At 43.9% G+C, this 144,179-nt stretch overlaps 3 protein-coding genes across 4 annotated transcripts; 1 reads left to right on the forward strand and 2 right to left on the reverse strand.

Moving 5' to 3' along the window:
* Positions 1–1,878: 1,878 nt before the first annotated feature.
* On the reverse strand, positions 1,879–9,845 carry si:ch211-215i13.3 (brain and acute leukemia cytoplasmic protein). 2 transcript variants are annotated; one of them, XM_055927458.1, is made up of 3 exons: positions 9,446–9,845; positions 8,379–8,506; positions 1,879–7,488 (listed from the first exon to the last, which is right to left on the reverse strand). In XM_055927458.1, exons 1-3 carry the CDS (start codon positions 9,627–9,629, stop codon positions 7,366–7,368), a joined length of 435 nt encoding a protein of 144 aa, XP_055783433.1. In that variant the 5' UTR covers positions 9,630–9,845; the 3' UTR covers positions 1,879–7,365. The 2 variants fall into 2 exon arrangements, with proteins under 2 accessions (XP_055783433.1, XP_055783434.1); XM_055927459.1 differs by having other exon boundaries at positions 9,503–9,841.
* A 13,067-nt stretch (positions 9,846–22,912) lies between these two features.
* On the forward strand, positions 22,913–63,373 carry LOC129858312 (protein LYRIC-like). The gene is made up of 11 exons (XM_055927460.1): positions 22,913–23,373; positions 23,804–23,893; positions 32,386–32,470; positions 42,697–42,852; positions 44,058–44,105; positions 44,304–44,471; positions 58,823–58,900; positions 58,987–59,058; positions 59,156–59,400; positions 59,712–59,805; positions 60,119–63,373. The coding sequence occupies exons 1-11, from the start codon at positions 23,026–23,028 to the stop codon at positions 60,190–60,192; spliced, it is 1,458 nt and encodes a 485-aa protein (XP_055783435.1). The 5' UTR covers positions 22,913–23,025; the 3' UTR covers positions 60,193–63,373.
* Positions 63,374–140,458: 77,085 nt separating this feature from the next.
* On the reverse strand, positions 140,459–143,882 carry LOC129858313 (60S ribosomal protein L30). The gene is made up of 5 exons (XM_055927461.1): positions 143,822–143,882; positions 143,659–143,707; positions 142,932–143,077; positions 141,748–141,878; positions 140,459–140,554 (listed from the first exon to the last, which is right to left on the reverse strand). The coding sequence occupies exons 2-5, from the start codon at positions 143,677–143,679 to the stop codon at positions 140,502–140,504; spliced, it is 351 nt and encodes a 116-aa protein (XP_055783436.1). The 5' UTR covers positions 143,680–143,707; positions 143,822–143,882; the 3' UTR covers positions 140,459–140,501.
* Positions 143,883–144,179: the final 297 nt, after the last annotated feature.

Below are 144,179 nucleotides of genomic sequence, written 5' to 3' on the forward strand. Positions count from 1 at the left end.
ACACGTATTCAGATGTTCAGTGGTAGGAGCTTTTCATCAGATAGATCCATGGTTGACATTATTGACCTAAAAACAGAGGAAATGCACTACATGGCCAACAGTATGTGGAAACCTGCTCATCGAACATCTCATTCCAAAATCATGGGCATTAATATGGAGTTGGTCCCCCTTTGATGCAATAACAGCCTCCACTCTTCTGGGAAGGCTTTCCACTAGATGTTGGAACATTTCTGCGGGGACTTGCTTCCATTCAGCCACAAGAGCATTAGTGAGGTTGGGCACTGATGTTGGGCGATTAGACCTGGCTCGCAGTCGGTGTTCCAATTCATCCCAAAGGTGTTCGATGGGGTTGAGGTCAGGGCTCTGTGCAGGCCAGTCAAGTTCTTCCACACCGAACTCGACAAACCATTTCTGTATGGACCTCGCTTTGTGCACGGGTGTATTATCATGCTGAAACAGGAAAAGGCCTTCCCCAAACTGTTACCACAAGGTTGGAAGCACAGAATCGTCTAGAATGTCATTGTAAGCTGTAGCGTTAAGATTTCCCTTCACTGGAACTTAGGGGCCCGAACCATGAAAAACAGCCCCAGACCATTATTCCTCCTCCACCAAACTCCTCAGTTGGCACTATGCATTGGGGCAGGTAGTGTTCTCCTGGCATCCGCCAAACCCAGATTCGTCCGTCGCACTGCCAGATGGTGAAGCCTCATTCATCACTCCAGAGAACGAGTTTCCACTGCTCCAGAGTCCAATGGCGGTGAGCTTCACACCCCTCCAGCCGATGCTTGGCATTGCACATGGTGATTTTAGGCTTGTGTGCGTCTGCTCGGCCATGGAAACCCATTTCATGAAGCTCCTGATGAACAGTTCTTGTGCTGCAGTTGCTTCCAGAGGCAGTTTGGAACTCGGTAGTGAGTGTTGCAACCGAGGACAGACAATTTTTACGCGCTATGTGCTTCAACACTTGGCAGTACCGTTCTGTGAGCTTGTGTGGCCTACCACTCGGCGGTCCCATTCTGTGAGCTTGTGTGGCTTACCACTCGGCGGTCCCATTCTGTGAGCTTGTGTGGCTTACCACTCGGCGGTCCCATTCTGTGAGCTTGTGTGGCTTACCACTCGGCGGTCCCATTCTGTGAGCTTGTGTGGCTTACCACTCGGCGGTCCCATTCTGTGAGCTTGTGTGGCTTACCACTCGGCGGTCCCATTCTGTGAGCTTGTGTGGCCTACCACTCGGCGGTCCCGTTCTGTGAGCTTGTGTGGCCTACCACTCGGAGGTCCCATTCTGTGAGCTTGTGTGGCCTACCACTCGGCGGTCACGTTCTGTGAGCTTGTGTGGCTTACCACTCGGCGGTCCCATTCTGTGAGCTTGTGTGGCCTACCACTCGGCGGTCACGTTCTGTGAGCTTGTGTGGCCTACCACTCGGCGGTCCCATTCTGTGAGCTTGTGTGGCCTACCACTCGGCGGTCACGTTCTGTGAGCTTGTGTGGCCTACCACTCGGCGGTCACGTTCTGTGAGCTTGTGTGGCCTACCACTTGGCGGCTGAGCCGTTGTTGGTCCTAGAGGTTTCCACTTCACAATAACAGCACTTACAGTTGACCGGGGCAGATCTAGCAGGGCAGAAATGTAACAAACTGACAATGCTGGAAAGGTGGCATCCAATGTCTGTGCCACCTTGAAAGTCACTGAGCTCTTCAGTACAGGCCATTCTACTGCCAATGTTTGTCTCTGGAGATTGCATGGCTGTGTGCTCGATTTTATACATTGCCGAATCCACAAATGTGAAGGTGTGTTCACATACTTTTGGCCATGTAGTGTACATACTGTGAGAATACCCCCTGGGCACTGACGTGGAAACAACATTGATTCTACAAATGGGTTCAATGTGTTTAGACACTTTATTCAAAAGAGGAGACATGTTTACCAGCCTGTATCTGTCACTGCATCAACTGGTACAACCAACCCTTCATCATGGACAAGCCATTACCCATTACTGTGACACCCTATTGTTTCCTATGTAGTACACTACTTTTTATCAGAGTCCTGTGGGCCCTAGTGCACTATATAGGGAATGTGATGCCATTTAGGATGCTCCCTGAGTTCCACTAGAAGTCAGACGTTTAATTAAAGTATTTATGACCTAAAGGATTGCCTTTTCCTCCGTCTTTAAGGAACAATCATACTAATAGAAAGGTTTATTTAGTTGTGGCCATATAAGCTACCATAGAAAGATGGTCAATCACTAAACCCTCTCAAGCATAAAGGGTCTCTCCACCATCTACTGGACAGGTGACGGTACTGTTATCCAACCATCATGGTCCATTCACATCAAGCACTCCTGTCGTGTTGACATCACAGGCCCCATTTCAATTCTTTCAAAGTGCACTCTGTCTTCCTTGGAGTCCCGAGAGTCGCAGCCGTCTAAGGCACTGCATCTCAGTGCAAGAGGCGTCACTACAGTACCTGGTTCGAATCCAGGCTGTATCACATCCAGTTGAGATTAGGCGTCCCATAGGGCGGCGCACAATTGGCCCAGCGTCGTCCGGGTTTGGCCGGTGTAGGCTGTCATTGTAAAATAAGAATTTGTTCTTAACTGACTTGCGTAGTTGAACAAATACAATTTCTCCCTTCCGTTAAGTAATCACTGATTGGACAGGTGTATGCAAGGGCCCCCTAACACATAGATAGGATATATGAGGTTCCCTGTGAGGGCATTGGTCCCCATGGTGCTGCAGTGGTCCAATTGCAAAGCGTTTGGACATGTGATGAATGTTTGCAGAGAGATGGACATGAGTGATTCTTTTGAGAAAGAAGAAGACGTTAAATGTCTCCACTGTGATGATGGGAATGCGTTTGTACCTGAGTTCCCTGAATGGCCAGTAAGGGTTAAAGCAGCAGAGATTGTAGGATTAGAGCTGTTCAACATGTCTCTTATGCTGAAGCAGTGAAAGTGCCTTGGCTGCCATGGAGACATCTCTGTCCATTGCTGGACCAGTGAAGTGCTCTGGCTGCCATGGAGACATCGCTGTCCATTGATGGAACAGTGAAGTCCTCTCAGGTCTCTGGATCTGCGGAGGGCTGCGACTAAACTTGATTGATGATTATTTTTTGTTTTGTATGTTGATGTTTTTTTTCCCTAAATCCCTACCAAAGGTGTACGCAAGGGACCCACCAGATGACCTTTCACCTCTACAGCCCTTTAGAAATTCTAATTAGTGATTATTACTTCAAGGAAGGGAGGAAAGATAAGCCTAGGATTGGATGAGCCCCTTTGTTTTTGTAGGAAAAGAGGCCCAAAAAACCAATCAGTCAACAAAGATTGCTTGGTCAGATGAAACCACTTTATGAGGCTCAGATGGTTCAGACACATGCAGAACACACATACTGTAAAACACAGGTGGCAAAAACTTCTAATTAAATGTATAAAAACATGTCATACATTTACTTCAGGAGCTTGTCCTGAGATAGTAGAATGGTAGAGGACTTTGTCCACTGATTAAAACCACTCTAAAACCCCATTACAGAACAGCTTGATTAAAACCCCATTACAGAGCAGCTTGATTAAAACCACTCTAAAAACCCATTACAGAGCAGCTTGATTAAAATCCCATTACAGAGCAACTTGATTAAAATCCCATTACAGAGCAACTTGATTAAAACCACTCTAAAACCCCATTACAGAGCAGCTTGATTAAAACCCCATTACAGAGCGGCTTGATTAAAACCCCATTACAGAGCAGCTTGATTAAAACCCCATTACAGAGCAGCTTGATTAAAACCACTCTAAAACCCCATTACAGAGCAGCTTGATTAAAACTACTCTAAAACCCCATTACAGAGCAGCTTGATTAAAACCACTCTAAAACCCCATTACAGAGCAGCTTGATTAAAACCACTCTAAAACCCCATTACAGAGCAGCTTGATTAAAACCCCATTACAGAGCGGCTTGATTAAAACCACTCTAAAACCCCATTACAGAACAATTTATCATATTCACAAGAACTAAACTCAACAACGAACCAGGGTGTCTCAAAGTAGTATTGGTGATCTAGGATAAGTTTTTAGATTATAATAAGTACGACTATATTGAAAGGGGAGACCTGATCCGAGAACAGCCCTTCTACTCTGACACACTTTATGAATACGAGCCCAGAAGAATAAGACAATATTATTGTATAGGCACATGCGGGATATTTATATTTAGTTGTAAAGCCCCCTGTAGTCGTCGGGCGACAGCACTTCTGGTCGAACTATAACATGCCGCTTAGCAGACGCTTTTATCCAAAGTGAGTCATGCGTGTGTATCTAGCTGCTTTTAGTAACGCTAGTATTTACACGCTAGTGTTGCTGGGTTTCAGAATAATCCGCCGGAAGCCGTTTGTCAGTAACAAAATTCAATTTCAACTTACTCTGTGGATTGTCTGTAGGCGTGGTCCTTATGCAGGGGAGAAGGAGAGAGAAACATCTCATGGAACGTACTCTAACTAAACAGACTTTTCAAACGTGGGTCTGTTGTGGACACGTGCAGTTCCTCAGAGGTCACTTTCTCTCCGCTTAAAAATAAAATAAGAGTCGCCCACAAGTTCTTGCTTCTTTGACATGAGGTAAGCGGAGAGGAAGTGGGTCCACAACAGAACCAGGTTTGGAAAGTAATTTATATGCTATTAGATGTGTTTTCTTAGATGTGTTTTTCCCTGCATTAGGACAGAACATACAGACAATCGACAGAGTAAGTTGAAATTTAATTTAATTGAACTTCTGGCTTCCGGCGGACTATTCAGTTTTTTTGCAAGCCAATTCCCAGCAACACTAGTGTGTAAATACTAGCGTTACTAAATGCAGCTGGCGTGTAAACATTTTCTATATGATTGTCATGGGGAATCATACCCACGACCCTTGGTGTTGCAAGGTGCCAAGCTCTACCGACTGAGAATCACAGGACCACACACGTGTTTTAACTACCTATATATACACATCATTCAATCATTCATTGGCTTCCCACTCACCCACTCTGTTTCACCCATTCATTTGCAGTTCACCCATCCATCTACAGTTCACCCAGTTCACCCATCCATCTACAGTTCACCCATCCATCTACAGTTCACCCATCCATCTACAGTTCACCCATCCATCTACAGTTCACCCAGTTCACCCATCCATCTACAGTTCACCCATCCATCTACAGTTCACCCATCCATCTGCAGTTCACCCATCCATCTACAGTTCACCCATCCATCTACAGTTCACCCAGTTCACCCATCCATCTACAGTTCACCCATCCATCTACAGTTTACCCATCCATCTACAGTTCACCCATCCATCTGCAGTTCACCCATCCATCTACAGTTCACCCAGTTCACCCATCCATCTACAGTTCACCCATCCATCTACAGTTCACCCATCCATCTACAGTTCACCCAGTTCACCCATCCATCTGCAGTTCACCCATCCATCTACAGTTCACCCATCCATCTACAGTTCACCCATCCATCTGCAGTTCACCCATCCATCTACAGTTCACCCATCCATCTACAGTTCACCCAGTTCACCATCCATCTACAGTTCACCCAGTTCACCCATCCATCTGCAGTTCACCCAGTTCACCCATCCATCTGCAGTTCACCATCCATCTACAGTTCACCCAGTTCACCCATCCATCTGCAGTTCACCCATCCATCTGCAGTTCACCCATCCATCTGCAGTTCACCCAGTTCACCCATCCATCTGCAGTTCACCCATCCATCTGCAGTTCACCCAGTTCACCCATCCATCTGCAGTTCATCCATTGACAGACAGCTTCATCCATTCCAGAACCATCTGCACCTCCTCCACATGTGTCATCGATCTCTCTGTGTAAGGGAGGGTGAAGCAGGGGGTGAAGCAGGGGGTGAAGCAGGGGTGAAGCAGGGGGTGAAGCAGGGGGTCATTTCAGCTAAACCAAATTGAAGCTCATTTACTTTATTTCTCAAAAGCAAATTGGAGAACAGCAAAAACAAGCTAAATTGACTCCATCCATCACCACCTTGGCTGCTGTAGCTCCATTCACCTCAGTCAATAGGGGACTTCACATTCTACAAACACATCATTCAGTAATTAGCTGCTACACACTAGCTCAGCACAGAGATTAAAACTCTAGTCTAGTTTCATGTCAAGTCAAACATCAGTTCCCGAGCCAAAGACATCTTAACTCTGCACTGTTTTGAGAAAAAGTTCCCTGCAGCTGTGTGCGCTCTTCATAAAGCCAGCCAGCCAGCCAGCCAGCCAGCCAGCCAGCCAGCCAGCCAGCCATACAAACAGCCAGCCAGCCAGCCAGCCAGCCAGCCAGCCATACAAACAGCCAGCCAGCCAGCCAGCCAGCCAGCCAGCCATACAAACAGCCAGCCAGCCAGCCAGCCAGCCAGCCAGCCAGCCATACAAACAGCCAGCCAGCCAGCCAGCCAGCCAGCCAGCAATACAAACAGCCTTCCCTCCCGCTCCCTGGCCTCCGCATGGGTCCTAAAGGCATCCCTAATACCCACTAAACTGCATTTGCCTTTTACTGGGGATTGGAATGATTTTAGTAGCCTATTTGAAATTGTTGGCGTTAAACTAGGGTATGTCTGCCTTACCCCATTGACGCCCCTGGGGTGAAGATAAAGAGTGCATCCCAAATGCACTCTATTCCCTACATAGGGCACTACATAGGGCACTACATAGGGAACTACATAGGGAACTACATAGGGCACTACATAGGGAACTACATAGGGAACTACATAGGGCACTACATAGGGAACTACATAGGGCACTACATAGGGAACTACATAGGGAACTACATAGGGCACTACATAGGGAACTACATAGGGCACTAAATAGGGCACTACATAGGGAACTACATAGAGAACTACATAGGGCACTACATAGGGAACTACATAGAGAAATACATAGGGCACTACATAGGGAACTACATAGGGAACTACATAGGGCACTACATAGGGAACTACATAGAGAACTACATAGGGCACTACATAGGGCACTACATAGGGAACTACATAGGGAACTACATAGGGCACTACATAGGGAACTACATAGGGAATTGGGTGCCATTTGGGACACAAGCAACATTTGTCACCAGGAATCAGGACTTGTCTGTAAACCTCCAGGCCTATTCCAGCTCAACCAGACAGGCCTATTCCAGCTCAACCAGACAGGTCTATTCCAGCTCAACCAGACAGGCCTATTCCAGCTCAACCAGACAGGCCTATTCCAGCTCAACCCTCCAGGCCTATTCCAGCTCAACCAGACAGGCCTATTCCAGCTCAACCCTCCAGGCCTATTCCAGCTCAACCCTCCAGTAGATCATCGTTCTCCAGCCTCCTCTGGCGGTTTTCACCTTTCATCACCGGCCTGACTGAGTGGGACGGTATCCCCACTGCCACAGACAGACTGGACCGCTTTAGACGGCGCAGGCACCTCCTTAGATGCTCTCCTTCTGGACTCCTTTTTTGCTTGCTGTAAAAGGACAAGAGGAGATTTCACCCGAACAGTCATAGACATGGAGGCTTCAGTTTAGTATTACAGACCCTGTACATTACAGACCCTGTACAGTAGTATAGTTTAGTATTACAGACCCTGTACAGTAGTATAGTTTAGTATTACAGACCCTGTACATTACAGACCCTGTACAGTAGTATAGTTTAGTATTACAGACCCTGTACAGTAGTATAGTTTAGTATTACAGACCCTGTACATTACAGACCCTGTACAGTAGTATAGTTTAGTATTACAGACCCTGTACATTACAGACCCTGTACAGTAGTATAGTTTAGTATTACAGACCCTGTACATTACAGACCCTGTACAGTAGTATAGTTTAGTATTACAGACCCTGTACATTACAGACCCTGTACAGTAGTATAGTTTAGTATTACAGACCCTGTACAGTAGTATAGTTTAGTATTACAGACCCTGTACAGTAGTATAGTTTAGTATTACAGACCCTGTACATTACAGACCCTGTACAGTAGTATAGTTTAGTATTACAGACCCTGTACAGTAGTATAGTTTAGTATTACAGACCCTGTACAGTAGTATAGTTTAGTATTACAGACCCTGTACAGTAGTATAGTTCAGTATTACAGACCCTGTACAGTAGTATAGTTTAGTATATAGGCCCACACTGTCATCTTGAATTACACTGATTCATTAAACTACCCGTGTTATATAGGCTACTAGTCTATGGTTTAGATGAGTACTGGGTAGACAAAACAACAAGTTATATATGATGATCCCACCACTCCTGTTTTATACTGATTGTCAGGACATTGTCAAGAGACTGGTTTCATTGATTATGACAATCATCATCTGATTGTCAGGAGACTACCCATATGGTATGGACATACAGTGAGGCCTATATCGTGGCAGGACCGCCAGTGGTTAGGTCCAGAGCTAGTGAGGGTCTGCTTCCCACACTGGGTCCCTGTGGTCACCATCATCCTCTTCTCCTTCTGAATACCCTCCAGCCCTTTACCTGAAGAAGAGGAAGAATTCACCTTTCAGCAGGACAACAACCAAAAACACAAGGCCAAATCCACACTGGAGTTGCTTATCAAGAAGACAGTGAATGATCCTGAGTGGCTGAGTTACATTTTTGACTTAAATCGACTTGAAAATCAATGGAAAGACCTGAAATGGTTGTCTAATAATGATCATCAACCAATTTGACAGAGCTTGAAGAATTTAGACAATAATAAAATGGGCAAATGTTGCACAATCCAGGTGTGGAAAGATCTTAGAGACTCACCCAGAAAGACTCGCAGCTGTAATCACTGTCAAAGGTGATTCTACAAAGTATTGATTCAGGGGTGTGAATACTTATGTAAATGAGATATTTCTGTATTTCAATAAATTTGCAACAATTTCTAAAAACATGTTTTCATTTTGTCATTATGGGGTATTGTGATGTCATTATGGGGTACTGTGATGTCATTATGGGGTATTGTGTGTAGATGGGTGAGAAAAATAATATATTTAATCCATTTTAAATTAAGATTGTAACATGTACTTTGCTGACTAGGTAAATCGCAGAGAAGTAGGGGATTACATATCAATTACAAGGTGGCAAAACTAGTGAGATTATTACGTTGTGTAGTTTGACTGTAGTGTACAACAGAATGGGGCATTGAGAGACTGACCCTTTGTAACAGATGTGGATTGAAACAATGTTAACCACACAGTTCATATGTGCCATCTCACCACACTGGTGTGAAGATTATTCTGCATACACTACTACTTATTATTTACCCGTTTTTATCCAATATATTTACACCAAATTGCCGCTGTTCACCATGACAATAAACGGATACATGATTCACTCACTGCCTCAGTAAAAAAAAGTATCGGTCAACTACAGCAGGTTTATACAGCAGTATGATAGACAAGCTACAAGATAGCAGCTACCCAACCCAACCTGCGTATTTTTCAGCTTTAAATCCAGAATATTTTCCACAATCACGACACTTCTTACTGTTGATAGTAGAAAGAGCAGCCTCGGCGTCTGTATTGGTGAGCCATGTTGACTCGGTTTCTCGGGTCCAGCTTTCATGATACCTCGGTTCGATTATTGTGTCGGACCGGCTTCCTCCACAACCCATCAGAATATCATCCACTGCACCGCTCGCTTCAAAGTGTCAATTTTTACTGACACACAGCTGTCCACGAAATGCCCGTTAGATTCATCTAGGCTGAAGCATCTTCCATTACACCGTTTGTCTCTATCCACCGCGAAGATTCTGCGCTTTGCTGATCTACGCACCGTGCGCTTTGCAGCACCGCATAGCTCACAGAATGGTTAGTGCTATCCCAGCCTAGTCGCATACACCAGACGTAACATAGTAAACGTAAATCCGGGATACTAAAATTATACTGAACAACAACAAAAAACTAAACATGTAAAGTGTTGGTCCCATTTTTCATGAGCAGAAATAAAAGTTCGCAGAAATTTGTCAAACGCAAAAACAACGTGTTACTCTCAAATTTAGTGAACAAATTTGTTTATATCCCTGTTAGTGAGCATTTATCCTTTGCCAAGATAATCAATCCACCTGACAGGTGTGGCATATCGAGAAGCTGATTAAACAGCATTATCATTACACAGGTGCACCTTGCACTGGGGACAATAAAAGGCCACTAAAATGTGCAGTTTTGTCACACAACACAATGCAACAGATGTCTCAAGTTTTGAGGGAGTGTGCAATTGGCATGCTGACTGCAGGAATGTCCACCAGAGCTGTTGCCAGAGAATTTAATGTTGATTTCTCTACCATAAGCCACCTCCAATGTCGTTTTAGAGAATTTGGCAGTACGTCCAACCGGCCTCACAACTCCAGACCACGTGGAACCACACCAAACCGGGACCTCCACATCTGGCTTTTTAACCTGCAGGATCGTCTGAGACCAGCCACCCAGACAGCTGATGAATCTGAGGAGTATTTCTGTCTGTAACAAAGCCCTTTTGTGGGGAAAACAAATTTTGTTTGGCTAGGCCTTTCACCCCAGTGGGTGGTCCAGTCTCCCAAGTGAGTGGACCTATGCCCTCCTAGGCCCACCCTTGGGGCTGCACCCCTGCCTAGTTATGTGAAATTAGGGCCTAATGAATTTATTTAAATTGACTGATTTCCTTATGTGAACTGAAAATTAGTAAAATCGTTGAAATTGTTGCATATTGCATTGATATTTTTGTTTAGTATAGTATGATATGTTACATTTGGTATGGTTACATATAGTGCGAACATCTGGCAACCCAAAAGTTGCGAGTTCGAATCTTATCAAGGACAACTTTAGCTGTTTAGCTAATTAGCAACGTTTCAACTACTTACTACTTTATTTAGCTACTTTGCAACAATTTAGAATGTTAGCTAACCCTAACCCTAAATCTTTACCCTAACTTCTAACCCTAACCCTAAATCTTTACCCTAACTTCTAACCCTTCCCCTAAATCTTTACCCTAACTTCTAACCCTAACCCTAACCTTTTAACCTAACTTCTAACCCTTCCCCTAAATCTTTAACCTAACTTCTAACCTTAACCTTAAATCTTTAACCTAACTTCTAACCTTAACCCTTTAACCTAACTTCTAACCTTAACCTTAACCCTTTAACCCTTTAACCTAACTTCTAACCTTAACCCTTTAACCTAACTTCTAACCCTAACCCTTTAACCTAACTTCTAACCCTAACCCTTTAACCTAACTTCTAACCCTAACCCTTTAACCTAACTTCTAACCTTAACCTTAACCTTAACCCTTTAACCTAACTTCTAACCTTAACCCTTTAACCTAACTTCTAACCCTAACCCTTTAACCTAACTTCTAACCCTAACCCTTTAACCTAACTTCTAACCTTAACCTTAACCTTAACCCTTTAACCTAACTTCTAACCTTAACCCTTTAACCTAACTTCTAACCTTAACCCTTTAACCTAACTTCTAACCCTAACCCTTTAACCTAACTTCTAACCTTAACCTTAACCTTAACCCTTTAACCTAACTTCTAACCCTAACCCTTTAACCTAACTTCTAACCTTAACCTTAACCCTTTAACCTAACTTCTAACCTTAACCTTAACCTTAACCCTTTAACCTAACTTCTAACCTTAACCCTAAATCTTTAACCTAACTTCTAACTCTAACCCTAACCCTTTAACCTAACTTCTAACCTTAACCCTTTAACCTAACTTCTAACCTTAACCCTTTAACCTAACTTCTAACCTTAACCCTGAATCTTTAACCTAACTTCTAATCTTAACCTTAACCTTAACCTTAACCCTTTAACCTAACTTCTAACCTTAACCTTAACCCTTAGCCTAGCTAACGTTAGCCACCTAACCCCTAGCCTAGCTAACGTTAGCCACCTAACCCTTAGCCTAGCTAACGTTAGCCACCTAACCCTTAGCCTAGCTAACGTTAGCCACCTAAACCTTAGCCTAGCTAACGTTAGCCACCTAACCCTTAGCCTAGCTAACGTTAGCCACCTAACCCTTAGCCTAGCTAACGTTAGCCACCTAACCCTTAGCCTAGCTAACGTTAGCCACCTAACCCTTAGCATAGCTAACGTTAGCCACCTAACCCTTAGCCTAGCTAACGTTAGCCACCTAACTAAAATTCGTAACATATCATAACATACTTATCATAACATATAAAGCGAACGTCTGGCAACCCGAAGGTTGCGAGTTCGAATCTTATCAGGGATAAATGTAGCATTTTAGCTAATTATCCACCTAGATAGAATTCGTAACATATAAATGTTTTCAATTTGTAACATATAGTACGTTTTGCGAATTCCTAACATTTTACTTTTTGTAAATTCGTAACATATAATCCGAATTGTAATTCATAACATTTCAAACGAAATTGGTGATGGACTAATTAATCCATACCATAAGACATTTAATACATCATAATGGATGAGGTGTCTCGGATTTACATACAGAATAGTCTCGGATTTACATTTAGAATAGTCTCGGATTTACATACAGAATAGTCTCGGATTTACATTTAGAATAGTCTCGGATTTACATACAGAATAGTCTCGGATTTACATTCAGAATAGTCTCAGATTTAATACAGAATAGTCTCGGATTTACATTCAGAATAATCTCAGATTTAATACAGAATAGAAATACATGCTCTGAGACCAGTTTACTATCCGTGTCCTTGGGACATCCCTACCCTAAACTCTTACCCTAACATAACCCTTACCTAACCCTTGACCATTTTACATTTTAACATCAACGGGGATGTCCCAATGATCCCAGATAGTAAGGAGCCATAATCTGGACCCATAATCTGGACCCATAATCTGGACCCGTAATCTGGACACATAATCTGGACACATAATCTGTCAAAATCATTAATTATGTAACGGACTCATTAGACACAGGCCAAATTCTAAATGTTACTGCAATTTGAATCACAAAAAAACCTCTTCTGAGATTGCTTGAAAGGCAGATCGTTTCCTCAATGTTTATCACATGCTGACCAGACCGGACATGTCGCGTGCGCGATAAATGTAGAAATCCATGTTATTCAATTATTACACCCACACTGCTCGCGCGCACCAACGAGCGTCTGCGTTGCCAAGGGCTAAAATAGAAGTCAGTTCTATTCCTGACGCAGATCGCGCTGCAAGTCCTGCCTCTCCCATCTCCTCATTGGTTTATAGAAGCAGGTACCCACGTGCCATCTCCCCATTGGTTATACCCATGTGGGTGATTGAAAGACACATTTTTTTGCCGGTTGTCGTGGTAATACTATGAAAGTGTAGATGCCAATCACCATATAAGGGGCAGCAGCGTAGCCTAGTGGTTAGAGTGTTGGACTAGTAACCGAAAGGTTGCAAGATTGAATCCCCAAGCTGACAAGGTACAAATCTGTCGTTCTGCCCCTGAACAAGGCAGTTCACCCACTGTTCCTAGGCCGTCATTGAAAATAAGAATTTGTTCTTAACTGACTTGCCTAGTTAAATAAAGGTAAAATAAATTTTAAAAATAAACAGTATTAAAGCCATGATAGTATTACAGAAAATACTCCCATCAATATTAGAAGTGCTGCTGTCCAGGTGCTTGTTGGATTCAGACCTCACAGTTTGTTGAACATAATAAACGGCTCTCTATCCACCGGATGTGTACCAAACTCACTAAAAGTGGCAGTAATAAAGCCTCTCTTGAAAAATTCAAACCTTGACCCAGAAAATATAAAAGAAACTATCGGCCTATATCGAATCTTCCATTCCTCTCAAAAATGTTAGAAAAAGCTGCTGAGCAGCAACTCACTGCCTTCCTGAAGACAAACAATGTATACGAAATGCTTCAGTCTGGTTTTAGACCCCATCATAGCACTGAGACTGCACTTGTGAAGGTGGTAAATGACCTTTTAATGGCGTCAGACCGAGGCTCTGCATCTGTCCTCGTGCTACTAGACCTTAGTGCTGCCTTTGATACCATCGATCACCACATTCTTTTGGAGAGACTGGAAACCCAAATTGGCCTACACAGACAAGTTCTGGCCTGGGTTAGATCTTATCTGTCGGAAAGATATCAGTTTGTCTCTGTGAATGGTTTGTCCTCTGACAAATCAACTGTACATTTCGGTGTTCCTCAAGGTTCCGTTTTAGGACCACTATTGTTTTCACTATATATTTTACCTCTTGGGGATGTCATTCGAAAACATAATGTTAACTTTCACTGCTATGCGGATGACACACAGCTGTACATTTCAATGAAACATGGTGAAGCCCCAAAATTGCCCTTGCTAGAAGCCTGTGTTTCAGACATAAGGAAGTGGATGGCTGAAAACTTTCTACTTTTAATCTTGGACAAAACAGAGAGGCTTGTTCTAGGTCCCAAGAAACAAAGAGATCTTCTGTTAAATCTGACAATTAATCTTGATGGTTGTAAAGTCGTCTCAAATAAAACTGTGAAGGATCGCGACGCTACTCTGGACCCTGATCTCTCTTTTGACAAACATATCAAGACTGTTTCAAGGACAGCTTTTTTCCATCTACGTAACATTGCAAAAAATAACTGTCCAAAAATGATGCAGAAAAATTAATCCATGCTTTTGTTACTTCTACGTTACACTACTGCAATGCTCTACTTTCCGGCTACCCGGATAAAGCAATAAATAAACTTCAGTTAGTGCTAAATACGGCTGCTAGAATCCTGACTAGAACCCAAAAAATTGATCTGGAGGCAGGGCTTTCTCCTATAGATCTCCATTTTTATGGAATGGTCTGCCTACCCATGTGAGAGACGCAGACTCGGTCTCAACCTTTAAGTCTTTATTGAAGACTCATCTCTTCAGTAGGCCCTATGATTGAGTGTAGTCTGGCCCAGGAGTGTGAAGGTGAACGGAAAGGCTCTGGAGCAACGAACCGCCCTTGCTGTCTCTGCCTGGCCGGTTCCCCTCTCTCCACTGGGATTCTCTGCCTCTAACCCTATTACAGGGGCTGAGTCACTGGCTTACTGGTGCTCTTCCATCCCGTCCCTAGGAGGGGTGCGTCACTTGAGTGGGTTGAGTCACTGACGTGATCTTCCTGTCTGGGTTGGCACCCCCCTTTGGTTTGTGCCGTGGGGGAGATCTTTGTGGGCTATACTCGGCCTTGTCTCAGGATGGTAAGTTGGTGGTTGAAGGTATCCCTCTAGTGGTGTGGGGGCTGTGCATTGGCAAAATGGGTGGGGTTATATCCTTCCTGTTTGGCCCTGTCCGGGGGTATCATCGGATGGGGCCACAGTGTCTCCTGAATCCTCCTGTCTCAGCCTCCAGTATTTATGCTGCATTAGTTTATGTGTCGGGGGGCTAGGGTTAGTTTGTTATATCTGGAGTACTTCTGTCTTATCCGGTGTCCTGTGTGAATTTAAGTATGCTCTCTCTAATTCTCTCTTTCTCTCTCTCTCTCGGAGGACCTGAGCCCTAGGACCATGCCTCAGGACGACATGACATGATGACTCCTTGCTGTCCCCAGTCCACCTGGCCGTGCTGCTGCTCCAGTTTCAACTGTTCTGCCTGCAGCTATGGAACCCTGACCTGTTCACCTGACGTGCTACCTGTCCCAGACCTGCTGTTTTCAACTCTCTAGAGACCGCAGGAGCGGTAGAGATACTCTTAATGATCGGCTATGAAAAGCCAACTGACATTTACTCCTGAGGTGCTGACTTGTTACACCCTCGACAACTACTGTGATTATTATTATTTGACCCTGCTGGTCATCTATGAACATTTGAACATCTTGGCCATGTTCTGTTATAATCTCCACCCGGCACAGCCAGAAGAGGACTGGCCACCCCTCATAGCCTAGTTTCTCTCTAGGTTTCTTCCTAGGTGCTGGCCTTTCTAGGGAGTTTTTCCAAGCCACTGTGCTTCTACACCTGCATTGCTTGCTGTTTGGGGTTTTAGGCTGGGTTTCTGTACAGTACTTTGAGATATCAGCTGATCTAAGAAGGGCTTTATAAATAAATTTGATTTGATTTGATCAGGTGTTGAATAATATAAGGGCTCCAGACTACAAAGGGAAGCACAGCCGAGAGCTGCCCAGTGACACGAACCTACCAGACAAGCTAAACAACTTCTATGCTCGCTTCGAGGCAAATAACACTGAAACATGCACCAGCTGTTAAGTATCTGGAGCATCAGCATTTGTGGGTTTGATTACAGGCTCAAAATGGCCAGAAACAAAGAACTTTCTTCTGAAACTTGTCAATCTATTCTTGTTCTGAAAAATGAAGGCTATTCCATATGAGAAATTGCCAAGGAACTGAAGATCTCGTACAACGCTGTGTACTACTCCCTTCACAGAACAGAGCAAACTGGCTCTAACCAGAATAGAAAGAGGAGTGGGAGGCCCCGGTGCACCACTGAGCAAGAGGACAAGTACATTAGAGTGTCTAGTTTGAGAAACAGACGCCTCACAAGTCCTCAACTGGCAGCTCATTAAATAGTACCCGCAAAACACCAGTCTCAACGTCAACAGTAAAGAGGCGACTCCGGGATGCTGGCCTTCTAGGCAGAGTTGCAAAGAAAAAGCCATATCTCAGACTGGCCAATAAAAAGAAAAGATTAAGACGGGCAAAAGAACACAGACCCTGGACAGAGGAAGATTGAAAAGAAGTGTTATGGACAGACAGATCTAAGATTGAGGTGTTCAGATCACAAAGAAGAACATTCATGAGACGCAGAAAAAATGTAAAGATGCTGGAGGAGTGCTTGACGCATGTGATGGTCTGGGGGTGCTTTGGTGCTTGACGCCATCTGTCATCATGGTGGAGGCAATGGGATGGTCTGGGGGTGCTTTGGTGGTTTACGCCATCTGTCATCATGGTGGAGGCAATGGGATGGCCTGGGGGTGCTTTGGTGGTTGACGCCATCTGTCAAGCATGGTGGAGGCAATGTGATGGTCTGGGGGTGCTTTGGTGGTGGTAAAGTGGGAGATTTATACAGGATAAAATGGATCTTAAAGAAGGAAGGCTATCACTCCATTTTGCAACGCCATTTTTGCAACGCCATGCCATACCCTGTGGACGGCGCTTAGTTGGAGACAATTTCCTCCTACAACAGGATACTGACCCAAAGCACAGCTCCAAACTATGTAATAACTATTTAGGGAAGAAGCAGTCAGCTGGTATTCTGTCTATAATGGAGTGGCCAGCACAGTCACCGGATCTCAACCCTATTGAGCTGTTGAGGGAGCAGTTTGAACGTATGGTACGTAAGAAGTGCCCATCAAGCCAATTCAACTTGTGGGATGGAGGATTCTTTGACGAAAGCAAAGTTTAAAGGACACAATTATTAATTCATTTAAAAATCATTATTTATAACCATGTCAACGTCTTGACTATATTTCCTTATTCATTTTGCAACTCATTTCATGTCTGTTTTCCATGAAAAAAAGGACATTTCTAGGTGACCCCAAACTGTTGAACGGCAGTGTATATATTTGTTTACATTGTTTGCAAACTGATATGTGACATGTATTAATGCCAAAATAACATGCAAAACAGGCAATCCCCCAAACAATATGGGGCTCAAAACATGACTGAAGAATAGTAGCAGCCATACAGTAGAACATATGGCTGAAACTTAGCAAAGTAATAGGAAGTAATTAGTGGTAATTACCTATTATTACACAGCATGTAAACTCACCAATAAATTCCCCCTGAACTTACATTTTGATGCAAGTACAATCACACATTGGTGTTACTGTCGACAATAAAAAAAAAAGTCCTCAAATGTGCATCTTCTCCCTTCGGAAGACTCTGACCTGAGTGGGCGGGTGCAGTACCCAGATGCGCATTTCCAAGCGCTCTGATTGGTTTGGAATGGCAGGGCTCTGATGGGTGAGGGATAACTTAGGTAGGCTGAGCAGCCAAACAAACATGACCTTTAAGGGAGTAGAGCTACGGGGAACAGGAGAAGGGCTACGGGGAACAGGAGAAGAGCTACGGGGCACAGGAGAAGAGCTACGGGGCACAGGAGAAGAGCTACGGGGCACAGGAGAAGAGCTACGGGGCACAGGAGAAGGGCTACGGGGCACAGGTGAAGAGCTACGGGGCACAGGAGAAGAGCTACGGGGCACAGGAGAAGGGCTATGGGGCACAGGAGAAGGGCTACGGGGCACAGGAGAAGAGCTACGGGGCACAGGAGATGAGCTACGGGGCACAGGAGAAGAGCTACGAGGCACAGGAGAAGGGCTACGGGACACAGGAGAAGAGCTACAGGGCACAGGAGTAGAGCTACGGGGCACAGGAGAAGGGCTACGGGGCACAGGAGAAGGGCTACGGGGCACAGGAGAAGAGCTACAGGGCACAGGAGAAGAGCTACGGGGAACAGGAGAAGAGCTACGGGGCACAGGAGAAGGGCTACGGGGCACAGGAGAAGAGCTACGGGGCACAGGAGAAGAGCTACGGGGCACAGGAGAAGAGCTACGGGGCACAGGAGAAGAGCTACGGGGCACAGGAGAAGAGCTACGGGGAACAGGAGAAGAGCTACGGGGAACAGGAGTAGAGCTACGGGGCACAGGAGAAGGGCTACGGGGCACAGGAGAAGGGCTACGGGGCACAGGAGAAGGGCTACGGGGCACTGGAGAAGGGCTGTGGGGCAAAGGGCTTTTTGAAGGTGATTTGGCCATTTACAAAAAAACATGCTCACTTGCCCCCATCCATTCCATTGATTGTTAGCTGAAGTTTATCGTGGCTATTTAAAGAACTCAACCATGGATTACAGTTTATTTTGGCCCAAAGACTACTTTCAGGGTGAGGAACCATCTAACATCAAGATGTAAAATAGTGAACTACTCCTTTAACACACACACTCTTCTCTGCACATTTCCAGCCCCATCAATTATCAGATCGCTTCATATTCGTCGCCAAACCCACTGGCTCCAGGTCATCTACAAGACCCTGCTAGGTAAAGTCCCCCCTTATCTCAGATCGCTGGTCACCATAGCAGCACCCACCTGTAGCACGCGCTCCAGCAGGTATATCTCTCTGGTCACCCCCAAAACCAATTCTTCCTTTGGCCGCCTCTCCTTCCAGTTCTCTGCTGCCAATGACTGGAACGAACTACAAAAATCTCTGAAACTGGAAACACTTATCTCCCTCACTAGCTTTAAGCACCAGCTGTCAGAGCAGCTCATAGATTACTGCACCTGTACATAGCCCATCTATAATTTAGCCCAAACAACTACCTCTTTACCTACTGTATTTATTTATTAATTTTGCTCCTTTGCACCCCATTATTTCTATCTCTACTTTGCACATTCTTCCACTGCAAACCAACCATTCCAGTGTTTTTACTTGCTATATTGTATTTACTTCGCCACCATGGCCTTTTTTTATATTTTTATTTATATATATATTTTGTTTGCCTTCACCTCCCTTATCTCACCTCACTTGCTCACATTGTATATAGACTTATTTTTCACTTTATTATTGATTGTATGTTTGTTTTACTCCATGTGTAACTATGTGTTGTTGTATGTGTCGAACTGCTTTGCTTTATCTTGGCCAGGTCGCAATTGTAAATGAGAACGTGTTCTCAACTAGCCTACCTGATTAAATAAAGGTGAAATAAATAAAATAAAAGATTGATTCATCTCGCATTAGTGCCTGTGTCGGCGTGTTTCGCACCGGGTGAAAGTTGATTGCATTCGTTTTGGAACTGGGCTGCTTCCCGGGCTTGAGTCAGTTGTCCCATTCCATTCAAAGCCGACAGTGAAGTCGACTAAAAACAAAGTGATGTAGGAACACGTGGAGTAATGAGTAGCATTCTGTGTTTTGCAAAAGTGATGGCGTTTGAGCTTTATCTGCCTTTCCAATGAAAAACGAATTAGAAAATTCAAAACATTTATTTTATGGAAAAGAGATGTAGGTTTCTGGACGATGCACCATGCTGCTTTTTTGACCGAGCGGCACAGATTACTGTTCGATTTAACAAGGCGCTCTTTAAAAAAAAATGTTTTTATTAACGAATCAATACAGGAAGTACATGGGGGAACACAAGTATATATACGTAATATACAAATGACAATTGGGCTTGGGGCGGGGTTGGGGGCGGGGCTAGGGGGTACAACATCACATTAGACAAGGGGCATACACCAGCTTTTTCGTTAGTAGAGTATTTGTCTTAAAATATTGTTAAATGTATTTTTGTAATGTAAGAAAATGTGGTGTTTTGTTTGTAAATTTACATATGAATATGAAATTTGTCCATAAGAATAATGAAATGAATTACATAAAATTGTTTCAACGTATTTCTATCATAGGTAAAGAATCCAAGCAGGACATCTCTCCACAATAGTGTAAAATCTTTATAAATGTGTTCAATTATAAATCTACTGATGTCTTGCCACAGTTTTCTTACATGAATACAATGCCAAAAAAGAAGCAACACTGTTTCTGGGTGGTCATTACAAAAGGAGCAACACTGTTTCTGGGTGGTCATTACAAAAGGAGCAACACTGTTTCTGGGTGGTCATTACAAAAGGAACAACACTGTTTCTGGGTGGTCATTACAAAAGGAGCAACACTGTTTCTGGTCATTACAAAAGGAGCAACACTGTTTCTGGTCATTACAAAAGGAGCAACACTGTTTCTGGGTGGTCATTACAAAAGGAACAACACTGTTTCTGGGTGGTCATTACAAAAGGAGCAACACTGTTTCTGGGTGGTCATTACAAAAGGAGCAACACTGTTTCTGGGTGGTCATTACAAAAGATGCAACACTGTTTCTGGGTGGTCATTACAAAAGATGCAACACTGTTTCTGGGTGGTCATTACAAAAGGAACAACACTGTTTCTGGGTGGTCATTACAAAAGATGCAACACTGTTTCTGGGTGGTCATTACAAAAGGAACAACACTGTTTCTGGTCATTACAAAAGGAACAACACTGTTTCTGGGTGGTCATTACAAAAGGAGCAACACTGTTTCTGGTCATTACAAAAGGAGCAACACTGTTTCTGGGTGGTCATTACAAAAGAAGCAACACTGTTTCTGGGTGGTCATTACAAAAGGAGCAACACTGTTTCTGGGTGGTCATTACAAAAGGAGCAACACTGTTTCTGGGTGGTCATTACAAAAGAAGCAACACTGTTTCTGGGTGGTCATTACAAAAGGAGCAACACTGTTTCTGGGTGGTCATTACAAAAGAAGCAATTTGAGTTGATGTTTTCCTTAAACTTCTTCATATAGTGGTTGGCAGGATAATATTTATGAATCATTTTAAAGGAAACTTCCTTCATTTTGTTAACAAGTAGGTATGTGTGTGGCAACATCCAAACCTTTCCCCAACAGATAATATCAATTGAACCGTTCTGATAAGGCATGAGATAAGGGTTGTCACGCCCTGGCCTTAGTATTCTTTGTTTTCTTTATTATTTTAGTTAGGTCAGGATGTGACGTAGGGAATGTTTGTGTTTTGTCTCGTCTTGGGTGGTTATATGGTGAAGGGGGTGTTGGGTTTAGTGCATGGGGTTGTGTTTAGTGAATGTGTCTAGGTAAGTCTATGGTTGCCTGAGTGGTTCTCAATCAGAGACAGCTGTCTTTCATTTGTCTGAATGGGAGCCATATTTAAGGTAGCCATAGGCATTATGCGTTTGTCGGTAATTGTCTATGTAGAACATTTGTAGCTTTTGTATTGCACTTACGTTGGTAGCTTCACGGTTGTTTTGTTTAGTTTTGTTATAAGTGTTCGTTTCGTGTTTTCACTCATCTCTAATAAAAGAGAATGTATTTTTCACACGCTGCGTTTTGGTCCTCTCTCTCACCGCAAGACGATCGGGACAGAGGTACAGACACAACATCCTCGTATCGCTCTGTTGAATGGACCAAAAGAGAACCACATCTTTCCTACTGATGAGTCAACAGGGTTAATATGACAGGGAATGTTTGTTCTGAGGGTCTTAACGCGTTCCTGAATAATAAAGCAACACCTGACGGAATGGCATCTAAAACAATTGCAAAATCTTTAGGTGTTTCAGGGATCTTGTAAAGTGATCAGAATTCCTTATAACTAAGTTGTTTTTTTTTTAAAACTCTGCATTTACAAGTTGGCTCACCAATATGATATTATTTCGGAACCAATATTCTCAAAACAAATAAGTATTTTATATAATATATCCCGAACGAATTGCAAAAATCTCTGAAGTTGGAGACTTTTATCTCCCTCAACAACTTTAAAAATCTGCTATCCTAGCAGCTAACCGATCGCTGCAGCTGTACACAGTCCATCTGTAAACTACCCATCCAATTTACCTACCTCACCCCCATACTGCTTTTATTTATTTACTTTTCTGCTCTTTTGCACACCAGTTTCTCTTCTTGCACATGATCATCTGATGATTTATCACTCCAGTGTTAATCTGCTAAATTGTAATTATTCGATGTATTGCCTACCTCCTCATGCCTTTTGCACACATTGTATATAGATTCTCTTTTTTTCTACCATGTTATTGACTTGTTTATTGTTTACTCCATGTGTAACTCTGTGTTGTTGTCTGTTCACACTGCTATGCTTTATCTTGGCCAGGTCGCAGTTGCAAATGAGAACTTGTTCTCAACTAGCCTACCTGGTTAAATAAAGGTGAAATAAAAAATAAAAATATTTTTTTTTTAATCAGGGCGCTCCCCCCGCTTTCTCTCGATTACGTAACTGGCCTTTTCCTGGTGCCCCGCCGCCCGCCCCGCCGCCTCCGCCCACCCCGTCGTCCGCACCGCCGCCCGCCCCACCGCCTCCGCCCACCCCGCCGCCCACCCCGTCGTCCCGCCCCGCCGCCTCCGCCCACCCCGTCGTCCGCACCGCCGCCCGCCCCGCCGCCTCCGCCCACCCCGTCGTCCGCACCGCCGCCCGCCCCGCCGCCTCCGCCCACCCCGTCGTCCGCACCGCCGCCCTGTAAACAGCTTGTCAGACCGTCCAAGCCCCTCCCCCAGCTAGCAGCGGTAGCTAACAAGTTAGTGGTGCTAGCAGTGGCTAAGCTACATGCTAGCTGGCGCTTTGAGAAGATGGCAACGGACTGGCAAGCTTCAGCTATAGAGCAAGCCGAATTGATATCCAGTCGTCTCAGAGAGCTGTTATCCACCGGGGAGGGATATATCCGATCGGAGTTTGGGGTGGAATTGGGCCTGACGCCTGAGCTGTACCCGTCATGGGCGATTCTCTCCACGGCGGTGGTTGGGCTGCTGGTGCTGCTGGTTCTGTCGTGGGCCGCGGTCTGTGGCGGACTCTTCGGTGGGAAAAAGCTAGGAGCTCCGGTTACACAAGACAGTGGTGATTCCCTCAAGGCCCAAGTGAATAAGATTGTGAAGCCCGAGGCACAAAATAAAAAGACTAAAAAGAAATCTACTGAAAAGGTAGCTTCACATATAGCTAACTAGCTAGTTGTAAATGGTCATTGTCGTGGCACTGGCAAACTTCCATTCAGCTGAGTTTTGTGTTGTTGGCCGTCTAGCTAGCTGAATATCGAAACCATTTCTAAGATTTTGCTTTGTTTTGAAAGTTTACCTTGCAGATAACTCTCTTCGTTAGTATGAGTCATCGTATTCTCATGTAATGTTAGTTAGCTATCAATTCCATGTGAATCATAAATTACCTAGTTAGTACTAGCTTTGCAAGTTTAACTAGCTAGCCAATTTAGCTAGTTTGCGTAGTAAGCTGTCTGGCTGGTTAACCGTAGCTTGTCTGATCACCGTCAGCCTGCCAGATGTCTTGGTTTATCATGTTATTTGTCACTCACACGGCTTCAGTAATAGTTCAATATGTCGTTTCTCTCTCGGCCAACAGAAGGCTCAGTATAATGGACGAACAGTGCCAGAGCCTCAGGAGGAAGTGAGAGAAGAGATTACCAAACCTTCCCCAGAGATTAAAACTGAGGTTTGTACCTAACAATAACACATTTTTAAGTCTTCTGAAAGTGTATTTTGGATGACAAGGGGGAATGTATTTGTCATCCAATTCCAAAAGGCTAAGCGATCCTTGCACCTGCAAATCAGCATCTGTAGCAGTTAGAGTTGATGAAAGCCCTGCCTCTACAATAGTTAGAGTTGATGAAAGCCCTGTCTCCACAGTAGTTAGGTGATGAAAGCCCTGTCTCCACAGTAGTTAGTTGATGAAAGCCCTGTCTCCACAGTAGTTAGTTGATGAAAGCCCTGTCTCCACAGTAGTTAGTTGATGAAAGCCCTGTCTCCACAGTAGTTAGTTGATGAAAGCCCTGTCTCCACGGTAGTTAGTTGATGAAAGCCCTGTCTCCACGGTAGTTAGTTGATGAAAGCCCTGTCTCCACGGTAGTTAGTTGATGAAAGCCCTGTCTCCACAGTAGTTAGTTGATGAAAGCCCTGTCTCCACAGTAGTTAGTTGATGAAAGCCCTGTCTCCACAGTAGTTAGTTGATGAAAGCCCTGTCTCCACGGTAGTTAGTTGATGAAAGCCCTGTCTCCACGGTAGTTAGTTGATGAAAGCCCTGTCTCCACAGTAGTTAGTTGATGAAAGCCCTGTCTCTACAGTAGTTAGTTGATGAAAGCCCTGTCTCCACGGTAGTTAGAGTTGATGAAAGCCCTGTCTCCACAGTAGTTAGTTGATGAAAGCCCTGTCTCCACGGTAGTTAGTTGATGAAAGCCCTGTCTCCACGGTAGTTAGTTGATGAAAGCCCTGTCTCCACAGTAGTTAGTTGAAAGCCCTGTCTCCACAGTAGTTAGTTGATGAAAGCCCTGTCTCCACGGTAGTTAGTTGATGAAAGCCCTGTCTCCACGGTAGTTAGTTGATGAAAGCCCTGTCTCCACGGTAGTTAGTTGAAAGCCCTGTCTCCACAGTGGTTAGTTGATGAAAGCCCTGTCTCCACGGTAGTTAGTTGATGAAAGCCCTGTCTCTACAGTAGTTAGTTGATGAAAGCCCTGTCTCCACAGTAGTTAGTTGATGAAAGCCCTGTCTCCACAGTAGTTAGTTGATGAAAGCCCTATCTCTACAGTAGTTAGTTGATGAAAGCCCTGTCTCCACAGTAGTTAGTTGATGAAAGCCCTGTATCCACAGTAGTTAGTTGATGAAAGCCCTGTATCCACAGTAGTTAGTTGATGAAAGCCCTGTCTCCACAGTAGTTAGTTGATGAAAGCCCTGTCTCTACAGTAGTTAGAGTTGATGAAAGCCATGTCTCCACAGTAGTTAGAGTTGATGAAAGCCCTGTCTCCACAGTAGTTAGTTGATGAAAGCCCTGTCTCCACAGTAGTTAGTTGATGAAAGCCCTGTCTCCACAGTAGTTAGTTGATGAAAGCCCTGTCTCCACAGTAGTTAGTTGATGAAAGCCCTGTCTCCACAGTAGTTAGTTGATGAAAGCCCTGTCTCCACAGTAGTTAGTTGATGAAACCCCTGTCTCCACAGTAGTTAGTTGATAAAAGCCCTGTCACCCCAGTAGTTAGTTTATGAAAGCCCTGTCTCCACAGTAGTTAGTTGATGAAAGCCCTGTCTCTACAGTAGTTAGTTGATGAAAGCCCTGTCTCCACAGTAGTTAGTTGATGAAAGCCCTGTCTCCACAGTAGTTAGTTGATGAAAGTCCTGTCTCCACAGTAGTTAGTTGATGAAAGCCCTGTCTCCACAGTAGTTAGTTGATGAAAGCCCTGTCTCCACAGTAGTTAGTTGATGAAAGCCCTGTCTCCACAGCAGTTATTTGATGAAAGCCCTGTATCCGCAGCAGTTAGTTGATGGAAGCCCTGTCTCCACAGTAGTTAGTTGATGAAAGCCCTGTCTCCACAGTAGTTAGTTGATGAAAGCCCTGTCTCCACAGTAGTTAGTTGATGAAAGCCCTGTCTCCACAGTAGTTAGTTGATGAAAGCCCTGTCTCCACAGTAGTTAGTTGATGAAAGCCCTGTCTCCACAGTAGTTAGTTGATGAAAGCCCTGTCTCCACAGTAGTTAGTTGATGAAAGCCCTGTCTCCGCAGTAGTTAGTTGATGAAAGCCCTGTCTCCGCAGCAGTTATTTGATGAAAGCCCTGTATCCGCAGCAGTTAGTTGATGAAAGCCCTGTCTCCACAGTAGTTAGTTGATGAAAGCCCTGTCTCCACAGTAGTTAGTTGATGAAAGCCCTGTCTCCACAGTAGTTAGTTGATGAAAGCCCTGTCTCCACAGTAGTTAGTTGATGAAAGCCCTGTCTCCACAGTAGTTAGTTGATGAAAGCCCTGTCTCCACAGTAGTTAGTTGTTGAAAGCCCTGTCTCCACAGTAGTTAGTTGATGAAAGCCCTGTCTCCACAGTAGTTAGTTGATGAAAGCCCTGTCTCCACAGTAGTTAGTTGATGAAAGCCCTGTCTCCACGGTAGTTAGTTGATGAAAGCCCTGTCTCCGCGGTAGTTAGTTGATGAAAGCCCTGTCTCCGCGGTAGTTAGTTGATGAAAGCCCTGTCTCCGCGGTAGTTAGTTGATGAAAGCCCTGTCTCCGCGGTAGTTAGTTGATGAAAGCCCTGTCTCCGCGGTAGTTAGTTGATGAAAGCCCTGTCTCCGCGGTAGTTAGTTGATGAAAGCCCTGTCTCCGCGGTAGTTAGTTGATGAAAGCCCTGTCTCCGCGGTAGTTAGTTGATGAAAGCCCTGTCTCCGCGGTAGTTAGTTGATGAAAGCCCTGTCTCCGCGGTAGTTAGTTGATGAAAGCCCTGTCTTCGCAGTAGTTAGTTGATGAAAGCCCTGTCTCCGCAGTAGTTAGTTGATGAAAGCCCTGTCTCCGCAGTAGTTAGTTGATGAAAGCCCTGTCTCCGCAGTAGTTAGTTGATGAAAGCCCTGTCTCCGCAGTAGTTAGTTGATGAAAGCTCTGTCTCTACAGTAGTTAGAGTTGATGAAAGCCCTGTCTCTACAGTAGTTAGTTGATGAAAGCCCTGTCTCCACAGTAGTTAGTTGATGAAAGCCCTGTCTCCACAGTAGTTAGTTGATGAAAGCCCTGTCTCCACAGTAGTTAGTTGATGAAAGCCCTGTCTCCACAGTAGTTAGTTGATGAAAGCCCTGTCTCCACAGTAGTTAGTTGATGAAAGCCCTATCTCTACAGTAGTTAGTTGATGAAAGCCCTGTCTCCACAGTAGTTAGTTGATGAAAGCCCTGTCTCCACAGTAGTTAGTTGATGAAAGCCCTCTATCCACAGTAGTTAGTTGATGAAATCCCTGTCTCCACAGCAGTTAGAGTTGATGAAAGCCCTGTCTCCACAGTAGTTAGTTGATGAAAGCCCTGTATCCACAGTAGTTAGTTGATGAAAGCCCTGTATCCACAGTAGTTAGTTGATGAAAGCCCTGTCTCCACAGTAGTTAGTTGATGAAAGCCCTGTCTCCACAGTAGTTAGTTGATGAAAGCCCTGTCTCCACAGTAGTTAGTTGATGAAAGCCCTGTCTCTACAGTAGTTAGTTGATGAAAGCCCTGTCTCTACAGTAGTTAGTTGATGAAAGCCCTGTCTCTACAGTAGTTAGAGTTGATGAAAGCCCTGTCTCCACAGTAGTTAGTTGATGAAAGCCCTGTCTCCACAGTAGTTAGTTGATGAAAGCCCTGTCTCCACAGTAGTTAGTTGATGAAAGCCCTTTCTCCACAGTAGTTAGTTGATGAAACCCCTTTCTCCACAGTAGTTAGTTGATGAAACCCCTGTCTCCACAGTAGTTAGTTGATGAAAGCCCTGTCACCCCAGTAGTTAGTTGATGAAAGCCCTGTCACCCCAGTAGTTAGTTGATGAAAGCCCTGTCTCCACAGTAGTTAGTTGATGAAAGCCCTGTCTCCACAGTAGTTAGTTGATGAAAGCCCTGTCTCCACAGTAGTTAGTTGATGAAAGCCCTGTCTCCACAGTAGTTAGTTGATGAAAGCCCTGTATCCACAGTAGTTAGTTGATGAAAGCCCTGTCTCCACAGTAGTTAGAGTTGATGAAAGCCCTGTCTCCACAGTAGTTAGAGTTGATGAAAGCCCTGTCTCCACAGTAGTTAGTTGATGAAAGCCCTGTCTCCACAGTAGTTAGTTGATGAAAGCCCTGTATCCACAGTAGTTAGTTGATGAAAGCCCTGTCTCCACAGTAGTTAGTTGATGAAAGCCCTGTCTCTACAGTAGTTAGTTGATGAAAGCCCTGTCTCCACAGTAGTTAGTTGATGAAAGCCCTGTCTCCACAGTAGTTAGTTGATGAAAGCCCTGTCTCCACAGTAGTTAGTTGATGAAAGCCCTGTCTCTACAGTAGTTAGTTGATGAAAGCCCTGTCTCCACAGTAGTTAGTTGATGAAAGCCCTGTCTCTACAGTAGTTAGTTGATGAAAGCCCTGTCTCTACAGTAGTTAGTTGATGAAAGCCCTGTCTCCACAGTAGTTAGTTGATGAAAGCCCTGTCTCCACAGTAGTTAGTTGATGAAAGCCCTGTCTCCACAGTAGTTAGTTGATGAAAGCCCTGTTTCCACAGTAGTTAGTTGATGAAAGCCCTAACTCCACAGCAGTTAGTTGATGAAAGCCCTGTCTCCACAGCAGTTAGTTGATGAAAGCCCTGTCTCCACAGTAGTTAGTTTATAAAAGCCCTGTATCCACAGCAGTTAGTTGATGAAAGCCCTGTATCCACAGTAGTTAGTTGATGAAAGCCCTGTATCCACAGTAGTTAGTTGATGAAAGCCCTGTCTCCACAGTAGTTAGTTGATGAAAGCCCTGTCTCTACAGCAGTTAGTTGATGAAAGCCCTGTCTCCACAGTAGTTAGTTGATGAAAGCCCTGTCTCCACAGTAGTTAGTTGATGAAAGCCCTGTCTCCACAGTAGTTAGTTGATGAAAGCCCTGTCTCCACAGTAGTTAGTTGATGAAACCCCTGTCTCCACAGTAGTTAGTTGATAAAAGCCCTGTCACCCCAGTAGTTAGTTTATGAAAGCCCTGTCTCCACAGTAGTTAGTTGATGAAAGCCCTGTCTCTACAGTAGTTAGTTGATGAAAGCCCTGTCTCCACAGTAGTTAGTTGATGAAAGCCCTGTCTCCACAGTAGTTAGTTGATGAAAGTCCTGTCTCCACAGTAGTTAGTTGATGAAAGCCCTGTCTCCACAGTAGTTAGTTGATGAAAGCCCTGTCTCCACAGTAGTTAGTTGATGAAAGCCCTGTCTCCACAGCAGTTATTTGATGAAAGCCCTGTATCCGCAGCAGTTAGTTGATGGAAGCCCTGTCTCCACAGTAGTTAGTTGATGAAAGCCCTGTCTCCACAGTAGTTAGTTGATGAAAGCCCTGTCTCCACAGTAGTTAGTTGATGAAAGCCCTGTCTCCACAGTAGTTAGTTGATGAAAGCCCTGTCTCCACAGTAGTTAGTTGATGAAAGCCCTGTCTCCACAGTAGTTAGTTGATGAAAGCCCTGTCTCCACAGTAGTTAGTTGATGAAAGCCCTGTCTCCGCAGTAGTTAGTTGATGAAAGCCCTGTCTCCGCAGCAGTTATTTGATGAAAGCCCTGTATCCGCAGCAGTTAGTTGATGAAAGCCCTGTCTCCACAGTAGTTAGTTGATGAAAGCCCTGTCTCCACAGTAGTTAGTTGATGAAAGCCCTGTCTCCACAGTAGTTAGTTGATGAAAGCCCTGTCTCCACAGTAGTTAGTTGATGAAAGCCCTGTCTCCACAGTAGTTAGTTGATGAAAGCCCTGTCTCCACAGTAGTTAGTTGTTGAAAGCCCTGTCTCCACAGTAGTTAGTTGATGAAAGCCCTGTCTCCACAGTAGTTAGTTGATGAAAGCCCTGTCTCCACAGTAGTTAGTTGATGAAAGCCCTGTCTCCACGGTAGTTAGTTGATGAAAGCCCTGTCTCCGCGGTAGTTAGTTGATGAAAGCCCTGTCTCCGCGGTAGTTAGTTGATGAAAGCCCTGTCTCCGCGGTAGTTAGTTGATGAAAGCCCTGTCTCCGCGGTAGTTAGTTGATGAAAGCCCTGTCTCCGCGGTAGTTAGTTGATGAAAGCCCTGTCTCCGCGGTAGTTAGTTGATGAAAGCCCTGTCTCCGCGGTAGTTAGTTGATGAAAGCCCTGTCTCCGCGGTAGTTAGTTGATGAAAGCCCTGTCTCCGCGGTAGTTAGTTGATGAAAGCCCTGTCTCCGCGGTAGTTAGTTGATGAAAGCCCTGTCTTCGCAGTAGTTAGTTGATGAAAGCCCTGTCTCCGCAGTAGTTAGTTGATGAAAGCCCTGTCTCCGCAGTAGTTAGTTGATGAAAGCCCTGTCTCCGCAGTAGTTAGTTGATGAAAGCCCTGTCTCCGCAGTAGTTAGTTGATGAAAGCTCTGTCTCTACAGTAGTTAGAGTTGATGAAAGCCCTGTCTCTACAGTAGTTAGTTGATGAAAGCCCTGTCTCCACAGTAGTTAGTTGATGAAAGCCCTGTCTCCACAGTAGTTAGTTGATGAAAGCCCTGTCTCCACAGTAGTTAGTTGATGAAAGCCCTGTCTCCACAGTAGTTAGTTGATGAAAGCCCTGTCTCCACAGTAGTTAGTTGATGAAAGCCCTATCTCTACAGTAGTTAGTTGATGAAAGCCCTGTCTCCACAGTAGTTAGTTGATGAAAGCCCTGTCTCCACAGTAGTTAGTTGATGAAAGCCCTCTATCCACAGTAGTTAGTTGATGAAATCCCTGTCTCCACAGCAGTTAGAGTTGATGAAAGCCCTGTCTCCACAGTAGTTAGTTGATGAAAGCCCTGTATCCACAGTAGTTAGTTGATGAAAGCCCTGTATCCACAGTAGTTAGTTGATGAAAGCCCTGTCTCCACAGTAGTTAGTTGATGAAAGCCCTGTCTCCACAGTAGTTAGTTGATGAAAGCCCTGTCTCCACAGTAGTTAGTTGATGAAAGCCCTGTCTCTACAGTAGTTAGTTGATGAAAGCCCTGTCTCTACAGTAGTTAGTTGATGAAAGCCCTGTCTCTACAGTAGTTAGAGTTGATGAAAGCCCTGTCTCCACAGTAGTTAGTTGATGAAAGCCCTGTCTCCACAGTAGTTAGTTGATGAAAGCCCTGTCTCCACAGTAGTTAGTTGATGAAAGCCCTTTCTCCACAGTAGTTAGTTGATGAAACCCCTTTCTCCACAGTAGTTAGTTGATGAAACCCCTGTCTCCACAGTAGTTAGTTGATGAAAGCCCTGTCACCCCAGTAGTTAGTTGATGAAAGCCCTGTCACCCCAGTAGTTAGTTGATGAAAGCCCTGTCTCCACAGTAGTTAGTTGATGAAAGCCCTGTCTCCACAGTAGTTAGTTGATGAAAGCCCTGTCTCCACAGTAGTTAGTTGATGAAAGCCCTGTCTCCACAGTAGTTAGTTGATGAAAGCCCTGTATCCACAGTAGTTAGTTGATGAAAGCCCTGTCTCCACAGTAGTTAGAGTTGATGAAAGCCCTGTCTCCACAGTAGTTAGAGTTGATGAAAGCCCTGTCTCCACAGTAGTTAGTTGATGAAAGCCCTGTCTCCACAGTAGTTAGTTGATGAAAGCCCTGTATCCACAGTAGTTAGTTGATGAAAGCCCTGTCTCCACAGTAGTTAGTTGATGAAAGCCCTGTCTCTACAGTAGTTAGTTGATGAAAGCCCTGTCTCCACAGTAGTTAGTTGATGAAAGCCCTGTCTCCACAGTAGTTAGTTGATGAAAGCCCTGTCTCCACAGTAGTTAGTTGATGAAAGCCCTGTCTCTACAGTAGTTAGTTGATGAAAGCCCTGTCTCCACAGTAGTTAGTTGATGAAAGCCCTGTCTCTACAGTAGTTAGTTGATGAAAGCCCTGTCTCTACAGTAGTTAGTTGATGAAAGCCCTGTCTCCACAGTAGTTAGTTGATGAAAGCCCTGTCTCCACAGTAGTTAGTTGATGAAAGCCCTGTCTCCACAGTAGTTAGTTGATGAAAGCCCTGTTTCCACAGTAGTTAGTTGATGAAAGCCCTAACTCCACAGCAGTTAGTTGATGAAAGCCCTGTCTCCACAGCAGTTAGTTGATGAAAGCCCTGTCTCCACAGTAGTTAGTTTATAAAAGCCCTGTATCCACAGCAGTTAGTTGATGAAAGCCCTGTATCCACAGTAGTTAGTTGATGAAAGCCCTGTATCCACAGTAGTTAGTTGATGAAAGCCCTGTCTCCACAGTAGTTAGTTGATGAAAGCCCTGTCTCTACAGCAGTTAGTTGATGAAAGCCCTGTCTCCACAGTAGTTAGTTGATGAAAGCCCTGTCTCCACAGTAGTTAGTTGATGAAAGCCCTGTCTCCACAGTAGTTAGTTGATGAAAGCCCTGTCTCCACATTGTAATGAATGCGTTGCTTTGTGCCGAGAAGGAGACACGGTGGCTCCAACACAGCACCCCTATCATTCATCTAGTGTGCACATATAAAGCATTTCAATACACCCATTACCAGTGAATGAGCAGAAGGACTACTATTGCTTGCACTTTTTAAAAGTTTGACTTTTTGTTGTCTTTAATAATTGAATAGGTGAAGAAAACCAAGAAGAAAGACAAACCCGAGGTGAAACCAGCCAAGAGGGTTTCTGCTGGCGATGGCAAAGAGCCTGATGATGGTATGACCTTTAACCCCTGTTTGAACCTGTCACCTTGGTTGACTTCTTTATACCCTTGTAGCTAAATGTATCCTGAGGAATTCTACTGATTTCATTCAGACTGTGCCGTCGAAGACCCTTGTATAAGGCCACAATGGCACTGTTAGGGGATTAGGCAGGGACTCACAGGGCGCGTCTCAAATGGCACCCTATTCGCTACATAGTGCACTATATGGGGACTAGGGTGTAATTTGGGACGTGAACCCTAGTGTCCAACTGAACTTGCTTAGTCAGATGGGTGAGAGGTTATGACTCATGGTCCTGGTCCTGGTCAGGAGTTCCAAACTTCATCTGGAAAGTGGCCGTTGTTTGGCCCAATCTGTTGCTTAATTTAAGGATTGTAAATCATTCAGCGCGTTGTGTCAAGATCACCGATTTTAGAGAAACAACAAACGTCGGTACATATAAGTGTCTTATATCGGCTGAAAGCTTAAATTCTTGTTAATATATAAATGCATTGTCCAATTTACATTAGCTATTACTGCTAAAAAAATGCCATGCTATTGTTTGAGGAGAGCTCCTAACAACAAAAGTTTTCACCGAGGTAGGTTTAAAAAATTCACCTCTAAAGGTGAAATGTGTACTTACATTCTGAAATCTTGCTCTGATTTATCATCCAAAGGGTCCCAGAGATAACATGAAGTGTCATTTTGTTAGATAAAATAATTGTTCATATCCTAAAAAGGTCCATATAGCAGAAGCACAATCAATTTTTTTCCCCCACTCGTTCAATTTGCAAAGAAGGGAGTCTGTGAAAATCTCAGCCTAAACGTTGTTTGAATGAGTCAAATCACGTTCGTATCTATTCCTCAGAGATCCTAGAAGGTAACAAGACTTCACTATTTCATTAGAAGTGTAGTATATCCTATAGGACACCATATTTGGTCAGTGAGCGACGCCTTCATGGCACGCCGATGACGCGGGCAGCAATCACTTGAACGACCAGCTTTGTCAAATAAGCACCAATCAGGGGTCAAACAAAGCTAGCTAGATAGCCAATGAGCTGGGCTTTACGGGAGTACCCGGAAACCATGAATATGTCATAAAATGTAGCTACCAACCTTGTACGACAGCAAGCCTTTTCATTTTGGACCAAAATTATAAGAATATTCAGAGTTATGAAAACTGGTTGTTTTGCAAATGTTGAACTTATATGGCTACTAATAATGGGAAAGCTAAATCAAAGTCCAAGTATACAGATTTGACAATATTCTTGCAGAAAAATTGAATATGAATGCGAATGTCTCCTTCACGATTTGCCCAAATGTACCCGTGGACTTCATATAAAGTCTTGAGGATCAGTCATACTCCAAGTTATCCATCTGAAACATTGCACATACACTGCTGCCATCTTGTGGACACTATCAGAATTACAACCAGAGTGACGGCTATAACAGTGACCTTTCTCTTGCATTTCGAAGATGGTGGTTAAAAAAAAACACTGGTTGTTTTTAAAATATTTTTTATATTTTCTTCTACCAGATTTTTTGTGTTATATTCCCCTACATTCAATTCACATTTCCACAAACTTCAATGTGTTTCCTTTCAAATGGTACCAATAATATGCATATCCTTGCTTCAGGGCCTGAGCTACAGGCAGTTAGATTTGGGTATGTCATTTAGGTGAAAATTGGGGGAAAAGGGGCTGTCCCTAAGAAGTTTTTAATGATTGATGTCATTTGACCTTGATCTTTGTAACATCAAGCTGTGTATAAACTTCCATGTTGGCCAAGCAGTAATTAAGGCTATGCAACTATCTGTATGATGACATTCATTAAAACCTTTAAAAATCATCTTTTACATTAAGAGATGTATAAAGGTGGTCAAGGGGGGGGTGATGTTTCCCATAGATGCTGATCCTGGATCAGGTCATTTCCATGTAAACGGACAACCAACATGACAAATGAAAGCTATGATAGTTTGTATTTGTGAGAAATTAAAGTGTTAAATTATACTGTGCATTCGTAAAGTATTCAGACCCCTTCCCTCTTCCACATTTTGTTACTTTACAGGCTTATTTGAAAATAAATATATAAAAATCATTAATCTACACACAATAACCCCGTAACGACAAAGCGAAAACAGGTTTTTAGAAATGTTTTAACACTTCTATATATATAAATGTTAAAACATTTCTAAAAACCTGTTTTCGCTTTGTCGTTACGGGGTATTGTGTGTAGATTAATGATTTTTATATATATATATTTTTTTATATATGTTATTTACGTAAGTATTCAGACCCTTTACTATGAGACTCTAAATCGAGCTCAGGTGCATCCTGTTTCCATTGATCATCCTTGAGATGTTTCTACAACTTGCTTGGAGTCCACCTGTGGTATAAGGCCTCACAGTTGACAGTGCATATCAGAGCAAAAACCAAGCTATGAGGTCGAAGGAATTGTCCGTAGAGCTCTGAGACAGGATTGTGTCGAGGCACAGATCTGAATGCCAAGCATCATGTCTGGAGGAAACCTGGCACCATCCCTACGGTGAAGCATGGTGGTGGCAGCATCATGCTGTGGGGATGTTTTTCAGCGGCAGGGACTGATGCTTTGATTTCTGGTCAAACAGGAAAAGGAAACGTCTAAGAAGGTATAAATAAACACCATAATGTTGACGTACAGACCCAACTAATATGAACACTTATATTTAGTTAGACATTATTTTGCCTTATGTACGTTGTAAGAAACATTGCATTGTGCCTTGAAATTCCATTACCAACATATTTAAGATATTTAAAAAGAAAAATCTCCCTCGTTAAGGAGGATAATGAAAGTTCACAGAAGTAACAAGTAAAGGACCTATCAATTCATTTGTTTGATATCAAATTTGTTTATGAATTAAGTGATTACAACTTTAATTCTGTTCTTAAACTGGTAACAGAATTTCTGCAATTTTAAATTTGCTACAATGGGAAATCAAAGTAGTCACCAACCACAAGTTTGAACGGCACAGTAAAGTGAGAGTACTGTGACGTAGAGCACATGAGTTGAGTCCACTATAATGTACTATAGTGGACTGGACTGAATCGTTGTTCACAGTATACTGAAACCAATGCACTTTTGATACACAGAAACGGTTCAGTACTATAATTTATGTTTGTTACTTCTGTCAAATGGATGGACTCTCAATCAGAATATCCCCTTTAGGGTGCTCCACTTCCTCATTCTTTGCTAGAGCTGTCTGGCTGCATTGTTAGCTCTGACAATGACTGTGTGTACACTGAACAAAAATATGTGTTAACATCCCTGTTAGTGAGCATTTCTCCTTTTGCCAAGGTAATCTATCCCCCTGACAGGTGTGGCATATCGAGAAGCTGATTAAACTGCATGATCATTACACAGGTGCACCGTCTGGTGGGGACAATAAAAGGCCACTCTCAAATGTGCAGTTTTGTCACAATGCCACAGATGTCTCAGGTTTTGAGGGAGCGTATAATTGGTATGCTGACTGCAGGAATGTCCACCAGAGTTGTTGCCAGAGAATTTAATGTTAATTTCTCTACCATAAGCTTCCTCATTCTAGAGAATTTGTCAGTACGTCCAACTGGCCTCACAACCTCAGACCACGGGTAACCACGCCAACCCAGGACCTCCCCATCCGGCTTCTTCACCCTGGGATCATCTGAAACTAGCCACCCGAACAGCTGCTGAAACTGTTGGTTTGCACAAATGAAGATTTTCTGCACAAACTGTCAGAAACCGTCTCAGAGAAGCTCATCTGCTCGTCGTCCTCACCAGGGTCTTGACCTGACTGCAGTTCGGCGTCGTAACCGACCTCAGTGAGCAAAATCTCACCTTCGATGGTTACTGGCACACTGGGGAAGTGTGCTCTTCAAGGATGAATCTCGGTTTTCAACTGTACCGGGCAGATGGCAGACAGCGTGTACGGCATCGCGTGGGTGAGCAGTTTGCTGATGTCAACGTTGTGAATAGAGTTCCCCATGGTGGGGTTACGGTATGGGCAGGCATAAGCTCCTGACAATGAACACAAATTGCCATCGATAAAATCCATTTGAATGCACAGAGATACCGTGACGAGATCCTGAGGCCCATTGCCGTGCCATTCATCCGCCGCCATCACCTCATGTTTCAGCATGATAATGTATGGTCCCATGTCCCAAGTTATCACATCATGTTTCAGCATGATAATGTATGGTCCCATGTCCCAAGTTATCACATCATGTTTCAGCATGATAATGCATGGTCCCATGTCCCAAGTTATCACCTCATGTTTCAGCATGATAATGTATGGTCCCATGTCCCAAGTTATCACCTCATGTTTCAGCATGATAATGTATGGTCCCATGTCCCAAGTTATCACCTCATGTTTCAGCATGATAATGTATGGTCCCATGTCCCAAGTTATCACATCATGTTTCAGCATGATAATGTATGGTCCCATGTCCCAAGTTATCACATCATGTTTCAGCATGATAATGTATGGTCCCATGTCCCAAGTTATCACCTCATGTTTCAGCATGATAATGTATGGTCCCATGTCCCAAGTTATCACCTCATGTTTCAGCATGATAATGTATGGTCCCATGTCCCAAGTTATCACCTCATGTTTCAGCATGATAATGTATGGTCCCATGTCCCAAGTTATCACCTCATGTTTCAGCATGATAATGTATGGTCCCATGTCCCAAGTTATCACCTCATGTTTCAGCATGATAATGTATGGTCCCATGTCCCAAGTTATCACATCATGTTTCAGCATTATTCATTTGGCCTTTAAAAAAAAAAACAAGCACACATAAAACTTGAAAAAGCCATACATGCACATGAATAAAATCATTGAGGATATCACACAATAAAGTCTGGGACTTACAAGGATCTGTATACTTCCTGGAAGTTGAAAATGTTTCATTTCTTCCATGGCCTGCATACTCACCAGACCTGTCACCCATTGAGCATGTTTGGGATGCTCTGGATTGACGTGTACAACCACATGTTTCAGTTCCCGCCAATATCCAGTGACTTCGCACAGCCATTTGAAGTGGAATGGGACAACATTCCACAGGCCGCAATCAACAGCCTGATCAACTCTATGTGAAGGAGATGTGTCTCGCTGCATGAGGCAAATGGTGGTCACACCAGATACTGACTGGTTCTCTAATCCACGCCCCTACTTTTTAAAGTTAACTGTGACCTAAAGATGCAGGTCTGTATTCCCAGTCGTGAAATCCATTAGATCATGACCTGATGAATGTGTTTACATCAGCTGATTTCCTTATGAACTGTAACTCAGTCAAATCTTAATAATTTGGCATGTTTATACATTTGTTCAGTATATGTGAAGACTCTAGCGGATTTGCGAACAAGGAATTCTGATAAACATGGCGTCTCATGTGGGAGATCTATGTGGACAAAACATGTGCAGTTTGAGCTACTCCAGGAAGTGACGTTGCAGGCTAGCTCAGTGCTGCCCCCTCTCATTGAGCTACTCCAGGAAGTGACGTTGCAGGCTAGCTCAGTGCTGCCCCCTCTCATTGAGCTACTCCAGGAAGTGACGTTGCAGGCTAGCTCAGTGCTGCCCCCTCTCATTGAGCTACTCCAGGAAGTGACGTTGCAGGCTAGCTCAGTGCTGCCCCCTCTCATTGAGCTACTCCAGGAAGTGACGTTGCAGGCTAGCTCAGTGCTGCCCCCTCTCATTGAGCTACTCCAGGAAGTGACGTTGCAGGCTAGCTCAGTGCTGCCCCCTCTCATTGAGTATCTCAAGTTGAAGGCCGACCAGGGTACTGCAGGCTGCCATTAGCTACTGATTCTTAAAGTAATGGGTTCAAGGCCAATACATCTGGAGTAATGGAAAATAAATTATTGGTACCATGATTGTCTTTGAAATGTCTATTTATTTACACGAAGATTGGCATTTTCCCATTCACTATAATGGGGATCCTGTTTTCTGTAAACAACGCCTGCAGTACTGCGGTCGACCCTGAACTTTGGCTTCAATGAGGGGGGACAGTCGTTCTCCCTGCTCCTCACTCGTGCTGCACAAAAGTTAACATACTTTAATAATTTAACATGGCATGTAGAAATGTTGAAACTGTTCATTACTGTTCGCAAAACAACAATAGAATGCAAGACGTACCAGTATTTTAAAACATTTAAAAAAATAAATGTAACTTTTTATTTAACTATGCAAGTCAGTTTTAGAACACGTCCTTATTTACAATGACGGCCTACCCCAAATCCGGACGACGCTGGGCCCATTGTGTGCTGCCCTATGGGAGCTTCCAGCTTTAATTGGAGGCTGACTTCCCTTGCTAGCTGACGCTAACATTAAATCACTACCCTACTACTTGGTTTGTGATATGCTAACCATAGTGCAAAATATACTGATTTCAAAGCTGATTGTCCCCAAAACTTTATTAATTACTTCTTTGTTTCCCTCGCCTCCCGTCTGGTTTCCACTAGATTCCACAGCCACGTTCTGCCTCCCGTCTGGTTTCCACTAGATTCCACAGCCACGTTCTGCCTCCCGTCTGGTTTCCACTAGATTCCACAGCCACGTTCTGCCTCCCGTCTGGTTTCCACTAGATTCCACAGCCACGTTCTGCCTCCCGTCTGGTTTCCACTAGATTCCACAGCCACGTTCTGCCTCCCGTCTGGTTTCCACTAGATTCCACAGCCACGTTCTGCCTCCCGTCTGGTTCCCACAGCCACGTTCTGCCTCGCCTCCCGTCTGGTTTCCACTAGATTCCACAGCCACGTTCTGCCTCCCGTCTGGTTTCCACTAGATTCCACAGCCACGTTCTGCCTCCCGTCTGGTTTCCACTAGATTCCACAGCCACGTTCTGCCTCCCGTCTGGTTTCCACTAGATTCCACAGCCACGTTCTGCCTCCCGTCTGGTTTCCACTAGATTCCACAGCCACGTTCTGCCTCCTGTCTGGTTTCCACTAGATTCCACAGCCACGTTCTGCCTCGCCTCCCGTCTGGTTTCCACTAGATTCCACAGCCAGGTTCTGCCTCGCCCCCCGTCTGGTTTCCACTAGATTCCACAGCCACGTTCTGCCTCCCGTCTGGTTTCCACTAGATTCCACAGCCACGTTCTGCCTCCCGTCTGGTTTCCACTAGATTCCACAGCCACGTTCTGCCTCCCGTCTGGTTTCCACTAGATTCCACAGCCACGTTCTGCCTCCCGTCTGGTTTCCACTAGATTCCACAGCCACGTTCTGCCTCCCGTCTGGTTTCCACTAGATTCCACAGCCACGTTCTGCCTCCCGTCTGGTTTCCACTAGATTCCACAGCCACGTTCTGCCTCCTGTCTGGTTTCCACTCGATTCCACAGCCACGTTCTGCCTCGCCTCCCGTCTGGTTTCCACTAGATTCCACAGCCACGTTCTGCCTCGCCTCCCGTCTGGTTTCCACTAGATTCCACAGCCACGTTCTGCCTCGCCTCCCGTCTGGTTTCCACTCTATTCCACAGCCACGTTCTGCCTCCCGTCTGGTTTCCACTAGATTTCACAGCCACGTTCTGCCTCCCGTCTGGTTCCCACTAGATTCCACAGCCACGTTCTGCCTCCCGTCTGGTTTCCACTAGATTCCACAGCCACGTTCTGCCTCCCGTCTGGTTTCCACTAGATTCCACAGCCACGTTCTGCCTCCCGTCTGGTTTCCACTAGATTCCACAGCCACGTTCTGCCTCCCGTCTGGTTTCCACTAGATTCCACAGCCACGTTCTGCCTCCCGTCTGGTTTCCACTAGATTCCACAGCCACGTTCTGCCTCCCGTCTGGTTTCCACTAGATTCCACAGCCACGTTCTGCCTCCCGTCTGGTTTCCACAGCCACGTTCTGCCTCCCGTCTGGTTTCCACAGCCACGTTCTGCCTCCCGTCTGGTTTCCACAGCCACGTTCTGCCTCCCGTCTGGTTTCCACAGCCACGTTCTGCCTCCCGTCTGGTTTCCACTAGATTCCACAGCCACGTTCTGCCTCCCGTCTGGTTTCCACTAGATTCCACAGCCACGTTCTGCCTCCCGTCTGGTTTCCACTAGATTCCACAGCCACGTTCTGCCTCCCGTCTGGTTTCCACTAGATTCCACAGCCACGTTCTGCCTCCCGTCTGGTTTCCACTAGATTCCACAGCCACGTTCTGCCTCGCCTCCCGTCTGGTTTCCACTAGATTCCACAGCCACGTTCTGCCTCCCGTCTGGTTCCCACAGCCACGTTCTGCCTCCCATCTGGTTTCCACAGCCACGTTCTGCCTCGCCTCCCGTCTGGTTTCCACTAGATTCCACAGCCACGTTCTGCCTCGCGTCCGGTTTCCACTAGATTCCACAGCCACGTTCTGCCTCCCGTCTGGTTTCCACAGCCACGTTCTGCCTCCCGTCTGGTTTCCACAGCCACGTTCTGCCTCCCGTCTGGTTTCCACTAGATTCCACAGCCACGTTCTATAAAAGAGATTGCTTCTTCTTTGCAAATGTCAATCAGTACAATAACATATGTTCTCTTAGCATTTGCCAATAAAATCCGTCCTAAATGCAAGGGGTTGTTTGTCATCTATAGCCCCATGATACCAGCTTAAAACAGGCTGACTAACTCTATACATTCATACTCCTATTGAATATGTGTTAACCGGTATTGTGACTTAGACCTAGGCCACATCTTGATTTACCCAGTTTATCAAAAGAGATATACACATTTGTACCGTTGTTGTTTTGTAGTTAGATTGGTAAGTCAAATGGATTGTCTCATTGATTCATTTAATGCATACATAGCTGTCTCTAAAACAAAATTGACAAACATTTTCAAATGTAATGATATTAAACAGCGTAGTAGCTGAGATGATCTGTCTGGATAAAGTGTCATTCTGGGACTTTTTGGCTAATACGCCTTTGTTTTTGTGTCCATGACGGTATCGGGTATCATGATATTTCAACCTGGTATCATGATATCATGACGACACTAGTACTGGACTGTAGTCTAATCTACTATGCCTTGATGTCCAAACTTGTCAAACATGGAAGTCTATGATTGGTTCAGATTTGGTTCGAACCAACCAAATTTGATTGTGTTTGGGCTCATTAAAATAATAGCCAGTGTGTAGAATAATACCAAAATATGCAATGGGAGGATAAGGTGTATTTCGACCTTTTTTGTGTACCTATTTAGGATACATCTCCATGAAGAGAATGATATTCATATCTGTAATTATGGATTTCTGTTTAGTTCAGATCCACTCTCTGTTACCACTGTTCCTGGGTATAAATCCACTTCACTTACTGTCGTTCATCAACCCAAAATATATATATTTTTCAAAGTGTCATGTCATAGCTGACACCCCATTTTCTTTCTGCAGACATTTTTGAATCTTAATCCAGAGCAGATATTTAAGAGTTTTTGGAAAACGTGGACACAACTTTTTGTCAGATTTTACCAAAATTCTGTTTCCAAACTTTGCAAATGCACAGCTCTTTCAGTAAATGTTTTGGTAAAATGTTATAAGTAGTCGTGCATAGAGTTGTATGGTTTGTTAAACTACAAAATCATTTTGAATTTTTTTGGCATACATTTGAAATGGAAAATCAGTCTCGGCGCAAATCCGTTACCTTGGAAATACCCTCAAGGTTAGAATGGGGGAGGGGACGCTGCTCCTACATCTGGTTACCATGGAAATACCCTCAAGGTTAGAATGGGGGAGGGGAAACTGATCCTACATCTGGTTACCATGGAAATACCCTCAAGGTTAGAATGGGGGAGGGGGCGCTGCTCCTACATCTGGTTACCATGGAAATACCCTCAAGGTTAGAATGGGGGAGGGGACGCTGATGCTACATCTGGTTACCATGGAAATACCCTCAAGGTTAGAATGGGGGAGGGGACGCTGATGCTACATCTGGTTACCATGGAAATACCCTCAAGGTTAGAATGGGGGAGGGGACGCTGATGCTACATCTGGTTACCATGGAAATACCCTCAAGGTTAGAATGGGGGAGGGGACGCTGATGCTACATCTGGTTACCATGGAAATACCCTCAAGGTTAGAATGGGGGAGGGGACGCTTATGCTACATCTGGTTACCATGGAAATACCCTCAAGGTTAGAATGGGGGAGGGGAAACTGATACTACATCTGTACCCAGGGGAAAATTCACCCCAGATCTCTTAAAGGTAGGGAGATGAAACAACATTTTATAATCCTAGTAGATGTAAAGAAACCAACCCCCTGCTCTCTCTTCCAGGTACGTGGGAGACTAAGGTGAGTAACCGGGAGAAGCGGCAGCAGAAGAGGAAGGAGAAGGGGCCTGATGGGTCAGGAAGCCCGGAGGGGGTGGAGGTACCTCACCGCCAGGTGGAGCAGCCCCCTCTCACCGCCCCGGTCAACAGGAAGAACAGAGGTATGCCATCTGTATTAGGCTGGTAACTTTCCCACGTTTCCCAGAAATCCTGGTTGGAAGATCATCAGAATCAGTAAGGAATAAATAGGAAATCTGTGACTCTGGGCATTTTGGGAAAGTTACTGAGAGCTTGCAACCCTAGCACTGACTCACTGTGTCTTTTGTCTTCATAAAGTGTGTCAGAGGCTCTCAAGGATATGTACCGGTGTGTAGTTAAAACATGTACTACATTGAACAGAGACGTGTGTAAGAAGCCGTTTACAGGGACAGTTTACAGGGACAGTTTATTCCAAAGCAGATGTCAGATTTCACTCCCTTCTTAGTTGGATTTGAACATCTGAAACTCCTTTCACTCATCTCCTGAGCAGGGCCCCGGTGTTATGTGATCTCCTGAGGAGGGCCCCGGTGTTATGTGATCTCCTGAGGAGGGCCCCGGTGTTATGTGATCTCCTGAGGAGGGCCCTGGTGTTATGTGATCTCCTGAGGAGGGCCCCGGTGTTATGTGATCTCCTGAGGAGGGCCCCGGTGTTATGTGATCTCCTGAGGAGGGCTTCCGGTGTTATGTGATCTCCTGAGCAGGGCCCCGGTGTTATGTGATCTCCTGAGGGCTTCCGGTGTTATGTGATCTCCTGAGGAGGGCTTCCGGTGTTATGTGATCTCCTGAGGGCTTCCGGTGTTATGTGATCTCCTGAGGAGGGCCCCGGTGTTATGTGATCTCCTGAGGAGGGCCCTGGTGTTATGTGATCTCCTGAGGAGGGCCCCGGTGTTATGTGATCTCCTGAGGAGGGCCCCGGTGTTATGTGATCTCCTGAGGAGGGCTTCCGGTGTTATGTGATCTCCTGAGGAGGGCCCCGGTGTTATGTGATCTCCTGAGCAGGGCCCCGGTGTTATGTGATCTCCTGAGGAGGGCTTCCGGTGTTATGTGATCTCCTGAGGAGGGCTTCCGGTGTTATGTGATCTCCTGAGGAGGGCCCCGGTGTTATGTGATCTCCCGAGGAGGGCTTCCGGTGTTATGTGATCTCCTGAGGAGGGCCCCGGTGTTATGTGATCTCCCGAGGAGGGCTCCGGATGTTGGGCATCCCTGATAGGTGCCTTTCAGAACCGCTGTCTGTTTGGTTGTCAGTGATTTTCTTTCTTAGTTCCCTTGTGAGCAACATTTTCAGTCTGTTCTCTCCATTGAGACAGTGTCTTCTCTTCCCCCGTAGAGCCCTTGCACCTGAGGACTGGGAAAGGAGATTCTATCACGACACCAGGTAAAGTACCGCTGTCTCCTAGTCTGATTCTTGTCCCGTCAATAACTAAACTGTTCAATCCTGTACAGACATATTTGATCCTGGACTGTCCTTTCCTGTAAAGAACACAGCTTGATGCATCCAGAGTGTGTCCGTGGAAGGATAACACACATATTCCCTAAGCCAAAGTAACACTGACCGATCCATGTCTCCCTCTAGTGTCCACCAGCTGGAGAGAGGAGCCGTCAGGGAACGCTGGAGGGTGGCCAGATATCTCCATGAAGCTGCCCACCCATATCTGCTCTTCAGACGGGGACAAGTGGCCGGCCATCCCTAAAGGACCCCGACACTTGAACTCCGAACCCACCTGGAGACAGGACACTGAAGGTAACCTACTGGGCTTAACCCTAACCCACCTGGGGACACTGAAGGTAACCTACTGGGCTTAACCCTAACCCACCTGGAGACACTGAAGGTAACCTACTGGGCTTAACCCTAACCCACCTGGGGACACTGAAGGTAACCTACTGGGCTTAACCCTAACCCACCTGGGGACACTGAAGGTAACCTACTGGGCTTAAACCTAACCCACCTGGGGACACTGAAGGTAACCTAGGCTTGGGTTTTGATGGTGGATTCATAATTTTGGTCCTGTTAAAAGTTTTGTTTTTTCCATTTTAAGAGGTTGGACTTTTAGCACGTATAGCATTTTAGCACATATAGCATTTTAGCACGAATAGCATTTTAGTACATATAGCATTTTAGCACGTATAGCATTTAGCACGTATAGCATTTTAGCACATATAGCATTTTAGCACGAATAGCATTTTAGTACATATAGCATTTTAGCACGTATAGCATTTAGCACGTATAGCATTTTAGCACATATAGCATTTTAGCACGAATAGCATTTTAGTACATATAGCATTTTAGCACGTATAGCATTTTAGCACGAATAGCATTTTAGTACATATAGCATTTTAGCACGTATAGCATTTAGCACGTATAGCATTTTAGCACGTATAGCATTTTAGCACGTAAGGTGCACAGATTGGTGTCACCTCGTCAGTCAGTATGCGTTACACCTGTGCTGGCTGCCATCTCGTTAGTGGGAAAGTGTTTCACCTGTTGGCCCAGGTGCTATTTAGGAGTGGCTGGCCCAGGTGCTATTTAGGAGTGGCTGGCCCAGGTGCTATTTAGGAGTGGCTGGCCCAGGTGCTATTTAGGAGTGGCTGGCCCAGGTGCTATTTAGGAGTGGCTGACCCAGGTGCTATTTAGGAGTGGCTGGCCCAGGTGCTATTTAGGAGTGGCTGGCCCAGGTGCTATTTAGGAGTGGCTGGCCCAGTGCTCCAGTGGAGTTTAAGAGATGTTGGGGAGACACTTCACATCAGCTGAGGTGTGAATTCAAGCTCAACCTTTGTAAGGTTGAAAGAAATGTGAGTTTTGGTTTTCCTTGTTCGTTTTGCTCCAAATTCTTTTTACTCCCTGTCCTAAGTTGTGTGTATTTTCACCGCCCTTCATCTAGGACCAACCCCCTGGGTCAAAAAGCAGACCTTCCTACAGAGCACAGTGGGCAGAAAGAGCTCACACCTCCTTTCGACGTAACATCATAAGTCAAGTCTGCGGTAGGAACTTCCCGACAAGTCTTTCTCTAAGATCTGCCTCGTCAAAATCTACCCAACAGGCAACCGAGAGAGAGCAGTGAAATTCTACACCATCCTCGACTAAGATCTGCCTCGTCAAAATCTACCCAACAGGCAACCGAGAGAGAGCAGTGAAATTCTACACCATCCTCGACTAAGATCTGCCTCGTCAAAATCTACCCAACAGGCAACCGAGAGAGAGCAGTGAAATTCTACACCATCCTCGACGAGCAAAGCAACAGATCATTGGTGGTTCTTCGATATCTTCAGGCTACAAGGCCCCAGCTCTCCCTACTCCCTTAAGACCTGCGCTGGAGTGATGGAGACAAGTAGGCAGAAGAGGAAACGGCTACCAGGTAGAATCTATGGATCTTCCACTGCCAACTCTCATCGAGTGTAATGACATCCAGAACAACCGATCTGAGAAATCAACTCCAGACGTAGCGCTCCACCATGCTCACCTGAAACCCCCTGCTCACCTGAAACCCCCTGCTCACCTGAAACCCCCTGCTCACCTGAAACCCCCTGCTCACCTAAAACCCCCTGCTCACCTGAAACCCCCTGCTCACCTGAAACCCCCTGCTCACCTGAAACCCCCTGCTCACCTGAAACCCCCTGCTCGCCTGAAACCCCCTGCTCACGTGAAACCCCTTGCTCGCCTGAAACCCCCTGCTCGCCTGAAACCCCCTGCTCGCCTGAAACCCCCTGCTCGCCTGAAACCCCCTGCTCGCCTGAAACCCCCTGCTCGCCTGAAACCCCCTGCTCGCCTGAAACCCCCTGCTCGCCTGAAACCCCCTGCTCGCCTGAAACCCCCTGCTCGCCTGAAACCCCCTGCTCGCCTGAAACCCCCTGCTCGCCTGAAACCCCCTGCTCGCCTGAAACCCCCTGCTCGCCTGAAACCCCCTGCTCGCCTGAAACCCCCTTGCTCGCCTGAAACCCCCTTGCTCGCCTGAAACCCCCTTGCTCGCCTGAAACCCCCTTGCTCGCCTGAAACCCCCTGCTCGCCTGAAACCCCCTGCTCGCCTGAAACCCCATGCTCGCCTGAAACCCCATGCTCACCTGAAACCCCCTGTTCACCTGAAACCCCATGCTCACCTGAAACCCCATGCTCACCTGAAACCCCTTGCTCACCTCATCCCAGAACTTGAACCCAAGGCTCTCATAATGCTCCTTCTTGGAAGAGACATTATCAGAGTCTACAAAGCGCGCAAGCAAGTTAATGGGTCCCATGACTCACCATACGCCCAGAAGCTTGACCTCGGGTGGGTCATAATAGGCAATGTCTGCCTGGGGAGCGTTCACAAGCCTCTCTCAGTGAGTACTTTTTACACAAACACTTTGGAGAAAGGACGCCCTACTCTCTTCGAGCCATGTCTCAAACTCTTCTTGGTGAAAGAGAGATTGTGGAATGCCCAAGCTCCCGATCAACCTGCATAAAGTCATTTCTTACAGTCCAAGATGCCGTCACCCTGCTCAAGAGAGCACAAGAGATTCTCGTCAACTCTAATCTGAGGTTACACAACATTGCCTCAAGAAAGGAGGTAATGGAAGCATTTCAATCTCAAGATCACGCAAATGACCTCAAAGATCTTGACATAGGGTCAGACACTCTGCCTATGCAGCGCAGCTTGGGTCTCAACTGGGACCTCAGGACCGAGACTTTCACCTTCAAGGTAGCCGAAGATGAGAAGCACTTCACACACCGAGGAGTGCTATCAACTGGGAACAGTCTGTACGACCCACTGGGATTGGTGTCCCCTGTCACCATTCAAGGCAAGTCTATTCTCAGGGAGCTCACAATGGCCAACGGCGAATGGGACTCCCCCCTGCCTCCAGAAATGGAGGAGCCATGAGTTGCATGGAGAGAGTCTTTGAAAGAGCTATGTAACCTACAAAGCCCTTGGGCCACCACTAAGGTCTCACCCTCAGAAGCGAGACGAAGAGAACTATGCATATTCTCGGATGCATCCACGAAGGCAATAGCGCGCCTTTGCCTACCTCAAAGTGACAGACGTCAAAGGATTGAGTCACATGGGCTTTTGTTATGGGTAAAGCAAAACTGACGGCACGCCCAGAACACGCGATTCCAAGGTTGGAACTTTGCGCAGCAGTCGAGGTGGCCGAGCTCATCACCTCAGAAATAGGAACTTGATGATACAACCTTCCACACAGACAGTGAGGTGGTGTTAGGCTACATCTACAATGAGACCCGGCGTTTCTACGTCTGTCAGTAATCGAGTCCATCGGATAAGGAGATCTACACGTCCAGAACAGTGGTGCCATCTACCTACAGATCAGCATACCTCTCAGACACAACCTGGCTCTCTGGCCCAGCGTTTCTGACACGCCAGTCTCTGTCTTGAAAGGGATGCTCCCCCCCCCCTCAGAGAGCTGACGTTTGCCCCCCAAGTGTCCACACTGAAGACAACTTCCTTACGCTTTTCAAGGTTCTCTGCGTGGAAGTCGCCGACTCGTGCCATCACTCACCTCATCCACATCCCTCGTCGCTTCAACACTACAGCGGGAAAAAACAGCAACTGTAAGGGCTGACACTACTGTCAGACAGCATGCACACCAGACAGATTCTCTCAGTCAAAGGATATCGTCATACGGACAGTCCAAGAGGAAATCAATCCAAGAGTTTCCTGAGTGGATCAGGAACCAAGGAAAAAATTCCCTAAGAAAGCTCTCTGAGAGCCTTAGATCCATTAATTGATAAAGACGGCCTTCTGAGAGTTGGGGGTCGCATCACAGAAGCAAAACTTGGACATGACGAGAAGAACCCCCTGATCATTCCGGGGAAGCATCACGTCGCAACTTCACTGGTGAGGCTTTAACACAAACGGATCCAACATCAGGGATGCCTTTTCACAGAGGGAGCCATCGGTACAACCGGTCTTTGGGTAGTTGGCGGTAAAAGGTGCGTGAACAGCATCATCCACCAGTGTGTCACCTGTCGGAGACTTCGCTGTCCTCCTTAGGCACAGAAGATGGCCAGCCTTCCTGCTGATCGTCTTTCCACCGAGCCTCCGGTCACCCATGTCGGCCTGGATGTGTTTGGTCCATGGACCGTTGCCTCTCCTCAGACAAGAGGCCTCGCCCACAGTAAGCGGTGGGCCGTCATATTCACCTGTATGAGCGCGAGAGCCGTTCATATTGAAGTCCTTGAGTCACTGGATACATCAAGCTTTATCAGCGCCCTGAGGCGTTTCTTCTCGATCCGAGGCCCAGCAAAGCAGATTCGTTCCAACCGTGGGACCAATTTCCTTGGGGCCTGCAAGGAACATAAGATCCCCTCGAACATCAACGACGATTCCTTGGATACCTACCTGTCAGAACAGGGCTGCATCTGAATATTCAACCCGCCACATGCCTCTCACATGGGTGGTGCCTGGGAGAGGATGATTGGTGTAGAATCCAGGATTCTCCTTGCTATGTTCCTCCAACAGGGTCATTCAACGCTAAGTCACGAAACTGCCATCATCAATGCCAGACCTCTGGTTCCAGTCTCTACAGATCCAGATGACCCCCTCATACTTACACCTGCTGCTCTCCTCACACAGTCCCTTCGAGTCCTGCTGGCGACTACGGAGCCAAGGACCTCTTTAAGCGGCAGTGGCTTCAGGTTCAACATCTTGCAAATACCTTCTGGGATAGGTGGAGGAAACCACCATACCTGTCTTCACTTAAGATAAGAAGGAAGTGGCAGTCAAACCAGCCCAACCCTGAGCTTGGAAGCATTGTGCTCCTCAAAGACAAACAAGTCAAGAGGAATGAATGGCCTGTTGGACTGGTCACTCAGGTCTTCCCCGGCAAGGGTGGTAAAGTCGAGGTTAGACTCTGCAAGCAAGAAGGAACTAAGCTCTTTCTTAGGCCCGTCCTTCTCCTCCCTCCAGAGGTCTAAACAAACAAGTTCTCTTATATGGACATTCCATAGTTATCAGAGTTCTAATACTTACCTATATTACTAACCTTGAATTTAGCTCCCCATAGTGTTGATCTGGAGTATTCCTTTACTGGGAAAATGGACCTGTTTGGATGAAGTTGTTCATTGCTGCCTCATGTAGAGTTCAGAGTGCTCTGTTTCAGTTGTCTGCTTACGATCTTCGTCCATCCATTACGTTGTACGCCTTAGGAAGCTTTGTCAGTATTTTCATTCCTTTTGCATACATCTTTCCGTTCAGAGCATTATTATGGATGGATGTTTACTTTGTGGAATAGATGGACAGCACTAGCTTAATTGCTACGGTGTGTTAGCCTAGCTTTTGCTTGTTGTCAGTGTGAGCAAAATATCAGGTTACGTTCATATCTAGTTTGTATTTTAGGACAGATTATATTGTTTTATGCAGACATTGTCTTTGTCTCACACTGTTTCAACTCAATACGTCTTGTGAACATGGAGATCATGCTTTGAGGATTATTGATGTGAAGGCGTTTATTTTGCTGTCTAATATGTACTGTAACGCATATGGAGGACAGTACAGTGTGTGTGTTAAGTTGACTATGCAAATAACTTGGAATTTCCTTATAAAAACATGAAGTGATGCAGTCTCTCCTCAACTCTGAGCCAAGAGAGACTGGCAGCATAGTATTAATATCAGCCCTCTGATTACAATGAAGAGCAAGACGTGCCGCTCTGTTCTGGACCAGCTGCAGCTTAACTAGGTCTTCCTCTGCAGCAACTGGACCACACGGCTGGACAATAACCAAGAGTTCGCTGTACCTGGCGTATGGCTGAGGTCGAAAAAGCCAAAATTACAACCGGTTATGGTCAATAACATCAGAGGTTGCACTGTTGGTCCCCATCAGTTGGTATAGCCCACCTTATTGTTCCCATCAGTTGGTATAGTCCAACTTATCATTCCGTTTAATACCCTTGTCCCCATCAGTTGGTATAGCCCACCTTATCATTCCGTTTAATACCCTTGTCCCCATCAGTTGGTATAGCCCACCTTATCATTCCGTTTAATACCCTTGTCCCCATCAGTTGGTATAGCCCACCTTATCATTCCATTTAATACCCTTGTTCCCATCAGTTGGTATAGCCCACCTTATCATTCCATTTAATACCCTTGTCCCCATCAGTTGGTATAGCCCACCTTATCATTCCGTTTAATACCCTTGTTCCCATCAGTTGGTATAGCCCACCTTATCATTCCATTTAATGACATTGTCCCCATCAGTTGGTATAGCCCACCTTATCATTCCGTTTAATACCCTTGTCCCCATCAGTTGGTATAGCCCACCTTATCATTCCATTTAATGACATTGTCCCCATCAGTTGGTATAGCCCACCTTATCATTCCGTTTAATACCCTTGTCCCCATCAGTTGGTATAGCCCACCTTATCATTCCGTTTAATGACATTGTTCCCATCAGATGGTATAGCCCACCTAATCATTCCGTTTAATACCCTTGTTCCCATCAGTTGGTATAGCCCACCTTATCATTCCGTTTAATACCCTTGTCCCCATCAGTTGGTATAGCCCACCTTATCATTCCATTTAATGACATTGTTCCCATCAGTTGGTATAGCCCACCTTATCATTCCATTTAATGACATTGTCCCCATCAGTTGGTATAGCCCACCTTATCATTCCCGTTTAATGACCTTGTCCCCATCAGTTGGTATAGCCCACCTTATCATTCCGTTTAATGACCTTGTCCCCATCAGTTGGTATAGCCCACCTTATCATTCCATTTAATACCCTTGTCCCCATCAGTTGGTATAGCCCACCTTATCATTCCATTTAATACCCTTGTCCCCATCAGTTGGTATAGCCCACCTTATCATTCCATTTAATGACATTGTCCCCATCAGTTGGTATAGCCCACCTAATCATTCCGTTTAATACCCTTGTCCCCATCAGTTGGTATAGCCCACCTTATCATTCCGTTTAATACCCTTGTCCCCATCAGTTGGTATAGCCCACCTTATCATTCCGTTTAATACCCTTGTCCCCATCAGTTGGTATAGCCCACCTTATCATTCCATTTAATACCCTTGTCCCCATCAGTTGGTATAGCCCACCTTATCATTCCATTTAATGACATTGTCCCCATCAGTTGGTATAGCCCACCTTATCATTCCGTTTAATACCCTTGTCCCCATCAGTTGGTATAGCCCACCTTATCATTCCGTTTAATGACATTGTTCCCATCAGATGGTATAGCCCACCTAATCATTCCGTTTAATACCCTTGTTCCCATCAGTTGGTATAGCCCACCTTATCATTCCGTTTAATACCCTTGTCCCCATCAGTTGGTATAGCCCACCTTATCATTCCATTTAATGACATTGTTCCCATCAGTTGGTATAGCCCACCTTATCATTCCATTTAATACCCTTGTTCCCATCAGTTGGTATAGCCCACCTTATCATTCCATTTAATACCCTTGTCCCCATCAGTTGGTATAGCCCACCTTATCATTCCGTTTAATACCCTTGTTCCCATCAGTTGGTATAGCCCACCTTATCATTCCATTTAATGACATTGTCCCCATCAGTTGGTATAGCCCACCTTATCATTCCGTTTAATACCCTTGTCCCCATCAGTTGGTATAGCCCACCTTATCATTCCATTTAATGACATTGTCCCCATCAGTTGGTATAGCCCACCTTATCATTCCGTTTAATACCCTTGTCCCCATCAGTTGGTATAGCCCACCTTATCATTCCGTTTAATGACATTGTTCCCATCAGATGGTATAGCCCACCTAATCATTCCGTTTAATACCCTTGTTCCCATCAGTTGGTATAGCCCACCTTATCATTCCGTTTAATACCCTTGTCCCCATCAGTTGGTATAGCCCACCTTATCATTCCATTTAATGACATTGTTCCCATCAGTTGGTATAGCCCACCTTATCATTCCATTTAATGACATTGTCCCCATCAGTTGGTATATTCCACCTTATCATTCCCGTTTAATGACCTTGTCCCCATCAGTTGGTATAGCCCACCTTATCATTCCGTTTAATGACCTTGTCCCCATCAGTTGGTATAGCCCACCTTATCATTCCATTTAATACCCTTGTCCCCATCAGTTGGTATAGCCCACCTTATCATTCCATTTAATACCCTTGTCCCCATCAGTTGGTATAGCCCACCTTATCATTCCATTTAATGACATTGTCCCCATCAGTTGGTATAGCCCACCTAATCATTCCGTTTAATACCCTTGTCCCCATCAGTTGGTATAGCCCACCTTATCATTCCGTTTAATACCCTTGTCCCCATCAGTTGGTATAGCCCACCTTATCATTCCGTTTAATACCCTTGTCCCCATCAGTTGGTATAGCCCACCTTATCATTCCATTTAATACCCTTGTCCCCATCAGTTGGTATAGCCCACCTTATCATTCCATTTAATGACATTGTCCCCATCAGTTGGTATAGCCCACCTTATCATTCCGTTTAATACCCTTGTCCCCATCAGTTGGTATAGCCCACCTTATCATTCCGTTTAATGACATTGTTCCCATCAGATGGTATAGCCCACCTAATCATTCCGTTTAATACCCTTGTTCCCATCAGTTGGTATAGCCCACCTTATCATTCCGTTTAATACCCTTGTCCCCATCAGTTGGTATAGCCCACCTTATCATTCCATTTAATGACATTGTTCCCATCAGTTTGTATAGCCCACCTTATCATTCCATTTAATGACATTGTCCCCATCAGTTGGTATAGCCCACCTTATCATTCCCGTTTAATGACCTTGTCCCCATCAGTTGGTATAGCCCACCTTATCATTCCGTTTAATGACCTTGTCCCCATCAGTTGGTATAGCCCACCTTATCATTCCATTTAATACCCTTGTCCCCATCAGTTGGTATAACCCACCTTATCATTCCGTTTAATACCCTTGTCCCCATCAGTTGGTATAGCCCACCTTATCATTCCATTTAATACCCTTGTTCCCATCAGTTGGTATAGCCCACCTTATCATTCCATTTAATGACCTTGTCCCCATCAGTTGGTATAGCCCACCTTATCATTCCATTTAATGACCTTGTTCCCATCAGTTGGTATAGCCCACCTTATCATTCCATTTAATGACCTTGTCCCCATCAGTTGGTATAGCCCACCTTATCATTCCATTTAATGACCTTGTCCCCATCAGTTGGTATAGCCCACCTTATCATTCCGTTTAATACCCTTGTCCCCATCAGTTGGTATAGCCCACCTTATCATTCCATTTAATACCCTTGTCCCCATCAGTTGGTATAGCCCACCTTATCATTCCATTTAATGACCTTGTCCCCATCAGTTGGTATAGCCCACCTTATCATTCCGTTTAATGACATTGTTCCCATCAGTTGGTATAGCCCACCTTATCTTTCCGTTTAATACCCTTGTCCCCATCAGTTGGTATAGCCCACCTTATCATTCCATTTAATACCCTTGTTCCCATCAGTTGGTATAGTCCACCTTATCATTCCGTTTAATGACATTGTCCCCATCAGTTGGTATAGCCCACCTTATCATTCCATTTAATACCCTTGTCCCCATCAGTTGGTATAGCCCACCTTATCATTCCATTTAATGACATTGTCCCCATCAGTTGGTATAGCCCACCTAATCATTCTGTTTAATACCCTTGTCCCCATCAGTTGGTATAGCCCACCTTATCATTCTGTTTAATACCCTTGTCCCCATCAGTTGGTATAGCCCACCTTATCATTCCATTTAATACCCTTGTCCCCATCAGTTGGTATAGCCCACCTTATCATTCCATTTAATACCCTTGTTCCCATCAGTTGGTATAGCCCACCTTATCATTCCGTTTAATGACATTGTTCCCATCAGTTGGTATAGCCCACCTTATCATTCCGTTTAATGACATTGTTCCCATCAGTTGGTATAGCCCACCTTATCATTCCGTTTAATACCATTGTTCCCATCAGTTGGTATAGCCCACCTTATCATTCTGTTTAATGACATTGTTCCCATCAGTTGGTATAGCCCACCTTATCATTCTGTTTAATGACATTGTTCCCATCAGTTGGTATAGCCCACCTTATCTTTCCGTTTAATACCCTTGTCCCCATCAGTTGGTATAGCCCACCTTATCATTCTGTTTAATGACATTGTTCCCATCAGTTGGTATAGCCCACCTTATCTTTCCGTTTAATACCCTTGTCCCCATCAGTTGGTATAGCCCACCTTATCATTCCGTTTAATGACCTTGTCCCCATCAGTTGGTATAGCCCACCTTATCATTCCGTTTAATGACATTGTTCCCATCAGTTGGTATAGCCCACCTTATCATTCCGTTTAATGACATTGTTCCCATCAGTTGGTATAGCCCTCTAGTCCTCTAAACGCTGTCACAGCCGTGTTGCTGAGAATCATTAGTACCAGTTGATAATATTGATATAAAAGACAGGCTAATTAAATCATTATGCAGCGCAGATCAGCAGAGTAACAGTTTGAACGCGGCGCATGGTGTGATAGTTGGCTGTGTCATCACACAGTTCCATGATTAGTGCAGGTAATAGACCAGGTTATAACCTACTATTCTCCCTGTTATAACAGTCCCATGGTTAGTGCAGGTAATAGACCAGGTTATAACCTACTATTCTCCCTGTTATAACAGTCTCATGGTTAGTGCAGGTAATAGACCAGGTTATAACCTACTATTCTCCCTGTTATAACAGTCTCATGGTTAGTGCAGGTAATAGACCAGGTTATAACCTCCTATTGTACACTATAGACCAGGGTATAACCTCCTATTGAACACTATAGACCAGGGTATAACCTCCTATTGAACACTATAGACCAGGTTATAACCTCCTATTGTACACTATAGACCAGGTTATAACCTACTATTGAACACTATAGACCAGGGTATAACCTCCTATTGAACACTATAGACCAGGGTATAACCTCCTATTGAACACTATAGACCAGGTTATAACCTCCTATTGAACACTATAGACCAGGTTATAACCTCCTATTGAACACTATAGACCAGGTTATAACCTCCTATTGTACACTATAGACCAGGGTATAACCTCCTATTGAACACTATAGACCAGGGTATAACCTCCTATTGAACACTATAGACCAGGGTATAACCTCCTATTGAACACTATAGACCAGGGTATAACCTCCTATTGAACACTATAGACCAGGGTATAACCTCCTATTGAACACTATAGACCAGGGTATAACCTCCTATTGAACACTATAGACCAGGTTATAACCTCCTATTGTACACTATAGACCAGGGTATAACCTACTATTGAACACTATAGACCAGGGTATAACCTCCTATTGAACACTATAGACCAGGGTATAACCTCCTATTGAACACTATAGACCAGGGTATAACCTACTATTGAACACTATAGACCAGGGTATAACCTACTATTGAACACTATAGACCAGGGTATAACCTCCTATTGAACACTATAGACCAGGTTATAACCTCCTATTGAACACTATAGACCAGGGTATAACCTCCTATTGAACACTATAGACCAGGGTATAACCTCCTATTGAACACTATAGACCAGGGTATAACCTCCTATTGTACACTATAGACCAGGTTATAACCTCCTATTGTACACTATAGACCAGGGTATAACCTCCTATTGAACACTATAGACCAGGTTATAACCTCCTATTGAACACTATAGACCAGGGTATAACCTCCTATTGAACACTATAGACCAGGGTATAACCTCCTATTGAACACTATAGACCAGGGTATAACCTCCTATTGAACACTATAGACCAGGGTATAACCTCCTATTGAACACTATTCTCCCTGTTATAACAGTCCCATGGTTAGTACAGGTAATAGACCAGGGTATAACCTCCTATTGTACACTATTCTCCCTGTTATAATTATATGTACACTAATCTTCCAACATTACCATGCGTTGAAGAACTGAATAAATCAAACCACCATTTTCTTGATTTTGTGTGAAGGCTTTCCAGGCCAGTTTATGATTCATAAATACTTAACCTAAATAATCTACACAGAGTATTTTTCAATCTACCATTTGGTGCTGAAATGGAGAAACATATTTAGATGACTTTCTTTGAATGACATTTATTCAGAGTGGGCAAGGTAGCCACACCTACAGAGCGTGTTACACGACAGAATAGAGCCCCACAGTGGATGTCCCATAATACTCATAAAACCTTGTGGTGAAATGGTTCCAATCGTTTTCCCACCATTTATTTGAGAAACATTTAAAATAAGGGCTGTTTCGTGTAGGTGTACCTTGGCGTTATGTTTTGATAACCGTGTAAATCTAGGACAAGGTGACTTTTATCAATATATTTGGCTCTATTTACTCTTATTCGAAAAAATGCTAATTAGCATCAAAGTAGACATCATGCAAAACTATAAATCCCAGCATGCTCCTGCACCTCATCTCTAGCTGACACCTTTGCTAACAGGTATTTTGTCAATTAAAACTTACACAAGACTGTTCACAGAATTAGTCAATTTTTAAAGCAATTTATCCTATTTAATCTTTACTACTGTTAGTCTTTGGTTTTTCCATTTATATTTTGAGGTTGGACATTAGCACATAGGGCGCACCGATTTGGTGTTACCTCGTTAGTCAGGATGTGTTACACCTTTGCTGGCCCAGGTGATATTTAAGAGTGGATGGCCCAGTGCTTCAGTTGTCTTGAGATGTGGAGGGTTAACACCTTCAGTTGTCTTGATGTGGAGGGTTTTCACCTTCAGTTGTCTTGATGTGGAGGGTAAACACCTTCAGTTGTTTTGATGTGGAGGGTTAACACCTTCAGTTGTCTTGATGTGGAGGGTAAACACCTTCAGTTGTTTTGATGTGGAGGGTTAACACCTTCAGTTGTCTTGATGTGGAGGGTTAACACCTTCAGTTGGTGTGTCCTATTTGACTTATTAAAAAAATACAATTTTAAAAATCCTTTATCTGATCTTCATTGTTTTCGTTTTGCTCCACTTTTTTGTTTACTTCCTTGGTGTGGGTTCTCTTTGTGTTTACCTCTTCTTGGGTAAATTTAGTGGGTGTCATGGTGGGTGTCTTTTAGGTCCCCGTTGTTGTTACTAGTCATCTTTCAGTGGACACCCCCATGAGTGTCTTTCAGAACCGTTGTTTTGTTTGGGTTGTTCATGATTCTGTTAGTTCCCTCTTCTGTTTGAGATACATTATTTTGGTTGTCTTGCTGGGAAACGTAACACTACAGTTAGCTAACATTAGTTAATTCAGAGATTCTTACCTTTGTCTCGATTCGTCAGTCTCGTCCAGATCATCAGTCTGATCAGCATCAGTCTGAATACCAAATACTAAGAAGTGTGTGTACATTCATAAGTCTGAATACCAAATACTGAGAAGTGTGTACATTCATAAGTCTGAATACCAAATACTGAGAAGTGTGTACATTCATAAGTCTGAATACCAAATACTGAGAAGTGTGTACATTCATAAGTCTGAATACCAAATACTGAGAAGTGTGTACATTCATAAGTCTGAATACCAAATACTGAGAAGTGTGTACATTCATAAGTCTGAATACCAAATACTGAGAAGTGTGTACATTCATAAGTCTGAATACCAAATACTGAGAAGTGTGTACATTCATAAGTCTGAATACCAAATACTGAGAAGTGTGTACATTCATAAGTCTGAATACCAAATACTGAGAAGTGTGTGTACATTCATAAGTCTGAATCGGCCACTTAACGTTTCCATCCGTTAGATGGATTTGAGAATGCCAACTGAATTTCAGAGCTTTTGTGTTTTTGGTTTCTATTGGTTTATTCCTTAGTTTTTCTGATGTTCTGTGGTAACAGTCTATTGGTTTATTCCTTAGTTTTTCTGATGTTCTGTGGTAACAGTCTATTGGTTTATTCCTTAGTTTTTCTGATGTTCTGTGGTAACAGTCTATTGGTTTATTCCTTAGTTTTTCTGATGTTCTGTGGTAACAGTCTATTGGTTTATTCCTTAGTTTTTCTGATGTTCTGTGGTAACAGTCTATTGGTTTATTCCTTAGTTTTTCTGATGTTCTGTGGTAACAGTCTATTGGTTTATTCCTTAGTTTTTCTGATGTTCTGTGGTAACAGTCTATTGGTTTATTCCTTCCAGGGTCGTGGAGTGGGGTTGATGGGAGGATGAAGACGGAACTCAACACATTACCCTCTGTACTTGGACTGAAGACAGCAGGTGATTAACACTGATGTCAGGGACTGAAGGATGGACTATTCTGTATGGTTTAGGAAAGGCTAAGATGCTCTCTGTGTCTTCTCCAGAGCACATCACCCATCCTGCCTCTGAGCTACAGTGGGAATGCCCCTCTCCTTCTGATGAGTGGTCAGGATTAAGTAAGAAACAATTAGTTTGGAGTAAATGTGCTGTGATTTCTGCCTTCACTGGGCGTGTACGATGTGTAACTTGGTATTTTCTCTGTTCTGTTTCCAGACGGTATTGCAGCAGCGGACCCCAGCTCAGACTGGAACGCCCCGACAGAGCCGTGGGGGAACTATGAGGGACCCCCGGTGGGAGAGGCCCCCGGCCCCCCGCCCCAGGACCCTGTACCCAACCACCCCCAGGGGGAACAGGGGTCAGACGATGACAAGGAGGATGACTCTGCCGGGGGGGCTGCCAGGCCCAAGAAGAAGAAGAAGAAGAAGAAGAGAGCTGAGGAAGGTGGTGGTACAGGCCAGGTAACAGACGTGTCTGCATCCCAAAGAAAGCTGTAATGAATATGTAGTGTTCTACATGACAGAGAATGATGTGTTGTATTTCCAGTGTCCTGTAACATTGTAACGTCTTGAACAGTTGAAACAGGATGTGAAAGGTGTGTGCCTGGTCATATTGGCAGCCTATTCCCTAAATACAGGTAGTGCAGTGCTTTTAACCAAGGCCCTGGTCAAAAGTAGTACACTATAAAGGGAGTAGGTTACTATTTTGGACGCAGGCCTTGTGTGTTTTGTAACCAGCTCTGACATGGTGTGACTTGTCCCTCTCTGTACAGGTGACCTCTGACAGCATGGCAGTTACACCCGTGGAGAGTCCAGCACTTCCCAAAGCAGGGACCAAACAGTCCATCTCCCAGCCGTCCTCACAGAGTAAGATACTAGTCGTAGCAACCTTAACCATAGTTTACGTCCAAAATGGCACCCTATTCCCTTTGTAGCGCACTACTTTCTGAATAGGGTGCCTTTTTGGGGACAGTCAGTATGTTGCTACTCGTGTGTATCAGCACCAAACAGAAGGCAGATCTCTTATTGTGAAGCCAAACTATTTTCTTACAACGGTTGGCATCACTACTGCTGACTTGCTTTCCAAAGATCTCCCTGGAATTAAATAGGGATGTTTTCTTTCCATAATAAATATCATGTCTCTGTGTTTTTGACACGCTGTCCATTCTTTTCTCTTCAGAAATATCCGACCCGAGCTTCGATGCTCCCAAGCCGTCCCAGAAGAAGAAGGCCCGGAAAGAGACAGGAAGTTAAGAAACAAGAACCCACATGAATTATTATGCAAAAGGATTGTTCAATGTGTTTATAAATGCAATCAATCATTTGCAAGTACAGACTTTTATACAGAATAGTTTGACTGTACTTTTTAAATATCCCCAAAAAAGAGAGAGAACAGTGACTGTCCAGCTCGTTTAGCTGGGGGTCTGACGTCCAGTTCGTTTAGCTGGGGGTCTGGGGGTCTGGCGTCCAGCTCATTTAGCTTGTGAATTATTCAAAAGTAGTTTGTGTACCAGTCCTAGCTAGCTAGTACAGTGTAACCCCCCCACCTCCCGCCTGTGTGCCAGAGTCCTAGCTAGCTAGCTAGTACAGTGTCGCCACACCTCCCGCCTGTGTACCAGAGTCCTAGCTAGCTAGCTGGTACAGTGTCGCCACACCTCCCACCTGTGTGCCAGAGTCCTAGCTAGCTAGCTGGTACAGTGTCGCCCCACCTCCCGCCTGTGTGCCAGAGTCCTAGCTAGCTAGCTGGTACAGTGTCGCCACACCTCCCGCCTGTGTGCCAGAGTCCTAGCTAGCTAGCTGGTACACTGTCGCCACACCTCCCGCCTGTGTGCCAGAGTCCTAGCTAGCTAGCTGGTACACTGTCGCCACACCTCCCGCCTGTGTGCCAGAGTCCTAGCTAGCTAGCTGGTACAGTGTCGCCACACCTCCCGCCTGTGTGCCAGAGTCCTAGCTAGCTAGCTGGTACACTGTCGCCACACCTCCCGCCTGTGTGCCAGAGTCCTAGCTAGCTAGCTGGTACAGTGTCGCCACACCTCCCACCTGTGTACCAGAGTCCTAGCTAGCTAGCTGGTACAGTGTCGCCCCACCTCCCAACTGTGTACCAGAGTCCTAGCTAGCTAGCTGGTACAGTGTTGCCCCCCCCCCCCCCCCCACCCCACCTGTGTACCAGAGTCCTAGCTAGCTAGCTGGTACAGTGTCGCCACACCTCCCACCTGTGTACCAGAGTCCTAGCTAGCTAGTACAGTGTCGCCCCCACCCCACCTGTGTACCAGAGTCCTAGCCAGCTAGTACAGTGTCGCCACACCTCCCAACTGTGTACCAGAGTCCTAGCTAGCTAGTACAGTGTCGCCCCACCTCCCACCTGTGTGCCAGAGTCCTAGCTAGCTAGCTAGTACAGTGTCGCCCCACCTCCCACCTGTGTACCAGAGTCCTAGCTAGCTAGCTAGTACAGTGTCGCCCCACCTCCCACCTGTGTGCCAGAGTCCTAGCTAGCTAGCTGGTACAGTGTCGCCCACCTCCCAACTGTGTACCAGAGTCCTAGCTAGCTAGCTGGTACAGTGTCGCCCCACCTCCCAACTGTGTACCAGAGTCCTAGCTAGCTAGTACAGTGTAACCCCCCCACCTCCCAACTGTGTACCAGAGTCCTAGCTAGCTAGTACAGTGTCGCCCCAACTCCCAACTGTGTACCGGAGTCCTAGCTAGCTAGTACAGTGTCGCCCCACCTCCCACCTGTGTACCAGAGTCCTAGCTAGCTAGTACAGTGTCGCCCCACCTCCCAACTGTGTAACAGAGTCCTAGCTAGCTGGTACAGTGTCGCCCCACCTCCCGCCTGTGTGCCAGAGTCCTAGCTAGCTGGTACACTGTCGCCACACCTCCCGCCTGTGTGCCAGAGTCCTAGCTAGCTAGCTGGTACAGTGTCGCCACACCTCCCACCTGTGTACCAGAGTCCTAGCTAGCTAGCTGGTACAGTGTCGCCCCACCTCCCAACTGTGTACCAGAGTCCTAGCTAGCTAGCTGGTACAGTGTTCCCCCCCCCACCCCACCTGTGTACCAGAGTCCTAGCTAGCTAGTACAGTGTCGCCACACCTCCCAACTGTGTACCAGAGTCCTAGCTAGCTAGTACAGTGTCGCCCCACCTCCCACCTGTGTGCCAGAGTCCTAGCTAGCTAGCTAGTACAGTGTCGCCCCACCTCCCACCTGTGTACCAGAGTCCTAGCTAGCTAGCTAGTACAGTGTCGCCCCACCTCCCACCTGTGTGCCAGAGTCCTAGCTAGCTAGCTGGTACAGTGTTGCCCACCTCCCAACTGTGTACCAGAGTCCTAGCTAGCTAGCTGGTACAGTGTCGCCCCACCTCCCGCCTGTGTGCCAGAGTCCTATCTAGCTGGTACACTGTCGCCACACCTCCCGCCTGTGTGCCAGAGTCCTAGCTAGCTAGCTGGTACAGTGTCGCCACACCTCCCACCTGTGTACCAGAGTCCTAGCTAGCTAGCTGGTACAGTGTCGCCCCACCTCCCAACTGTGTACCAGAGTCCTAGCTAGCTAGCTGGTACAGTGTTGCCACACCTCCCGCCTGTGTACCAGAGTCCTAGCTAGCTAGCTGGTACAGTGTCGCCCCACCTCCCGCCTGTGTACCAGAGTCCTAGCTAACTGGTACACTGTCGCCACACCTCCCACCTGTGTACCAGAGTCCTAGCTAGCTAGCTGGTACACTGTCGCCACACTTCCCACCTGTGTACCAGAGTCCTAGCTAGCTAGTACAGTGTCGCCACACCTCCCGCCTGTGTACCAGAGTCCTAGCTAGCTAGTACAGTGTCGCCACACCTCCCACCTGTGTACCAGAGTCCTAGCTAGCTAGTACAGTGTCGCCCCAACTCCCACCTGTGTACCAGAGTCCTAGCTAGCTAGCTGGTACAGTGTCGCCCCACCTCCCAACTGTGTACCGGAGTCCTAGCCAGCTGGTACAATGTCGCCCCACCTCCCAACTGTGTACCAGAGTCCTAGCTAGCTAGTACAGTGTAACCCCCCCACCTCCCAACTGTGTACCAGAGTCCTAGCTAGCTAGTACAGTGTCGCCCCAACTCCCGCCTGTGTGCCGGAGTCCTAGCTAGCTAGTACAGTGTCGCCCCACCTCCCAACTGTGTACCGGAGTGCTAGCTAGCTGGTACAGTGTTGCCCCAACTCCCACCTGTGTACCGGAGTCCTAGCCAGCTAGTACAGTGTCGCCCCAACTCCCACCTGTGTACCAGTCCTAGCTAGCTGGTACAGTGTCGCCCCACCTCCCAACTGTGTACCAGAGTCCTAGCTAGCTGGTACAGTGTCGCCCCACCTCCCAACTGTGTACCAGAGTCCTAGCTAGCTGGTACAGTGTCGCCCCACCTCCCAACTGTGTACCAGAGTCCTAGCTAGCTGGTACAGTGTTGCCCCCCCCCCCCCCCCCCCCAACACACCTCCCACCTGTGTGACAGAGTCCTAGCTTAAATATTGACCAATTGAAGTATAAAGAGGGGTGAAGACATGAAGTACTTCCAGACACCAGTAGACACCAGTATGAGACATGAAGTACTTCCAGACACCAGTAGAGACAGTATGAGACATGAAGTACTTCCAGACACCAGTAGAGACAGTATGAGACATGAAGTACTTCCAGACACCAGTAGAGACAGTATGAGACATGAAGTACTTCCAGACACCAGTAGACACCAGTATGAGACATGAAGTACTTCCAGACACCAGTAGAGACAGTATGAGACATGAAGTACTTCCAGACACCAGTAGACACCAGTATGACATGAAGTACTTCCAGACACCAGTAGAGACAGTATGAGACATGAAGTACTTCCAGACACCAGTAGGGACAGTATGAGACATGAAGTACTTCCAGACACCAGTAGAGACAGTATGAGACATGAAGTACTTCCAGACACCAGTATGACATGAAGTACTTCCAGACACCAGTAGACACCAGTATGAGACATGAAGTACTTCCAGACACCAGTAGACACCAGTATGAGACATGAAGTACTTCCAGACACCAGTAGACACCAGTATGAGACATGAAGTACTTCCAGACACCAGTAGGGACAGTATGACATGAAGTACTTCCAGACACCAGTAGTATTGTGCTCCTCCTGTGTATGAGAGGGCTCTTATCTTAAAACCTCTTCTCTTCCTATCTGGTGGGAAAAGGCCATGCCATATGTACAGAATACAAGGGCTTTTCCTAATGTGTAATTTTTCTGGGATTGATTGATTGCACTGTCAGGCTGGATCCTATACGTTGTCTTTGTCTTTTCATGATTCTTTTTTAAAAGGACCGTTTAGCAGAATGTGAAGGTGTAATTCCTGGTTGTGACTTTAGATGGAAGTCAATGTGCTGATGAGGGGGAGGAGGTGATGAAGATGAGAAGTCGTGTGGAGCAGCTTTAATTCCATGTCAGTCATTTTAAAAGGTATCAGGAAATGAATTGTATTGCCTTAACCTGTAGTATATTAGTACGTGCATTTTATTTACATCTCTTTTGTGATAGTTTTCAGATCAAGGGCTGGAGAGTTACCGCATCAATCCTATCGCAAGTTTGGTTCTAAAATGTTTTTTTTATTTAGTCTCTTGACTGACGACCGTACTCATACAGTACGATTTAAAGAATGGGCAGGTCACTACTTCTGATTGGTACTTTATCACTCACTGTATATAGCCTTGAATGAGCGGAACGACTGGGCTTGAAGACTGAGGGCTGACAAGCCTGCCCACGCTTTTAGCTGAAATCAAAATGGACTGTATTATTGGTAGCTTTTGAGTGTGTAAAGAAGAGTGTTGCTGACCGGAGGCTCTGAGCTCAGTGTTTTACATAGATCTCTGTAGACTAGATCCGTCTGGTGGCGCTGCAGAGTCACCTGACTCTCTCTGTTGATGATTAACCTTGTAAAAGATGAATCAATCATGTATTTATACCTTCTCCTTTAGAAGAATGATTTTGTTTATGAAGAAATGATTTTTCAAGGTTTGTTGAAATAAAACAATACAACTCCTAATGCTTTACTGCGACTGCGACCAGTCTCTTATTAGACAGCAATTCAACACATTCACAGTAATTAAAGTGTACGTAATAAAGCTTGGGGTGATTTGGCCTAAAAATCAGATCGGCATTTATTTTTTGTATATTTTTTTTCAAACTTATGGCCAATTTCACAATATATAATGATGAAATGTTTTCTCTTTGTTGTACAATTTAACAATCAAATACACTGCCTTTGAAACAGTCAGCTATAATGTAATTCATTCAGGGCTTGTTGAGTTATACCTAGGCTAGATATAAACCTTCCACAACACCCACTAATAATTACATTATTTTATCAAAAAAATGTTTAATCAGCTTTTTTTTAGCAATAATCACTGTCGCTATCAAGTCTGTCTGGAAAATACGCTTTTGTTACAGATTTAATCAGAACCATGCATAATGCACATTCACTAATAAAGACTGACTTGTTGTAGCAGCCATTATAGAACATTAGCATAGGTCTCAACTATCTCTCAAGCACAAGTCCACGTGCTAGTGAGTAGCCAGCTCATCTCTATGGGAATCTAGTGAGTAGCCAGCTCATCTCTATGGGAATCTAGTGAGTAGCCAGCTCATCTCTATGGGAATCTAGTGAGTAGCCAGCTCATCTCTATGGGAATCTAGTGAGTAGCCAGCTCATCTCTATGGGAATCTAGTGAGTAGCCAGCTCATCTCTATGGGAATCTAGTGAGTAGCCAGCTCATCTCTATGGGAATCTAGTGAGTAGCCAGCTCATCTCTATGGGAATCTAGTGAGTAGCCAGCTCAGCTCTATGGGAATCTAGTGAGTAGCCAGCTCATCTCTATGGGAATCTAGTGAGTAGCCAGCTCAGCTCTATGGGAATCTAGTGAGTAGCCAGCTCATCTCTATGGGAATCTAGTGAGTAGCAGTTCATCTCTATGGGAATCTAGTGAGTAGCCAGCTCATCTCTATGGGAATCTAGTGAGTAGCCAGCTCATCTCTATGGGAATCTAGTGAGTAGCCAGCTCATCTCTATGGGAATCTAGTGAGTAGCCAGCTCATCTCTATGGGAATCTAGTGAGTAGCCAGCTCATCTCTATGGGAATCTAGTGAGTAGCCAGCTCATCTCTATGGGAATCTAGTGAGTAGCCAGCTCATCTCTATGGGAATCTAGTGAGTAGCCAGCTCATCTCTATGGGAATCTAGTGAGTAGCCAGCTCATCTCTATGGGAATCTAGTGAGTATCCAGCTCATCTCTATGGGAATCTAGTGAGTAGCCAGCTCATCTCTATGGGAATCTAGTGAGTAGCCAGCTCAGCTCTATGGGAATCTAGTGAGTAGCCAGCTCATCTCTATGGGAATCTAGTGAGTAGCCAGCTCAGCTCTATGGGAATCTAGTGAGTAGCCAGCTCATCTCTATGGGAATCTAGTGAGTAGCAGTTCATCTCTATGGGAATCTAGTGAGTAGCCAGCTCATCTCTATGGGAATCTAGTGAGTAGCCAGCTCATCTCTATGGGAATCTAGTAAGTAGCCAGCTCATCTCTATGGGAATCTAGTGAGTAGCAGCTCATCTCTATGGGAATCTAGTAAGTAGCCAGCTCATCTCTATGGGAATCTAGTGAGTATCCAGCTCATCTCTATGGGAATCTAGTGAGTAGCCAGCTCATCTCTATGGGAATCCAGTGAGTAGCCAGCTCATCTCTATGGGAATCTAGTAAGTAGCCAGCTCATCTCTATGGGAATCTAGTGAGTATCCAGCTCATCTCTATGGGAATCTAGTGAGTATCCAGCTCATCTCTATGGGAATCTAGTGAGTAGCCAGCTCATCTCTATGGGAATCTAGTGAGTAGCCAGCTCATCTCTATGGGAATCTAGTGAGTAGCCAGCTCATCTCTATGGGAATCTAGTGAGTAGCCAGCTCATCTCTATGGGAATCTAGTGAGTAGCCAGCTCATCTCTATGGGAATCTAGTGAGTAGCCAGCTCATCTCTATGGGAATCTAGTAAGTAGCCAGCTCATCTCTATGGAAATCTTGTGAGTAGCCAGCTCATCTCTATGGGAATCTAGTGAGTAGCCAGCTCATCTCTATGGGAATCTAGTGAGTATCCAGCTCATCTCTATGGGAATCTAGTAAGTAGCCAGCTCATCTCTATGGGAATTTAGTGAGTAGCCAGCTCATCTCTATGGGAATCTAGTGAGTAGCCAGCTCATCTCTATGGTAATCTAGTGAGTAGCCAGCTCATCTCTATGGGAATCTAGTGAGTATCCAGCTCATCTCTATGGGAATCTAGTAAGTAGCCAGCTCATCTCTATGGGAATTTAGTGAGTAGCCAGCTCATCTCTATGGGAATCTAGTGAGTAGCCAGCTCATCTCCATGGGAATCTAGTGAGTAGCCAGCTCATCTCTATGGGAATCTAGTGAGTAGCCAGCTCATCTCTATGGGAATCTAGTGAGTAGCCAGCTCATCTCTATGGGAATCTAGTGAGTAGCCAGCTCATCTCTATGGGAATCTAGTGAGTAGCCAGCTCATCTCTATGGGAATCTAGTGAGTAGCAGCTCATCTCTATGGGAATCTAGTGAGTAGCCAGCTCATCTCTATGGGAATCTAGTGAGTAGCCAGCTCATCTCTATGGGAATCTAGTGAGTAGCCAGCTCATCTCTATGGGAATCTAGTGAGTATCCATTAAGTAGCCAGCTCATCTCTATGGGAATCTAGTGAGTAGCCAGCTCATCTCTATGGTAATCTATTGAGTAGCCAGCTCATCTCTATGGGAATCTAGTGAGTAGCCAGCTCATCTCTATGGTAATCTAGTGAGTAGCCAGCTCATCTCTATGGGAATCTAGTGAGTATCCAGCTCATCTCTATGGGAATCTAGTAAGTAGCCAGCTCATCTCTATGGGAATTTAGTGAGTAGCCAGCTCATCTCTATGGGAATCTAGTGAGTAGCCAGCTCATCTCCATGGGAATCTAGTGAGTAGCCAGCTCATCTCTATGGGAATCTAGTGAGTAGCCAGCTCATCTCTATGGGAATCTAGTGAGTAGCCAGCTCATCTCTATGGGAATCTAGTGAGTAGCCAGCTCATCTCTATGGGAATCTAGTGAGTAGCCAGCTCATCTCTATGGGAATCTAGTGAGTAGCAGCTCATCTCTATGGGAATCTAGTGAGTAGCCAGCTCATCTCTATGGGAATCTAGTGAGTAGCCAGCTCATCTCTATGGGAATCTAGTGAGTAGCCAGCTCATCTCTATGGGAATCTAGTGAGTATCCATTAAGTAGCCAGCTCATCTCAATGGGAATCTAGTGAGTAGCCAGCTCTGATCTATGGGAATCTAGTGAGTAGCCAGCTCATCTCTATGGGAATCTAGTGAGTAGCCAGCTCATCTCTATGGGAATCTAGTGAGTAGCCAGCTCATCTCTATGGGAATCTAGTGAGTAGCCAGCTCATCTCTATGGGAATCTAGTGAGTAGCCAGCTCATCTCTATGGGAATCTAGTGAGTAGCCAGCTCATCTCTATGGGAATCTAGTGAGTAGCAGCTCATCTCTATGGGAATCTAGTGAGTAGCCAGCTCATCTCTATGGGAATCTAGTGAGTATCCAGCTCATCTCTATGGGAATCTAGTAAGTAGCCAGCTCATCTCTATGGGAATCTAGTGAGTAGCAGCTCATCTCTATGGGAATCTAGTAAGTAGCCAGCTCATCTCTATGGGAATCTAGTGAGTATCCAGCTCATCTCTATGGGAATCTAGTGAGTAGCCAGCTCATCTCTATGGGAATCTAGTAAGTAGCCAGCTCATCTCTATGGGAATCTAGTGAGTATCCAGCTCATCTCTATGGGAATCTAGTGAGTAGCCAGATCATCTCTATGGGAATCTAGTGAGTAGCCAGCTCATCTCTATGGGAATCTAGTGAGTAGCCAGCTCATCTCTATGGGAATCTAGTGAGTAGCCAGCTCATCTCTATGGGAATCTAGTGAGTAGCCAGCTCATCTCTATGGGAATCTAGTGAGTAGCCAGCTCATCTCTATGGGAATCTAGTGAGTAGCCAGCTCATCTCTATGGGAATCTAGTGAGTAGCCAGCTCATCTCTATGGGAATCTAGTGAGTAGCCAGCTCATCTCTATGGGAATCTAGTGAAACATTTTACTGAGTTATTGTTCATAGAAGGAAAAGAGTCAATTAAAATAAATTAATTAGGCCCTGATCTATGGATTTCACATGACTGGGCAGGGGCGTGGCCTGGGAGGGCATTGGCCCACCCACCGGGGAGCCAGGCCAAGCAGAATGAGTTTTCACCCCACCAAAGGGCTTTATTACAGACAGGAATATTCAGTTTCATCAGCTGTCCGACGATCTCGCAGGTGAAGAAGCCGGATGTGGAGGTCCTGGGTTGGCGTGGTTACACGTGGTCTGCGGTTGTGAGGCCGGTTGGACGTACTGCCAAATTCTCTACATTAGCCTATGAGCTTCTGATAGGCTAATTGACATCATTTGAGTCAATTGGAGGTGTACTGTATTTCAAGGCCTTCCTTCAAACTCAGTGCGTCTTTGCTTGACATAATGGGAAAACCAAAAGAAATCAGTCAAGACCTCAGGAAGTCTGGTTCATCCTTGGGAGCAATTTTCAAACGCCTGAAAGTACCACGTTCATCTGTACAAACAATAGTACGCAAGTTTAAACACCATGGGACCACGCAGCCGTCATACCGCTCAGGAAGGAGACGCGTTCTGTCTCCTAGAGATGAACGTACTTTGGTGCGAAAAGTGAAAATAAATCCCAGAACAACAGCAAAGAACCTTGTGAAGATGCTGGAGGAAACGGGTACAAAAGTATCTATATCCACAGTAAAATGAGTCCTATATCGACATAACCTGAAAGGCCGCTCAGCAAGGAAGAAGCCACTGCTCATCCACATTGACTCTGTACCGTAACACCCTGTATATAGCCTCCACAATGTCTCTGTACCGTAACACCCTGTATATAGCCTCCACATTGACTCTGTACCGTAACACCCTGTATATAGCCTCCACATTGACTCTGTACCGTAACACCCTGTATATAACCTCCACATTGACTCTGTACCGTAACACCCTGTATATAGCCTCCACATTGACTCTGTACTGTAACACCCTGTATATAGCCTCCACATTGACTCTGTACCGTAACACCCTGTATATAGCCTCCACATTGACTCTGTACTGTAACACCCTGTATATAGCCTCCACATTGACTCTGTACCGTAACACCCTGTATATAGCCTCCACATTGACTCTGTACCGTAACACCCTGTATATATCCTCCACATTGACTCTGTACCGTAACACCCTGTATATAACCTCCACATTGACTCTGTACTGGTACCCCCTGTATATAGCCTCCACATTGACTCTGTACTGGTACCCCCTGTATATAGCCTCCACATTGATTCTGTACCGGTAGCCCCTGTATATATCCTCCACATTGACTCTGTACCGTAACACCCTGTATATAGCCTCCACATTGACTCTGTACCGTAACACCCTGTATATAGCCTCCACATTGACTCTGTACCGTAACACCCTGTATATAGTCTCCACATTGACTCTGTACCGTAACACCCTGTATATAGCCTCCACATTGACTCTGTACCGGTACCCCCTGTATATAGCCTCCACATTGACTCTGTACCGTAACACCCTGTATATAGCCTCCACATTGACTCTGTACCGTAACACCATGTATATATCCTCCACATTGACTCTGTACCGTAACACCCTGTATATAACCTCCACATTGACTCTGTACTGGTACCCCCTGTATATAGCCTCCACATTGACTCTGTACTGGTACCCCCTGTATATAGCCTCCACATTGATTCTGTACCGGTACCCCCTGTAAATAGCCTCCACATTGACTCTGTACCGTAACACCCTGTATATATCCTCCACATTGACTCTGTACCGTAACACCCTGTATATAGTCTCCACATTGACTCTGTACCGTAACACCCTGTATATATCCTCCACATTGACTCTGTACCGTAACACCCTGTATATAGCCTCCACATTGACTCTGTACCGTAACACCCTGTATATAGCCTCCACATTGACTCTGTACCGTAACACCCTGTATATATCCTCCACATTGACTCTGTACCGTAACACCCTGTATATAGTCTCCACATTGACTCTGTACCGTAACACCCTGTATATAGCCTCCACATTGACTCTGTACCGTAACACCCTGTATAGAGCCTAATGTTAGAGAAAATGTGCATATTTTCTAAAGCTCTCAAAACATCTGACCCAATGTCTCACAGAGCTCAAGCTTGGCTTCCTGAACTCGTTAGGAACTCACCTTTCATCTCAAATTAATTGTGTACATCTATGACAGTGTTTGTTTAAAATATATAAACTCTTAGATGAATGGCTATAAATGGATCTCTGGATGTGCTACCGTGCTGCCACCGCTCTCTCCTGCTGCACTACGATGTAACAATTGCAGGCATGTGGTCAACAGCTGTGAGGTAGGGTTCAGCCAGGAAGTAGTCTGAGGAGCTAAGTAAATGGTAGGAGGGACATCCCCCAGCTTCAAGTGGTTTCAGGTCCTATGCCCTCAGAAAATAAACAACCGTGTCCGTGGTAACCAACGCTATCGCTCAATGCAAGCCACATCTTTCTCTGGTTGAAATCTGGTCGGGATGTTTTACAACCACAAAACAACCAGATTTAAGATGTCATTCTGACCTCGTGAAAAATGTCTTATTTTGGTTTGATATCCGATTGAACTACTGACCAGTTATCTAAACGCTACTCAATTAGTAGACAAACTACACTGAACGAAAATATAAACGCTACTCAATTAGTAGACAAACTACACTGAACAAAAATATAAACGCTACTCAATTAGTAGACAAACTACACTGAACAAAAATATAAACGCTACTCAATTAGTAGACAAACTACACTGAACGAAAATATAAACGCTACTCAATTAGTAGACAAACTACACTGAACAAAAATATAAACGCTACTCAATTAGTAGACAAACTACACTGAACAAAAATATAAACGCTACTCAATTAGTAGACAAACTACACTGAACAAAAATATAAACGCTACTCAATTAGTAGACAAACTACACTGAACAAAAATATAAACGCTACTCAATTAGTAGACAAACTACACTGAACAAAAATATAAACGCTACTCAATCAGTAGACAAACTACACTGAACAAAAATATAAACGCAACATCTAAAGTGTTCGTACCATGTTGAAATAAAAGATCACAGAAATGTTTCATACTCACAAAAATACGAATCAAATGTTCCACAAATCTGTTTACATCCCTGTTACTGAGCATTTCTCCTTCGCCGAGATCCTTCGCCGATGTCAACGTTGTGAACAGAGTGCCCCATGGTGGCGGTGGGGTTATGGTATGGACAGGCATAAGCTACGGACAACTCAAAAGCATTTTATCGTTGGCAATTTGAATGCACAGAGATACCGTGACGAGACCTGAGGCCCATTGCACAGAGTGGTCACACCAGATAGTGACTGGTTTTCTGGTCCACGCCACCACCTTCTGGTCCAGGCCACTACCTTCAGGTCCACTACCTTCTGGTCCACTACCTTCTGGTCCACGCTACTACCTTCTGGGCCACTACCTTCTGGTCCACGCCACTACCTTCTGGTCCACTACCTTCTGGTCCACTACCTTCTGGTCCACGCCACTACCTTCTGGTCCACTACCTTCTGGTCCACGCCACTACCTTCTGGTCCACGCCACTACCTTCTGGTCCACGCCACTACCTTCTGGTCCACGCCACTACCTTCTGGTCCACTACCTTCTGGTCCACTACCTTCTGGTCCACTACCTTCTGGTCCACGCCACTACCTTCTGGTCCACTACCTTCTGGTCCACTACCTTCTGGTCCACTACCTTCTGGTCCACGCCACTACCTTCTGGTCCACTACCTTCTGGTCCACGCCACTACCTTCTGGTCCTCTACCTTCTGGTCCACTACCTTCTGGTCCACTACCTTCTGGTCCACTACCTTCTGGTCCACGCTACTACCTTCTGGGCCACTACCTTCTGGTCCACGCCACTACCTTCTGGTCCACTACCTTCTGGTCCACTACCTTCTGGTCCACGCCACTACCTTCTGGTCCACTACCTTCTGGTCCACTACCTTCTGGTCCACGCCACTACCTTCTGGTCCACGCCACTACCTTCTGGTCCACGCCACTACCTTCTGGTCCACTACCTTCTGGTCCACTACCTTCTGGTCCACTACCTTCTGGTCCACGCCACTACCTTCTGGTCCACTACCTTCTGGTCCACTACCTTCTGGTCCACGCCACTACCTTCTGGTCCACTACCTTCTGGTCCACGCCACTACCTTCTGGTCCTCTACCTTCTGGTCCACTACCTTCTGGTCCACTACCTTCTGGTCCACTACCTTCTGGTCCACTACCTTCTGGTCCACGCCACTACCTTCTGGTCCACTACCTTCTGGTCCACTACCTTCTGGTCCACTACCTTCTGGTCCACTACCTTCTGGTCCACTACCTTCTGGTCCACGCCACTACCTTCTGGTCCACTACCTTCTGGTCCACTACCTTCTGGTCCACTACCTTCTGGTCCACGCCACTACCTTCTGGTCCACTACCTTCTGGTCCACTACCTTCTGGTCCACGCCACTACCTTCTGGTCCACTAACTTCTGGTCCACTACCTTCTGGTCCACTACCTTCTGGTCCACTACCTTCTGGTCCGCGCCACTACCTTCTGGTCCACGCCACTACCTTCTGGTCCACTACCTTCTGGTCCACTACCTTCTGGTCCACTACCTTCTGGTCCACTACCTTCAGGTCCACGCCACTACCTTCTGGTCCACTACCTTCTGGTCCACTACCTTCTGGTCCACTACCTTCTGGTCCACTACCTTCAGGTCCACGCCACTACCTTCTGGTCCACTACCTTCTGGTCCACTACCTTCTGGTCCACTACCTTCTGGTCCGCGCCACTACCTTCTGGTCCACGCCACTACCTTCTGGTCCACGCCACTACCTTCTGGTCCACTACCTTCTGATCCACTACCTTCTGGTCCACTACCTTCTGGTCCACTACCTTCTGGTCCACTACCTTCTGGTCCACTACCTTCTGGTCCACACCACTACCTTCTGGTCCACGCCACTACCTTCTGGTCCACTACCTTCTGGTCCACTACCTTCTGGTCCACTACCTTCTGGTCCACTACCTTCTGGTCCACTACCTTCAGGTCCACGCCACTACCTTCTGGTCCACTACCTTCAGGTCCACGCCACTACCTTCTGGTCCACTACCTTCTGGTCCACGCCACTACCTTCTGGTCCACGCCACTACCTTCAGGTCCACGCCACTACCTTCTGGTCCACTACCTTCTGGTCCACTACCTTCTGGTCCACGCCACTACTTTCTGGTCCACGCCACTACCTTCAGGTCCACGCCACTACCTTCTGGTCCACTACCTTCTGGTCCACGCCACTACCTTCTGGTCCACTACCTTCTAGTCCACTACCTTCTGGTCCACTACCTTCTGGTCCACTACCTTCTGGTCCACGCCACTACCTTCTGGTCCACTACCTTCTGGTCCACTACCTTCTGGTCCACTACCTTCAGGTCCACTACCTTCTGGTCCACTACCTTCTGGTCCACTACCTTCTGGTCCACTACCTTCTGGTCCACTACCTTCTGGTCCACGCCACTACCTTCTGGTTCACTACCTTCTGGTCCACGCCACTACCTTCTGGTCCACTACCTTCTGGTCCACTACCTTCTGGTCCACTACCTTCTGGTCCTCGCCACTACCTTCTGGTCCACTACCTTCTGGTCCACTACCTTCTGGTCCACAACCCTCTGGTCCACGCCACTTCCTTCTGGTCCACTACCTTCTGGTCCTCGCCACTACCTTCTGGTCCACTACCTTCTGGTCCACTACCTTCTGGTCCACTACCTTCTGGTCCTCGCCACTACCTTCTGGTCCACTACCTTCTGGTCCACAACCTTCTGGTCCACTACCTTCTGGTCCACGCCACTACCTTCTGGTCCACTACCTTCTGGTCCACTACCTTCTGGTCCACTACCTTCTGGTCCACTACCTTCAGGTCCACTACCTTCTGGTCCACTACCTTCTGGTCTTCTACCTTCTGGTCCACGCCACTTCCTTCTGGTCCACTACCTTCTGGTCCACTACCTTCTGGTCCACTACCTTCTGGTCCACTACCTTCTGGTCCACGCCACTACCTTCTGGTCCACTACCTTCTGGTCCACGCCACTACCTTCTGGTCCACTACCTTCTGGTCCACTACCTTCAGGTCCACGCCACTACCTTCTGGTCCACTACCTTCTGGTCCACTACCTTCTGGTCCACTACCTTCTGGTCCACGCCACTACCTTCTGGTCCACTACCTTCTGGTCCACTACCTTCTGGTCCACTACCTTCTGGTCCACTACCTTCAGGTCCACTACCTTCTGGTCCACTACCTTCTGGTCCACTACCTTCTGGTCCACGCCACTACCTTCTGGTCCACTACCTTCTGGTCCACTACCTTCTGGTCCACTACCTTCTGGTCCACTACCTTCTGGTCCACGCCACTACCTTCTGGTCCACTACCTTCTGGTCCACTACCTTCTGGTTCACGCCACTACCTTCTGGTCCACTACCTTCTGGTCCACTACCTTCTGGTCCACTACCTTCTGGTCCACTACCTTCTGGTCCACGCCACTACCTTCTGGTCCACGCCACTACCTTCTGGTCCACTACCTTCTGGTCCACGCCACTACCTTCTGGTCCACTACCTTCTGGTCCACTACCTTCTGGTCCACGCCACTACCTTCTGGTCCACTACCTTCTGGTCCACTACCTTCTGGTCCACTACCTTCTGGTCCACGCCACTACCTTCTGGTCCACGCCACTACCTTCTGGTCCACTACCTTCTGGTCCACTACCTTCTGGTCCACTACCTTCTGGTCCACTACCTTCTGGTCCACGCCACTACTTTTAACTTCTGGTCCACTACCTTCTGGTCCACTACCTTCTGGTCCACTACCTTCTGGTCCACGCCACTACCTTCTGGTCCACTTCCTTCTGGTCCACTACCTTCTGGTCCACTACCTTCTGGTCCACTACCTTCTGGTCCACTACCTTCTGGTCCACTACCTTCTGGTCCACTACCTTCTGGTCCACGCCACTACCTTCTGGTCCACTACCTTCTGGTCCACGCCACTACCTTCTGGTCCACTACCTTCTGGTCCACTACCTTCAGGTCCATGCCACTACCTTCTGGTCCACTACCTTCTGGTCCACTACCTTCTGGTCCACTACCTTCTGGTCCACGCCACTACCTTCTGGTCCACGCCACTACCTTCTGGTCCACTACCTTCTGGTCCACTACCTTCTGGTCCACTACCTTCTGGTCCACTACCTTCAGGTCCACTACCTTCTGGTCCACTACCTTCTGGTCCACTACCTTCTGGTCCACTACCTTCTGGTCCACGCCACTACCTTCTGGTCCACGCCACTACCTTCTGGTCCAATACCTTCTGGTCCACGCCACTACCTTCTGGTCCACTACCTTCTGGTCCACTACCTTCTGGTCCACGCCACTACCTTCTGGTCCACTACCTTCTGGTCCACTACCTTCTGGTCCACTACCTTCTGGTCCACGCCACTACCTTCTGGTCCACGCCACTACCTTCTGGTCCACTACCTTCTGGTCCACTACCTTCTGGTCCACTACCTTCTGGTCCACTACCTTCTGGTCCACTACCTTCTGGTCCACTACCTTCTGGTCCACGCCACTACTTTTAACTTCTGGTCCACTACCTTCTGGTCCACTACCTTCTGGTCCACGCCACTACCTTCTGGTCCACTACCTTCTGGTCCACTACCTTCTGGTCCACTACCTTCTGGTCCACTACCTTCAGGTCCACTACCTTCTGGTCCACTACCTTCTGGTCTTCTACCTTCTGGTCCACGCCACTTCCTTCTGGTCCACTACCTTCTGGTCCACTACCTTCTGGTCCACTACCTTCTGGTCCACTACCTTCTGGTCCACTACCTTCTGGTCCACTACCTTCTGGTCCACGCCACTACCTTCTGGTCCACTACCTTCTGGTCCACGCCACTACCTTCTGGTCCACTACCTTCTGGTCCACTACCTTCAGGTCCACGCCACTACCTTCTGGTCCACTACCTTCTGGTCCACTACCTTCTGGTCCACTACCTTCTGGTCCACTACCTTCTGGTCCACGCCACTACCTTCTGGTCCACTACCTTCTGGTCCACTACCTTCTGGTCCACTACCTTCAGGTCCACTACCTTCTGGTCCACTACCTTCTGGTCCACTACCTTCTGGTCCACTACCTTCTGGTCCACTACCTTCTGGTCCACGCCATTAGCTTCTGGTCCACTACCTTCTGGTCCACTACCTTCTGGTCCACTACCTTCTGGTCCACTACCTTCTGGTCCACTACCTTCTGGTCCACGCCACTACCTTCTGGTCCACTACCTTCTGGTCCACTACCTTCTGGTTCACGCCACTACCTTCTGGTCCACTACCTTCTGGTCCACTACCTTCTGGTCCACTACCTTCTGGTCCACTACCTTCTGGTCCACTACCTTCTGGTCCACGCCACTACCTTCTGGTCCACGCCACTACCTTCTGGTCCACTACCTTCTGGTCCACGCGACTACCTTCTAGTCCACTACCTTCTGGTCCACTACCTTCTGGTCCACGCCACTACCTTCTGGTCCACTACCTTCTGGTCCACTACCTTCTGGTCCACGCCACTACCTTCTGGTCCACTCCACTACCTTCTGGTCCACTACCTTCTGGTCCACTACCTTCTGGTCCACTACCTTCTGGTCCACTACCTTCTGGTCCACGCCACTACTTTTAACTTCTGGTCCACTACCTTCTGGTCCACTACCTTCTGGTCCACTACCTTCTGGTCCACGCCACTACCTTCTGGTCCACTACCTTCTGGTCCACTACCTTCTGGTCCACTACCTTCAGGTCCACTACCTTCTGGTCCACTACCTTCTGGTCTTCTACCTTCTGGTCCACGCCACTTCCTTCTGGTCCACTACCTTCTGGTCCACTCCCTTCTTTTCCACTACCTTCTGGTCCACTACCTTCTGGTCCACTACCTTCTGGTCCACTACCTTCTGGTCCACGCCACTACCTTCTGGTCCACTACCTTCTGGTCCACGCCACTACCTTCTGGTCCACTACCTTCTGGTCCACTACCTTCAGGTCCACGCCACTACCCTCTGGTCCACTACCTTCTGGTCCACTACCTTCTGGTCCACTACCTTCTGGTCCACTACCTTCTGGTCCACGCCACTACCTTCTGGTCCACTAACTTCTGGTCCACTACCTTCTGGTCCACTACCTTCTTGTCCACTACCTTCTGGTCCACTACCTTCTGGTCCACTACCTTCAGGTCCACTACCTTCTGGTCCACTACCTTCTGGTCCACTACCTTCTGGTCCACTACCTTCTGGTCCACTACCTTCTGGTCCACGCCACTACCTTCTGGTCCACTACCTTCTGGTCCACTACCTTCTGGTTCACGCCACTACCTTCTGGTCCACTACCTTCTGGTCCACTACCTTCTGGTCCACTACCTTCTGGTCCACTACCTTCTGGTCCACGCCACTACCTTCTGGTCCACGCCACTACCTTCTGGTCCACTACCTTCTGGTCCACTACCTTCTGGTCCACTACCTTCTGGTCCACTACCTTCTGGTCCACTACCTTCTGGTCCACGCCACTACTTTTAACTTCTGGTCCACTACCTTCTGGTCCACTACCTTCTGGTCCACTACCTTCTTGTCCACGCCACTACCTTCTGGTCCACTACCTTCAGGTCCACGCCACTACCTTCTGGTCCACTACCTTCTGGTCCACGCCACTACCTTCTGGTCCACGCCACTACCTTCAGGTCCACGCCACTACCTTCTGGTCCACTACCTTCTGGTGCACTACCTTCTGGTCCACTACCTTCTGGTCCACGCCACTACCTTCTGGTCCACGCCACTACCTTCAGGTCCACGCCACTACCTTCTGGTCCACTACCTTCTGGTCCACGCCACTACCTTCTGGTCCACTACCTTCTGGTCCACTACCTTCTGGTCCACTACCTTCAGGTCCACTACCTTCTGGTCCACTACCTTCTGGTCCACTACCTTCTGGTCCACTACCTTCTGGTCCACGCCACTACCTTCTGGTCCACTACCTTCTGGTCCACTACCTTCTGGTCCACGCCACTACCTTCTGGTCCACTACCTTCTGGTCCACTACCTTCTGGTCCACTACCTTCTGGTCCACTACCTTCTGGTCCTCGCCACTACCTTCTGGTCCACTACCTTCTGGTCTACTACCTTCTGGTCCACTACCTTCTGGTCCACTACCTTCTGGTCCACGCCACTACCTTCTGGTCCACTACCTTCTGGTCCACTACCTTCTGGTCCACTACCTTCTGGTCCACTACCTTCTGGTCCACGCCACTACCTTCTGGTCCACTACCTTCTGGTCCACTACCTTCTGGTCCACTACCTTCTGGTCCACTACCTTCTGGTCCACTACCTTCTGGTCCACGCCACTACCTTCTGGTCCACTACCTTCTGGTCCACTACCTTCTGGTCCACTACCTTCTGGTCCACTACCTTCTGGTCCACGCCACTACCTTCTGGTCCACTACCTTCTGGTCCACTACCTTCTGGTCCACGCCACTACCTTCTGGTCCACTACCTTCTGGTCCACGCCACTACCTTCTGGTCCACTACCTTCTGGTCCACTACCTTCAGGTCCATGCCACTACCTTCTGGTCCACTACCTTCTGGTCCACTACCTTCTGGTCCACTACCTTCTGGTCCACTACCTTCTGGTCCACGCCACTACCTTCTGGTCCACTACCTTCTGGTCCACTACCTTCTGGTCCACTACCTTCTGGTCCACGCTACTACCTTCTGGTCCACTACCTTCTGGTCCACTACCTTCTGGTCCACTACCTTCTGGTCCACTACCTTCTGGTCCACGCCACTACCTTCTGGTCCACTACCTTCTGGTCCACTACCTTCTGGTCAACTACCTTCTGGTCCACGCCACTACCTTCTGGTCCACTACCTTCTGGTCCACTACCTTCTGGTCCACTACCTTCTGGTCCACTACCTTCAGGTCCACTACCTTCTAGTCCACTACCTTCTGGTCCATTACCTTCTGGTCCACTACCTTCAGGTCCACTACCTTCTGGTCCACTACCTTCTGGTCCACTACCTTCTGGTCCACTACCTTCAGGTCCACTACCTTCTGGTCCACTACCTTCTGGTCCACTACCTTCTGGTCCACTACCTTCTGGTCCACTACCTTCTGGTCCACGCCACTACCTTCTGGTCCACTACCTTCTGGTCCACGCCACTACCTTCTGGTCCACTACCTTCTGGTCCACTACCTTCAGGTCCACGCCACTACCTTCTGGTCCACTACCTTCTGGTCCACTACCTTCTGGTCCACTACCTTCTGGTCCACGCCACTACCTTCTGGTCCACTACCTTCTGGTCCACTACCTTCTGGTCCACTACCTTCTGGTCAACTACCTTCTGGTCCACTACCTTCAGGTCCACTACCTTCTGGTCCACTACCTTCTGGTCCACTACCTTCTGGTCCACTACCTTCTGGTCCACTACCTTCTGGTCCACTACCTTCTGGTCCACGCCACTACCTTCTGGTCCACTACCTTCTGGTCCACTACCTTCTGGTCCACTACCTTCTGGTCCACTACCTTCAGGTCCACTACCTTCTGGTCCACTACCTTCTGGTCCACTACCTTCTGGTCCACTACCTTCTGGTCCACATCACTACCTTCTGGTCCACTACCTTCTGGTCCACATCACTACCTTCTGGTCCACTACCTTCTGGTCCACTACCTTCTGGTCCACTACCTTCTGGTCCACTACCTTCTGGTCCACTACCTTCTGGTCCACGCCACTACCTTCTGGTCCACTACCTTCTGGTTCACGCCACTACCTTCTGGTCCACTACCTTCTGGTCCACTACCTTCTGGTCCACTACCTTCTGGTCCACTACCTTCTGGTCCACTACCTTCTGGTCCACGCCACTACCTTCTGGTCCACGCCACTACCTTCTGGTCCACTACCTTCTGGTCCACGCCACTACCTTCTGGTCCACTACCTTCTGGTCCACTACCTTCTGGTCCACGCCACTACCTTCTGGTCCACTACCTTCTGGTCCACTACCTTCTGGTCCACTACCTTCTGGTCCACGCCACTACCTTCTGGTCCACGCCACTACCTTCTGGTCCACTACCTTCTGGTCCACTACCTTCTGGTCCACTACCTTCTGGTCCACTACCTTCTGGTCCACTACCTTCTGGTCCACGCCACTACTTTTAACTTCTGGTCCACTACCTTCTGGTCCACTACCTTCTGGTCCACTACCTTCTGGTCCACGCCACTACCTTCTGGTCCACTACCTTCTGGTCCACTACCTTCTGGTCCACTACCTTCAGGTCCACTACCTTCTGGTCCACTACCTTCTGGTCTTCTACCTTCTGGTCCACGCCACTTCCTTCTGGTCCACTACCTTCTGGTCCACTACCTTCTGGTCCACTACCTTCTGGTCCACTACCTTCTGGTCCACTACCTTCTGGTCCACGCCACTACCTTCTGGTCCACTACCTTCTGGTCCACGCCACTACCTTCTGGTCCACTACCTTCTGGTCCACTACCTTCTGGTCCACTACCTTCTGGTCAACTACCTTCTGGTCCACTACCTTCAGGTCCACTACCTTCTGGTCCACTACCTTCTGGTCCACTACCTTCTGGTCCACTACCTTCTGGTCCACTACCTTCTGGTCCACTACCTTCTGGTCCACGCCACTACCTTCTGGTCCACTACCTTCTGGTCCACTACCTTCTGGTCCACTACCTTCAGGTCCACTACCTTCTGGTCCACTACCTTCTGGTCCACTACCTTCTGGTCCACTACCTTCTGGTCCACATCACTACCTTCTGGTCCACTACCTTCTGGTCCACATCACTACCTTCTGGTCCACTACCTTCTGGTCCACTACCTTCTGGTCCACTACCTTCTGGTCCACTACCTTCTGGTCCACTACCTTCTGGTCCACGCCACTACCTTCTGGTCCACTACCTTCTGGTTCACGCCACTACCTTCTGGTCCACTACCTTCTGGTCCACTACCTTCTGGTCCACTACCTTCTGGTCCACTACCTTCTGGTCCACTACCTTCTGGTCCACGCCACTACCTTCTGGTCCACGCCACTACCTTCTGGTCCACTACCTTCTGGTCCACGCCACTACCTTCTGGTCCACTACCTTCTGGTCCACTACCTTCTGGTCCACGCCACTACCTTCTGGTCCACTACCTTCTGGTCCACTACCTTCTGGTCCACGCCACTACCTTCTGGTCCACGCCACTACCTTCTGGTCCACTACCTTCTGGTCCACTACCTTCTGGTCCACTACCTTCTGGTCCACTACCTTCTGGTCCACTACCTTCTGGTCCACTACCTTCTGGTCCACGCCACTACTTTTAACTTCTGGTCCACTACCTTCTGGTCCACTACCTTCTGGTCCACTACCTTCTGGTCCACGCCACTACCTTCTGGTCCACTACCTTCTGGTCCACTACCTTCTGGTCCACTACCTTCAGGTCCACTACCTTCTGGTCCACTACCTTCTGGTCTTCTACCTTCTGGTCCACGCCACTTCCTTCTGGTCCACTACCTTCTGGTCCACTACCTTCTGGTCCACTACCTTCTGGTCCACTACCTTCTGGTCCACTACCTTCTGGTCCACGCCACTACCTTCTGGTCCACTACCTTCTGGTCCACGCCACTACCTTCTTGTCCACTACCTTCTGGTCCACTACCTTCAGGTCCACGCCACTACCTTCTGGTCCACTACCTTCTGGTCCACTACCTTCTGGTCCACTACCTTCTGGTCCACTACCTTCTGGTCCACGCCACTACCTTCTGGTCCACTACCTTCTGGTCCACTACCTTCTTGTCCACTACCTTCTGGTCAACTACCTTCTGGTCCACTACCTTCAGGTCCACTACCTTCTGGTCCACTACCTTCTGGTCCACTACCTTCTGGTCCACTACCTTCTGGTCCACTACCTTCTGGTCCACGCCACTACCTTCTGGTCCACTACCTTCTGGTCCACTACCTTCTGGTCCACGCCACTACCTTCTGGTCCACTACCTTCTGGTCCACTACCTTCTGGTCCACTACCTTCTGGTCCACTACCTTCTGGTCCTCGCCACTACCTTCTGGTCCACTACCTTCTGGTCTACTACCTTCTGGTCCACTACCTTCTGGTCCACTACCTTCTGGTCCACGCCACTACCTTCTGGTCCACTACCTTCTGGTCCACTACCTTCTGGTCCACTACCTTCTGGTCCACTACCTTCTGGTCCACGCCACTACCTTCTGGTCCACTACCTTCTGGTCCACTACCTTCTGGTCCACTACATTCTGGTCCACGCCACTACCTTCTGGTCCACTACCTTCTGGTCCACGCCACTACCTTCTGGTCCACTACCTTCTGGTCCACTACCTTCTGGTCCACTACCTTCTGGTCCACTACCTTCTGGTCCACTACCTTCTGGTCCACGCCACTACCTTCTGGTCCACTACCTTCTGGTCCACTACCTTCTGGTCCACTACCTTCTGGTCCACGCCACTACCTTCTGGTCCACTACCTTCTGGTCCACGCCACTACCTTCTGGTCCACTACCTTCTGGTCCACTACCTTCAGGTCCACGCCACTACCTTCTGGTCCACTACCTTCTGGTCCACTACCTTCTGGTCCACTACCTTCTGGTCCACTACCTTCTGGTCCACTACCTTCAGGTCCACGCCACTACCTTCTGGTCCACTACCTTCTGGTCCACTACCTTCTGGTCCACTACCTTCTGGTCCACGCCACTACCTTCTGGTCCACTACCTTCTGGTCCACTACCTTCTGGTCCACTACCTTCTGGTCAACTACCTTCTGGTCCACTACCTTCAGGTCCACTACCTTCTGGTCCACTACCTTCTGGTCCACTACCTTCTGGTCCACTACCTTCTGGTCCACTACCTTCTGGTCCACGCCACTACCTTCTGGTCCACTACCTTCTGGTCCACTACCTTCTGGTCCACTACCTTCTGGTCCACTACCTTCAGGTCCACTACCTTCTGGTCCACTACCTTCTGGTCCACTACCTTCTGGTCCACTACCTTCTGGTCCACTACCTTCTGGTCCACTACCTTCTGGTCCACATCACTACCTTCTGGTCCACTACCTTCTGGTCCACTACCTTCTGGTCCACTACCTTCTGGTCCACTACCTTCTGGTCCACTACCTTCTGGTCCACGCCACTACCTTCAGGTCCACGCCACTACCTTCTGGTCCACTACCTTCTGGTCCACGCCACTACCTTCTGGTCCACTACCTTCTGGTCCACTACCTTCTGGTCCACTACCTTCTGGTCCACTACCTTCTGGTCCACTACCTTCTGGTCCACTACCTTCTGGTCCACTACCTTCTGGTCCACGCCACTACCTTCTGGTCCACTACCTTCTGGTCCACTACCTTCTGGTCCACTACCTTCTGGTCCACTACCTTCTGGTCCACTACCTTCTGGTCCACTACCTTCTGGTCCACGCCACTACCTTCTGGTCCACTACCTTCTGGTCCACGCCACTACCTTCTGGTCCACTACCTTCTGGTCCACTACCTTCAGGTCCACGCCACTACCTTCTGGTCCACTACCTTCTGGTCCACTACCTTCTGGTCCACTAACTTCTGGTCCACTACCTTCTGGTCCACTACCTTCTGGTCCACGCCACTACCTTCTGGTCCACTACCTTCTGGTCCACTACCTTCTGGTCCACTACCTTCTGGTCCACGCTACTACCTTCTGGTCCACTACCTTCTGGTCCACTACCTTCTGGTCCACTACCTTCTGGTCCACTACCTTCTGGTCCACGCCACTACCTTCTGGTCCACTACCTTCTGGTCCACTACCTTCTGGTCCACGCCACTACCTTCTGGTCCACTACCTTCTGGTCCACTACCTTCTGGTCCACTACCTTCTGGTCCACTACCTTCAGGTCCACTACCTTCTAGTCCACTACCTTCTGGTCCACTACCTTCTGGTCCACTACCTTCAGGTCCACTACCTTCTGGTCCACTACCTTCTGGTCCACTACCTTCTGGTCCACTACCTTCAGGTCCACTACCTTCTGGTCCACTACCTTCTGGTCCACTACCTTCTGGTCCACGCCACTACCTTCTGGTCCACTACCTTCTGGTCCACGCCACTACCTTCTGGTCCACTACCTTCTGGTCCACTACCTTCAGGTCCACGCCACTACCTTCTGGTCCACTACCTTCTGGTCCACTACCTTCTGGTCCACTACCTTCTGGTCCACGCCACTACCTTCTGGTCCACTACCTTCTGGTCCACTACCTTCTGGTCCACTACCTTCTGGTCAACTACCTTCTGGTCCACTACCTTCAGGTCCACTACCTTCTGGTCCACTACCTTCTGGTCCACTACCTTCTGGTCCACTACCTTCTGGTCCACTACCTTCTGGTCCACTACCTTCTGGTCCACGCCACTACCTTCTGGTCCACTACCTTCTGGTCCACTACCTTCTGGTCCACTACCTTCTGGTCCACTACCTTCAGGTCCACTACCTTCTGGTCCACTACCTTCTGGTCCACTACCTTCTGGTCCACATCACTACCTTCTGGTCCACTACCTTCTGGTCCACATCACTACCTTCTGGTCCACTACCTTCTGGTCCACTACCTTCTGGTCCACTACCTTCTGGTCCACTACCTTCTGGTCCACTACCTTCTGGTCCACGCCACTACCTTCTGGTCCACTACCTTCTGGTTCACGCCACTACCTTCTGGTCCACTACCTTCTGGTCCACTACCTTCTGGTCCACTACCTTCTGGTCCACTACCTTCTGGTCCACTACCTTCTGGTCCACGCCACTACCTTCTGGTCCACGCCACTACCTTCTGGTCCACTACCTTCTGGTCCACGCCACTACCTTCTGGTCCACTACCTTCTGGTCCACTACCTTCTGGTCCACGCCACTACCTTCTGGTCCACTACCTTCTGGTCCACTACCTTCTGGTCCACGCCACTACCTTCTGGTCCACGCCACTACCTTCTGGTCCACTACCTTCTGGTCCACTACCTTCTGGTCCACAACCTTCTGGTCCACTACCTTCTGGTCCACTACCTTCTGGTCCACGCCACTACTTTTAACTTCTGGTCCACTACCTTCTGGTCCACTACCTTCTGGTCCACGCCACTACCTTCTGGTCCACTACCTTCTGGTCCACTACCTTCTGGTCCACTACCTTCAGGTCCACTACCTTCTGGTCCACTACCTTCTGGTCTTCTACCTTCTGGTCCACGCCACTTCCTTCTGGTCCACTACCTTCTGGTCCACTACCTTCTGGTCCACTACCTTCTGGTCCACTACCTTCTGGTCCACTACCTTCTGGTCCACGCCACTACCTTCTGGTCCACTACCTTCTGGTCCACGCCACTACCTTCTTGTCCACTACCTTCTGGTCCACTACCTTCAGGTCCACGCCACTACCTTCTGGTCCACTACCTTCTGGTCCACTACCTTCTGGTCCACTACCTTCTGGTCCACTACCTTCTGGTCCACGCCACTACCTTCTGGTCCACTACCTTCTGGTCCACTACCTTCTGGTCCACTACCTTCTGGTCAACTACCTTCTGGTCCACTACCTTCAGGTCCACTACCTTCTGGTCCACTACCTTCTGGTCCACTACCTTCTGGTCCACTACCTTCTGGTCCACTACCTTCTGGTCCACTACCTTCTGGTCCACTACCTTCTGGTCCACTACCTTCTGGTCCTCGCCACTACCTTCTGGTCCACTACCTTCTGGTCTACTACCTTCTGGTCCACTACCTTCTGGTCCACTACCTTCTGGTCCACGCCACTACCTTCTGGTCCACTACCTTCTGGTCCACTACCTTCTGGTCCACTACCTTCTGGTCCACTACCTTCTGGTCCACGCCACTACCTTCTGGTCCACTACCTTCTGGTCCACTACCTTCTGGTCCACTACATTCTGGTCCACGCCACTACCTTCTGGTCCACTACCTTCTGGTCCACGCCACTACCTTCTGGTCCACTACCTTCTGGTCCACTACCTTCTGGTCCACTACCTTCTGGTCCACTACCTTCTGGTCCACTACCTTCTGGTCCACGCCACTACCTTCTGGTCCACTACCTTCTGGTCCACTACCTTCTGGTCCACTACCTTCTGGTCCACGCCACTACCTTCTGGTCCACTACCTTCTGGTCCACGCCACTACCTTCTGGTCCACTACCTTCTGGTCCACTACCTTCAGGTCCACGCCACTACCTTCTGGTCCACTACCTTCTGGTCCACTACCTTCTGGTCCACTACCTTCTGGTCCACTACCTTCTGGTCCACTACCTTCAGGTCCACGCCACTACCTTCTGGTCCACTACCTTCTGGTCCACTACCTTCTGGTCCACTACCTTCTGGTCCACGCCACTACCTTCTGGTCCACTACCTTCTGGTCCACTACCTTCTGGTCCACTACCTTCTGGTCAACTACCTTCTGGTCCACTACCTTCAGGTCCACTACCTTCTGGTCCACTACCTTCTGGTCCACTACCTTCTGGTCCACTACCTTCTGGTCCACTACCTTCTGGTCCACTACCTTCTGGTCCACGCCACTACCTTCTGGTCCACTACCTTCTGGTCCACTACCTTCTGGTCCACTACCTTCTGGTCCACTACCTTCAGGTCCACTACCTTCTGGTCCACTATCTTCTGGTCCACTACCTTCTGGTCCACTACCTTCTGGTCCACTACCTTCTGGTCCACTACCTTCTGGTCCACATCACTACCTTCTGGTCCACTACCTTCTGGTCCACTATCTTCTGGTCCACTACCTTCTGGTCCACTACCTTCTGGTCCACTACCTTCTGGTCCACGCCACTACCTTCTGGTCCACTACCTTCTGGTTCACGCCACTACCTTCTGGTCCACTACCTTCTGGTCCACTACCTTCTGGTCCACTACCTTCTGGTCCACTACCTTCTGGTCCACTACCTTCTGGTCCACGCCACTACCTTCTGGTCCACGCCACTACCTTCTGGTCCACTACCTTCTGGTCCACGCCACTACCTTCTGGTCCACTACCTTCTGGTCCACTACCTTCTGGTCCATGCCACTACCTTCTGGTCCACTACCTTCTGGTCCACTACCTTCTGGTCCACGCCACTACCTTCTGGTCCACGCCACTACCTTCTGGTCCACTACCTTCTGGTCCACTACCTTCTGGTCCACTACCTTCTGGTCCACTACCTTCTGGTCCACTACCTTCTGGTCCACTACCTTCTGGTCCACGCCACTACTTTTAACTTCTGGTCCACTACCTTCTGGTCCACTACCTTCTGGTCCACTACCTTCTGGTCCACGCCACTACCTTCTGGTCCACTACCTTCTGGTCCACTACCTTCTGGTCCACTACCTTCAGGTCCACTACCTTCTGGTCCACTACCTTCTGGTCTTCTACCTTCTGGTCCACGCCACTTCCTTCTGGTCCACTACCTTCTGGTCCACTACCTTCTGGTCCACTACCTTCTGGTCCACTACCTTCTGGTCCACTACCTTCTGGTCCACTACCTTCAGGTCCACGCCACTACCTTCTGGTCCACTACCTTCTGGTCCACTACCTTCTGGTCCACTACCTTCTGGTCCACGCCACTACCTTCTGGTCCACTACCTTCTGGTCCACTACCTTCTGGTCCACTACCTTCTGGTCAACTACCTTCTGGTCCACTACCTTCAGGTCCACTACCTTCTGGTCCACTACCTTCTGGTCCACTACCTTCTGGTCCACTACCTTCTGGTCCACTACCTTCTGGTCCACTACCTTCTGGTCCACGCCACTACCTTCTGGTCCACTACCTTCTGGTCCACTACCTTCTGGTCCACTACCTTCTGGTCCACTACCTTCAGGTCCACTACCTTCTGGTCCACTACCTTCTGGTCCACTACCTTCTGGTCCACTACCTTCTGGTCCACTACCTTCTGGTCCACTACCTTCTGGTCCACATCACTACCTTCTGGTCCACTACCTTCTGGTCCACTACCTTCTGGTCCACTACCTTCTGGTCCACTACCTTCTGGTCCACTACCTTCTGGTCCACGCCACTACCTTCTGGTCCACTACCTTCTGGTTCACGCCACTACCTTCTGGTCCACTACCTTCTGGTCCACTACCTTCTGGTCCACTACCTTCTGGTCCACTACCTTCTGGTCCACTACCTTCTGGTCCACGCCACTACCTTCTGGTCCACGCCACTACCTTCTGGTCCACTACCTTCTGGTCCACGCCACTACCTTCTGGTCCACTACCTTCTGGTCCACTACCTTCTGGTCCACGCCACTACCTTCTGGTCCACTACCTTCTGGTCCACTACCTTCTGGTCCACGCCACTACCTTCTGGTCCACGCCACTACCTTCTGGTCCACTACCTTCTGGTCCACTACCTTCTGGTCCACTACCTTCTGGTCCACTACCTTCTGGTCCACTACCTTCTGGTCCACGCCACTACTTTTAACTTCTGGTCCACTACCTTCTGGTCCACTACCTTCTGGTCCACTACCTTCTGGTCCACGCCACTACCTTCTGGTCCACTACCTTCTGGTCCACTACCTTCTGGTCCACTACCTTCAGGTCCACTACCTTCTGGTCCACTACCTTCTGGTCTTCTACCTTCTGGTCCACGCCACTTCCTTCTGGTCCACTACCTTCTGGTCCACTACCTTCTGGTCCACTACCTTCTGGTCCACTACCTTCTGGTCCACTACCTTCTGGTCCACGCCACTACCTTCTGGTCCACTACCTTCTGGTCCACGCCACTACCTTCTTGTCCACTACCTTCTGGTCCACTACCTTCAGGTCCACGCCACTACCTTCTGGTCCACTACCTTCTGGTCCACTACCTTCTGGTCCACTACCTTCTGGTCCACGCCACTACCTTCTGGTCCACTACCTTCTGGTCCACTACCTTCTGGTCCACTACCTTCTGGTCAACTACCTTCTGGTCAACTACCTTCTGGTCCACTACCTTCAGGTCCACTACCTTCTGGTCCACTACCTTCTGGTCCACTACCTTCTGGTCCACTACCTTCTGGTCCACGCCACTACCTTCTGGTCCACTACCTTCTGGTCCACTACCTTCTGGTCCACTACCTTCTGGTCCACTACCTTCTGGTCCACTACCTTCTGGTCCACGCCACTACCTTCTGGTCCACTACCTTCTGGTCCACTACCTTCTGGTTCAGGCCACCAGCTTCTGGTCCACTACCTTCTGGTCCACTACCTTCTGGTCCACTACCTTCTGGTCCACTACCTTCTGGTCCATTACCTTTTGGTCCACGCCACTACCTTCTGGTCCACTACCTTCTGGTCCACGCCACTACCTTCTGGTCCACTACCTTCTGGTCCACTACCTTCTGGTCCACGCCACTACCTTCTGGTCCACTACCTTCTGGTCCACTACCTTCTGGTCCACTACCTTCAGGTCCACGCCACTACCTTCTGGTCCACTACCTTCTGGTCCACGCCACTACCTTCTGGTCCACGCCACTACCTTCAGGTCCACGCCACTACCTTCTGGTCCACTACCTTCTGGTCCACTACCTTCTGGTCCACTACCTTCTGGTCCACGCCACTACCTTCTGGTCCACGCCACTACCTTCAGGTCCACGCCACTACCTTCTGGTCCACTACCTTCTGGTCCACGCCACTACCTTCTGGTCCACTACCTTCTGGTCCACTACCTTCTGGTCCACTACCTTCAGGTCCACTACCTTCTGGTCCACTACCTTCTGGTCCACTACCTTCTGGTCCACTACCTTCTGGTCCACGCCACTACCTTCTGGTCCACTACCTTCTGGTCCACTACCTTCTGGTCCACTACCTTCTGGTCCACGCCACTACCTTCTGGTCCACTACCTTCTGGTCCACTACCTTCTGGTCCACTACCTTCTGGTCCTCGCCACTACCTTCTGGTCCACTACCTTCTGGTCCACTACCTTCTGGTCCACTACCTTCTGGTCCACTACCTTCTGGTCCACTACCTTCTGGTCCACGCCACTACCTTCTGGTCCACTACCTTCTGGTCCACTACCTTCTGGTCCACTACCTTCTGGTCCACTACCTTCTGGTCCACGCCACTACCTTCTGGTCCACTACCTTCTGGTCCACTACCTTCTGGTCCACTACATTCTGGTCCACGCCACTACCTTCTGGTCCACTACCTTCTGGTCCACTACCTTCTGGTCCACTACCTTCTGGTCCACTACCTTCTGGTCCACGCCACTACCTTCTGGTCCACTACCTTCTGGTCCACTACTTTCTGGTCCACTACCTTCTGGTCCACGCCACTACCTTCTGGTCCACTACCTTCTGGTCCACGCCACTACCTTCTGGTCCACTACCTTCTGGTCCACGCCACTACCTTCTGGTCCACTACCTTCTGGTCCACTACCTTCAGGTCCACGCCACTACCTTCTGGTCCACTACCTTCTGGTCCACTACCTTCTGGTCCACTACCTTCTGGTCCACTACCTTCTGGTCCACGCCACTACCTTCTGGTCCACTACCTTCTGGTCCACTACCTTCTGGTCCACTACCTTCTGGTCCACGCTACTACCTTCTGGTCCACTACCTTCTGGTCCACTACCTTCTGGTCCACTACCTTCTGGTCAACTACCTTCTGATCCACTACCTTCTGGTCCACGCCACTACCTTCTGGTCCACTACCTTCTGGTCCACTACCTTCTGGTCCACTACCTTCTGGTCCACTACCTTCTGGTCCACGCCACTACCTTCTGGTCCACTACCTTCTGGTCCACTACCTTCTGGTCAACTACCTTCTGGTCCACGCCACTACCTTCTGGTCCACTACCTTCTGGTCCACTACCTTCTGGTCCACTACCTTCTGGTCCACTACCTTCAGGTCCACTACCTTCTAGTCCACTACCTTCTGGTCCACTACCTTCTGGTCCACTACCTTCAGGTCCACTACCTTCTGGTCCACTACCTTCTGGTCCACTACCTTCTGGTCCACTACCTTCAGGTCCACTACCTTCTGGTCCACTACCTTCTGGTCCACTACCTTCTGGTCCACTACCTTCTGGTCCACTACCTTCTGGTCCACGCCACTACCTTCTGGTCCACTACCTTCTGGTACACTACCTTCTGGTCCACTACCTTCTGGTCCACTACATTCTGGTCCACGCCACTACCTTCTGGTCCACTACCTTCTGGTCCACTACCTTCTGGTCCACTACCTTCTGGTCCACTACCTTCTGGTCCACGCCACTACCTTCTGGTCCACTACCTTCTGGTCCACTACCTTCTGGTCCACTACCTTCTGGTCCACGCCACTACCTTCTGGTCCACTACCTTCTGGTCCACGCCACTACCTTCTGGTCCACTACCTTCTGGTCCACGCCACTACCTTCTGGTCCACTACCTTCTGGTCCACTACCTTCAGGTCCACGCCACTACCTTCTGGTCCACTACCTTCTGGTCCACTACCTTCTGGTCCACTACCTTCTGGTCCACGCCACTACCTTCAGGTCCACGCCACTACCTTCTGGTCCACTACCTTCTGGTCCACTACCTTCTGGTCCACTACCTTCTGGTCCACGCCACTACCTTCTGGTCCACGCCACTACCTTCAGGTCCACGCCACTACCTTCTGGTCCACTACCTTCTGGTCCACGCCACTACCTTCTGGTCCACTACCTTCTGGTCCACTACCTTCTGGTCCACTACCTTCAGGTCCACTACCTTCTGGTCCACTACCTTCTGGTCCACTACCTTCTGGTCCACTACCTTCTGGTCCACGCCACTACCTTCTGGTCCACTACCTTCTGGTCCACTACCTTCTGGTCCACTACCTTCTGGTCCACGCCACTACCTTCTGGTCCACTACCTTCTGGTCCACTACCTTCTGGTCCACTACCTTCTGGTCCTCGCCACTACCTTCTGGTCCACTACCTTCTGGTCCACTACCTTCTGGTCCACTACCTTCTGGTCCACGCCACTACCTTCTGGTCCACTACCTTCTGGTCCACTACCTTCTGGTCCACTACCTTCTGGTCCACTACCTTCTGGTCCACGCCACTACCTTCTGGTCCACTACCTTCTGGTCCACTACCTTCTGGTCCACTACATTCTGGTCCACGCCACTACCTTCTGGTCCACTACCTTCTGGTCCACTACCTTCTGGTCCACTACCTTCTGGTCCACTACCTTCTGGTCCACGCCACTACCTTCTGGTCCACTACCTTCTGGTCCACTACTTTCTGGTCCACTACCTTCTGGTCCACGCCACTACCTTCTGGTCCACTACCTTCTGGTCCACGCCACTACCTTCTGGTCCACTACCTTCTGGTCCACGCCACTACCTTCTGGTCCACTACCTTCTGGTCCACTACCTTCAGGTCCACGCCACTACCTTCTGGTCCACTACCTTCTGGTCCACTACCTTCTGGTCCACTACCTTCTGGTCCACGCCACTACCTTCTGGTCCACTACCTTCTGGTCCACTACCTTCTTGTCCACTACCTTCTGGTCCACGCTACTACCTTCTGGTCCACTACCTTCCGGTCCACTACCTTCTGGTCCACTACCTTCTGGTCAACTACCTTCTGATCCACTACCTTCTGGTCCACGCCACTACCTTCTGGTCCACTACCTTCTGGTCCACTACCTTCTGGTCCACTACCTTCTGGTCCACTACCTTCTGGTCCACGCCACTACCTTCTGGTCCACTACCTTCTGGTCCACTACCTTCTGGTCAACTACCTTCTGGTCCACGCCACTACCTTCTGGTCCACTACCTTCTGGTCCACTACCTTCTGGTCCACTACCTTCTGGTCCACTACCTTCAGGTCCACTACCTTCTAGTCCACTACCTTCTGGTCCACTACCTTCTGGTCCACTACCTTCAGGTCCACTACCTTCTGGTCCACTACCTTCTGGTCCACTACCTTCTGGTCCACTACCTTCAGGTCCACTACCTTCTGGTCCACTACCTTCTGGTCCACTACCTTCTGGTCCACTACCTTCTGGTCCACTACCTTCTGGTCCACGCCACTACCTTCTGGTCCACTACCTTCTGGTCCACTACCTTCTGGTCCACTACCTTCTGGTCCACTACCTTCTGGTCCACGCCACTACCTTCTGGTCCACTACCTTCTGGTCCACTACCTTCTGGTCCACTACATTCTGGTCCACGCCACTACCTTCTGGTCCACTACCTTCTGGTCCACTACCTTCTGGTCCACTACCTTCTGGTCCACTACCTTCTGGTCCACGCCACTACCTTCTGGTCCACTACCTTCTGGTCCACTACCTTCTGGTCCACTACCTTCTGGTCCACGCCACTACCTTCTGGTCCACTACCTTCTGGTCCACGCCACTACCTTCTGGTCCACTACCTTCTGGTCCACGCCACTACCTTCTGGTCCACTACCTTCTGGTCCACTACCTTCAGGTCCACGCCACTACCTTCTGGTCCACTACCTTCTGGTCCACTACCTTCTGGTCCACTACCTTCTGGTCCACTACCTTCTGGTCCACGCCACTACCTTCTGGTCCACTACCTTCTGGTCCACTACCTTCTGGTCCACTACCTTCTGGTCCACGCTACTACCTTCTGGTCCACTACCTTCTGGTCCACTACCTTCTGGTCCACTACCTTCTGGTCAACTACCTTCTGATCCACTACCTTCTGGTCCACGCCACTACCTTCTGGTCCACTACCTTCTGGTCCACTACCTTCTGGTCCACTACCTTCTGGTCCACTACCTTCTGGTCCACTACCTTCAGGTCCACTACCTTCTGGTCCACTACCTTCTGGTCCACTACCTTCTGGTCCACTACCTTCTGGTCCACTACCTTCTGGTCCACGCCACTACCTTCTGGTCCACTACCTTCTGGTCCACTACCTTCTGGTCCACTACCTTCTGGTCCACTACCTTCTGGTCCACGCCACTACCTTCTGGTCCACTACCTTCTGGTCCACTACCTTCTGGTCCACTACATTCTGGTCCACGCCACTACCTTCTGGTCCACTACCTTCTGGTCCACTACCTTCTGGTCCACTACCTTCTGGTCCACTACCTTCTGGTCCACGCCACTACCTTCTGGTCCACTACCTTCTGGTCCACTACCTTCTGGTCCACTACCTTCTGGTCCACGCCACTACCTTCTGGTCCACTACCTTCTGGTCCACGCCACTACCTTCTGGTCCACTACCTTCTGGTCCACGCCACTACCTTCTGGTCCACTACCTTCTGGTCCACTACCTTCAGGTCCACGCCACTACCTTCTGGTCCACTACCTTCTGGTCCACTACCTTCTGGTCCACTACCTTCTGGTCCACTACCTTCTGGTCCACGCCTCTACCTTCTGGTCCACTACCTTCTGGTCCACTACCTTCTGGTCCACTACCTTCTGGTCCACGCTACTACCTTCTGGTCCACTACCTTCTGGTCCACTACCTTCTGGTCCACTACCTTCTGGTCAACTACCTTCTGATCCACTACCTTCTGGTCCACGCCACTACCTTCTGGTCCACTACCTTCTGGTCCACTACCTTCTGGTCCACTACCTTCTGGTCCACTACCTTCTGGTCCACGCCACTACCTTCTGGTCCACTACCTTCTGGTCCACTACCTTCTGGTCAACTACCTTCTGGTCCACGCCACTACCTTCTGGTCCACTACCTTCTGGTCCACTACCTTCTGGTCCACTACCTTCTGGTCCACTACCTTCAGGTCCACTACCTTCTAGTCCACTACCTTCTGGTCCACTACCTTCTGGTCCACTACCTTCAGGTCCACTACCTTCTGGTCCACTACCTTCTGGTCCACTACCTTCTGGTCCACTACCTTCAGGTCCACTACCTTCTGGTCCACTACCTTCTGGTCCACTACCTTCTGGTCCACTACCTTCTGGTCCACTACCTTCTGGTCCACGCCACTACCTTCTGGTCCACTACCTTCTGGTCCACTACCTTCTGGTCCACGCTACTACCTTCTGGTCCACTACCTTCTGGTCCACTACCTTCTGGTCCACTACCTTCTGGTCAACTACCTTCTGGTCCACTACCTTCTGGTCCACGCCACTACCTTCTGGTCCACTACCTTCTGGTCCACTACCTTCTGGTCCACTACCTTCTGGTCCACTACCTTCTGGTCCACGCCACTACCTTCTGGTCCACTACCTTCTGGTCCACTACCTTCTGGTCAACTACCTTCTGGTCCACGCCACTACCTTCTGGTTCACTACCTTCTGGTCCACTACCTTCTGGTCCACTACCTTCTGGTCCACTACCTTCTGGTCAACTACCTTCTGGTCCACTACCTTCTGGTCCACGCCACTACCTTCTGGTCCACTACCTTCTGGTCCACTACCTTCTGGTCCACTACCTTCTGGTCCACGCCACTACCTTCTGGTCCACTACCTTCTGGTCCACTACCTTCTGGTCAACTACCTTCTGGTCCACGCCACTACCTTCTGGTCCACTACCTTCTGGTCCACTACCTTCTGGTCCACTACCTTCTGGTCCACTACCTTCAGGTCCACTACCTTCTAGTCCACTACCTTCTGGTCCACTACCTTCAGGTCCACTACCTTCTGGTCCACTACCTTCTGGTCCACTACCTTCTGGTCCACTACCTTCAGGTCCACTACCTTCTTGTCCACTACCTTCTGGTCCACTACCTTCTGGTCCACTACCTTCTGGTCCACTACCTTCTGGTCCACTACCTTCTGGTCCACGCCACTACCTTCTGGTCCACTACCTTCTGGTCCACTACCTTCTGGTCCACTACCTTCTGGTCCACGCTACTACCTTCTGGTCCACTACCTTCTGGTCCACTACCTTCTGGTCCACTACCTTCTGGTCAACTACCTTCTGGTCCACTACCTTCTGGTCCACGCCACTACCTTCTGGTCCACTACCTTCTGGTCCACTACCTTCTGGTCCACTACCTTCTGGTCCACTACCTTCTGGTCCACACCACTACCTTCTGGTCCACTACCTTCTGGTCCACTACCTTCTGGTCCACTACCTTCTGGTCCACGCCACTACCTTCTGGTCCACTACCTTCTGGTCCACTACCTTCTGGTCCACTACCTTGTGGTCCACTACCTTCAGGTCCACTACCTTCTAGTCCACTACCTTCTGGTCCACTACCTTCTGGTCCACTACCTTCAGGTCCACTACCTTCTGGTCCACTACCTTCTGGTCCACTACCTTCAGGTCCACTACCTTCTGGTCCACTACCTTCTGGTCCACTACCTTCTGGTCCACTACCTTCTGGTCCACTACCTTCTGGTCCACGCCACTACCTTCTGGTCCACTACCTTCTGGTCCACTACCTTCTGGTCCACGCTACTACCTTCTGGTCCACTACCTTCTGGTCCACTACCTTCTGGTCCACTACCTTCTGGTCAACTACCTTCTGGTCCACTACCTTCTGGTCCACGCCACTACCTTCTGGTCCACTACCTTCTGGTCCACTACCTTCTGGTCCACTACCTTCTGGTCCACGCCACTACCTTCTGGTCCACTACCTTCTGATCCACTACCTTCTGGTCAACTACCTTCTGGTCCACGCCACTACCTTCTGGTCCACTACCTTCTGGTCCACTACCTTCTGGTCCACTACCTTCTGGTCCACTACCTTCAGGTCCACTACCTTCTAGTCCACTACCTTCTGGTCCACTACCTTCTGGTCCACTACCTTCAGGTCCACTACCTTCTGGTCCACTACCTTCTGGTCCACTACCTTCTGGTCCACTACCTTCAGGTCCACTACCTTCTGGTCCACTACCTTCTGGTCCACTACCTTCTGGTCCACTACCTTCTGGTCCACGCCACTACCTTCTGGTCCACTACCTTATGGTCCACTACCTTCTGGTCCACGCTACTACCTTCTGGTCCACTACCTTCTGGTCCACTACCTTCTGGTCCACTACCTTCTGGTCAACTACCTTCTGGTCCACTACCTTCTGGTCCACGCCACTACCTTCTGGTCCACTACCTTCTGGTCCACTACCTTCTGGTCAACTACCTTCTGGTCCACGCCACTACCTTCTGGTCCACTACCTTCTGGTCCACTACCTTCTGGTCCACTACCTTCTGGTCCACTACCTTCTGGTCAACTACCTTCTGGTCCACTACCTTCTGGTCCACGCCACTACCTTCTGGTCCACTACCTTCTGGTCCACTACCTTCTGGTCCACTACCTTCTGGTCCACGCCACTACCTTCTGGTCCACTACCTTCTGGTCCACTACCTTCTGGTCAACTACCTTCTGGTCCACGCCACTACCTTCTGGTCCACTACCTTCTGGTCCACTACCTTCTGGTCCACTACCTTCTGGTCCACTACCTTCAGGTCCACTACCTTCTAGTCCACTACCTTCTGGTCCACTACCTTCAGGTCCACTACCTTCTGGTCCACTACCTTCTGGTCCACTACCTTCTGGTCCACTAATTTCAGGTCCACTACCTTCTTGTCCACTACCTTCTGGTCCACTACCTTCTGGTCCACTACCTTCTGGTCCACTACCTTCTGGTCCACTACCTTCTGGTCCACGCTACTACCTTCTGGTCCACTACCTTCTGGTCCACTACCTTCTGGTCCACTACCTTCTGGTCCACGCTACTACCTTCTGGTCCACTACCTTCTGGTCCACTACCTTCTGGTCCACTACCTTCTGGTCAACTACCTTCTGGTCCACTACCTTCTGGTCCACGCCACTACCTTCTGGTCCACTACCTTCTGGTCCACTACCTTCTGGTCCACTACCTTCTGGTCCACTACCTTCTGGTCCACACCACTACCTTCTGGTCCACTACCTTCTGGTCCACTACCTTCTGGTCCACTACCTTCTGGTCCACGCCACTACCTTCTGGTCCACTACCTTCTGGTCCACTACCTTCTGGTCCACTACCTTCTGGTCCACTACCTTCAGGTCCACTACCTTCTAGTCCACTACCTTCTGGTCCACTACCTTCTGGTCCACTACCTTCAGGTCCACTACCTTCTGGTCCACTACCTTCTGGTCCACTACCTTCAGGTCCACTACCTTCTGGTCCACTACCTTCTGGTCCACTACCTTCTGGTCCACTACCTTCTGGTCCACTACCTTCTGGTCCACGCCACTACCTTCTGGTCCACTACCTTCTGGTCCACTACCTTCTGGTCCACGCTACTACCTTCTGGTCCACTACCTTCTGGTCCACTACCTTCTGGTCCACTACCTTCTGGTCAACTACCTTCTGGTCCACTACCTTCTGGTCCACGCCACTACCTTCTGGTCCACTACCTTCTGGTCCACTACCTTCTGGTCCACTACCTTCTGGTCCACGCCACTACCTTCTGGTCCACTACCTTCTGGTCCACTACCTTCTGGTCAACTACCTTCTGGTCCACGCCACTACCTTCTGGTCCACTACCTTCTGGTCCACTACCTTCTGGTCCACTACCTTCTGGTCAACTACCTTCTGGTCCACTACCTTCTGGTCCACGCCACTACCTTCTGGTCCACTACCTTCTAGTCCACTACCTTCTGGTCCACTACCTTCTGGTCCACGCCACTACCTTCTGGTCCACTACCTTCTGGTCCACTACCTTCTGGTCAACTACCTTCTGGTCCACGCCACTACCTTCTGGTCCACTACCTTCTGGTCCACTACCTTCTGGTCCACTACCTTCTGGTCCACTACCTTCAGGTCCACTACCTTCTAGTCCACTACCTTCTGGTCCACTACCTTCAGGTCCACTACCTTCTGGTCCACTACCTTCTGGTCCACTACCTTCTGGTCCACTACCTTCAGGTCCACTACCTTCTTGTCCACTACCTTCTGGTCCACTACCTTCTGGTCCACTACCTTCTGGTCCACTACCTTCTGGTCCACGCCACTACCTTCTGGTCCACTACCTTCTGGTCCACTACCTTCTGGTCCACTACCTTCTGGTCCACGCTACTACCTTCTGGTCCACTACCTTCTGGTCCACTACCTTCTGGTCCACTACCTTCTGGTCAACTACCTTCTGGTCCACTACCTTCTGGTCCACGCCACTACCTTCTGGTCCACTACCTTCTGGTCCACTACCTTCTGGTCCACTACCTTCTGGTCCACTACCTTCTGGTCCACACCACTACCTTCTGGTCCACTACCTTCTGGTCCACTACCTTCTGGTCAACTACCTTCTGGTCCACGCCACTACCTTCTGGTCCACTACCTTCTGGTCCACTACCTTCTGGTCCACTACCTTCTGGTCCACTACCTTCAGGTCCACTACCTTCTAGTCCACTACCTTCTGGTCCACTACCTTCTGGTCCACTACCTTCAGGTCCACTACCTTCTGGTCCACTACCTTCTGGTCCACTACCTTCTGGTCCACTACCTTCTGGTCCACTACCTTCTGGTCCACTACCTTCAGGTCCACTACCTTCTGGTCCACTACCTTCAGGTCCACTACCTTCTGGTCCACTACCTTCTGGTCCACTACCTTCTGGTCCACTACCTTCTGGTCCACTACCTTCTGGTCCACTACCTTCTGGTCCACTACCTTCTGGTCCACTACCTTCTGGTCCACGCCACTACCTTCTGGTCCACTACCTTCTGGTCCACTACCTTCTGGTCCACGCTACTACCTTCTGGTCCACTACCTTCTGGTCCACTACCTTCTGGTCCACTACCTTCTGGTCAACTACCTTCTGGTCCACTACCTTCTGGTCCACGCCACTACCTTCTGGTCCACTACCTTCTGGTCCACTACCTTCTGGTCCACTACCTTCTGGTCCACGCCACTACCTTCTGGTCCACTACCTTCTGGTCCACTACCTTCTGGTCCACGCTACTACCTTCTGGTCCACTACCTTCTGGTCCACTACCTTCTGGTCCACTACCTTCTGGTCAACTACCTTCTGGTCCACTACCTTCTGGTCCACGCCACTACCTTCTGGTCCACTACCTTCTGGTCCACTACCTTCTGGTCCACTACCTTCTGGTCCACGCCACTACCTTCTGGTCCACTACCTTCTGGTCCACTACCTTCTGGTCAACTACCTTCTGGTCCACGCCACTACCTTCTGGTCCACTACCTTTTGGTCCACTACCTTCTGGTCCACTACCTTCTGGTCCACTACCTTCTGGTCCACTACCTTCTGGTCAACTACCTTCTGGTCCACTACCTTCTGGTCCACGCCACTACCTTCTGGTCCACTACCTTCTGGTCCACTACCTTCTGGTCCACTACCTTCAGGTCCACTACCTTCTAGTCCACTACCTTCTGGTCCACTACCTTCAGGTCCACTACCTTCTGGTCCACTACCTTCTGGTCCACTACCTTCTGGTCCACTACCTTCAGGTCCACTACCTTCTTGTCCACTACCTTCTGGTCCACTACCTTCTGGTCCACTACCTTCTGGTCCACTACCTTCTGGTCCACTACCTTCTGGTCCACGCCACTACCTTCTGGTCCACTACCTTCTGGTCCACTACCTTCTGGTCCACTACCTTCTGGTCCACTACCTTCTGGTCCACTACCTTCTGGTCAACTACCTTCTGGTCCACTACCTTCTGGTCCACGCCACTACCTTCTGGTCCACTACCTTCTGGTCCACTACCTTCTGGTCCACTACCTTCTGGTCCACTACCTTCTGGTCCACACCACTACCTTCTGGTCCACTACCTTCTGGTCCACTACCTTCTGGTCAACTACCTTCTGGTCCACGCCACTACCTTCTGGTCCACTACCTTCTGGTCCACTACCTTCTGGTCCACTACCTTCTGGTCCACTACCTTCAGGTCCACTACCTTCTAGTCCACTACCTTCTGGTCCACTACCTTCTGGTCCACTACCTTCAGGTCCACTACCTTCTGGTCCACTACCTTCTGGTCCACTACCTTCTGGTCCACTACCTTCAGGTCCACTACCTTCTGGTCCACTACCTTCTGGTCCACTACCTTCTGGTCCACTACCTTCTGGTCCACTACCTTCTGGTCCACGCCACTACCTTCTGGTCCACTACCTTCTGGTCCACTACCTTCTGGTCCACTACCTTCTGGTCCACGCTACTACCTTCTGGTCCACTACCTTCTGGTCCACTACCTTCTGGTCCACTACCTTCTGGTCAACTACCTTCTGGTCCACTACCTTCTGGTCCACGCCACTACCTTCTGGTCCACTACCTTCTGGTCCACTACCTTCTGGTCCACTACCTTCTGGTCCACTACCTTCTGGTCCACACCACTACCTTCTGGTCCACTACCTTCTGGTCCACTACCTTCTGGTCAACTACCTTCTGGTCCACGCCACTACCTTCTGGTCCACTACCTTCTGGTCCACTACCTTCTGGTCCACTACCTTCTGGTCCACTACCTTCAGGTCCACTACCTTCTAGTCCACTACCTTCTGGTCCACTACCTTCTGGTCCACTACCTTCAGGTCCACTACCTTCTGGTCCACTACCTTCTGGTCCACTACCTTCTGGTCCACTACCTTCTGGTCCACTACCTTCTGGTCCACTACCTTCAGGTCCACTACCTTCTGGTCCACTACCTTCAGGTCCACTACCTTCTGGTCCACTACCTTCTGGTCCACTACCTTCTGGTCCACTACCTTCTGGTCCACTACCTTCTGGTCCACTACCTTCTGGTCCACTACCTTCTGGTCCACTACCTTCTGGTCCACGCCACTACCTTCTGGTCCACTACCTTCTGGTCCACTACCTTCTGGTCCACGCTACTACCTTCTGGTCCACTACCTTCTGGTCCACTACCTTCTGGTCCACTACCTTCTGGTCAACTACCTTCTGGTCCACTACCTTCTGGTCCACGCCACTACCTTCTGGTCCACTACCTTCTGGTCCACTACCTTCTGGTCCACTACCTTCTGGTCCACGCCACTACCTTCTGGTCCACTACCTTCTGGTCCACTACCTTCTGGTCCACGCTACTACCTTCTGGTCCACTACCTTCTGGTCCACTACCTTCTGGTCCACTACCTTCTGGTCAACTACCTTCTGGTCCACTACCTTCTGGTCCACGCCACTACCTTCTGGTCCACTACCTTCTGGTCCACTACCTTCTGGTCCACTACCTTCTGGTCCACGCCACTACCTTCTGGTCCACTACCTTCTGGTCCACTACCTTCTGGTCAACTACCTTCTGGTCCACGCCACTACCTTCTGGTCCACTACCTTTTGGTCCACTACCTTCTGGTCCACTACCTTCTGGTCCACTACCTTCTGGTCCACTACCTTCTGGTCAACTACCTTCTGGTCCACTACCTTCTGGTCCACGCCACTACCTTCTGGTCCACTACCTTCTGGTCCACTACCTTCTGGTCCACTACCTTCAGGTCCACTACCTTCTAGTCCACTACCTTCTGGTCCACTACCTTCAGGTCCACTACCTTCTGGTCCACTACCTTCTGGTCCACTACCTTCTGGTCCACTACCTTCAGGTCCACTACCTTCTTGTCCACTACCTTCTGGTCCACTACCTTCTGGTCCACTACCTTCTGGTCCACTACCTTCTGGTCCACTACCTTCTGGTCCACGCCACTACCTTCTGGTCCACTACCTTCTGGTCCACTACCTTCTGGTCCACTACCTTCTGGTCCACTACCTTCTGGTCCACTACCTTCTGGTCAACTACCTTCTGGTCCACTACCTTCTGGTCCACGCCACTACCTTCTGGTCCACTACCTTCTGGTCCACTACCTTCTGGTCCACTACCTTCTGGTCCACTACCTTCTGGTCCACACCACTACCTTCTGGTCCACTACCTTCTGGTCCACTACCTTCTGGTCAACTACCTTCTGGTCCACGCCACTACCTTCTGGTCCACTACCTTCTGGTCCACTACCTTCTGGTCCACTACCTTCTGGTCCACTACCTTCAGGTCCACTACCTTCTAGTCCACTACCTTCTGGTCCACTACCTTCTGGTCCACTACCTTCAGGTCCACTACCTTCTGGTCCACTACCTTCTGGTCCACTACCTTCTGGTCCACTACCTTCAGGTCCACTACCTTCTGGTCCACTACCTTCTGGTCCACTACCTTCTGGTCCACTACCTTCTGGTCCACTACCTTCTGGTCCACGCCACTACCTTTTAAGGTGACTGTGACCAACAGATGCATATCTGTTGTCCAAGTCGTGAGAAATCCTTAGATTACGGTCTAATGAATTTCCTTATGGACTCAGCATTCTTTGAAATTGTTGCATGTTGAGTTGATATTTTTGTTCAGTATAATATACTTTTCCAGTCAACACATTCCAGGGTTTTTATTTTTACTATTTTCTACATTGTAGAATAATAGTGAATACATCAACACTATGAAATAACGTAGTAACCAAAAAGTGTTAATCTAAATATATTTAGCCACCCTTTGCCTTGATGACAGCTTTGCACACTCTAGAACACAGGTGTCAAACTCATTCCACGGAAGGCCGAGTGTCTGCGGGTTTTCGCTCCTCCCTCATACTTGATTGATGAATTAACATCACTAATTAGTTAGGAACTCCCCACACCTGGTTGTCTAGGGCTTTATTGGAAGGAAAAACCAAAAACCTGCAGACACTAGGCCCTCCGTGGAATGAGTTTGACACTCCTGGTCTAGAATAATAGTGAACACTAACCAAATCACAATGTAGAAAATAAAGAATAACCCTTGAATGAGTAAGTGTGCTCTTTCCACGACAGACTGACCAGGTGAAAGCTATGGTCCCTTATTGATGTCACTTGTTAAATCTACTACAATCAGTGTAGATGAAGAGGAGGAGTCAGGTTAAAGGATTATGAAGCGTTGAGACATGGATTGTGTGTCATACAGAGGGTGAATGGGCAAGACAAAATATTTAAGTGTCTTTGAAGGGGTTATGGTAGTAGTGCTGCTGGGTTTCACGTTCAACATTTTCCTGTGTGTATAAACAACCGTCAAGCACCCAAAGGACATCCAGCCAGCCAACTTGACAACTGTGGCCGTGTCATTATAGAATGTAGTCGTATTCTATCCTGTATCATTATAGAATGTAGTCGTATTCTATCCTGTATCATTATAGAATGTAGTCGTATTCTATCCTGTATCATTATAGAATGTAGTCGTATTCTATCCTGTGTCATTATAGAATGTAGTCGTATTCTATCCTGTGGCAGTAGGCTGTATCATTATAGAATGTAGTCGTATTCTATCCTGTGGCAGTAGGCCGTGTCATTATAGAATGTAGTCGTATTCTATCCTGTATCATTATAGAATGTAGTCGTATTCTATCCTGTGACAGTAGGCCGTGTCATTATAGAATGTAGTCGTATTCTATCCTGTGTCATTATAGAATGTAGTCGTATTCTATCCTGTATCATTATAGAATGTAGTCGTATTCTATCCTGTGACAGTAGGCCGTGTCATTATAGAATGTAGTCGTATTCTATCCTGTGTCATTATAGAATGTTGTCGTATTCTATCCTGTATCATTATAGAATGTAGTCGTATTCTATCCTGTATCATTATAGAATGTAGTCGTATTCTATCCTGTATCATTATAGAATGTAGTCGTATTCTATCCTGTGTCATTATAGAATGTAGTCGTATTCTATCCTGTGTCATTATAGAATGTAGTCGTATTCTATCCTGTGGCAGTAGGCCGTGTCATTATAGAATGTAGTCGTATTCTATCCTGTGTCATTATAGAATGTAGTCGTATTCTATCCTGTATCATTATAGAATGTAGTCGTATTCTATCCTGTGACAGTAGGCCGTGTCATTATAGAATGTAGTCGTATTCTATCCTGTGTCATTATAGAATGTAGTCGTATTCTATCCTGTATCATTATAGAATGTAGTCGTATTCTATCCTGTATCATTATAGAATGTAGTCGTATTCTATCCTGTGGCAGTAGGCCGTGTCATTATAGAATGTAGTCGTATTCTATCCTGTGTCATTATAGAATGTAGTCGTATTCTATCCTGTATCATTATAGAATGTAGTCGTATTCTTTCCTGTGTCATTATAGAATGTAGTCGTATTCTATCCTGTATCATTATAGAATGTAGTCGTATTCTATCCTGTATCATTATAGAATGTAGTCGTATTCTATCCTGTATCATTATAGAATGTAGTCGTATTCTATCCTGTGTCATTATAGAATGTAGTCGTATTCTATCCTGTATCATTATAGAATGTAGTCGTATTCTATCCTGTATCATTATAGAATGTAGTCGTATTCTATCCTGTATCATTATAGAATGTAGTCGTATTCTATCCTGTGTCATTATAGAATGTAGTCGTATTCTATCCTGTATCATTATAGAATGTAGTCGTATTCTATCCTGTGACAGTAGGCCGTGTCATTATAGAATGTAGTCGTATTCTATCCTGTGTCATTATAGAATGTAGTCGTATTCTATCCTGTATCATTATAGAATGTAGTCGTATTCTATCCTGTATCATTATAGAATGTAGTCGTATTCTATCCTGTATCATTATAGAATGTAGTCGTATTCTATCCTGTATCATTATAGAATGTAGTCGTATTCTATCCTGTATCATTATAGAATGTAGTCGTATTCTATCCTGTATCATTATAGAATGTAGTCGTATTCTATCCTGTGACAGTAGGCTGTATCATTATAGAATGTAGTCGTATTCTATCCTGTGTCATTATAGAATGTAGTCGTATTCTATCATGTGGCAGTAGGCCGTGTCATTATAGAATGTAGTCGTATTCTATCCTGTGTCATTATAGAATGTAGTCGTATTCTATCCTGTATCATTATAGAATGTAGTCGTATTCTATCCTGTATCATTATAGAATGTAGTCGTATTCTATCCTGTATCATTATAGAATGTAGTCGTATTCTATCCTGTATCATTTTAGAATGTAGTCGTATTCTATCCTGTGACAGTAGGCTGTATCATTATAGAATGTAGTCGTATTCTATCCTGTGTCATTAAAGAATGTAGTCGTATTCTATCCTGTGGCAGTAGGCTGTATCATTATAGAATGTAGTCGTATTCTATCCTGTATCATTATAGAATGTAGTCGTATTCTATCCTGTGTCATTATAGAATGTAGTCGTATTCTATCCTGTATCATTATAGAATGTAGTCGTATTCTATCCTGTGTCATTATAGAATGTAGTCGTATTCTATCCTGTATCATTATAGAATGTAGTCGTATTCTATCCTGTATCATTATAGAATGTAGTCGTATTCTATCCTGTATCATTATAGAATGTAGTCGTATTCTATCCTGTGACAGTAGGCCGTGTCATTATAGAATGTAGTCGTATTCTTTCCTGTGTCATTATAGAATGTAGTCGTATTCTATCCTGTATCATTATAGAATGTAGTCGTATTCTATCCTGTATCATTATAGAATGTAGTCGTATTCTATCCTGTATCATTATAGAATGTAGTCGTATTCTATCCTGTGTCATTATAGAATGTAGTCGTATTCTATCCTGTATCATTATAGAATGTAGTCGTATTCTATCCTGTGACAGTAGGCCGTGTCATTATAGAATGTAGTCGTATTCTATCCTGTGTCATTATAGAATGTAGTCGTATTCTATCCTGTATCATTATAGAATGTAGTCGTATTCTATCCTGTATCATTATAGAATGTAGTCGTATTCTATCCTGTATCATTATAGAATGTAGTCGTATTCTATCCTGTGTCATTATAGAATGTAGTCGTATTCTATCCTGTGTCATTATAGAATGTAGTCGTATTCTATCCTGTGGCAGTAGGCCGTGTCATTATAGAATGTAGTCGTATTCTATCCTGTGTCATTATAGAATGTAGTCGTATTCTATCCTGTATCATTATAGAATGTAGTCGTATTCTATCCTGTGACAGTAGGCCGTGTCATTATAGAATGTAGTCGTATTCTATCCTGTGTCATTATAGAATGTAGTCGTATTCTATCCTGTATCATTATAGAATGTAGTCGTATTCTATCCTGTATCATTATAGAATGTAGTCGTATTCTATCCTGTGGCAGTAGGCCGTGTCATTATAGAATGTAGTCGTATTCTATCCTGTGTCATTATAGAATGTAGTCGTATTCTATCCTGTATCATTATAGAATGTAGTCGTATTCTTTCCTGTGTCATTATAGAATGTAGTCGTATTCTATCCTGTATCATTATAGAATGTAGTCGTATTCTATCCTGTATCATTATAGAATGTAGTCGTATTCTATCCTGTATCATTATAGAATGTAGTCGTATTCTATCCTGTGTCATTATAGAATGTAGTCGTATTCTATCCTGTATCATTATAGAATGTAGTCGTATTCTATCCTGTATCATTATAGAATGTAGTCGTATTCTATCCTGTATCATTATAGAATGTAGTCGTATTCTATCCTGTATCATTATAGAATGTAGTCGTATTCTATCCTGTATCATTATAGAATGTAGTCGTATTCTATCCTGTATCATTATAGAATGTAGTCGTATTCTATCCTGTGACAGTAGGCTGTATCATTATAGAATGTAGTCGTATTCTATCCTGTGTCATTATAGAATGTAGTCGTATTCTATCATGTGGCAGTAGGCCGTGTCATTATAGAATGTAGTCGTATTCTATCCTGTGTCATTATAGAATGTAGTCGTATTCTATCCTGTATCATTATAGAATGTAGTCGTATTCTATCCTGTGACAGTAGGCTGTATCATTATAGAATGTAGTCGTATTCTATCCTGTATCATTTTAGAATGTAGTCGTATTCTATCCTGTGACAGTAGGCTGTATCATTATAGAATGTAGTCGTATTCTATCCTGTGTCATTAAAGAATGTAGTCGTATTCTATCCTGTGGCAGTAGGCTGTATCATTATAGAATGTAGTCGTATTCTATCCTGTATCATTATAGAATGTAGTCGTATTCTATCCTGTGTCATTATAGAATGTAGTCGTATTCTATCCTGTATCATTATAGAATGTAGTCGTATTCTATCCTGTGTCATTATTGAATGTAGTCGTATTCTATCCTGTGTCATTATAGAATGTAGTCGTATTCTATCCTGTATCATTATAGAATGTAGTCGTATTCTATCCTGTATCATTATAGAATGTAGTCGTATTCTATCCTGTATCATTATAGAATGTAGTCGTATTCTATCCTGTGACAGTAGGCCGTGTCATTATAGAATGTAGTCGTATTCTTTCCTGTGTCATTATAGAATGTAGTCGTATTCTATCCTGTATCATTATAGAATGTAGTCGTATTCTATCCTGTATCATTATAGAATGTAGTCGTATTCTATCCTGTATCATTATAGAATGTAGTCGTATTCTATCCTGTGTCATTATAGAATGTAGTCGTATTCTATCCTGTATCATTATAGAATGTAGTCGTATTCTATCCTGTGACAGTAGGCCGTGTCATTATAGAATGTAGTCGTATTCTATCCTGTGTCATTATAGAATGTAGTCGTATTCTATCCTGTATCATTATAGAATGTAGTCGTATTCTATCCTGTATCATTATAGAATGTAGTCGTATTCTATCCTGTATCATTATAGAATGTAGTCGTATTCTATCCTGTATCATTATAGAATGTAGTCGTATTCTATCCTGTATCATTATAGAATGTAGTCGTATTCTGTCCTGTATCATTATAGAATGTAGTCGTATTCTATCCTGTGACAGTAGGCTGTATCATTATAGAATGTAGTCGTATTCTATCCTGTATCATTATAGAATGTAGTCATATTCTATCCTGTGTCATTATAGAATGTAGTCGTATTCTATCCTGTATCATTATAGAATGTAGTCGTATTCTATCCTGTGTCATTATAGAATGTAGTCGTATTCTATCCTGTATCATTATAGAATGTAGTCGTATTCTATCCTGTATCATTATAGAATGTAGTCGTATTCTATCCTGTATCATTATAGAATGTAGTCGTATTCTATCCTGTATCATTATAGAATGTAGTCGTATTCTATCCTGTGTCATTATAGAATGTAGTCGTATTCTATCCTGTATCATTATAGAATGTAGTCGTATTCTATCCTGTATCATTATAGAATGTAGTCGTATTCTATCCTGTATCATTATAGAATGTAGTCGTATTCTATCCTGTATCATTATAGAATGTAGTCGTATTCTATCCTGTATCATTATAGAATGTAGTCGTATTCTATCCTGTGACAGTAGGCTGTATCATTATAGAATGTAGTCGTATTCTATCCTGTATCATTATAGAATGTAGTCGTATTCTATCCTGTGTCATTATAGAATGTAGTCGTATTCTATCCTGTGGCAGTAGGCTGTATCATTATAGAATGTAGTCGTATTCTATCCTGTATCATTATAGAATGTAGTCGTATTCTATCCTCTATCATTATAGAATGTAGTCGTATTCTATCCTGTGTCATTATTGAATGTAGTCGTATTCTATCCTGTATCATTATAGAATGTAGTCGTATTCTATCCTGTATCATTATAGAATGTAGTCGTATTCTATCCTGTATCATTATAGAATGTAGTCGTATTCTATCCTGTGTCATTATTGAATGTAGTCGTATTCTATCCTGTATCATTATAGAATGTAGTCGTATTCTATCCTGTGTCATTATTGAATGTAGTCGTATTCTATCCTGTATCATTATAGAATGTAGTCGTATTCTATCCTGTATCATTATAGAATGTAGTCATATTCTATCCTGTATCATTATAGAATGTAGTCGTATTCTATCCTGTGTCATTATAGAATGTAGTCGTATTCTATCCTGTATCATTATAGAATGTAGTCGTATTCTATCCTGTGTCATTATAGAATGTAGTCGTATTCTATCCTGTGGCAGTAGGCTGTATCATTATAGAATGTAGTCGTATTCTATCCTGTATCATTATAGAATGTAGTCGTATTCTATCCTGTATCATTATAGAATGTAGTCGTATTCTATCCTGTGACAGTAGGCCGTGTCATTATAGAATGTAGTCGTATTCTATCCTGTATCATTATAGAATGTAGTCGTATTCTATCCTGTATCATTATAGAATGTAGTCGTATTCTATCCTGTATCATTATAGAATGTAGTCGTATTCTATCCTGTATCATTATAGAATGTAGTCGTATTCTATCCTGTGACAGTAGGCCGTGTCATTATAGAATGTAGTCGTATTCTATCCTGTATCATTATAGAATGTAGTCGTATTCTATCCTGTATCATTATAGAATGTAGTCGTATTCTATCCTGTATCATTATAGAATGTAGTCGTATTCTATCCTGTATCATTATAGAATGTAGTCGTATTCTATCCTGTATCATTATAGAATGTAGTCGTATTCTATCCTGTGACAGTAGGCTGTATCATTATAGAATGTAGTCGTATTCTATCCTGTATCATTATAGAATGTAGTCGTATTCTATCCTGTGTCATTATAGAATGTAGTCGTATTCTATCCTGTGGCAGTAGGCTGTATCATTATAGAATGTAGTCGTATTCTATCCTGTATCATTATAGAATGTAGTCGTATTCTATCCTGTATCATTATAGAATGTAGTCGTATTCTATCCTGTGTCATTATTGAATGTAGTCGTATTCTATCCTGTATCATTATAGAATGTAGTCGTATTCTATCCTGTATCATTATAGAATGTAGTCGTATTCTATCCTGTATCATTATAGAATGTAGTCGTATTCTATCCTGTGTCATTATTGAATGTAGTCGTATTCTATCCTGTATCATTATAGAATGTAGTCGTATTCTATCCTGTGTCATTATTGAATGTAGTCGTATTCTATCCTGTATCATTATAGAATGTAGTCGTATTCTATCCTGTATCATTATAGAATGTAGTCGTATTCTATCCTGTATCACTATAGAATGTAGTCGTATTCTATCCTGTGTCATTATAGAATGTAGTCGTATTCTATCCTGTATCATTATAGAATGTAGTCGTATTCTATCCTGTGTCATTATAGAATGTAGTCGTATTCTATCCTGTGGCAGTAGGCTGTATCATTATAGAATGTGTCGTATTCTATCCTGTATCATTATAGAATGTAGTCGTATTCTATCCTGTATCATTATAGAATGTAGTCGTATTCTATCCTGTGACAGTAGGCCGTGTCATTATAGAATGTAGTCGTATTCTATCCTGTATCATTATAGAATGTAGTCGTATTCTATCCTGTATCATTATAGAATGTAGTCGTATTCTATCCTGTATCATTATAGAATGTAGTCGTATTCTATCCTGTATCATTATAGAATGTAGTCGTATTCTATCCTGTATTATTATAGAATGTAGTCGTATTCTATCCTGTGACAGTAGGCCGTGTCATTATAGAATGTAGTCGTATTCTATCCTGTATCATTATAGAATGTAGTCGTATTCTATCCTGTATCATTATAGAATGTAGTCGTATTCTATCCTGTATCATTATAGAATGTAGTCGTATTCTATCCTGTGTCATTATAGAATGTAGTCGTATTCTATCCTGTATCATTATAGAATGTAGTCGTATTCTATCCTGTGACAGTAGGCTGTGTCATTATAGAATGTAGTCGTATTCTATCCTGTGTCATTATAGAATGTAGTCGTATTCTATCCTGTATCATTATAGAATGTAGTCGTATTCTATCCTGTATCATTATAGAATGTAGTCGTATTCTATCCTGTATCATTATAGAATGTAGTCGTATTCTATCCTGTATCATTATAGAATGTAGTCGTATTCTATCCTGTATCATTATAGAATGTAGTCGTATTCTATCCTGTATCATTATAGAATGTAGTCGTATTCTATCCTGTATCATTATAGAATGTAGTCGTATTCTATCCTGTGACAGTAGGCTGTATCATTATAGAATGTAGTCGTATTCTATCCTGTATCATTATAGAATGTAGTCGTATTCTATCCTGTGTCATTATAGAATGTAGTCGTATTCTATCCTGTATCATTATAGAATGTAGTCGTATTCTATCCTGTGTCATTATAGAATGTAGTCGTATTCTATCCTGTATCATTATAGAATGTAGTCGTATTCTATCCTGTATCATTATAGAATGTAGTCGTATTCTATCCTGTATCATTATAGAATGTAGTCGTATTCTATCCTGTATCATTATAGAATGTAGTCGTATTCTATCCTGTATCATTATAGAATGTAGTCGTATTCTATCCTGTATCATTATAGAATGTAGTCGTATTCTATCCTGTGTCATTATAGAATGTAGTCGTATTCTATCCTGTATCATTATAGAATGTAGTCGTATTCTATCCTGTATCATTATAGAATGTAGTCGTATTCTATCCTGTATCATTATAGAATGTAGTCGTATTCTATCCTGTATCATTATAGAATGTAGTCGTATTCTATCCTGTGGCATTATTGAATGTAGTCGTATTCTATCCTGTATCATTATAGAATGTAGTCGTATTCTATCCTGTATCATTATAGAATGTAGTCGTATTCTATCCTGTGTCATTATTGAATGTAGTCGTATTCTATCCTGTATCATTATAGAATGTAGTCGTATTCTTTCCTGTGTCATTATTGAATGTAGTCGTATTCTATCCTGTATCATTATAGAATGTAGTCGTATTCTATCCTGTATCATTATAGAATGTAGTCGTATTCTATCCTGTATCATTATAGAATGTAGTCGTATTCTATCCTGTGTCATTATTGAATGTAGTCGTATTCTATCCTGTATCATTATAGAATGTAGTCGTATTCTATCCTGTGTCATTATTGAATGTAGTCGTATTCTATCCTGTATCATTATAGAATGTAGTCGTATTCTATCCTGTATCATTATAGAATGTAGTCGTATTCTATCCTGTATCATTATAGAATGTAGTCGTATTCTATCCTGTGTCATTATAGAATGTAGTCGTATTCTATCCTGTATCATTATAGAATGTAGTCGTATTCTATCCTGTGTCATTATAGAATGTAGTCGTATTCTATCCTGTGGCAGTAGGCTGTATCATTATAGAATGTAGTCGTATTCTATCCTGTATCATTATAGAATGTAGTCGTATTCTATCCTGTATCATTATAGAATGTAGTCGTATTCTATCCTGTGACAGTAGGCCGTGTCATTATAGAATGTAGTCGTATTCTATCCTGTATCATTATAGAATGTAGTCGTATTCTATCCTGTATCATTATAGAATGTAGTCGTATTCTATCCTGTATCATTATAGAATGTAGTCGTATTCTATCCTGTATCATTATAGAATGTAGTCGTATTCTATCCTGTATCATTATAGAATGTAGTCGTATTCTATCCTGTGACAGTAGGCCGTGTCATTATAGAATGTAGTCGTATTCTATCCTGTATCATTATAGAATGTAGTCGTATTCTATCCTGTATCATTATAGAATGTAGTCGTATTCTATCCTGTATCATTATAGAATGTAGTCGTATTCTATCCTGTGTCATTATAGAATGTAGTCGTATTCTATCCTGTATCATTATAGAATGTAGTCGTATTCTATCCTGTGACAGTAGGCCGTGTCATTATAGAATGTAGTCGTATTCTATCCTGTGTCATTATAGAACGTAGTCGTATTCTATCCTGTATCATTATAGAATGTAGTCGTATTCTGTCCTGTATCATTATAGAATGTAGTCGTATTCTATCCTGTATCATTATAGAATGTAGTCGTATTCTATCCTGTATCATTATAGAATGTAGTCGTATTCTATCCTGTATCATTATAGAATGTAGTCGTATTCTATCCTGTATCATTATAGAATGTAGTCGTATTCTATCCTGTGACAGTAGGCTGTATCATTATAGAATGTAGTCGTATTCTATCCTGTATCATTATAGAATGTAGTCGTATTCTATCCTGTGTCATTATAGAATGTAGTCGTATTCTATCCTGTATCATTATAGAATGTAGTCGTATTCTATCCTGTGTCATTATAGAATGTAGTCGTATTCTATCCTGTATCATTATAGAATGTAGTCGTATTCTATCCTGTATCATTATAGAATGTAGTCGTATTCTATCCTGTATCATTATAGAATGTAGTCGTATTCTATCCTGTATCATTATAGAATGTAGTCGTATTCTATCCTGTATCATTATAGAATGTAGTCGTATTCTATCCTGTATCATTATAGAATGTAGTCGTATTCTATCCTGTATCATTATAGAATGTAGTCGTATTCTATCCTGTGTCATTATAGAATGTAGTCGTATTCTATCCTGTATCATTATAGAATGTAGTCGTATTCTATCCTGTATCATTATAGAATGTAGTCGTATTCTATCCTGTATCATTATAGAATGTAGTCGTATTCTATCCTGTATCATTATAGAATGTAGTCGTATTCTATCCTGTGACAGTAGGCTGTATCATTATAGAATGTAGTCGTATTCTATCCTGTATCATTATAGAATGTAGTCGTATTCTATCCTGTGTCATTATAGAATGTAGTCGTATTCTATCCTGTGGCAGTAGGCTGTATCATTATAGAATGTAGTCGTATTCTATCCTGTATCATTATAGAATGTAGTCGTATTCTATCCTGTATCATTATAGAATGTAGTCGTATTCTATCCTGTATCATTATAGAATGTAGTCGTATTCTATCCTGTGTCATTATTGAATGTAGTCGTATTCTATCCTGTATCATTATAGAATGTAGTCGTATTCTATCCTGTGTCATTATTGAATGTAGTCGTATTCTATCCTGTATCATTATAGAATGTAGTCGTATTCTATCCTGTATCATTATAGAATGTAGTCGTATTCTATCCTGTATCATTATAGAATGTAGTCGTATTCTATCCTGTGTCATTATAGAATGTAGTCGTATTCTATCCTGTATCATTATAGAATGTAGTCGTATTCTATCCTGTGTCATTATAGAATGTAGTCGTATTCTATCCTGTGGCAGTAGGCTGTATCATTATAGAATGTAGTCGTATTCTATCCTGTATCATTATAGAATGTAGTCGTATTCTATCCTGTATCATTATAGAATGTAGTCGTATTCTATCCTGTATCATTATAGAATGTAGTCGTATTCTATCCTGTATCATTATAGAATGTAGTCGTATTCTATCCTGTGTCATTATAGAATGTAGTCGTATTCTATCCTGTATCATTATAGAATGTAGTCGTATTCTATCCTGTATCATTATAGAATGTAGTCGTATTCTATCCTGTATCATTATAGAATGTAGTCGTATTCTATCCTGTATCATTATAGAATGTAGTCGTATTCTATCCTGTATCATTATAGAATGTAGTCGTATTCTATCCTGTATCATTATAGAATGTAGTCGTATTCTATCCTGTATCATTATAGAATGTAGTCGTATTCTATCCTGTGACAGTAGGCTGTATCATTATAGAATGTAGTCGTATTCTATCCTGTATCATTATAGAATGTAGTCGTATTCTATCCTGTGTCATTATAGAATGTAGTCGTATTCTATCCTGTGGCAGTAGGCTGTATCATTATAGAATGTAGTCGTATTCTATCCTGTATCATTATAGAATGTAGTCGTATTCTATCCTGTGTCATTATAGAATGTAGTCGTATTCTATCCTGTATCATTATAGAATGTAGTCGTATTCTATCCTGTGTCATTATAGAATGTAGTCGTATTCTATCCTGTATCATTATAGAATGTAGTCGTATTCTATCCTGTGTCATTATAGAATGTAGTCGTATTCTATCCTGTATCATTATAGAATGTAGTCGTATTCTATCCTGTATCATTATAGAATGTAGTCGTATTCTATCCTGTATCATTATAGAATGTAGTCGTATTCTATCCTGTGTCATTATAGAATGTAGTCGTATTCTATCCTGTATCATTATAGAATGTAGTCGTATTCTATCCTGTGTCATTATAGAATGTAGTCGTATTCTATCCTGTGGCAGTAGGCTGTATCATTATAGAATGTAGTCGTATTCTATCCTGTATCATTATAGAATGTAGTCGTATTCTATCCTGTATCATTATAGAATGTAGTCGTATTCTATCCTGTATCATTATAGAATGTAGTCGTATTCTATCCTGTATCATTATAGAATGTAGTCGTATTCTATCCTGTGTCATTATAGAATGTAGTCGTATTCTATCCTGTATCATTATAGAATGTAGTCGTATTCTATCCTGTATCATTATAGAATGTAGTCGTATTCTATCCTGTATCATTATAGAATGTAGTCGTATTCTATCCTGTATCATTATAGAATGTAGTCGTATTCTATCCTGTATCATTATAGAATGTAGTCGTATTCTATCCTGTATCATTATAGAATGTAGTCGTATTCTATCCTGTATCATTATAGAATGTAGTCGTATTCTATCCTGTATCATTATAGAATGTAGTCGTATTCTATCCTGTATCATTATAGAATGTAGTCGTATTCTATCCTGTATCATTATAGAATGTAGTCGTATTCTATCCTGTATCATTATAGAATGTAGTCGTATTCTATCCTGTGACAGTAGGCCGTGTCATTATAGAATGTAGTCGTATTCTATCCTGTATCATTATAGAATGTAGTCGTATTCTATCCTGTATCATTATAGAATGTAGTCGTATTCTATCCTGTATCATTATAGAATGTAGTCGTATTCTATCCTGTATCATTATAGAATGTAGTCGTATTCTATCCTGTATCATTATAGAATGTAGTCGTATTCTATCCTGTGACAGTAGGCTGTATCATTATAGAATGTAGTCGTATTCTATCCTGTATCATTATAGAATGTAGTCGTATTCTATCCTGTGTCATTATAGAATGTAGTCGTATTCTATCCTGTGGCAGTAGGCTGTATCATTATAGAATGTAGTCGTATTCTATCCTGTATCATTATAGAATGTAGTCGTATTCTATCCTGTATCATTATAGAATGTAGTCGTATTCTATCCTGTGTCATTATTGAATGTAGTCGTATTCTATCCTGTATCATTATAGAATGTAGTCGTATTCTATCCTGTATCATTATAGAATGTAGTCGTATTCTATCCTGTATCATTATAGAATGTAGTCGTATTCTATCCTGTATCATTATAGAATGTAGTCGTATTCTATCCTGTATCATTATAGAATGTAGTCGTATTCTATCCTGTGTCATTATTGAATGTAGTCGTATTCTATCCTGTATCATTATAGAATGTAGTCGTATTCTATCCTGTATCATTATAGAATGTAGTCGTATTCTATCCTGTGTCATTATAGAATGTAGTCGTATTCTATCCTGTATCATTATAGAATGTAGTCGTATTCTATCCTGTGTCATTATAGAATGTAGTCGTATTCTATCCTGTGGCAGTAGGCTGTATCATTATAGAATGTAGTCGTATTCTATCCTGTATCATTATAGAATGTAGTCGTATTCTATCCTGTATCATTATAGAATGTAGTCGTATTCTATCCTGTATCATTATAGAATGTAGTCGTATTCTATCCTGTATCATTATAGAATGTAGTCGTATTCTATCCTGTGTCATTATAGAATGTAGTCGTATTCTATCCTGTATCATTATAGAATGTAGTCGTATTCTATCCTGTATCATTATAGAATGTAGTCGTATTCTATCCTGTATCATTATAGAATGTAGTCGTATTCTATCCTGTATCATTATAGAATGTAGTCGTATTCTATCCTGTATCATTATAGAATGTAGTCGTATTCTATCCTGTATCATTATAGAATGTAGTCGTATTCTATCCTGTATCATTATAGAATGTAGTCGTATTCTATCCTGTATCATTATAGAATGTAGTCGTATTCTATCCTGTATCATTATAGAATGTAGTCGTATTCTATCCTGTATCATTATAGAATGTAGTCGTATTCTATCCTGTATCATTATAGAATGTAGTCGTATTCTATCCTGTGACAGTAGGCCGTGTCATTATAGAATGTAGTCGTATTCTATCCTGTATCATTATAGAATGTAGTCGTATTCTATCCTGTATCATTATAGAATGTAGTCGTATTCTATCCTGTATCATTATAGAATGTAGTCGTATTCTATCCTGTATCATTATAGAATGTAGTCGTATTCTATCCTGTATCATTATAGAATGTAGTCGTATTCTATCCTGTGACAGTAGGCTGTATCATTATAGAATGTAGTCGTATTCTATCCTGTATCATTATAGAATGTAGTCGTATTCTATCCTGTGTCATTATAGAATGTAGTCGTATTCTATCCTGTGGCAGTAGGCTGTATCATTATAGAATGTAGTCGTATTCTATCCTGTATCATTATAGAATATAGTCGTATTCTATCCTGTATCATTATAGAATGTAGTCGTATTCTATCCTGTGTCATTATTGAATGTAGTCGTATTCTATCCTGTATCATTATAGAATGTAGTCGTATTCTATCCTGTATCATTATAGAATGTAGTCGTATTCTATCCTGTATCATTATAGAATGTAGTCGTATTCTATCCTGTGTCATTATTGAATGTAGTCGTATTCTATCCTGTATCATTATAGAATGTAGTCGTATTCTATCCTGTGTCATTATTGAATGTAGTCGTATTCTATCCTGTATCATTATAGAATGTAGTCGTATTCTATCCTGTATCATTATAGAATGTAGTCGTATTCTATCCTGTATCATTATAGAATGTAGTCGTATTCTATCCTGTGTCATTATAGAATGTAGTCGTATTCTATCCTGTATCATTATAGAATGTAGTCGTATTCTATCCTGTGTCATTATAGAATGTAGTCGTATTCTATCCTGTGGCAGTAGGCTGTATCATTATAGAATGTAGTCGTATTCTATCCTGTATCATTATAGAATGTAGTCGTATTCTATCCTGTATCATTATAGAATGTAGTCGTATTCTATCCTGTGACAGTAGGCCGTGTCATTATAGAATGTAGTCGTATTCTATCCTGTATCATTATAGAATGTAGTCGTATTCTATCCTGTATCATTATAGAATGTAGTCGTATTCTATCCTGTATCATTATAGAATGTAGTCGTATTCTATCCTGTATCATTATAGAATGTAGTCGTATTCTATCCTGTATCATTATAGAATGTAGTCGTATTCTATCCTGTGACAGTAGGCCGTGTCATTATAGAATGTAGTCGTATTCTATCCTGTATCATTATAGAATGTAGTCGTATTCTATCCTGTGTCATTATAGAATGTAGTCGTATTCTATCCTGTATCATTATAGAATGTAGTCGTATTCTATCCTGTATCATTATAGAATGTAGTCGTATTCTATCCTGTATCATTATAGAATGTAGTCGTATTCTATCCTGTATCATTATAGAATGTAGTCGTATTCTATCCTGTGACAGTAGGCCGTGTCATTATAGAATGTAGTCGTATTCTATCCTGTATCATTATAGAATGTAGTCGTATTCTATCCTGTATCATTATAGAATGTAGTCGTATTCTATCCTGTATCATTATAGAATGTAGTCGTATTCTATCCTGTATCATTATAGAATGTAGTCGTATTCTATCCTGTATCATTATAGAATGTAGTCGTATTCTATCCTGTGACAGTAGGCTGTATCATTATAGAATGTAGTCGTATTCTATCCTGTATCATTATAGAATGTAGTCGTATTCTATCCTGTGTCATTATAGAATGTAGTCGTATTCTATCCTGTGGCAGTAGGCTGTATCATTATAGAATGTAGTCGTATTCTATCCTGTATCATTATAGAATGTAGTCGTATTCTATCCTGTATCATTATAGAATGTAGTCGTATTCTATCCTGTGTCATTATTGAATGTAGTCGTATTCTATCCTGTATCATTATAGAATGTAGTCGTATTCTATCCTGTATCATTATAGAATGTAGTCGTATTCTATCCTGTATCATTATAGAATGTAGTCGTATTCTATCCTGTGTCATTATAGAATGTAGTCGTATTCTATCCTGTATCATTATAGAATGTAGTCGTATTCTATCCTGTGTCATTATTGAATGTAGTCGTATTCTATCCTGTATCATTATAGAATGTAGTCGTATTCTATCCTGTATCATTATAGAATGTAGTCGTATTCTATCCTGTATCATTATAGAATGTAGTCGTATTCTATCCTGTATCATTATAGAATGTAGTCGTATTCTATCCTGTATCATTATAGAATGTAGTCGTATTCTATCCTGTGCAGTAGGCTGTCATTATAGAATGTAGTCGTATTCTATCCTGTATCATTATAGAATGTAGTCGTATTCTATCCTGTATCATTATAGAATGTAGTCGTATTCTATCCTGTGCAGTAGGCGTTCATTATAGAATGTAGTCGTATTCTATCCTGTATCATTATAGAATGTAGTCGTATTCTATCCTGTATCATTATAGAATGTAGTCGTATTCTATCCTGTATCATTATAGAATGTAGTCGTATTCTATCCTGTATCATTATAGAATGTAGTCGTATTCTATCCTGTATCATTATAGAATGTAGTCGTATTCTATCCTGTATCATTATAGAATGTAGTCGTATTCTATCCTGTATCATTATAGAATGTAGTCGTATTCTATCCTGTATCATTATAGAATGTAGTCGTATTCTATCCTGTGTCATTATAGAATGTAGTCGTATTCTATCCTGTGTCATTATAGAATGTAGTCGTATTCTATCCTGTATCATTATAGAATGTAGTCGTATTCTATCCTGTGTCATTATAGAATGTAGTCGTATTCTATCCTGTATCATTATAGAATGTAGTCGTATTCTATCCTGTATCATTATAGAATGTAGTCGTATTCTATCCTGTATCATTATAGAATGTAGTCGTATTCTATCCTGTATCATTATAGAATGTAGTCGTATTCTATCCTGTATCATTATAGAATGTAGTCGTATTCTATCCTGTATCATTATAGAATGTAGTCGTATTCTATCCTGTATCATTATAGAATGTAGTCGTATTCTATCCTGTATCATTATAGAATGTAGTCGTATTCTATCCTGTATCATTATAGAATGTAGTCGTATTCTATCCTGTATCATTATAGAATGTAGTCGTATTCTATCCTGTATCATTATAGAATGTAGTCGTATTCTATCCTGTATCATTATAGAATGTAGTCGTATTCTATCCTGTATCATTATAGAATGTAGTCGTATTCTATCCTGTATCATTATAGAATGTAGTCGTATTCTATCCTGTATCATTATAGAATGTAGTCGTATTCTATCCTGTATCATTATAGAATGTAGTCGTATTCTATCCTGTGTCATTATAGAATGTAGTCGTATTCTATCCTGTATCATTATAGAATGTAGTCGTATTCTATCCTGTATCATTATAGAATGTAGTCGTATTCTATCCTGTATCATTATAGAATGTAGTCGTATTCTATCCTGTATCATTATAGAATGTAGTCGTATTCTATCCTGTATCATTATAGAATGTAGTCGTATTCTATCCTGTATCATTATAGAATGTAGTCGTATTCTATCCTGTATCATTATAGAATGTAGTCGTATTCTATCCTGTATCATTATAGAATGTAGTCGTATTCTATCCTGTATCATTATAGAATGTAGTCGTATTCTATCCTGTATCATTATAGAATGTAGTCGTATTCTATCCTGTATCATTATAGAATGTAGTCGTATTCTATCCTGTGACAGTAGGCCGTGTCATTATAGAATGTAGTCGTATTCTATCCTGTATCATTATAGAATGTAGTCGTATTCTATCCTGTATCATTATAGAATGTAGTCGTATTCTATCCTGTATCATTATAGAATGTAGTCGTATTCTATCCTGTATCATTATAGAATGTAGTCGTATTCTATCCTGTATCATTATAGAATGTAGTCGTATTCTATCCTGTGACAGTAGGCTGTATCATTATAGAATGTAGTCGTATTCTATCCTGTATCATTATAGAATGTAGTCGTATTCTATCCTGTGTCATTATAGAATGTAGTCGTATTCTATCCTGTGGCAGTAGGCTGTATCATTATAGAATGTAGTCGTATTCTATCCTGTATCATTATAGAATGTAGTCGTATTCTATCCTGTATCATTATAGAATGTAGTCGTATTCTATCCTGTGTCATTATTGAATGTAGTCGTATTCTATCCTGTATCATTATAGAATGTAGTCGTATTCTATCCTGTATCATTATAGAATGTAGTCGTATTCTATCCTGTATCATTATAGAATGTAGTCGTATTCTATCCTGTATCATTATAGAATGTAGTCGTATTCTATCCTGTATCATTATAGAATGTAGTCGTATTCTATCCTGTGTCATTATTGAATGTAGTCGTATTCTATCCTGTATCATTATAGAATGTAGTCGTATTCTATCCTGTATCATTATAGAATGTAGTCGTATTCTATCCTGTGTCATTATAGAATGTAGTCGTATTCTATCCTGTATCATTATAGAATGTAGTCGTATTCTATCCTGTGTCATTATAGAATGTAGTCGTATTCTATCCTGTGGCAGTAGGCTGTATCATTATAGAATGTAGTCGTATTCTATCCTGTATCATTATAGAATGTAGTCGTATTCTATCCTGTATCATTATAGAATGTAGTCGTATTCTATCCTGTATCATTATAGAATGTAGTCGTATTCTATCCTGTATCATTATAGAATGTAGTCGTATTCTATCCTGTGTCATTATAGAATGTAGTCGTATTCTATCCTGTATCATTATAGAATGTAGTCGTATTCTATCCTGTATCATTATAGAATGTAGTCGTATTCTATCCTGTATCATTATAGAATGTAGTCGTATTCTATCCTGTATCATTATAGAATGTAGTCGTATTCTATCCTGTATCATTATAGAATGTAGTCGTATTCTATCCTGTATCATTATAGAATGTAGTCGTATTCTATCCTGTATCATTATAGAATGTAGTCGTATTCTATCCTGTATCATTATAGAATGTAGTCGTATTCTATCCTGTATCATTATAGAATGTAGTCGTATTCTATCCTGTATCATTATAGAATGTAGTCGTATTCTATCCTGTGACAGTAGGCCGTGTCATTATAGAATGTAGTCGTATTCTATCCTGTATCATTATAGAATGTAGTCGTATTCTATCCTGTATCATTATAGAATGTAGTCGTATTCTATCCTGTATCATTATAGAATGTAGTCGTATTCTATCCTGTATCATTATAGAATGTAGTCGTATTCTATCCTGTATCATTATAGAATGTAGTCGTATTCTATCCTGTGACAGTAGGCTGTATCATTATAGAATGTAGTCGTATTCTATCCTGTATCATTATAGAATGTAGTCGTATTCTATCCTGTGTCATTATAGAATGTAGTCGTATTCTATCCTGTGGCAGTAGGCTGTATCATTATAGAATGTAGTCGTATTCTATCCTGTATCATTATAGAATATAGTCGTATTCTATCCTGTATCATTATAGAATGTAGTCGTATTCTATCCTGTGTCATTATTGAATGTAGTCGTATTCTATCCTGTATCATTATAGAATGTAGTCGTATTCTATCCTGTATCATTATAGAATGTAGTCGTATTCTATCCTGTATCATTATAGAATGTAGTCGTATTCTATCCTGTGTAATTATTGAATGTAGTCGTATTCTATCCTGTATCATTATAGAATGTAGTCGTATTCTATCCTGTGTCATTATTGAATGTAGTCGTATTCTATCCTGTATCATTATAGAATGTAGTCGTATTCTATCCTGTATCATTATAGAATGTAGTCGTATTCTATCCTGTATCATTATAGAATGTAGTCGTATTCTATCCTGTGTCATTATAGAATGTAGTCGTATTCTATCCTGTATCATTATAGAATGTAGTCGTATTCTATCCTGTGTCATTATAGAATGTAGTCGTATTCTATCCTGTGGCAGTAGGCTGTATCATTATAGAATGTAGTCGTATTCTATCCTGTATCATTATAGAATGTAGTCGTATTCTATCCTGTATCATTATAGAATGTAGTCGTATTCTATCCTGTGACAGTAGGCCGTGTCATTATAGAATGTAGTCGTATTCTATCCTGTATCATTATAGAATGTAGTCGTATTCTATCCTGTATCATTATAGAATGTAGTCGTATTCTATCCTGTATCATTATAGAATGTAGTCGTATTCTATCCTGTATCATTATAGAATGTAGTCGTATTCTATCCTGTATCATTATAGAATGTAGTCGTATTCTATCCTGTGACAGTAGGCCGTGTCATTATAGAATGTAGTCGTATTCTATCCTGTATCATTATAGAATGTAGTCGTATTCTATCCTGTGTCATTATAGAATGTAGTCGTATTCTATCCTGTATCATTATAGAATGTAGTCGTATTCTATCCTGTATCATTATAGAATGTAGTCGTATTCTATCCTGTATCATTATAGAATGTAGTCGTATTCTATCCTGTATCATTATAGAATGTAGTCGTATTCTATCCTGTGACAGTAGGCCGTGTCATTATAGAATGTAGTCGTATTCTATCCTGTATCATTATAGAATGTAGTCGTATTCTATCCTGTATCATTATAGAATGTAGTCGTATTCTATCCTGTATCATTATAGAATGTAGTCGTATTCTATCCTGTATCATTATAGAATGTAGTCGTATTCTATCCTGTATCATTATAGAATGTAGTCGTATTCTATCCTGTGACAGTAGGCTGTATCATTATAGAATGTAGTCGTATTCTATCCTGTATCATTATAGAATGTAGTCGTATTCTATCCTGTGTCATTATAGAATGTAGTCGTATTCTATCCTGTGGCAGTAGGCTGTATCATTATAGAATGTAGTCGTATTCTATCCTGTATCATTATAGAATGTAGTCGTATTCTATCCTGTATCATTATAGAATGTAGTCGTATTCTATCCTGTGTCATTATTGAATGTAGTCGTATTCTATCCTGTATCATTATAGAATGTAGTCGTATTCTATCCTGTATCATTATAGAATGTAGTCGTATTCTATCCTGTATCATTATAGAATGTAGTCGTATTCTATCCTGTGTCATTATTGAATGTAGTCGTATTCTATCCTGTATCATTATAGAATGTAGTCGTATTCTATCCTGTGTCATTATTGAATGTAGTCGTATTCTATCCTGTATCATTATAGAATGTAGTCGTATTCTATCCTGTATCATTATAGAATGTAGTCGTATTCTATCCTGTATCATTATAGAATGTAGTCGTATTCTATCCTGTGTCATTATAGAATGTAGTCGTATTCTATCCTGTATCATTATAGAATGTAGTCGTATTCTATCCTGTGTCATTATAGAATGTAGTCGTATTCTATCCTGTGGCAGTAGGCTGTATCATTATAGAATGTAGTCGTATTCTATCCTGTATCATTATAGAATGTAGTCGTATTCTATCCTGTATCATTATAGAATGTAGTCGTATTCTATCCTGTGACAGTAGGCCGTGTCATTATAGAATGTAGTCGTATTCTATCCTGTATCATTATAGAATGTAGTCGTATTCTATCCTGTATCATTATAGAATGTAGTCGTATTCTATCCTGTATCATTATAGAATGTAGTCGTATTCTATCCTGTATCATTATAGAATGTAGTCGTATTCTATCCTGTATCATTATAGAATGTAGTCGTATTCTATCCTGGACAGTAGGCCGTGTCATTATAGAATGTAGTCGTATTCTATCCTGTATCATTATAGAATGTAGTCGTATTCTATCCTGTGTCATTATAGAATGTAGTCGTATTCTATCCTGTATCATTATAGAATGTAGTCGTATTCTATCCTGTATCATTATAGAATGTAGTCGTATTCTATCCTGTATCATTATAGAATGTAGTCGTATTCTATCCTGTATCATTATAGAATGTAGTCGTATTCTATCCTGTATCATTATAGAATGTAGTCGTATTCTATCCTGTATCATTATAGAATGTAGTCGTATTCTATCCTGTATCATTATAGAATGTAGTCGTATTCTATCCTGTATCATTATAGAATGTAGTCGTATTCTATCCTGTGTCATTATAGAATGTAGTCGTATTCTATCCTGTATCATTATAGAATGTAGTCGTATTCTATCCTGTATCATTATAGAATGTAGTCGTATTCTATCCTGTATCATTATAGAATGTAGTCGTATTCTATCCTGTATCATTATAGAATGTAGTCGTATTCTATCCTGTATCATTATAGAATGTAGTCGTATTCTATCCTGTGACAGTAGGCTGTATCATTATAGAATGTAGTCGTATTCTATCCTGTATCATTATAGAATGTAGTCGTATTCTATCCTGTATCATTATAGAATGTAGTCGTATTCTATCCTGGAGTAGGCTGCATTATAGAATGTAGTCGTATTCTATCCTGTATCATTATAGAATGTAGTCGTATTCTATCCTGTATCATTATAGAATGTAGTCGTATTCTATCCTGTATCATTATAGAATGTAGTCGTATTCTATCCTGTATCATTATAGAATGTAGTCGTATTCTATCCTGTATCATTATAGAATGTAGTCGTATTCTATCCTGTATCATTATAGAATGTAGTCGTATTCTATCCTGTGACAGTAGGCCGTGTCATTATAGAATGTAGTCGTATTCTATCCTGTATCATTATAGAATGTAGTCGTATTCTATCCTGTATCATTATAGAATGTAGTCGTATTCTATCCTGTATCATTATAGAATGTAGTCGTATTCTATCCTGTATCATTATAGAATGTAGTCGTATTCTATCCTGTATCATTATAGAATGTAGTCGTATTCTATCCTGTGACAGTAGGCTGTATCATTATAGAATGTAGTCGTATTCTATCCTGTATCATTATAGAATGTAGTCGTATTCTATCCTGTGTCATTATAGAATGTAGTCGTATTCTATCCTGTGGCAGTAGGCTGTATCATTATAGAATGTAGTCGTATTCTATCCTGTATCATTATAGAATATAGTCGTATTCTATCCTGTATCATTATAGAATGTAGTCGTATTCTATCCTGTGTCATTATTGAATGTAGTCGTATTCTATCCTGTATCATTATAGAATGTAGTCGTATTCTATCCTGTATCATTATAGAATGTAGTCGTATTCTATCCTGTATCATTATAGAATGTAGTCGTATTCTATCCTGTGTAATTATTGAATGTAGTCGTATTCTATCCTGTATCATTATAGAATGTAGTCGTATTCTATCCTGTGTCATTATTGAATGTAGTCGTATTCTATCCTGTATCATTATAGAATGTAGTCGTATTCTATCCTGTATCATTATAGAATGTAGTCGTATTCTATCCTGTATCATTATAGAATGTAGTCGTATTCTATCCTGTGTCATTATAGAATGTAGTCGTATTCTATCCTGTATCATTATAGAATGTAGTCGTATTCTATCCTGTGTCATTATAGAATGTAGTCGTATTCTATCCTGTGGCAGTAGGCTGTATCATTATAGAATGTAGTCGTATTCTATCCTGTATCATTATAGAATGTAGTCGTATTCTATCCTGTATCATTATAGAATGTAGTCGTATTCTATCCTGTGACAGTAGGCCGTGTCATTATAGAATGTAGTCGTATTCTATCCTGTATCATTATAGAATGTAGTCGTATTCTATCCTGTATCATTATAGAATATAGTCGTATTCTATCCTGTATCATTATAGAATGTAGTCGTATTCTATCCTGTATCATTATAGAATGTAGTCGTATTCTATCCTGTATCATTATAGAATGTAGTCGTATTCTATCCTGTGACAGTAGGCCGTGTCATTATAGAATGTAGTCGTATTCTATCCTGTATCATTATAGAATGTAGTCGTATTCTATCCTGTGTCATTATAGAATGTAGTCGTATTCTATCCTGTATCATTATAGAATGTAGTCGTATTCTATCCTGTGTCATTATAGAATGTAGTCGTATTCTATCCTGTATCATTATAGAATGTAGTCGTATTCTATCCTGTATCATTATAGAATGTAGTCGTATTCTATCCTGTATCATTATAGAATGTAGTCGTATTCTATCCTGTATCATTATAGAATGTAGTCGTATTCTATCCTGTGTCATTATAGAATGTAGTCGTATTCTATCCTGTATCATTATAGAATGTAGTCGTATTCTATCCTGTATCATTATAGAATGTAGTCGTATTCTATCCTGTATCATTATAGAATGTAGTCGTATTCTATCCTGTATCATTATAGAATGTAGTCGTATTCTATCCTGTATCATTATAGAATGTAGTCGTATTCTATCCTGTGACAGTAGGCTGTATCATTATAGAATGTAGTCGTATTCTATCCTGTATCATTATAGAATGTAGTCGTATTCTATCCTGTGTCATTATAGAATGTAGTCGTATTCTATCCTGTGGCAGTAGGCTGTATCATTATAGAATGTAGTCGTATTCTATCCTGTATCATTATAGAATGTAGTCGTATTCTATCCTCTATCATTATAGAATGTAGTCGTATTCTATCCTGTGTCATTATTGAATGTAGTCGTATTCTATCCTGTATCATTATAGAATGTAGTCGTATTCTATCCTGTATCATTATAGAATGTAGTCGTATTCTATCCTGTATCATTATAGAATGTAGTCGTATTCTATCCTGTATCATTATAGAATGTAGTCGTATTCTATCCTGTATCATTATAGAATGTAGTCGTATTCTATCCTGTGTCATTATTGAATGTAGTCGTATTCTATCCTGTATCATTATAGAATGTAGTCGTATTCTATCCTGTGTCATTATTGAATGTAGTCGTATTCTATCCTGTGTCATTATAGAATGTAGTCGTATTCTATCCTGTGGCAGTAGGCTGTATCATTATAGAATGTAGTCGTATTCTATCCTGTGTCATTATTGAATGTAGTCGTATTCTATCCTGTGTCATTATAGAATGTAGTCGTATTCTATCCTGTGTCATTATTGAATGTAGTCGTATTCTATCCTGTGTCATTATAGAATGTAGTCGTATTCTATCCTGTGGCAGTAGGCTGTATCATTATAGAATGTAGTCGTATTCTATCCTGTGTCATTATTGAATGTAGTCGTATTCAATCCTGTATCATTATAGAATGTAGTCGTATTCTATCCTGTGTCATTATAGAATGTAGTCGTATTCTATCCTGTATCATTATAGAATGTAGTCGTATTCTATCCTGTATCATTATAGAATGTAGTCGTATTCTATCCTGTGTCATTATAGAATGTAGTCGTATTCTATCCTGTGTCATTATAGAATGTAGTCGTATTCTATCCTGTATCATTATAGAATGTAGTCGTATTCTATCCTGTATCATTATAGAATGTAGTCGTATTCTATCCTGTATCATTATAGAATGTAGTCGTATTCTATCCTGTATCATTATAGAATGTAGTCGTATTCTATCCTGTATCATTATAGAATGTAGTCGTATTCTATCCTGTATCATTATAGAATGTAGTCGTATTCTATCCTGTATCATTATAGAATGTAGTCGTATTCTATCCTGTGTCATTATAGAATGTAGTCGTATTCTATCCTGTATCATTATAGAATGTAGTCGTATTCTATCCTGTGTCATTATAGAATGTAGTCGTATTCTATCCTGTATCATTATAGAATGTAGTCGTATTCTATCCTGTGTCATTATAGAATGTAGTCGTATTCTATCCTGTGGCAGTAGGCTGTATCATTATAGAATGTAGTCGTATTCTATCCTGTATCATTATAGAATGTAGTCGTATTCTATCCTGTATCATTATAGAATGTAGTCGTATTCTATCCTGTATCATTATAGAATGTAGTCGTATTCTATCCTGTATCATTATAGAATGTAGTCGTATTCTATCCTGTGTCATTATAGAATGTAGTCGTATTCTATCCTGTATCATTATAGAATGTAGTCGTATTCTATCCTGTATCATTATAGAATGTAGTCGTATTCTATCCTGTATCATTATAGAATGTAGTCGTATTCTATCCTGTATCATTATAGAATGTAGTCGTATTCTATCCTGTATCATTATAGAATGTAGTCGTATTCTATCCTGTATCATTATAGAATGTAGTCGTATTCTATCCTGTATCATTATAGAATGTAGTCGTATTCTATCCTGTATCATTATAGAATGGAGTCGTATTCTATCCTGTATCATTATAGAATGTAGTCGTATTCTATCCTGTATCATTATAGAATGTAGTCGTATTCTATCCTGTATCATTATAGAATGTAGTCGTATTCTATCCTGTGTCATTATAGAATGTAGTCGTATTCTATCCTGTGTCATTATAGAATGTAGTCGTATTCTATCCTGTGTCATTATAGAATGTAGTCGTATTCTATCCTGTATCATTATAGAATGTAGTCGTATTCTATCCTGTGTCATTATAGAATGTAGTCGTATTCTATCCTGTGGCAGTAGGCCGTGTCATTATAGAATGTAGTCGTATTCTATCCTGTATCATTATAGAATGTAGTCGTATTCTATCCTGTATCATTATAGAATGTAGTCGTATTCTATCCTGTATCATTATAGAATGTAGTCGTATTCTATCCTGTATCATTATAGAATGTAGTCGTATTCTATCCTGTATCATTATAGAATGTAGTCGTATTCTATCCTGTGACAGTAGGCTGTATCATTATAGAATGTAGTCGTATTCTATCCTGTATCATTATAGAATGTAGTCGTATTCTATCCTGTGTCATTATAGAATGTAGTCGTATTCTATCCTGTATCATTATAGAATGTAGTCGTATTCTATCCTGTATCATTATAGAATGTAGTCGTATTCTATCCTGTGGCAGTAGGCTGTATCATTATAGAATGTAGTCGTATTCTATCCTGTATCATTATAGAATGTAGTCGTATTCTATCCTGTATCATTATAGAATGTAGTCGTATTCTATCCTGTGTCATTATTGAATGTAGTCGTATTCTATCCTGTATCATTATAGAATGTAGTCGTATTCTATCCTGTATCATTATAGAATGTAGTCGTATTCTATCCTGTATCATTATAGAATGTAGTCGTATTCTATCCTGTGACAGTAGGCCGTGTCATTATAGAATGTAGTCGTATTCTATCCTGTATCATTATAGAATGTAGTCGTATTCTATCCTGTATCATTATAGAATATAGTCGTATTCTATCCTGTATCATTATAGAATGTAGTCGTATTCTATCCTGTATCATTATAGAATGTAGTCGTATTCTATCCTGTATCATTATAGAATGTAGTCGTATTCTATCCTGTGACAGTAGGCCGTGTCATTATAGAATGTAGTCGTATTCTATCCTGTATCATTATAGAATGTAGTCGTATTCTATCCTGTGTCATTATAGAATGTAGTCGTATTCTATCCTGTATCATTATAGAATGTAGTCGTATTCTATCCTGTGTCATTATAGAATGTAGTCGTATTCTATCCTGTATCATTATAGAATGTAGTCGTATTCTATCCTGTATCATTATAGAATGTAGTCGTATTCTATCCTGTATCATTATAGAATGTAGTCGTATTCTATCCTGTATCATTATAGAATGTAGTCGTATTCTATCCTGTATCATTATAGAATGTAGTCGTATTCTATCCTGTATCATTATAGAATGTAGTCGTATTCTATCCTGTGTCATTATAGAATGTAGTCGTATTCTATCCTGTATCATTATAGAATGTAGTCGTATTCTATCCTGTATCATTATAGAATGTAGTCGTATTCTATCCTGTATCATTATAGAATGTAGTCGTATTCTATCCTGTATCATTATAGAATGTAGTCGTATTCTATCCTGTATCATTATAGAATGTAGTCGTATTCTATCCTGTGACAGTAGGCTGTATCATTATAGAATGTAGTCGTATTCTATCCTGTATCATTATAGAATGTAGTCGTATTCTATCCTGTGTCATTATAGAATGTAGTCGTATTCTATCCTGTGGCAGTAGGCTGTATCATTATAGAATGTAGTCGTATTCTATCCTGTATCATTATAGAATGTAGTCGTATTCTATCCTCTATCATTATAGAATGTAGTCGTATTCTATCCTGTGTCATTATTGAATGTAGTCGTATTCTATCCTGTATCATTATAGAATGTAGTCGTATTCTATCCTGTATCATTATAGAATGTAGTCGTATTCTATCCTGTATCATTATAGAATGTAGTCGTATTCTATCCTGTATCATTATAGAATGTAGTCGTATTCTATCCTGTATCATTATAGAATGTAGTCGTATTCTATCCTGTGTCATTATTGAATGTAGTCGTATTCTATCCTGTATCATTATAGAATGTAGTCGTATTCTATCCTGTGTCATTATTGAATGTAGTCGTATTCTATCCTGTGTCATTATAGAATGTAGTCGTATTCTATCCTGTGGCAGTAGGCTGTATCATTATAGAATGTAGTCGTATTCTATCCTGTGTCATTATTGAATGTAGTCGTATTCTATCCTGTGTCATTATAGAATGTAGTCGTATTCTATCCTGTGTCATTATTGAATGTAGTCGTATTCTATCCTGTGTCATTATAGAATGTAGTCGTATTCTATCCTGTGGCAGTAGGCTGTATCATTATAGAATGTAGTCGTATTCTATCCTGTGTCATTATTGAATGTAGTCGTATTCTATCCTGTATCATTATAGAATGTAGTCGTATTCTATCCTGTATCATTATAGAATGTAGTCGTATTCTATCCTGTGTCATTATAGAATGTAGTCGTATTCTATCCTGTATCATTATAGAATGTAGTCGTATTCTATCCTGTATCATTATAGAATGTAGTCGTATTCTATCCTGTATCATTATAGAATGTAGTCGTATTCTATCCTGTATCATTATAGAATGTAGTCGTATTCTATCCTGTGTCATTATAGAATGTAGTCGTATTCTATCCTGTATCATTATAGAATGTAGTCGTATTCTATCCTGTATCATTATAGAATGTAGTCGTATTCTATCCTGTATCATTATAGAATGTAGTCGTATTCTATCCTGTATCATTATAGAATGTAGTCGTATTCTATCCTGTATCATTATAGAATGTAGTCGTATTCTATCCTGTATCATTATAGAATGTAGTCGTATTCTATCCTGTATCATTATAGAATGTAGTCGTATTCTATCCTGTGTCATTATAGAATGTAGTCGTATTCTATCCTGTATCATTATAGAATGTAGTCGTATTCTATCCTGTGTCATTATAGAATGTAGTCGTATTCTATCCTGTGGCAGTAGGCTGTATCATTATAGAATGTAGTCGTATTCTATCCTGTATCATTATAGAATGTAGTCGTATTCTATCCTGTATCATTATAGAATGTAGTCGTATTCTATCCTGTATCATTATAGAATGTAGTCGTATTCTATCCTGTATCATTATAGAATGTAGTCGTATTCTATCCTGTGTCATTATAGAATGTAGTCGTATTCTATCCTGTATCATTATAGAATGTAGTCGTATTCTATCCTGTATCATTATAGAATGTAGTCGTATTCTATCCTGTATCATTATAGAATGTAGTCGTATTCTATCCTGTATCATTATAGAATGTAGTCGTATTCTATCCTGTATCATTATAGAATGTAGTCGTATTCTATCCTGTATCATTATAGAATGTAGTCGTATTCTATCCTGTATCATTATAGAATGTAGTCGTATTCTATCCTGTATCATTATAGAATGGAGTCGTATTCTATCCTGTATCATTATAGAATGTAGTCGTATTCTATCCTGTATCATTATAGAATGTAGTCGTATTCTATCCTGTATCATTATAGAATGTAGTCGTATTCTATCCTGTGTCATTATAGAATGTAGTCGTATTCTATCCTGTGTCATTATAGAATGTAGTCGTATTCTATCCTGTGTCATTATAGAATGTAGTCGTATTCTATCCTGTATCATTATAGAATGTAGTCGTATTCTATCCTGTGTCATTATAGAATGTAGTCGTATTCTATCCTGTGGCAGTAGGCCGTGTCATTATAGAATGTAGTCGTATTCTATCCTGTATCATTATAGAATGTAGTCGTATTCTATCCTGTGTCATTATAGAATGTAGTCGTATTCTATCCTGTATCATTATAGAATGTAGTCGTATTCTATCCTGTATCATTATAGAATGTAGTCGTATTCTATCCTGTGGCAGTAGGCCGTGTCATTATAGAATGTAGTCGTATTCTATCCTGTGACAGTAGGCCGTGTCATTATAGAATGTAGTCGTATTCTATCCTGTGTCATTATAGAATGTAGTCGTATTCTATCCTGTGTCATTATTGAATGTAGTCGTATTCTATCCTGTATCATTATAGAATGTAGTCGTATTCTATCCTGTATCATTATAGAATGTAGTCGTATTCTATCCTGTATCATTATAGAATGTAGTCGTATTCTATCCTGTGTCATTATTGAATGTAGTCGTATTCTATCCTGTATCATTATAGAATGTAGTCGTATTCTATCCTGTGTCATTATTGAATGTAGTCGTATTCTATCCTGTGTCATTATAGAATGTAGTCGTATTCTATCCTGTGGCAGTAGGCTGTATCATTATAGAATGTAGTCGTATTCTATCCTGTGTCATTATTGAATGTAGTCGTATTCTATCCTGTGTCATTATAGAATGTAGTCGTATTCTATCCTGTGTCATTATTGAATGTAGTCGTATTCTATCCTGTGTCATTATAGAATGTAGTCGTATTCTATCCTGTGGCAGTAGGCTGTATCATTATAGAATGTAGTCGTATTCTATCCTGTGTCATTATTGAATGTAGTCGTATTCTATCCTGTATCATTATAGAATGTAGTCGTATTCTATCCTGTATCATTATAGAATGTAGTCGTATTCTATCCTGTGTCATTATAGAATGTAGTCGTATTCTATCCTGTATCATTATAGAATGTAGTCGTATTCTATCCTGTATCATTATAGAATGTAGTCGTATTCTATCCTGTATCATTATAGAATGTAGTCGTATTCTATCCTGTATCATTATAGAATGTAGTCGTATTCTATCCTGTGTCATTATAGAATGTAGTCGTATTCTATCCTGTATCATTATAGAATGTAGTCGTATTCTATCCTGTGTCATTATAGAATGTAGTCGTATTCTATCCTGTATCATTATAGAATGTAGTCGTATTCTATCCTGTATCATTATAGAATGTAGTCGTATTCTATCCTGTATCATTATAGAATGTAGTCGTATTCTATCCTGTATCATTATAGAATGTAGTCGTATTCTATCCTGTATCATTATAGAATGTAGTCGTATTCTATCCTGTATCATTATAGAATGTAGTCGTATTCTATCCTGTATCATTATAGAATGTAGTCGTATTCTATCCTGTATCATTATAGAATGGAGTCGTATTCTATCCTGTATCATTATAGAATGTAGTCGTATTCTATCCTGTATCATTATAGAATGTAGTCGTATTCTATCCTGTATCATTATAGAATGTAGTCGTATTCTATCCTGTGTCATTATAGAATGTAGTCGTATTCTATCCTGTGTCATTATAGAATGTAGTCGTATTCTATCCTGTGTCATTATAGAATGTAGTCGTATTCTATCCTGTATCATTATAGAATGTAGTCGTATTCTATCCTGTGTCATTATAGAATGTAGTCGTATTCTATCCTGTGGCAGTAGGCCGTGTCATTATAGAATGTAGTCGTATTCTATCCTGTATCATTATAGAATGTAGTCGTATTCTATCCTGTGTCATTATAGAATGTAGTCGTATTCTATCCTGTATCATTATAGAATGTAGTCGTATTCTATCCTGTATCATTATAGAATGTAGTCGTATTCTATCCTGTGGCAGTAGGCCGTGTCATTATAGAATGTAGTCGTATTCTATCCTGTGACAGTAGGCCGTGTCATTATAGAATGTAGTCGTATTCTATCCTGTGTCATTATAGAATGTAGTCGTATTCTATCCTGTGTCATTATTGAATGTAGTCGTATTCTATCCTGTATCATTATAGAATGTAGTCGTATTCTATCCTGTATCATTATAGAATGTAGTCGTATTCTATCCTGTATCATTATAGAATGTAGTCGTATTCTATCCTGTGTCATTATTGAATGTAGTCGTATTCTATCCTGTATCATTATAGAATGTAGTCGTATTCTATCCTGTGTCATTATTGAATGTAGTCGTATTCTATCCTGTGTCATTATAGAATGTAGTCGTATTCTATCCTGTGGCAGTAGGCTGTATCATTATAGAATGTAGTCGTATTCTATCCTGTGTCATTATTGAATGTAGTCGTATTCTATCCTGTGTCATTATAGAATGTAGTCGTATTCTATCCTGTGTCATTATTGAATGTAGTCGTATTCTATCCTGTGTCATTATAGAATGTAGTCGTATTCTATCCTGTGGCAGTAGGCTGTATCATTATAGAATGTAGTCGTATTCTATCCTGTGTCATTATTGAATGTAGTCGTATTCTATCCTGTATCATTATAGAATGTAGTCGTATTCTATCCTGTATCATTATAGAATGTAGTCGTATTCTATCCTGTGTCATTATAGAATGTAGTCGTATTCTATCCTGTATCATTATAGAATGTAGTCGTATTCTATCCTGTATCATTATAGAATGTAGTCGTATTCTATCCTGTATCATTATAGAATGTAGTCGTATTCTATCCTGTATCATTATAGAATGTAGTCGTATTCTATCCTGTGTCATTATAGAATGTAGTCGTATTCTATCCTGTATCATTATAGAATGTAGTCGTATTCTATCCTGTATCATTATAGAATGTAGTCGTATTCTATCCTGTATCATTATAGAATGTAGTCGTATTCTATCCTGTATCATTATAGAATGTAGTCGTATTCTATCCTGTATCATTATAGAATGTAGTCGTATTCTATCCTGTATCATTATAGAATGTAGTCGTATTCTATCCTGTATCATTATAGAATGTAGTCGTATTCTATCCTGTGTCATTATAGAATGTAGTCGTATTCTATCCTGTATCATTATAGAATGTAGTCGTATTCTATCCTGTGTCATTATAGAATGTAGTCGTATTCTATCCTGTGGCAGTAGGCTGTATCATTATAGAATGTAGTCGTATTCTATCCTGTATCATTATAGAATGTAGTCGTATTCTATCCTGTATCATTATAGAATGTAGTCGTATTCTATCCTGTATCATTATAGAATGTAGTCGTATTCTATCCTGTATCATTATAGAATGTAGTCGTATTCTATCCTGTGTCATTATAGAATGTAGTCGTATTCTATCCTGTATCATTATAGAATGTAGTCGTATTCTATCCTGTATCATTATAGAATGTAGTCGTATTCTATCCTGTATCATTATAGAATGTAGTCGTATTCTATCCTGTATCATTATAGAATGTAGTCGTATTCTATCCTGTATCATTATAGAATGTAGTCGTATTCTATCCTGTATCATTATAGAATGTAGTCGTATTCTATCCTGTATCATTATAGAATGTAGTCGTATTCTATCCTGTATCATTATAGAATGGAGTCGTATTCTATCCTGTATCATTATAGAATGTAGTCGTATTCTATCCTGTATCATTATAGAATGTAGTCGTATTCTATCCTGTATCATTATAGAATGTAGTCGTATTCTATCCTGTGTCATTATAGAATGTAGTCGTATTCTATCCTGTGTCATTATAGAATGTAGTCGTATTCTATCCTGTATCATTATAGAATGTAGTCGTATTCTATCCTGTGTCATTATAGAATGTAGTCGTATTCTATCCTGTGGCAGTAGGCCGTGTCATTATAGAATGTAGTCGTATTCTATCCTGTATCATTATAGAATGTAGTCGTATTCTATCCTGTATCATTATAGAATGTAGTCGTATTCTATCCTGTATCATTATAGAATGTAGTCGTATTCTATCCTGTATCATTATAGAATGTAGTCGTATTCTATCCTGTATCATTATAGAATGTAGTCGTATTCTATCCTGTGACAGTAGGCTGTATCATTATAGAATGTAGTCGTATTCTATCCTGTATCATTATAGAATGTAGTCGTATTCTATCCTGTGTCATTATAGAATGTAGTCGTATTCTATCCTGTATCATTATAGAATGTAGTCGTATTCTATCCTGTATCATTATAGAATGTAGTCGTATTCTATCCTGTGGCAGTAGGCCGTGTCATTATAGAATGTAGTCGTATTCTATCCTGTGACAGTAGGCCGTGTCATTATAGAACGTAGTCGTATTCTATCCTGTGTCATTATAGAATGTAGTCGTATTCTATCCTGTGTCATTATTGAATGTAGTCGTATTCTATCCTGTATCATTATAGAATGTAGTCGTATTCTATCCTGTATCATTATAGAATGTAGTCGTATTCTATCCTGTATCATTATAGAATGTAGTCGTATTCTATCCTGTGTCATTATTGAATGTAGTCGTATTCTATCCTGTGTCATTATAGAATGTAGTCGTATTCTATCCTGTGTCATTATTGAATGTAGTCGTATTCTATCCTGTATCATTATAGAATGTAGTCGTATTCTATCCTGTATCATTATAGAATGTAGTCGTATTCTATCCTGTATCATTATAGAATGTAGTCGTATTCTATCCTGTATCATTATAGAATGTAGTCGTATTCTATCCTGTATCATTATAGAATGTAGTCGTATTCTATCCTGTATCATTATAGAATGTAGTCGTATTCTATCCTGTATCATTATAGAATGTAGTCGTATTCTATCCTGTATCATTATAGAATGTAGTCGTATTCTATCCTGTATCATTATAGAATGTAGTCGTATTCTATCCTGTATCATTATAGAATGTAGTCGTATTCTATCCTGTATCATTATAGAATGTAGTCGTATTCTATCCTGTATCATTATAGAATGTAGTCGTATTCTATCCTGTATCATTATAGAATGTAGTCGTATTCTATCCTGTATCATTATAGAATGTAGTCGTATTCTATCCTGTATCATTATAGAATGTAGTCGTATTCTATCCTGTATCATTATAGAATGTAGTCGTATTCTATCCTGTATCATTATAGAATGTAGTCGTATTCTATCCTGTATCATTATAGAATGTAGTCGTATTCTATCCTGTGTCATTATAGAATGTAGTCGTATTCTATCCTGTATCATTATAGAATGTAGTCGTATTCTATCCTGTATCATTATAGAATGTAGTCGTATTCTATCCTGTATCATTATAGAATGTAGTCGTATTCTATCCTGTGTCATTGTAGTCGTATTCACGGTCTACTGCAACAGGATAGAATACAAGTAGCTAAATGTTTGTGCTCACTAAGAAAGACAGACCAAAGAAACACCATTCAACCAAGTTTATTTGTAACATTAAGAGTGAAAGGTCTACTTCTCCCCCTGCGGCTGGTCTGGCATACTCCTGATGATGTCAGAGTCACCTGTTAATAGACCAATATTACATTTAGCATACAAGATCCAATCAACAACAGGTGATACAGGTAAAACCAGTGGTGTAAAATACTGTAGTATCAACATGTTTGACTTTTTACTCCATACATTTTGAATGAATTGGACCGGAAAACTGTCTGATTCACACACTTAAAGGGAACGTCCCTACTGCCTCACTAAACATATGCTTCATTTGTAAATTGTTGGAGCATGCCCCCTGCTATCTGTAAATAAATAGAAAATGTATGCTTTGCTTAATATAAGGAATTTGAAATTATTTACACATCAAAAGTAAAAGTATATTTAAAAAAAACAACAATAGTTTCAGACTTACTCGAGTCCTTTTCTATTAACGTATCTGTACTTTCCCCACCACTGCTTAAAACAGAGTCTAAGTTATATGGAATTGTGTTACGGTCATACCAAGGACCATTTAAGAGCCCTTGAAGTATTATATTATTTGACAGCCAGATCCACATACTTTATTGGTGTAACTAGCCAGCCCATAGAGAGCGTTGTTGACCACTTGATTTTCCATGTTGCTACCATCCTTATTATAAAAAGCCAAAATGAAAGTGTTATTTAACTCTACATTACAGGAATGAGGGTTTTGGTGGATTTTCCCTGTCGTGGTGGTGTTGCATTTTGTACATCAGCTTCAAACAGCAGAAAATGGGATTATTGAAAACATTTCACATCAGTTTAGATGGTACAATGATTCTCTACACTATAAATTGTTTGTTTTGTCACAAAATGAAATCAGGCAAACTTCAAATTTTAGCAACCGGGAAATGGTGGAGCAATTTCTGCATAGTGCATCTTTAACTTGAGGAGAACTAAGGCACCAATGAAGCAGCAAGTAACCTGAGCAGAGCGCCCAGTCAGTTCCGGTGAATGCACCATTGGGTGTTTAACTACTGCTGGTCAGACCACCATATACCCAACTGGTGCAAAAAACCACAATGGGAAAATTGGTGAGTAACAGTTTAAGACAAAAACATCTACACATTTGTGGAAAACGATTAAATCAAACACTCATGTCACGTGACAGTAGAGCAGTTTGATACGGTTGTGTTCATGTCATCTCAAACGGCTCACTACTAAAGGATTGTCCAACTCTGCAGACAATACATCAACAGAATGGGCGTGGTAAACAGGACGTGCAGTCTGATTGGACACTCACCGGGGTCGATGATAGCCAGTGTGCACACCCGGAAGTACTTTCCACAGGCCGTGCCCAGCTCGATGTTGTTCCCACTGTAGTGATGGACGCCAGTCTTGGCTAACATGGCATAATACTCCACTTCAGACTTCCTGAGGAAGGACAAATACCTTTCAGCAAAGTATGACCACAGGTGTGTGCATTTATATATATTATTGTTGAATGAAACATGATCGTGTGTGAATGGGGAAAGCAACATGAACCCAAGTCCACTGCAACAGTGATCCACTTCTAATGCTGTAGTTGTGTTTAGGGCTCCTGAGTGGCACAGCAGTCTAAGGCACCGCATCTCAGTGCTAGAGGCGTCACTACAGACCCTGGTTCGATGCCAGGCTGAATCACAACCGGCCGTGATTGGGCATCCCATAGGGTTGCGCACATTTGGCCCAGCATCGTCCGGGTTAGGGTTTGGCCGGGGTAGGCCGTCATTGTAAAATAAGAATTTGTTCTTAACTGACACGTCTAGTTAAATAAAAAGGTACAGAAAAAAAGGCCAGGTTGTTTTCTCAAGGTGTCTGATTGCTGAATGACTTACTGCAGGTGCAGCTAGTAACACAAAATCAGCCCTCATTTGAATGTTCCTCCTGTTCTTACACACCTGCAAGCAGACCAATACAGGTGTGCCTTTGTAGGAGGAGTATAGAAAAATAAATGACCCATAAGAACACACAAGCAACATATGCTTATTTGGTTAATTCAATGTGACTATTTGAAACACTTATGGAAGTAGAAATGGAACTATTAGGATTACTGGGATCCCATTAGGAAGATGGTAAGTCCAAGCTCAACTACCGGGCTGGCTTTGAAAATCCATTCACATGCTTGGATGAGGGACCTGGCGTGTATTCATTAAAATCGGTTTCCGTTGCAAGACGTGATGTCTATTGCAGAACCCTTTGCAACGGGAACTGTTAACCATTTACTCGAGGGACTTGCATGAATTCGTCCAACAGCAACTCTAGTTTCCATTTGGGTAAACGGTTTCCTTTGCTAAATGTTTCGTAAAGGAATCCGACTAATGAATACAACTCAGGACAGCACAGTAAACTTTAGCTCACCAAGTTCGCGTGAAACGTGTATTATTGATAGCTTAAACTTCATTAGCTAATACTGCTACATAATTGTGATGTAGGCCAACTAGTTACCTGAGGGCAGGTGTGTTGTTGGCCAGGATGACCAGCTTGGCTTTGCCCTGGCGGATCATCTTCTGAGACTGCTTGTATCCCAGAACGTATTTACCGCTCTTCATCACCAGCTGGAGACGGGAGTTGATGGACTCCAGGGACTTTTTCTACCAACAAGAGACAAACATTTGTGAACTATGAATATAGCCCACATCCATTGAACCAAACATGATACGGTCTTCTAATTGAGATACATGTGATTTGAGTGCATATAACATGCTAGTTTATTTCTTAGTCTGCTTGGTTAACTATCAACATCCCACCCAGCTGAGTAACGTTACTAATTATACACGCCAACATGGTGTTGTAGAAGAGCTGTTAATTAACTAGCTGGATTTAACATATTTCCGATAACAGTACTATTACATAGCGTTTCTCGATAAGACAACTCAAAATACCCCAATGTAACCATTCAAATAGCCGTTTGGCTAACTAGTTCACGTTAACTAGTTACTAACTGGCAAGTCGGCGAATGTTACGATAGAACTAGTTATATGCCTAGATTAAGCAAGTTGGCTAAAGCTAGACATGTCCTGGGAATTAGAAAGTTGTATGTTGAGGTTAAGTTAAACATATGTACGGTGAACATCGACAGTTAGCTCAACATGTGATGGTTTAGCCCAGAGAGAACCACGAGTCCATGTGAATCGCTTTCCACCACACACGCGTTCACTACAGCTCGACTCACCGTCTTCTTTGCGGCAACCATAGCTGCGATTTAGTCCGTTCTGGCCAACCTAAACAAAACATTTGAGATTGGACAATCTTACGTTAGTAATCAACCGGGTGATGTGCACCAAAATGGCCTAAATATATTTATTTTTAAAGAATAAACACAGAGCTGAACTTACAAGTATGTCTCTCCAATATGGCCTCGGAAAGAAAGGAAGTCCCAGCGTGCTTTGCGGCCCATTGGCTTGATCACGCGGGACCGCGTGGGGTGGTTCTGCGCAGACTCGTCCTGCGCAGACTCGCTGATCTGTGGAGAATGAGTATTAAATCTAAGCCGGTGTGCGCCATTTCAGGTGATTTGTAGATCAGATCATGTACACAGCGCCCTACCAGCCCGAGCATGTTATCGCGAGAAAACAAGGGCCAATACACTACAGATCTAGAAACAGCTTTTATAATGGAAAGTGTTTATTTACCAACTAGAGGACAAACACAAAACTGATCCTGGTCTGTTTTTAGAGTCTGCTGTGTGTGTCA

Source organism: Salvelinus fontinalis, chromosome 6 (assembly GCF_029448725.1).
Source record: "Salvelinus fontinalis isolate EN_2023a chromosome 6, ASM2944872v1, whole genome shotgun sequence".
Classification (NCBI taxonomy): Eukaryota; Metazoa; Chordata; class Actinopteri; order Salmoniformes; family Salmonidae; genus Salvelinus; species Salvelinus fontinalis.

What these genes read in the sequence shown, in the direction of transcription:
- LOC129858313 (XM_055927461.1), bottom strand. Translation starts at nt 143,679, where the DNA reads ATGGTTGCCGCAAAGAAGACG. An exon ending in AACAACACACCTGCCCTCAG is followed by an intron (nt 141,879 to 142,931) that starts GTAACTAGTTGG and finishes GTCCTTCCTCAG; the next exon opens with GAAGTCTGAAGTGGAGTATT. An exon ending in ACTGGCTATCATCGACCCCG is followed by an intron (nt 140,555 to 141,747) that starts GTGAGTGTCCAA and finishes GTCTATTAACAG; the next exon opens with GTGACTCTGACATCATCAGG.
- LOC129858312 (XM_055927460.1), top strand. Translation starts at nt 23,026, where the DNA reads ATGGCAACGGACTGGCAAGCTTCAGCTATAGAGCAAGCCGAATTGATA. An exon ending in AAAAGAAATCTACTGAAAAG is followed by an intron (nt 23,374 to 23,803) that starts GTAGCTTCACAT and finishes CTCGGCCAACAG; the next exon opens with AAGGCTCAGTATAATGGACG. An exon ending in ACTTGGACTGAAGACAGCAG is followed by an intron (nt 58,901 to 58,986) that starts GTGATTAACACT and finishes TGTCTTCTCCAG; the next exon opens with AGCACATCACCCATCCTGCC.
- si:ch211-215i13.3 (XM_055927458.1), bottom strand. Translation starts at nt 9,629, where the DNA reads ATGGGTTGTGGAGGAAGCCGGTCCGACACAATAATCGAACCGAGGTAT. An exon ending in TAAAGCTGAAAAATACGCAG is followed by an intron (nt 8,507 to 9,445) that starts GTTGGGTTGGGT and finishes CCTCTTCTTCAG; the next exon opens with GTAAAGGGCTGGAGGGTATT. An exon ending in GCCACGATATAGGCCTCACT is followed by an intron (nt 7,489 to 8,378) that starts GTATGTCCATAC and finishes GTCCTTTTACAG; the next exon opens with CAAGCAAAAAAGGAGTCCAG.